Source organism: Nipponia nippon, unplaced genomic scaffold, assembly GCF_047370975.1.
Source record: "Nipponia nippon isolate SJK-2023a ecotype South Korea unplaced genomic scaffold, ASM4737097v1 scaffold_29, whole genome shotgun sequence".
In the NCBI taxonomy this organism is placed as follows: Eukaryota; Metazoa; Chordata; class Aves; order Pelecaniformes; family Threskiornithidae; genus Nipponia; species Nipponia nippon.
This window is the reverse complement of record NW_028262346.1, coordinates 520640-664818: the sequence shown is the minus strand read 5'-3', so window position 1 is coordinate 664818 and position 144179 is coordinate 520640. Positions and strand designations below refer to the sequence as shown.

Sequence of the window (144179 nt, the reverse complement as noted above, 5' to 3'; positions counted from 1 at the left end):
CGTTTGCTAGCTTCCAGTCATCTGGGACCTCCCCGGTTGACCAGGACTGCTGATGAATGATGGAGAGTGGCTTGGCCAGCTCCTCTGACAACTCCCTCAGTATTCTTGGGTGGATCCCATCTGGCCCCATAGACTTGTGAGCATCCAGGTGGAGGAGCAGGTCGGTGACTGCCACCTCTTTGATTATTGGGGCTTCATTCTCATCCTATCTCCATCTCCCAGCTCAGGGGCCTGAAAACCCCCAGGATGACCAGTCTGACTATTAAAGACTGAGGCAAAGAAGGCATTAAGTACCTCAGCCTTCTCCTCATCCTTCGTGGCCAGGTTACCTTCTGCATCCAACAAAGGAGGGAGATTCTCCCTGGCCCTCCTTTTGTCACTGACATATTTATAAAAACTTTTTTTGTTGTCTTTAACGGCGGTGGCCAGTTTAAGTTATAGCTGGGCCTTCACCTTTCTGATCTTCTCCCTGCATAACCTCACAACATCCTTGTAGTCCTCCTGAGTCACCTGCCCCTTCTTCCAAAGGCGGTAAGCTCTCCTTTTTTTCTTGAGTTCCAGCCAAAGCTCTCTGTTCAGCCAGGCCGGTCTTCTCCCCCGCCTGCTTGTCTTTTGGCACATGGGGATGGCCTGCTCCTGCACCTTTAAGACTTCCTTCTTGAATAACATCCAGCCTTCCTGGACTCCTTTGCCCTTCAGGACTGCCTCCCAAGGGACTCTCTCAACCAGGCCCCTAAACAGGCCAAAGTCTGCCCTTCTAAAGTTCAGGGTAGCGGTTTTGCTGACCCCCTTCCTTACTTCTCCAAGAATTGAAAACTCTGTCATGTCATGGTCACTGAGCCCAAGACAGCCTCCAACCACCGCTTCGCCCACCAGGCCTTCTCTGTTTGTAAACAGCAGGTCCAGCAGGGCGCCTCCCCTGGTTGGCTCGCTTACCAGCTGCGTCAGGAAGTTATCATCTCCCACACACTCCAGGAACCTCCTAGACTGCTTTCTCTCTGCTGTGTTGGCTAGAGCCACACTGCACAGATATGCACCCACACATAAACCAGGAACCGTTTGTGTGTGTCTCTTTAGAAAAAGAGCTGGAAGGATGCTTAACAAGGGATGAGTCAAGTTCCCCACCCCAGGGGCATCCTGCATCTCTAGAAAGTCTTCCTGGTCACTAGAGGAGAGCCAACAGCTATCCTGATTCCCCTTGCTCAGCCAAAGAGAGCATTTCTAGTGGCTGAAGAAAATTTGCAATTAAGAGATGGGACTGGGCTGCAGTTTAATCCCGTGACTGGACTGGGACAGTGTCTGTCTCAATAGCTCTGTGTTGCAAACGTTTCAAAGCATTCTTCATTCTTCATGCGGTATAGTCTGCATCCAATTTCATCCCAGCATAATAACTTTATGTAAATATGTCTCCCTGACAACTAAATAATCCCTAATTTCTTTCTTCCCAAGACCAAGAAATTAATAGAAGGATCCATGCTCACTTCTTGTTCAGTTACTGTTAACTTCTGTGTGTAGATAAAACCCAACCAAAGCCAAGGAAGCTTTGCTTGAGTGAGGACCTAGACAAATCTGAACAAGGGTCTCATTGTTAGGCTCATGTACTTTGCGTTGTTGGAAAGAAGCCAGCTTGATGCTCCAAGGGAACTTCTAATACATGTAACAGTGTCAAAAATATCAGAAGTAGCAGCTTGTTTTGTTGGAATCCCAGCCTATCACCAATAACAAAATGGAGATGTTTCCAAAAATGGAAATATTTTCCACCACTGGCTGGCTTCTCCATTAGATAATTCTTTGAGACACAGAAATGTAAAACCATATGTGTTTGTTACAGAGACAGGAAGTCTCCCTGCTGTTAAAACTGTTCCACACCAGAGATTCCCCAATAAACCCAGCACTCAGGGTGGCCCTAAACTGCTACAAGCATTTTGCACTCCCAAATTAGTGAGAGAGAGATGGGTTAGGTGACCTTTCTAGGCCATTATAGCTGTAATGTCTAAGATTCAGTGATTTTGATTCAGGCCTTTTTTGACCCATCTAAGGTACAGGCAGGAAATCCCTATCTTCAACCTTCCCAAAGAACTATGAAGCGTTCTAATTTTTCACTGGTATCTCTAATATCTTTGAAAAATGTATTGTTCCAGTCTTCAGAGCAGTATCCTTTCCACTGAGAATTAAGGAATGGGATCAAAATGTCTTTGAAAGAGGTGCTGCACTGAAGAAAACATGAGGCAGATTAAGAAACCTTTCAATAAACATATTAAGTGCACGTGCAAGATACAGCCTCCATAGTTCAGTCTCTCCTTTATGTGACTATATGAAGATAACTGTCAATGCATTTTCCCTCTTCAAATACCTCTTTTCTTTTCCTTGCTTATGACAAGGCCTCTTGGAAGCTTGAAAGCAAAATATGTTTCCATATCCAAATGCTTTTTGCTTCATCACACTGGCTTTTTACTGCAGGTTTTGCTGGGGGAGAGCGGGAGATGCATGCATGCAATTTTGTTAAAGCAAGGACTGTCTTTGTTGGGGAGATTTTCAATAACACCTGCAAAGGCATCGAGGAACACAAGTGTCTCCCTAGTTTGGCACCATAGCTTTAAATCATAGCATATCTGTGATCACTGAGGATACGCTTGTTTCTTATGGTCATGTAAGAAAGTGCAGGGCTGTAGACACCTGTGTTGGGAAAGATGCACTGGTATGAGTCTACAATGTTTTCATTATCATGGGTCATTATGAATTGCTGTGCCTCTACCTTTTCACCATCAGGCTGATGTTGAGGTCTCAGCTTGTTTCCTATAAAAAGATTACTCAGTAGTAGGACTAATATTCGTTGTTTGGGGTTTTTTTCCCCAATAAATTATATAAAAATAAATCAGCTGGTAAAATGGCAATAAAATTCTGTATCTCTACATTAGACCGTTTCTTTTCTTTCCTTTGCTTCTGCAAAGCAGGAGAACATTCTTGAATGGTCGCCTCTAAATAGGAAGTCCTTTAGCCTTCCTGGCTTTTACTTTGATTTTAATGCTCTGCTGTCCAGCAAAATCAATCCAGTTGTTACCACCAGGTCACTTCCATCCTCTGCTTATAGGAGCCTTTATTAGAGATACATAGTCCCTATAAAATGGGGTAAATGCAGCTCAGAGGTCCTTATTCTCTTGTAGACTCCCACCTTGGTGAGCCCATTGAAGGAGCTGAAGATGTGCCTGTCTTTTAGCAGGAGAGAGTTCTCCAGGAAAAAAGTTTTGTGTGTGTTTTTTTGCACCTAACAGAAGGGATTGGCCAAGCACATGTGGCCCCAGGAGGATACTGAAGGAGCATATCCCAGGGAAGGATCTGATTTAGCAAAAAAATTAGACCGGAAAGTACACTTAGTGACAGAAATGATACCCAGAAGCTCAGAAGGGCTTAGATCCAGCTCTTTCTTCAGCTCATCTGCTTCCCAGTGCTCAGAAACATTCATACCAGCACCCTAGAAGCAGACAGAGGATTTTTAGTCATGATGGCCACAAATCAGCTTCCAGTCAGTGCTGTGCAATAGCAGTCAGCACAGGGCTAAGCCCTCAGTAATAAGCCTTACTTAGAGATAGGTCAGTTGTTCTTGCCTCAGCACAGTGCTATTGTACCCCCATGACTGGTTTGATGTGCGACTTCCAGTCAGCCTCCAAAATACCACTGGAATTCTCTGACTTGCCCGCTCAGTAGACAATGCCATTACTGCAACAAGAAATTTCCTAAAAACACTAAGACAGAGGCCAGCTAGGCCCATGGGTACAGCACAGACAGCTATTGCAAAGTTTGAGAGCAGGCAGCTCCCTTAACTTGCAGAAACATAATAACTCCTGTATGTTTTTTATCAAGTTTTACTTTGGTCACAGCTCTTCAGGGTCCTTAATTCCAATCATCTGAAGCGTGTGCATAACCATATTGACATCAGGGCAATTACTCATGTGCTTCAAGGGGATGCTCAAGAAACTTTTTAATTGGGATTTTTCTAAGGAAGAGCTTTGTTTTATTGAACTCTTTTCCAAAAATAAGAAGCTGCCAACAAAAAACACAAGCAGCACCCAGTTTGACGTAATCCACCAGAATGTTTTTTCCTAACCAAGAAAGATCTTCACTCAATTTTAATTCTGGATGCACTTTTTTTTTAACTTATAAGTCTCCCTTTTGGGACATTAACAGTCTAGGCCATAGTGATTTGAAGTCCTTTGTTTTCCTTGCAAGTGCTCTAAAGTTGCTGTCAAACACTGAAAGGGTCTCTGTGATGTGGCAGATAAGCCCACAAGCTGCGGCAAGCAAAGCCCTGAAGAATTCAGATGGCAAAATGTTTCCAAAATGGCTGCCTCTGTTCTCTTTTTTCTTTATAATTAAAGAGGTGGTTGTAGCAAAAATAAAAAAAATCGGGAAGGAGGCTGGGGAGAAAACAAAAGTAAGAGAGGAGGATCATTTGAGGCAACTCTGCCAAAATCAATATATTCTATTACAAATCCCCCCTCAGGACTAGGAAGCAAAGATTCAGAGGCACTTCATGTGTCTTTCAGAGAGTAACTGCACAAACTAATGAAAAAAAAAACACCCTGAAATGCATAGCTTCCTTGGGTTGCCATTCCTAGTAGCCCTTAAGTACCCTGTGACATGGCAAAGTTGCAGGTACAACGTGCAGTGCCTGGGGATGCGTGTGGGCCTTCTGGATGGCCAGCACCATGGAGGATTGCTAGGGTAGGCAGAAAGACGAGCTCCTCTGATCCTCCCCGTGGGAGCAGAAGTGATTGGTGTGATTCAAGCCCTTTGCACTGGGTCTTGAAGCTAGTTCTCCAGTGCCCCATCCATGCTAAGTCAGTAGTAGCCATTATAGGACAATATTGCCTAGAAAACCCCATAATTCACAGCTCTTCCAGTATTAAGGACTTAACAGAGCAACACAAAAGCATCCAGCTGATGGATCAATAAAAGACATTGCACAGAAGAGCAGTGAAAATCCTGTCCATTCCCCTTCTCTGCCTTCATTGCAGTGACCATTAGCAAAGTGTTATTTACCACCTCAGATAGATACTCTGCTGCTGAAGTTTTATTTAAAGCTAAAGATGGAGAGACGTTTGGGTGGGACTAACCTGGAGCACTGACTGGCGTGAAACTGAGTGAGACAAAGTGAATGTGAGTGAGACAAACTGAGTGAGGCGAAAGTGAAGCAGAAGAGTGGGAAAAAAAAATGGTCCACAGTAAGATTTTTTTTCAGCTGTGCTCCTAAGAGTAGTGGCAAAACATTAAAAGAATGCATTGTCCAGGCAACCTGCTTCTCCAAAATGCCAGGGGAAATAATATAGGCCAAAGTTCGAATACAAAAAAAAAGATGTTCAGGTCCTCCTTCACAGCTTCTTGAACATGTGTTGATGTGTGGTTTATTGTAGAAGGTGTAAGATGTTTGGTTTTGCAGCTGGCTGGAATAGGCAATATTTTTTCCCAGAGGAAATGTCTTTTTTCATTGGAATGTATAGGTTACCAAACTGGAAAACTTTGTGTTTTCCTTCTTCTGTGCTCTGATAAGAGAAAAAAACCAAAACATCTCATTCTAAAGTAAGCAGACATTATCAGCCAAAAATAAAAAAACCAAACAAAATTCCAAATGCCCATTAAAAATACACATGAATGGAAAATTTCTGGCTGTCTCTTGTCATTTCAGATCATTTCAATGCAAAGTCTAATGAAACTGTATTTTTTACTGAATTTTGTGTTTCTAATCCCTCTCAGATAGGCTTGTATTACCTCCAGTGAGAGGCTATTCTGCAGTTGCATTGATCTCACTGTTGTTATTAAGCTGTTCATCTTGAGATTCGGACTAAATATCCTGTATCAGGATCTAATCCCATTTCTTGTAGTTATGCCTCCTACAATGATGCTAACCATTTCCTCTTCCTCCTGCACAGATTATTGTCATTTCCCTCCTTTAGTCATCACTTAGATCATTTAGGACTTGCTTACATTATGGAAATTTGCACTAGTGTAATTACATCAAAACAGTACTCCAGCACAAGCTTTAATATGAGTGAATAAAGTGAGAACAAAAATCAGCACAGCTTCATTTGGGAAAGTCTGTTTAGGTACTGGAAAAACATCAGCTCAGCCAATATTTTTTTTTCTTTAGATTACTTTTGCTTTTAATTTCTACTGACAACTGTGATTAAATTAAACATCCCTCACTGTGTTTGTAACCCAAACTTTGCACTGTTGTGCTCATACATTAGAGAATGGAAGTGAATGTTACTGGGGGAGGCTGAAACAGAACTACGGAAGGTGTTTCCAAAACTGACAAGGAAACCCTTTTCTTTTCTGGCTGATAGTTTTTAACCTGTCACCCATTTAAATTACTAATAACTTTATTATGGTAAAATTCTCATGTCTGTTCTATAAACCACAGTTTCGATACCAGAACATGCAAAATCCCATTTGCTAATTATTGTAGTTATTCTAAGATTGGCACACAATATAATGTACTGATGGAAAATGACAATAATTAATTACTGCATTTACTCCAAAATTACAATCAGTAATTACTGCTCTGAGACTGAATTCCATTCAGCAATATTTGGAACTTGTTCTTCCTCAAAGCAGGGCAGCTTTTCAGGAGTATTGCTGTGTTTGCATCTAAATGAGTCCATGTAGGTCACTAACAGATCCGCACTATTTGTCATGGGAGTGATAGAGCAGCACAATGCAATACCATAACACTTTCCTTCAGTTCAGAGCATGAATTCTTCATTAAAACCCATGCCCCCATTTTTTTTAAATGTTAGATAATGCAATTATTTCGGAATTAAATAATAGATATGAAAGCAGCCTCCCATTTCTCATCCCACTGTGATGCAGTTGGTCCAGATGCTCTAAAGTAAACTTTCGGAGGCTTGTGAGAACTTTTCCCAATGACTCAGCCAGCAAAAAGCCTGCTGAGTTGTCCCTACTGTGAAAAGACCAGGACCCACCTATGTTTGTGCCACCTTCAAAGGCTTCTAACAGCAAAACCCCCAAAGTCGCAGGGTTGACTGGAGGGTCACAGTGTAGCACTGCTAGTAGTTCAGCCACTTGACCGACAAGATTACTGTGGGATCTCATATGGACCATGTCATGCAAATTACCTGAGTAGGTCAGATTTAGAGCCTTTCTGAGCTAAATGGCGTGAGCTTTGATTGCTTCAGTTAATGGGCAGCTGCAGTAACCTGAAGGCAGTAGCCTTTGAAGGAACTTTTTTATTAGGTTCATCCAGCACAGAGATTTGCTGGGCTAGTGCACAAGGGACTGCAACTTGAAGAAAAACTGGGAAATGTAAGAAAAGGAAAGGGTGGATGTTTTAAGCAGCAGTGATTCGAAAGAAGAGCCACAGAGCTGTAAAAACACAGGAGATGATACCCATAGCCAAAATGTTTGTTCCAGCAGCAGCAAACACTGACAGAATGAAATCCTCTGCTGAATAAAATAGGTATAAAGAGAATGAGAGAGGGGAAAGACCCACAATGAAAGAAGCTTGTGAAAATCCAGGAAGAGGTTCAAAAACAGAACCTCCAAAAAAGTGACAAGTCAGCAAAATCTTTTGATACTAGGGCACTAGGGAGAGCAGTACCCACTAATGAGCGGACAGAAAAGGAGCATGTTATCGATTTGCAAATGCAAGTACTTGGTGAGAGAGCAAAGGGCAGGTTGTTTGAAGCTCAGTGTATGAGACCATAAAGGTCTAGGACTTCAGGCAAGAGATGTTCTTCTTAGACAGACTTCTGCTTTGTACGCTTGAAGGCTGATAGATCTGTCTCTGGTGTGTTTAGCCAAAAGAAAACATCAGCATCATGAACATGCTTTTTTGTCCAGATAAAGACAATATGGACAGTATAGGACAAAGGCAGGGCTGAGCCCTCTGGCCCTAAGGAAATGTGAATTAGTAGAGAAGGTTAATGTGGGAAACTGCAAACTCCCAATAAAGTCAACATTACAAGTCAGCTCCAACACATGGTTCACAGGACTCAAGTCACTTGTGTAGCATCAATCAGTAGGCTGAAAATGATCTGATCTTTTTGCCACTGACATTTAAGAGCTAACACAGAACCATGGATTGAAGCTATATGGGGTAGTGTTTGGCACTTATGATGTAGGTATAAAGAAAAGGGAGGCTAAAAAACTCCATGAAATTTACTCTGCAGGGGAAAACTGCTACAGGAGTTGGCAAGAATCTTAATAAGGGGTTGCAGAGTACTCCATCCATGTGAGCACCTTAAATTGATGTCCTTATGGTTTAGAAGGCATATACAATCAGCTGCACTAGAACACTGTTTCTCATTCCCACAGTTATACCCAGTGATATATCAAATGCAATTATTGCATATTTGAATAATTCATGGGTACGGTAACTTTGGCCAGATACAAGTGAATATCAAAACTCCGGTCTCTGAAGTGTTTGATTCCACTGTAGCAGAGAATTGAAGGTTTATGGTGCAAACCCTGTTTCTCAGGTGTCTCTCGTATTGCCCTGTGACTGCAGTTAGAGAAAAGACAGCTTTTATTTCAAATGGGTCATTTTTCCACCTAGCTGAGCTTCATCCAACCTTTTTGAAGTATTGGGTAGAAGGCTGAGCTGGAGGGGAAAGGAGAACAGCAGTCAAGTCATTTTCCAACTGAGATGCAGTGAATGAAAACTCAATGCTCTGCCTGGAAAGGTGCTAACCACAAGCATGATCAGGCGAAGTTTTCAGGCAGCGTCAATCACCAGCTCCTCTGAAGTCAGTGAAGTGACACTGATTTATGGCAGCCAAGGATTCAGGCCCCCTATTACTTATTTAACTCTAAATGTTCTCCTAGCAGAGATGTTTCAATTATTTGTGATTCTAGAGGGAGACGTAATGTCACCATTCTGGCCGCTCTGGTCTTTTTAGAGCACAGAGACTAGGGAATGAACATGCCTTTCTCCAAACACATCCCTATGTCTTATTTTAAAAATCCCTGTATACAACGACTCACAAACAGAAGAAATTCTCTTGCATCCCTGGAAAGCTGCAGTTGCACACTCAAGTGATCCTCTTTAGAAAGCAGATTTCTCCAATTATTGGGAGAGATATACTCCCTCCCCACCTCTTCAGATGTCCCCTTTTTCCTGTGTAAGACAGATCCAGCAGCTGGTCTGTCTGAAGAACCTGTTCTATGCAGAGCAGGGTAACTCCTTAAAAACCTCACAGCAATGAGATGTCTACCTTTGAGATTTCTGGCTATATGAGGACCAGTCCTTGAAGGCAACAGACAGTTTTTGGTTGATTTTGGTGTGCTGTGGACCAGGGCCCTGGTTGTCATGGTAGAGTGCTGTAATACAATATCTGTCTTAAAAAGTGGGTTGTTCAAAAAGAAAATAGTTTTTCATTACCTGGATTTCTAAGGATTTGGAAATGATTGGGCCATGAAACCCATGGGCTGTGCAGTCAGCTACAAATTTGTCTTTGCTGGATAAGATTCTCTTTTTTTCTCCCCTCTTGAAGCATCTCCACTCATCAGTAGAGATTGCATCCCATCTCCTGTGACATATGACAAGTGAATGCTTGCCATGCTCTTTATTTTCCTCTGTGCATTCTCCTTGCATGGCACACATTGCTCCACCATGGCAGACTGGGCCCTGGGAAAGGGAGCCAGGCAGGCAGCCCAACAACTGCTTTAGGAAACTGGGGTCTTACATGTCAATTCTTAAGAGATTTGGTGCTATCAAAAGGGGGTGTATTTGAGGGTTTTCTGTCTTCTGCTTTTAGCTTACAAGGGCATTATTTGGTACAGACCATACAGACTTTGTTAGAAAAAAATCCCATCAGGAATTCCTATAGGTCTTTTTCCTGTTCCCCATAAAGACCAGTGTAATGCAATTTAGAGAAAGGTGCACAGATCCTGATCAGGAGTAAAGGAATACCTCACTCCTGGAGAAACGTTCCTAAACTTAAGCCTGAATGTAGGAATTATTAACTTCTCAGCAGATGGCTTTGTGGATGAGCACACTAAAGGGCTGTTAGTAAAGGCACACGGACTGGCACCATGGTTGGCTTTGGGGTCTTTTCTCTTTCAGCACAGCTCCACTTTCTGACAGTCTGGCTTCTGATACTCACCAGTGATTCCTGGAAGTAACTCTGGGGTGCTGCTTAGGATTAAAATGAAAATCATTTCTTCCTTCAGAAATGCTGTAGAATGAGTTGTCCTGAGGATCACAGGTAGCTGGAGAAGTGCTGGGCCTGCCCTTCACCTGGGAAAAAAATAGGCTTTAACAGAGCAATGGTGATTTGTGCCAGCTAAAGACTTGTTGTGGGATTTGGCCACTTATGCTCAGGGAGCAGAAATCTTCTGCTTTTTCTCTTCTGATCTTTCAAATTGCCTCTGTAATTTTTCCCCAAGTTATGTGTGCTCAGTGTGTTCTGTCGATGTGAGAAGTGGTAATGTCAGTCTGCTAGGAGTTTTATGGTTCACAGAAGGTAGGATTTTTATTGAGATAGACAGATAGATGGATGTCTAGTGTCTGAACACAATGTATTACAGAGATTGCCCCAAAATTTTCAACACTAAAATCCCAAACTGACTGAGGGGATCTCTGTCTGAGAAATTTCAGATGGATTTTATCTCTTTTCTCTGATTAATACAAGCCTTTAAAAGCATATCATCCCCATCCCTTTGCCCAAATAATTGAAGAAGATCAGAGTAAAGAAGGATCAATAGCAAATAAGTAGTCTACTTTTTCTCAAGTGTCGATGTAAAGGAGGTCAGACATGGCACACTGGGAAGGGAAGAATACACACTTAGGGGGCTCTGTTTTGCATTCAGACAAGGACCATTTGTTGTGACAAAGGAGAAGGTGAATCCTGTTGCCCATGCAGCTGGTAAACACAGGAAAGGTAGCAGTGATGCTCATGTCCCACCGACAAGCCAGGCTCAGGGCCACACTGAGATCTGGGCTCTCTCTGTACGTGAGGGGGAAATGGAAAGGAGCAGAAGCGCCAGCTGACAGGAGCGGTAGGGACACCGCCCTGCCAAGCTGCCTGCAGAGCCTGGAGCTGCCTCCTAATGAATGCGAGAGGCTGGTCACAACTGGAGGCGAGCTGTTCCCCATTTGTTTGTGCTCCGAGGAGTGGTGGGGATCCGCCCTCCATCAGAATAATCCAATTGAACAAAATGATTCATATTAGCAGGCACATCTGTCTGAGGGCAGAGCAGAACCCTGGTGTTAGTTTAATAAATGGCGTTCATTAAACTCAGCTGAAAATATAATCTGGAGAGACTGATGGGGTGAACAGAGCAAAGAATAAGCAAAAGGAGTTAGCAATTATCAGATGTCATTTGTTCTACTGGTACCGCGGAATTGGGGCTTGTTTGCTGAAATCTTAATTTCATTTTGCTGAGGCAGAATCCATCAGAGAAGCTTATGCTGCAGCTATGATTCCTGTTTGTCAGATCCTGGTAGGGAATGGGGCATTTTTCTTTTCCCCTGTTCTACCAAACAGAGCAACTACTCACTGACAGAGCACAGGGCCCAACAGAGAGCCCAAGGACAGGAAAGATGGAGGGAGCAGCCTTGCCTTTGCCACTAAAGGAGTGCTGAGTAAAGTTCCCTGTGCTGCAGTGCAAAGAGCATGGGCAGCTCCTTAGGACAGGAACCACCGACATATCTAGCGCAGCACCAGTCATAGATATCCTCAGATCCTCTGCCATTTTCCCTCCATACCAAGGGGGTTTATAAACACTCCTCATTTGGCTTCAGGAGCATTTTGCACTCTATATGCCAGTGGAAAAGACCCTGCAAAGGCTTGGATCTTCTTGGTGGCCAGGTCAGGGAAACTCCTAGCAGCTGTGCACTGATGGCTTGTAAGATGGCTCAGAAGCTTTTCATGGAGCATGGGAGGAGGCACAGGCATGGAGGGCTCCAGGCACCCCACAGGTTCAGAGCTCAACCCTGATGATTCCAGGCTGCCTCCTTCAGGCACAGCTCACACCCCGCTGCCAGCTCTGCCAATTGCTTGGCATTAGCATTCCTGGCCATAAGTCTTCACATGAAACACTGAATCCACAAGGCCTGCTCTTAGGAGGGAGAGCTGCCTTTCCCATTTCACGTTGAGCAGAGACAAGCTTCTTGGGCCTGACTTACAGCAATTTATAGGCAGCACTTGAAGACTGGCTGGCCAAGTTGTTTTTTGCAAGTTGCTTTGGTTTGGTTTAGTTTTAACTTCTCCCCACAGGTATTCAAATGGTCTTTGGTGTGCTCCAGAGGAAGGCAGGAAAGACTTTTATATTTATAGACTTGCCAGGGTAGCGCTCAAGTCCCAGCCAGTCAGAAAAAATCAAAAGAATAATGGAGGAGAAGGGAAACCTTGACCTCATAAGCTTTCAGCGTTGATTAGTTTGTTGGTGTCAGGAACCTTTTCTTGTTCAGGGCAGACTAGCTGTGAAATGATTTTTTTTTTCCCCTTCTTTTTAATCTGTCTCCTATATTCCCATAGGGAAGGAGGAGCCAGTACCTGCCCTCCTGGAGTTCTGCTTCAGAGGAAGCAAGTGAATGGACTTACACACTAGCAGCGAGGGGCTGTTTTGTTTGGTTTGTTTTTTTTTTTCCAGAGACTCATCTTCCCAATGTGCCCTTTGTCAAGAGGCTGAGCACCTTCAATTTCCCTCAAAATTGTGTAAGAATCAGTTGCAGACATGAGCTGTTCTGAAGATGGTCAGAGGTTGTTCTTGCCCTGGAGAGTGCAGGAGAGGGAGAGAGTTGCAGAAGTAGGCAGCATCTTTCTGACATTTGCCGTGGACTCCACCGTCACTAGCAGGCTTCATTCACAGCCATGGAAGTGGGTGAGACATGCACTCAGTCCCACCTCTACCCCACCACCATGCCTCACTCAGGTAAATCCCTTGCCCTTAGGCACAGGGAGGAGCATAAAGTCTTAGGCTAACATGAGCCTGTAATTTGTATGAGACTGGTGAGAAACTTGCTGAATTCAGTGCAGCACAGAAAGCCTCATCAACATCTCACTGATGGCCCATGTGAAACGAGCTCTTGGCAAGGTCTCACCTTGGTTTCTTCTAAACATATCTCTATAACATGCAAGCCCTGATTGCCACCCAAGTTGACATGTGCATTTGAGGACTTAGGACTAGAAGAGGAAAGAGAGCTGAGAACCTGTTGCACCCCTGGGGATTGCCTCTCTAGACATATTGGCCAGTGAAAGCTCTCACTGCCAATCTATTCATGATCACCTTTCACAATGTCTTTGTCATGCTGGCACTAAAAATGTAAAACAAAACAAAATAAAACAAATCAAATTTAGATAAGCAGATTATAGTCTTAGAAATAATGAGTAGAGGTATTAGTCCTTTCTGCAGTTCTTTTGAAGTCCTTTAACAAAATTTCAGGACCTCAGATGACTGCAGTATTTTTCTAAATCTCAAACCAATGAGACCATTAATATTAGCATTAGGGAATGAAATTATGGGGCTAGGATGTGAGGCTGGAACATCACACAACCCTTTACATCTTATGGTCATAGCCACACTTCAACTTTTAGCTGCAGCAAGATCAGCTGGCAGGGTTTCCATTTCCACCTGCTCAGTGTCTCCCCCACCACCTCACTTCTGCCAGCTGAATGGCTCCTGTGATAGCTTCCTGACATGTTTAAAGTCAGCTAGACCAGCAGTGACCTGCTGTCTCAGCCATTTAAGGTGCACAGGTAGATTTAGAATAAAAATGGGTTACAAAGCAAAGCTCAGTGGCAGAGCTAAAGGTGTCCAGCCTTGGGGTTCAGCTCTGTGGGATCAGGGGATGATAGCACTCCCAGCCAGCACAGCTGCAGGCACAATGGGACAGGCTTCATAAGCACAGGCTGTCTGAGGTGACAATGAACCAGAAACCCAAAGGACTGAGACTGATCAGACTCTTCACTGCATGCAAATGGAATTAGGGGTTTATTTTTATTACGTTTTTTCAAAGTACATTGAAGTAATCTTATGAACCAGCCATCACTGGAATGAAGAAATCAGCACATTGGTTTTCAGTGCTTTCAAAAAAAATTGTTTTGTTTTGGATTTCTTTTTAAATTCTCACACAAAAAGTTTTGATTATTTTTTAAGCAATCATAATGTTTGACTGATCACCTGCATTTTCCACCAAGAAAAGCTTTGAACAGAAATGTGATCCAGCTCTAAATTAGAACCGTATAAATACCTCAGCTATAGCAGTGAAATGAGTCACATACATAAGTCACATATATAAGTGCTTTCAGAATCAAATTCTGAGATACTAAAATTTGCCAAGAGCTGTGAATTCTTGAGATGGAAACCGCTCCAACTATATGGAGGAATTGTCTTCTCTTTCTCAAACTTAGAAAGAGTTATCATCTTAGCAAAAGCATCTTGTTTCAGAAACATCATACAGAATGTGGCTTCAAGAAGGTTTGGGGTTTTTTTAACAAAAAATTAATAACATTTAATAATTAATAGAACTATGTAAGCTTATTGAGTCATCCTGGGTTTTAATCAATTTGAAATATTTGGGGCACCAATTTCCACCTTACTGCTCCTCACTGGAGGTACATTAGAGTTTTAGTGCAATTAAAACAAAGCAGGAAATATTTTTAGCTAATTGCACTGTGCACCTTGAAGGTAATTTGAAGCTGCAGGCAAAAAAAAATATCAGAAGGAGTAATTGAGTGTTGCAAGCTGGGAGTATGTGTTCCTGGCTGCATTCTGATTTAGAGCAGTACAGAGGCTAGGCGAGGTGCTGAACATACTTGGCAGAAGAAGGGTGAAGTTTCACCCCTGGGGAATGGTCCCATTATATATCACAGGGAAGCAGACCCACAAGTGTGAGGCTTCACGTGGGAGATGCTGTGAGGTACAAGTCCTGCCATGCAGGGCAGAATGCACGTAGATGAATATTTGCTGCACTCAGGAAGTCTTGCATGATACTGGGGCACAGGGTGCCCCTGCCACCCCAACTATGGGCAGACCAGGTAGCTCCCGAGTCCAGCCCTGCCTCCTGCCACTGGCACAGGACCAGGCTTGGGGGACCCACTGGGGACCCCTTCCAGGGATTTCAGCTGAGAGGACAGCTGGAGTCTCCTCCTTTGCTGGATGCAGCCCCACACAAGCACCACCCCAACAACTCCTTCCTGCTCCAGTGAGCAATTATGGACCAAATTCCTCATCCCCATCCTGGCAGACAGCTGTCGGCTATCATGTCTTGTGGCAGGCACTTGAGCCCCAGGTAGGGTGTATCAGGCAACCTACTTGGAGGTCACAGGCAGCATAACCCTACCTGCTGAGATCCATGAGCTGGGCTTGATTAGAGGTCTTGAGATCATCCTAGGAGATGTCATTGTCTGGTGGGGAAAAGGAAGGAGGGAACGGGCATAGCATTTCTATCTAACCCTCAGCAACAAGAACAGGAGAGTGAAGAATTGGGTTCATCCACATTTTGATAAACTCTAGTCAATCTACAGAGGGAAAAAAGCAGAACCAGCGGAGACTGGGCACAGAGGCTCACTCACAGCTTCCCAATTAAACTTGTTCCTCAACCATGTACATTTTTTTAATTAAACTGTTGGTACAATGCTCAGGAGATAGCAAACTCCTTGAGGTCCCCTTGTAATAAAGAACCTTTCATTATGTGCAGAAAGGTAGCTACCACACAGCTTAATTTCCTCTCCCACCTAATGTTCACCAGCAGGAAAAGCAGGAGTGAGTACACTGTATGAGGCAGGACAAATGCTCCTCAGGGCACAGGACCCACTGAGCTGGCCAACAGGAGTGGAAGAGACTACAGGCTTTACTGGAAAACTAGCCACATAATGTACATTTGACCTTTACCATCACTACCATCCTGCTTCCCAAAAGAGCCTGAGTTTATTGCACTGACCTTTGCCTGCAAAGCTTTTGGTTGATAAAACACAGCTGAGAGAGGAATAGGGAGCCATGGTTATGTTTGCATGAGCAAGTAAATTCTGGATGTTGCTGAGGAGAGCAACTAGGGCTGTGACTGCTCAGCCCTTACCCTTACTGCTCAGTTCCCTACCACAACCCCAGTGCCGGGCAGACCAGAGGTCCCTCCTGCACCAGCCCACCCTGCATCCCAAATCTGTCCCACCCAGCCCCACTCTTCCTCCCACCACACACCTCCACATCTCCTTCGAGGTGTCTCCACCACCCTGTGATCCTCATCACACTGTGCCCACCTCTCCTGCCACCTCTCAGGGACAAGATGAGAAAAGGCCACACCACGTAGGGAACCAGTGACATTTTCTGACCGTCTGGGCTAGTTTCTCCAGGAGTGGCCGCTCCATTGCAGTGCTTTTTCATCTGCTGCTTGAGACTAATGGCTCTAGAAAAACAGATAAATCAGAGGTGACACAGCTATTGCTGCTTGACATTTTTTCATCAAACCGGCTGGGGGAGGAGGGAGTGACCAAAAAGTGACATTTTGACCAAACTGGATGTTTCCGCAGCAAATTTTCATTCTAGTAGATTAAAAAAGAAATGCCAACAGCACAAAAAACAAAACTGTCTTGATTAAAAATGTTGGCCTTCAAAACACTAAATTCCTGTTAAAAATGGACTGGTTTTCAGATTGATTTAAAAAAGACAAAAATTAATCTATTCCTCTGGCCACCTCCTCCACCCCAGATTTGTTTTGTTTTTTAACTAAAATATTCACAGGAAAGAAAGCCAAAATAATGACAATTTTCCCCTGGAAAATAATTGTCATTTTTCAACCAGCTCTTAATGTAACATAGTTAAATGAGAACAATCTTAGTAACAAAACTGCACAGCAAGTAAGTCATACGATTATTTGAAAGAAGGGCATTACAATTTAAGAACTAATTTTTATCATCACCTTTAATTTATAAATGGGAAAAATGAGGCAGAGCCATCAAGCATCTTAAAAAAATAACCACAGAAAACATTAGCATTCAAAATGCTGGACTCCCACCTCCCTGTTAGATCACATTAGCTTCTCTGTCTGTATATGTGTAATTGTCTCTGTTGATATGTATGTATATATATAGTACCTCTGTACGTATACATATGTATGGTATGTATGTGTGCATATTCATGTATATAAAAAGATTCATATATACTATCTGTCTCCTTTTTAACTTTCGGATGTTAGAACTGAAGCATCTGACAAAAACATTCTCTTCTTTTTCTTTCCTTTTTTTTTCTCTTCCTAAAAATAGCACCCCAAGAGTCCAGGTAAATGCATTGATTTCTAGTGTAAATGATCAGGCTTCATTTAATCCCAGCATGGATGCAAAGTCCCCTTCACCACACTGCCCTTCCCACTCTAAGACATTTGGGCTCCTAATCTTGGACTCCCTATGACAGCCTTAGCAGCAGTTGTCGCAGGGATGGAGCCAGTTTTGGAGAGCCCTGCCTCCTTCCTCCACCTCTGCCGGGCAGTCCGGGCAGGAGCCGGGGAAGGGGAGATCTGTGCGGGTTGGTGAAGAGGAGGGCTGAGGCAGAGGTAAAGCAGAGCCATCCAGCATTGGAAGAAAGTTGGTGCAGAGGCATAAAACAGAGAGAGAAATTGCTATAAAAACAAGAAAGGCAAGAGAGAAAAACACATGTTGGAATTTTAATAATATTGATCAGCCTCAGAGGCAATAGCTGTAAAGATCTGTCACCCGTAGGAAAAATATTTCCACTGTCTTGCTATAGATGTGTTTGGGCACAGGCTCCAGCAGATGGAAGGACAGGATCCTGACTGCAGTTTTGGATGGGCTCACAAACACACGCGTGTGTGTGCAAACAGAGACTAATGTATTGCATAAAGGTAAAGAAGTCTATATATGTGGTGGGCACATGAGCAACATTCAGCCACTATCAGAGGCTTAGGTGTGAGCACAGGAGGTTGCCATTTTGGTGCTGGAAGAAGTGATGGCCTTTGAGTTTCTTCAGGGAGAGGTTCCTTGCTTCCAAGACAGCACAGAAAAAGGAACAGAGAAGATAATCCATGGAGACTTGGCTAGGAAGGACTAGGGGGAAAGACACAGTAGAAATAACAAGGAATAGGAGGCAGTAGATTTATGCAGTGGAAGAAGAACTTCAACCTGATAGCCCACCATGATGGAGGCAGTGTTGGGCCAGTTCTGTGGTCCTATGAAGACACAGAGCAATCTAGAAGCTGTAGCTGGTTGCATTTGCAAGCTTAGCAGATACATTCATACCCTGACAGCAGGTAGATGACCCGAGAGGTGTGTGCAAGATGCTGCACAAGCCTAGCAGTCCCTAGACTATGGTGAATGTCACAGAGCACAGGAGCCAGCACTTTTAAAGAAGATCACCTGCACTTTCTTAGTTCATAAAGTCTTTGGGGAAGGCCTGTCCTTCTCTTGCTTTCAAAAGTTTGTTGTACAGATGGACACAAATCTTGTTCCATGTAACAGTTTGACTTTGTCATGCTAGCAAGAGTAGCGATCCTTCTCCCATTGAAGCCGGGGCAGTTTGCCATTAGCACCAGCAAGACAGGGCAGAATCCTTCCTGCTGTGCACAGACCTGGATTCAGGCCATAACTACCCACCAGGCTGATGGTGTTAAATGGGACCAAAGCTGCCTCGGCATCCTCTTCTTGGTCCTCTGGTAAATCCATCCTTGGAAAATGATCCAGCAGTCTTGGCGGTACAGCCTCATCCATCTCCAGAGCCCCACGTTTATGGCTGTCAGGTCTCAGCAATGACTCAGCCCTATGTGGAGCAAAAGAAATACAGATGAAGAGCTGAAAAATTAGAATCAGTTGCAAGGGACATCATTGCTCTTTAGCAGGGCCATGTGCATAGAAAGTAGGGATGGAAGGTATGAACAGATTGCCATTAAATGTCTCTACTGGGGTAACCATGCATGCAGTTACTCATGCAGAAACAGTGAAAGAAAGCAGACACAGAGAAGCTTTCCGTGGGTTGCTCACTTGGCCTAAATGACTTACTGAGTGGCCTTAGATTTCCTTCCTAGTCTTTGGAGAGTAAAAGAGACACTTTCATGTCCCATTCATAGCTAAGCAGAATCTTTGTTCTTCTTCACTTCCATGGGCTTTGCAGAGTTTAGGGTAAATGGACTTCCAAGTTGAGTGCTTATATCTGGATGGGATGAGTCCAAGTCAAAGACTTCTGGGGGGATGTAAACCTTGCTCCAGCTTAAACATGGGCAATGAGTGTCTCACACAATGTGGATCTGATCCTTACAGTCTGGTCAGAAGGTGTTTGTAGTGTTAGGGTTACTGCGCTGACAGCACAGGTTACAAGGCTATGACTAAAGTTATGTTTGCTCTGACAAAGGCTTTGACTGAGATTCATTTCCCCTGATGTTATAGACCTACACTGTAACTATCTCCTTCACAGCTAGTCATTCAAGGTCCTCTTCATAACTACAAGAGAGATACAGGCTCCTTTTGGCCATGAGTCACAGTCTCATCTGGAATGGTCCCTTAGGACAAGTGAATTGGGACCTACAAGCCCTGTCTGTCTCCATTAAAACCAGACTAGAGTGATTTGCTCAGATGGAGATGTCTGCATCCTGAATCCCATCATTAGGACTTTAAGCCATTATCTCTATCCAATGTTTCAAGGAGAGCAGTCTCAGGCTCCACTTAGATGCTTCAAAGAAGAAGGTAGGTTGGAGGAATATTAGCATTTACCAGATGCATTTGGCTATGGTTTTCTCAGTGGAGCAAGTTCTTGGTCAGTGTTACCTGCAGCAAAGATACTTTGCAAAATCTGTGCTTGTGCACAGACCCTAACTGCTCAGGAAGTATGCTCCTTCTTTATCTCCAAGGCACCACTTCTGAACTAGGGTGTATGTACTTGTCTTCATAACCTTAACGCTTTTATTCACAAATTTACTTCACCAATACCCAAAGTTTATACCCATTCCCAGCACAGTGAATTGCTTTTCTTAAACAGAGGAGTTTGGCTGGTGTCCAGCCTATCTAACACAGATGCCTAACTTGCCTCTCAATTTCAGGCCACTGATGAAACAGTCCTCATAAGACAGGTATCTAACTCCTCTGCCTAGCCAACAGAGAAAGGCATTTGCCTCTGTAGCCCTCCAGAGGGAAAGTCTGTCTGCCCAAGTTTAAGACTTGGATTGTGCACTTGAAAGCCTGTTTCATCTAACTCAATCAATCAACCCACATATATTACTGTTTATTACAAACCTTGCCTAAACTCAGGTACATCAGCTGTGTGGGCAGGATATGTCCCTAGAGACCATCAAAGGGTCTTCTCCTCTCCACTGACTAGGTAGGTGCTGTAGACCCCTGCTTTAGAAGGACAGCTTCATTTCGTGCATGAAATACAGACCCAAGTTAGGCAGACAGGATGACTGCATGTGACTTTCATGTGAAAGTACATTTTCTGGGTTTTTTGTTTTGGGGGTTTTTTTTGTTGTTGTTGTTGTTCTTTTAGCCTCAGCAAGTCCTAATCCTTCACCTGGACACATATATATTTGTGTGTGTGTGTGTGTGTGTGTGTGTGTGTGTGTGTGTTACATCCACAGCGTCTGAGGGTGTGTGTGGAAGACAGGCAGAGGGATACCTCTGCGGGGTACCTGCTCCAAAACCAGTGGTCACTGGCAGACCAATGTGGTCCTTCCTGCTCCACCCATAAGGGAAAACGTTTTCCCCAGTCAAGGTTATGTCAAAGAACCTCTCCTCAGCTTGAGAGTTGCCTGGGGCTAGCATCCACATGTACACGCATTGTCCATGGTGCTGCCACCCCTGACCCTGCAGCCAGTGCCATCCCATAGTCCAATCTCAGACAGGAGATGTGTGTTGCTGCCACTTCCCATGGATACAGCAGGATATTATTTGTTCCACTAGATCTCTCACATTCCTGCAGCCTCCTTGCTCCATTCAGTGGAGCAAAGACTGTTAGCCCTTTTCCTTGCAAAGCCTAACCCATGCTGCTGGCATGGCTGAGGTAAGGAAAGAGCCAAGTCTTGCTATGATGGTGCTGCCAGCTGTCTTTCCTTCCCAGCCTGCTCTTTGTCTTGTGGTATGACATTGCTAGAAAGCCCTGAGGGGTAAGAGGGATGCTAGAGGCCTTTTCCTTTTCCTCATGCACAGCCTGGACCTGTACAGCTGATGTTACTTGTCCTTGGGTACCCAGGGACACGAATGACAACGGTTCTACCCTGGGCCATCTTCAAAAAGACAGTTATCTCCCTCTTGGCTTGTGAAATAACTGTAGACCCAGATCTTGCATCTGCCTTGGGGCTACCAGTCTATTGCCTTCACTCAAACTCCAGGAAGCTCAGGTTGACGCTTCCAGCTCATCAAATGGCAGGACATTGGGGCCAGGCCATCAAGAAGGAGTCAATTCCAACCAAGACAGCAGCCAAGTGTGGGAAAAATGTGGAGCTGAAGCCAGTGCTCATATCAGGGGCTTAGTTCAGCATCGTCTCTTATCAGCTGAGCATAACTGCTGTAGCCAGAAAGCATGTTTCAGCTCAGAAAAAATATAGAAACAGTGACAAAAAAAAAAGACAGAGAAATAATTTTCTCTAGCCAGCATGCATGCCTTCAGGATGAGAACTGTCAACAATATTCTTGTGACAACCGAACACAAGGTGAAATTTCAGTCGTGTGCAGTGACTTTTCAGAAATAGGCTGGGAGGAGAGATATGAGCCCTGCCAAGAGGTTAGAAAGGCAATACCTGAAGAATAGGGTGCAGAGCTTCTGACTGAGACAAGCGTATCGTTGTGTGCAGTGATTTTTGGTGTTTCCGGATGCAAAACTCCCTGGGCCAATAAAGGGGCATTTTCCTTTGTAGGAAAGGAACAGGATGTTTCTGGAGATTGTAGCAACCAGCCCCTGGCAGTTTCTTCTTCTTTTTCTTTTTCTTTTTCTTTTTCTTTTTCTTTTTCTTTTTCTTTTTCTTTTTCTTTTTCTTTTTCTTTTCTTTTTCTTTTTCTTTTTCTTTTTCTTTTTCTTTTTCTTTTTCTGTTTCTTTTTCTTTTTCTGTTTCTTTTTCTGTTTCTGTTTCTGTTTCTTTTTCTGTTTCTGTTTCTGTTTCTTTCTTGTTCTTTTCCTTTTCCTTTTCCTTTTCCTTTTCCTTTTCCTTTTCTTTTTTCTTTTTCTTTTTCTCTTTTTCTTCTTCTCTTCTCTTCTCTTCTCTTCTCTTCTCTTCTCTTCTCTTCTCTTCTCTTCTCTTCTCTTCTCTTCTCTTCTCTTCTCCTCTCCTCTCCTCTCCTCTCCTCTCCTCTCCTCTCCGCTCCGCTCCGCTCCGCTCCTCTCCGCTCCTCTCCTCTCCTCTCCTCTCCTCTCCTCTCCTCTCCTCTTCTTTCCCTTTCCCTTTCTCTTCTCTTCCTTTTTTTCCATTATTTTTTAAATTTAGTCCAGAGCCAAACGCCAAAGGAGTAAATGTCCTTCTTTTAATGATGCTGATTTAGGGACCATCGTATCATCCAAGTCCTCCTACAAGTCTGCTTCCCACGCCATACCAGCATTGCTGTGTTTCGGAGCCTGCCGTCCTATGAACTGCTAAATGGACATGCAGCAACCAGCAGTAGATGCTTTTCTTTGTTTTGTTTTTTTGTTTTTCGTTTTTTATTCTCAGTAGCCAAAGCAGCTCTTGGTCTATTACTCCCCCATGATTTTAAACTTGGGATGTAATTGAATTAGAGCGGTACCTGCTCTGGAGTCCATCTGAGGAAATGGAAAGGCTCCCGGAGGACTTTGGCTAGCCATCCAGTGAAGCCCAGGATGCTGGGGGTGGTGCGGGAAAGGCCAGTGCTAACGAAAGCATTCTGGTTGGCAGTGAATGTATTTATTTTCCAGACTTTGCAAACCGATCTGTGTCTGTGCTCATTCATTCAGTGCATGCTCTCCTCAACAGCCACTGCATAACGTTCTGTTCCTGTTCACTGTTGACTGTGTGTCTGCATTTAAGTGTGTGTTTTACATGTGTGTCTCTAGCTAGGCTTCCTCCATCCATTTTTTTTTTCCTTTCTTTCTTTTCTTCTTCCTTTCTTTCTTTTCTTCTTCCTTTCTTTCTTTTCTTTCTGTTCAGTTAGTTTGTTTTGCTTTCCTTCTTGTTTCATTTTCTAGTTTAATGGCAAGTATTTCCATTAGATCTTTTTGACTGATGCTGTGTTTGTAACTTTTTTTTAATTATTATTTTTATATATATCTTCTCTCCCCACCTTTCCCTTTTTCCACACTATATATAAATATATATATATATATATAAAAAAAATCTTTTCTTCTTTTGTCATTCAATCAAATTCCAACAAAACCAACCAAGAGCCAGTCAAATCCACAACAGTCTCGCGCTGAGCTAGGAAAAAAGTTCACGTAATGACATGAAAGTGGAGAATACAGTCCCCCAGGCCGTAAGTTCAAATCAACTCAAAGTTGAAAGTGTGACATGATGGCATCATGTAACAAGCTAAGAATTGGTTGCATGACATGCCGTCAAGTTTCGTGCAGGTGCCGTGATTGAAGCATTTTTCTTGGATGTTGTATCAGTTGATGATTGGCCAGTCATGATCACATGTGCCTTTTTTGACTTTGTGCTGCCACAATTTTTTGCTGTGCTCATTTTTGTTTCGTTTTTGGTGCTTGCAGTGGTTTCTTTATTTATCGTTTGATTTCTCATCAGTGTTTTATGCTTCTTTAGATGTCACATAGAAGGAAAAAAAAAGATGGATTCCTAATTCTTTAGAAAAAAATGGTATTGTTATAACTACAGATAATTTGGAAAAAAAAGAGAGAGAAAAAATGTGTGGTTAATTTTTTTGCACTGAAAATCTTGTGATTTTAATTTTTTTTCCAGAGAATTTGGGGCCTTTTTCAATTGACACCTTTTTTTTCCCCTTAGGATATTTCAAATCACTCTCTAAAAATTAAAAAACAAAACCAAAACCAAAACAAAACCCAAAAAGAGTAATGATAGTAACAGTAGTTTGAAAACTATAGCAATCCAAAAAAAGCAACCCCAAGAAAAGCCTCATTGTATGTCTTTTCAAGAATTCCTAATTCTAAGGTTTTGTATTACAGCAACTCCAGCCAAAATTAATTGCTCAGGGGGAGGGAGGGATCGTTTTGAGTGGGAAAAAAACCCCATCCAGATCAAAAAAGCAAAAGTGCATCTTTTTGTTTACAACTGAAAAAGGGTCCTTGACGAGTTTTTTTTTATTTTTGTATTCTATTATTATTTTTGGTGTTGTAATTGTTTAGACTGCTGTGTACGGTTTGCTGTTTGTTGAACCAACAGTGTGAAAACCTGCCAGCATGGATTGATATTCCGCATGACACTTTTCCACCAGAGTGGACCTTTTGCAGTTTCTAAGTTTCTTGATGTAATAAATCACCGAGTGTATGAGAAGAACCTGCTTGCTAGAAAGAGATAAGAGCTAATCCTTAATGATTAAGCATCCTACTTAAATGTCAAGCCTAGTCGGATCATGATTACATTTTTTTTAAATAAACTTTTTTATTTAAGAAATGTTAGCTTTACATTTTTTTGGCAAAAAAGTTTATTCCAACAGTAGGGTTTTTTATTTAACCTCCTATAAATTACCTGTTCAAAGTCCTACTTTCTGACATTCACAAAGGAGTAGACGTTATTGGCAGCTATGTCTCCACAGAAAGCTCATACACTGTCATAGATGGTACCCCATTAAAATGTAGAACAATTCTTTCTCAATGCCTTTCACAGTACAAAAGCCCGCCAATCAAGACTGTGATCTGGCATTGTAAAGTGGCACTTAAAAATAATTAAAATGCAGCTATCTGCACAAACATAATGATACATATTTACGTAGACATGCCCTACTATTATTTTTATTTATTATTATTATTGATATTAGGAGCAATTGTATTTTTCTCTATCATGATCGTGACTACCTTGCTCACTTTGGGTTTGATCTGGTTCTCACTGAAGTCAAGGGGATTCTTTCTGTTGACATTGAGTGGGAGCAGAATCAGAGCCAATGCCTCCAAAAGCAAAACACCAAAGCAGAAGCCCCATCCTGTCCCAATTGAAGGGAGAAGAAAACACCCATTACTTTCAACAGGAGCAGGATTGGGCCCAAAAGAACAGGCTTGTTTTTAATTTCATTTTCATTTTTTAGGTCTTTTTTCCCATGTCCCAAATACCCCCCACATTCCCTACTTCCCCCTCCCCTTTTTGATTTAATTTGCAATGATCTTCTTCATTTTTTTAGGGCAGCAGCTGAATGGGCCACATTTAGAAAAAAAAAAGTATATATATATTAAAAAAAACGTGAACTGTTGGATTACACCTTTGACATATCAGCAAATATCAGTCAAGCTGAAGACTTCAGACTTATTCTCTCTTTGATTGTTTAGACTGTAACATTTCTTCAAGAAAAGTATCACATCTGCTGACTTCGAAGGACATGCGCTTGAAAACAAACAAACACATAAGTAAAATCAGAACAGGAACAAGATCAACCAGGATTTCTGAAGAGACACTGATATCACCACAGCGGCTTTTCTTCAAACAAGAGATGCAAACCTGGATACTGACAAAGGAATGTCTGTTTGCCACCAAGGATGCGGTTACCATGCGTGACCCATGGTAACAGTCACTGAGCATCTTTATCTGTCATTCCTTAGATATATAGGGACCAAAGGACAAAACTTTTTACCGCAGACTTGTAGCTGTATGTAAAATATGGAAGTTCTTTCCTTTTCTCTGAGCTGTTCCTAAAACAGTTTTTGAGAGCGATTATATGAAATATGTAAAAATTAAAAAAAAAATGCTTAAATGCTTTTAAAACAGCAAGATAATAGTTCTTTGATACTTTGGGAGGTTCTTTGGTTATACATTAATTAGAGTCTATGAAGCTTTCATATGGTTTTCTGTATAATACGCAAGGATCGTGCTGTTAAAGGCAGGTAAGATGGATATCTATGAAAAGCAAAAAAGTAAATAAATACATAAATAAATACATAAAAAGGCATAGAGAAGAGAAAGGAAAGATGGTTGATATTAAATGGAAAACAAAAAAGGTTTGTAAATGCTTCTAACTCTCCCCATTTAAAATCCTAATAGTTGTACAGAATTTAAAAAAAGAAAGTTTAAAATACCTATATAATAGAAAAAAATTAGACAACATAAAAAAACAAAAAAGCAAAAAAAATACTACATAGAAGTGAGCGTTAATGCTAAAAACAAAGATGTTGTAGAACTGTAATTTTTGTAGAGTTTAGATTGAGCATAAATTCCTATCCTCTGCCAATTGCTGTTGAATACTGTTATTTATCGAGGAGAAAAAGGAGAGAAATGTCTATTTTGGCAGCTTTTTAAACTGCAAGCATTCCAGCTATGAAAAAAATAAACAAAACAAAACTCGATTCTGTAGACAATGCAAATGGGAGACAAAACAGCTGTCTTTTTATCAGACGTTAGTTCTAACTTGAACAACAAAATACAGCTAAACGCTTCATGTCTTCATGATCTGCTGTCTGCAAAATTCCCATCATCCTATGCTTCAGTAGCTTCCATATTTTCTCTAGAAACCTTCAGGGCAAGGGGTTAGCCTAGAACCTTAATCTTAAAAAAGAAAAAAAATAACATAAAAAATAATAAAAAATAAAAAACCAATCTCTTTGAAGAATTTCTGAAACTGTTTACAAGGAATTTTGAAAAACAGGGGGATGTTTAAAAAAAAAAGATGCTGGCTCTGTTTTTCTGTAAATAAATTTGCATATTTTGTAGGACTTTTAATTGTAATGATAGAGAAAAAACAAGGAAAACTATTTAATGAAAGCACGATATTTATCTTTGGTAAATGACTTTAGAGCAGTTAAAAAATAAGACATTGCTTTAAAAAATCTGACTCAGAAAAAACAATGAATTATTTAAGAACACATATATTTTAAAGTATATCATATTTATTATAATTTATTTTCACAGTCAAAACTTGATTTACATCTTTCACACTTGTTTGCATCAACTGAGCAGTGTGATAATTGTTTCTGATTATTTGGTTTTACTCTGTTTTAATGGTCTTATTAGTTTTTCTTAGTATTTTTTATCTTGATCTCAAACTTTCTTCCTTTCTCTTTCTTTTTTTTTTAAATTTTATTTTAATTTTAATTCCCTATCGGGCCTGATCTTGCAGTCCTTACTCTGTCAGAACTCCCACTGGGATGTAGTGGGTATTTTGCCCAAGTAAGGACAGCCAGACTGAGCCCACAGCTAGGAAGTACAGATGTGTAATGCAGCTGCAGTTCCATACAACTGCTCTTTCACTCTCAATTCCCTAAAACTCCTTGTAATCTTCTGTAATTATTGAATAACGCTTTCCAGCTTAGCCCTAAATAAAGCACAGTTTAAAAAAAAATGCCATGTTCTTTACTTCTTGATGGCTTTCCTTAATGTGTTTGCTTTGAGCACAAAATGAATCTATTTCAGCTCTTTCATTAATATACGTTGTTTGAGTATCAGAACAAATCCCATTGTTATATAAAACATATCTCATTGGATTGAATTAATGACACAGTTTCATTTAATGTCTGCTTGATATTCCACTGTGGTTTACCTTAAACCTATCAGGTTAGAAGATCAAATAACGGTACATACAAATTAGAGTCATTGTAGCTCCCATTTGAAGCCTGTTGTTTGATTTCACACTCATGGTTTTTTCATGCTGATAAGTATAGAGGCCAAAGCTCAGGACATTGCTCCTTTTGCTGCTTTGGGACAATCTTGTGAAATTCAGCAGTCTCCAGAGATGAAGTTCAATTTCTTCCTGAGCATCCCTCACGTCTTGTCTTTTGAATGATTATATTTTCCCCCTGAAATCCCTGTACCAGATTAGCTGAGCTGAGGCTGGGGCTGAAATCAGGAGCCTTTGCATTTTCTTCCTGATTCTTGCAGCCGCATCTGCATTTGGACAAGTTGCACTAGCTAAATCCATCTCTAAATGGGACTAATGGTGCTTGTCCATAATTTGAACTCCACAGATGGAAGGAGTTCTATTAGCAGAAACTGCTGTCATTACTATTATGAGTTACTAAAGTCTGTTCAGGGCTTTAGAAATGAAATGTAAATCAGGTGATGAATACAAGGAGGGAATATGGTCAGTATTTTCTTTTCATCTGAAGGTAAAGGCAAATACAGAAGAGCGCATACACCAACCCCATCTCTCCCTTTTGGCAGAGAAGATGCTCTGTAGAGGGCTGAGTAGGCTAAAGATGTGGGAATTGGCCTCAAATGTCACTGAGCTAGAAAATGAGGAGTAGGGCTCCAGTAAGAAGAGGTTTCTGCTCCAAAGACCATTCAGCGGCCTGCCCTGAGCTGTGGGGATGAAGAGAACAAACAGAGACGCATCCTCTGACCTCGACCAGTTTGAGAATTAAGAGGGGCTGGTGAAAAAGCCCTTTACCCTTTGAAAAAGTAAAACCTCACAACAAATAGGGAAGGCCCAATTTCCCACAGTGGCACAGCAAAGATAGCACTAAAAGATGTTGCCCGATTCCCTCCCAATTTCTCAGACTGCCTTCCCCACTCTCCCTTGTGACCCTCAAGCTCCCCAGAGCCCTTCCTTACTCCCCTTAAGGTAGATGCTATGTCTCTGCAGTGGATTTGGGACTGTGGGATACATCCTGGTGTATCTGCAAGGACACAGCCATATGGTCTGAGTAGTATGGGCCACATCCCTGGGCCATCCAGCTGGGGACACCTCTGGCCACTGAGACACAGCTGGGGCCTGTTGGCTGATGATTGTGAGACAAGATTTCAGAGTCTTGTTTCAGGTACCCTGCAATACACAAAAGATAAAATATGCAGTGCTGGGGAGCAACCAGCTCCCAAGGGGAGGCCAGAAAACACTATTAAAGCTGACTCTATGGCCCAGGTCAGTACCCCTAAAAATATTTGACTTTGCAGAGACACCATTGGGGTTACTGAATTGGGAAATATGGCTATGAGGACCAGCAGGGACAGCCAGTGAAACAGGAGGGACCATGCATGGCCCTCACCTTTCTCCCAGCACTTCCCATGCATTATACTACAATCTCAAAAAGTGGGCAAATCTCCAAGTCCAGTCCCCAAAAAGAAGGGAGGCACCACAATGCTGTCAGCCCACTGGAGGTTCACTTACACTGGTGTGCTGAGGAATAAAGCACTGCTGTGACCACACTGCTGCCTGAACTAAGTGATGTTTACTTGCCGTGCTCAACTCTCTGGTTATGGTGAAGACACGGACTAAAATAAGATGGGCTGAAGCACAAATGTGGATATGGCCTTATTGTTGATTTAAACACCCTTCTCTTGGCTGTCCAAACATACCAGCCATGTTTTAAGATTTAACTGCTTGTCATATGGAGTGTCCATGTTTCTTTCCAAAGGAAGTTCACTCCTTTACATTGTAGGTGCTATAAAGCAAAACAAATAAATCTTTGCAGTGTGGGCCTGTTTCAGCATGGGACTGTATTCTTGGGGCTAGCAAATAGCCAAAGAAAAACCCCACTATGAAGCAACAAAAATGAAGAGAGATGCCAAGCCAACCTGAAAGCCTGTAGCTGCCTGCCCACCTGCACCAGGATACAGCAGATCAGGAACACTCTATTACTGAGGTTCAAAAGTCACTGGCTGTTTGATGCTGACTCCTCTCTCTTATTTGTAGCTGCTAAATTACATTACATGAAACTAAAGGTTTACTAAAGGTTGAACATCCATCCTTCACCAAGGTGCTCCATGGCACCAGTGTGATTACAGTAAACTGCAATCCCATCCCCATGAACAGCCAGGGGCAAGTTTTGGTACAAGTACAAGGCATGGTTTACAGTCATTCTTTCTGGAGTCCCATGGAGACACCTCAACCACTAATCACATTTCTGTGTGTCTAAGAAAGCAGTAAATCCCTTCCTGGAGTCACTTTTCCATATCAGCATTTCCTGATGTAGCCGCAGAGCCACTCTTCCTTTGCATACGCAAGAGGAAACGATTCCTCTCCCCACTTCCACCCCATCCCCACTCCAGGCAGATGTCCATTAAACAACTTGTATTAAGAGATGATCTGGGCTTTGAATGTGGCTACAGAGCTCTGCCTGTTTTCCCTTCATGTAACTAACATTGTGATACCATTTGGCAATATCCTTGCAAAGCAAGGTGAGGAATTTTCCACCTTGAATATTCCAGTTTGCAATAGCACATTCCCCCTGGTCCCAAATACACCAGCGCAGCAACCAACCCATGGGTCTATAAGCATGCAAGGTGTTCATGTTTGTGGTCCCAGGAAGAACTAACTCATCACAGGGGTTTGGCAGATGGGGAAATGCATATCACTGGGTGCTTCAGTGCAATGTGCAAACACTACCTAAGCAGCTTGTGCAAGCTTGTGCACAGCATCACTTGGAGAAGGCAGCTGCTGATGCTGTTGCCTAGGTAGGGCCCTTAGCAAACTTTTGAAACTACCTGGCTTGTCCTACCGCTCCAGAGCCAATGAAATAAGAATAGGCCACAGTCTCAAGTTAGCCAGCTGTGGAGTCTGAAAATGCCTTTTGGAATAGCACTGCTGTCCTAATTATTGAGGAAATCAGCCCTTAAAACAGGTTTCAATCCCATAGCTTCCCTCTCACTCCAGTAAGCACTCACAATAGAGAAAACACATCCCCAAAAAACACTTGGAAGGTACCAAATCAGAGCCCTTGTGCTCCATTTATTAAGGGAATGGGGTCACTCTGGTGTCGCATAGAATCATAGAATAGTTTGGGTTGGAAGGGACCTTTAAAGGTCATCTGGTCTAACCCCCTTGCAATGAGCAGAGACATCTTCAACTAGACCAACTTGCTCAGAGCCCCATCTCTTTGCATTCTTGCACTCACCACTGGTATTGTACAAACTTTTATTAGTGCCCACCCAACCTTAAACATTCCCACATTGCTGCTGAGGAACCTGTATAGCACTATTACTGGTAAACACACAACCAGTTCTGGTGGAAAGAAACACCTTGGTAACAAACACCCTCTCACCACTCCTCATAAACCACCCTGAATTCTGGGTCTCAATCTGGTAAGTTCTGAACTTGGCACGGACTACCTCAAGCAAGCAGAGACTGGGCAAGGAGGTTCCTTGCACACATACAGGTAAGCATGCCCTTTTCCTGTAGACAGCAGCTTCACGATGTGCAGTGCATTCACATGAGATACGATAAGCACAGGTTCAGATTCTTCCTTTGTCCAGCTGGAAGTTGGGATTTGTCCCCTGAGACTCCCATGATGCAGAAGATGGCCCTGGTTATACAATTGTAGAGCAGTCCAGGGAGGTATTCACATCTCCTCTCATTGATCTGCCTCATTTGTTTAAAAGGTGGAAATAGAAATGGAAACGGGGAGTGAATGACTCCATAACCTCTCCTAGGAGACCCAGTCTCCTAACATTGCTCCCATTAATGTGATGTACATTGTACAGCACACAGGACACCTAACTGGGAGAAAGGGACAGACTCCCCCCTTGGTACACCTTAATCTGCTGTTCAGGGCACTCTCCTGGGGCGTATGCATTGCTGGGTTGCAGCTATTGCTTTCAGCTCTTAAAAAGAAGAGATATGAACACGCAAGTTTGCAGGCAGCTGGTGAGTGGGTGGGTTAACTCTCCCCAGTGGGGAGCCACAGCACGACATCCCAAAAATGGGTGCTTCTCCTCCTCAGAGAGACAGAGGCCCTAAACTTCTCCTCACCTTTTGAGGCAGATTGGATCACGTGTTTTACTTTTTCCATACATAGCACAGAGAATGCAACTGCCTAATTCAGTGTTGTGAGTCCTACCAGATAGCAAAGCACTCACAAATTAGGCATCACGATTGTGATGTCTCCTTTGTGAGTCCCTCCTCCGGAGGGTAAGGGAGACAATTCCACTTCAGTGAGCTACAGAACAGGCTCCAAAACTGGAATGGTTGTCAGAAGGCACATTGTACACAGACCCTCCTACCATCTTCTACAAGAAAAGATTACCTTCTTTCAGCTAGAACAGAGAGCTATTAAGTGAGAAAATGGGCCTAGCAGTATTGGTGAACCGTCTGTCATCAAGTGTTAGACATTAGCAATATCTTTTTTTAAGCCAAGCCAATAGAAGCCCCCAGCCACCGTTACAATGGCATATAAGCACAGATGAAAAGTGTCAGCCCAATTTTTCCTTGTTTTAACTCCTTCCGCTCAGTCTGTTCTGTTATTGCTGCTTTCTGAAGCAACCCCAGAGCATGCCAGAGCATGCAAATGTTGCACTATAATCATCAAAATAACACTTTGCATCACATTTCACACAAGTGCACTAGAGTTGCTCTGGGGAGCAGCCTGGTTTGGTTTGAGGGCAGGCAACCAGGAGACTGATGACAAAGAGATACTTGCCTCTCTGCACCCAGCTCTCCCAACCCCAAGGGGCAGCTATCCAGAACATCTGCATTAGCGTTCCACAGCCCAAATGCCAAAGACAAATGGGGTCTGAGTCCCTGTGCATACCTCTGCTAGCTGATAAGCAGCAAGCAGCCAAGTTTAAGATACGAGAAGAAACATGAGATTAGACTGAGATACGTACGAACCTGAGAAGAGCAGGCTGGCCCTATGTGTGTTACCAGTTATTAGCCTCGTCTGCCCTGTCTGAGCAGGAGATGGTTTGGTGGGTGAATGTCAGAACTCCTGTTCTGATGATTGGGTTGCCCAGAGCAGTCCAAGGCAAAACAGGATAAAGAACTAGAGAGCTACCTGGCTCTGCAGATTAAGCTCTGAAGTTTAAGCAGGAGTTGTCCTATATCTGGCTTATTTATGTGGTTCAGTTTCCAGCCCAAAAGCCTGATCTTAAAGCTTTACTAATTAAATATTTTCTCTCCTTGACTACTAAGCTTTTGCAGTGCTGGGAGAGAGCTGAGTTTGGGTGAAATACTGGACATTTAAGGTGTTTTATTTTCCTAGAGGCAGGGAATCCACGTAAAGTAACACACTTGCCTGAAAGACTTACAGTCCAAATCCAGTTTAATGGGAGACTGGGGTATTTTTCCTTCCATGAAGGGGCTGATACCACCAAATGCAGAATTTTAAGAAGGGTTTTCATCCATCAGATTTAAAAGAGCACTTCCTCCCCACTAACTGGAAATGGTGAAGAAAAGTAGGTAGAGGTCTGTGGAGCTGGGAACAGCTGGAGTGAGAGGACAAACTTGGCCTGACTGGACCTTGCTTTGCCTCTATACCAGATCACTAGTGATAGCTACTTGCCATCCAACTGGTCAGTAAGCCTTCCTATGTGAAATCTTTTGATGGTCCTAGATCAGAGGGGGCTCATTAGCCCAGCCGGTGCTTTTGTTGCATTTTCAGCAGAGAAGCCAAGAAAAGAGTGAGACCTCACTTCTCAGGGATTAGTCCTCCAGGGCTTGCACACACAGATTCGCCTTGTCTGTCCCACAGGTGATGGATGGATGGTCATGACCAAGCATTACACCTGGCTGAATTAGGAAACACTTCACTTTGGTGAGGATGGAAACCACTAAATCTCAGCTGGGAGGTAGTAACTGAGAGAAGCCAAGTACAGTGGGAAGTAAAACAGATTAGCCTTGTTTTGTACTTATCATTTGAAATAGCCTCAGAGAGTGCACACATGGTCAGGTTCTGCATACTGAAGAGAAGTGCTGGAGTTTCTGTGCACTTCTTCCCTGAGCTGAGCATTAGCAACTTCCAGCCAAGAGGCTTGAGGTGCTTTAAGACAAAAAGACCATAGGTTCAGAGAAAACAGGTTTCAGGGCTGTTAGTCTGGCTTCTCTCCCTGTCCAGAAAAGTTATTTCAAAGACAAATATAGACCAGTTCAATAAAACAAAACTGGAATACGAGCCAGAGGGGCAGTTATTGCTCATTCTCATCTGGCAGGAACAGAAATTATATGGAACAGGGACTTTGAGAACTTCAGCCATTTGACTGCATGACTAAACTGTACAAAGTGACTGATGTGGAGACTGAGTAGGTGTGACGGTGGCATGGATAATTGCATGTGCAAAATAGATAACGAAGCTCTTATATGACCTGCCCTGGCCACTGTGAAGTTGCACAATTTTCATGGTAACTAGGAATGCAAATGAAAAGGCCCTCTGCTCCTCAATTTTTTCCGGTGGCTGGTCCTTTGTGAAACTCCTTCTGGGCTTTTGCAAGTGGTGTTGTCAAAAGTATTTAGCAATGGCCTCTTTCTGCAGCAAAAAAAGTTAATAGGAACATTTACAACTGCTTTCAGTGAACACCTTACAAAAGTCAACAAGAAACTGCAATTTCTTTCCAACGTAAAGGTCATTTAGCATTGGATACAGGCATTTTAGTGTGTCAAAGAAGCCAGAATATTCTGTCCCAACATGCCCATCTTTTACCCAAGAAAAACTATGATTGGTGTGACAAGTTGTAATAGACAAACAGCTATGCTCTGCCATTCTTCTGTGTGAAAAACCCTTTTAGCCCCTTACTTTATCAGGCCTAAAGTCATTCCTTTGGCAATAAGATCAACAGAAACCTCTGCATTTTTCTTCCAACAGTTAAATTATTTATGAGCTTTGGAAATAATCTCACTTTGTCTTCTAACCCTAGTTTTGCATATATACATGCCTTTTTCCATGTCGACCCCTGTGAATTCTTCAGCTAAAATATGCATTAATTAGAAAAACATTTCAGGGTAATTTTTTTCTCTCCTTTTTATCTACTTGTTTGAATATGTTGTAAACTTGATTAATGTTGCCTTCTAATCTCTTTTTTTCTAGAGAGAACACCTGGACCTCTTTTAACCTGCCTCAAATGAAAAATAAAACTTGAAAGCCAAACAACCCAAGTTGCAATGTCACACCTTCACAACCCTTTCCTTTTGCTGGCTATCCATTGCTCCTCTTCTAAGAGGGTGGACACATGGGCAAAACTTGTGTCAATGAACCTACAGAGTCATGGGTTTCTTCTAAAGCCCCCTTCCTTATGGTCCCAGTAACCTGCTTAGTTTTTAGCCTCTCTCTGACTAGAATAGTTTGGGGAGATTTATGACAGCAATTCTTCTGGTTCCTTTCACAATGTGTTTTCCACTATTCTCATCTATCGCTCTGCCAACATGCATCATTTATTTAATATTAGTCAGTAGCCACATTAAACCTTTTCTTTTTTTTGAGGACATTTCCTACTGTACCTGGGGAAATTGTGCAGGTAAATAAAGTCTGAGACAACATTCTTGGACCTGCCTTTTCTGCCTCCATCCAAAGCTTTCTATGGGCATCAATCATCCTTGAACTAGGATTCCTCTCATTTTAATTATGCTAATATCACCATAATTTCATTCTTGTTAACAGCAACTGAGTTTCAGTCTCTGCAGATGGTGGAGCTGGACAGTTACCAAGTCACATGCCATCTTGAGAGGAGTGTGTGGACCAGTACTTAGCCTATGGCAGTGTTATCATCACCATTTCTGAGTTGCATCACTTTACCCATTTGTGAAATGACATATGCCTTTGCCTCATATTGGTTTTGAGGTTTACAAAGGAGGTTTTTAAAAATACAAAAGAGTCCATCACCCAACTAGCTCATTCTTGTTAAAATACTACCTTGCCTGCTTTGATAACTTCAGGTGAAAGCTATAGAGAAAATATGTTATCAATTTAAAGAGAAAATATGTTATCAATTTAAAGTGTGACTACAAAGAAGATGGAGGCTCTCTCTTCACAAGGAGATACATGGAGAAGACAAGGGGCAACGGCTACAAGTTGCACCAGGAGAGGTTTCATCTCAATATAAGAAAGAAATTTTTTACAGTGAGAACAATCAATCACTGGAACAATCTCCCCAGGGATGTGGTAGAATCCCCATCGCTGGAAGTTTTCAAGATGCAATTGGACAGGGTGCTAGATAATCTCATCTAGGTTCCTTTCCTTTGAAAGGTTGGACCAGGTGATCTTTCGAGGTCCCTTCCAACCTGGGATGCTCCATGATTCTATGTTTCTATGATTGCTATAGATGTGCATATGTTACTGCTATGGACCCCACCCCTCTGAACTTCCTCAACAGAGCAGGTGTAGAACCCAAATCACAGCAATACTGATGGGAAGGGACCTCTGTGGTTTTCTCATTCAACCTCCTACTCAAAGCAGGTCTGTCTTCTGGCCATGCCCCCTGTTATTCTCATGAAATAAAACTATCAAAGGCTATACAGGTAGATCTGCACAACATCAATTATACCTATGCTGTGGGACAGGCACCCAATGCAGCCCTCTCCTCACCATTGTCCAACCTAGTAGATCGACCAGGGTTTACTGCATCTCCTTTCTGGACTGTGTTTCTTTTCAGGAAAAACAATGTGGGTAGGGAAGGTGCTGAGCACAAAAGCATTTACCCAAAGAAGTGTTGGGGTGTACAGAGGGACAAGGACTTCAGTGGACACTCTGGGGAACTACTCTGCCCCACACGGTAGTTCCAGTTCCACCCAATGGAGAAGAGGTGGTTTCCCACATGCACAGTGGATAGCTTGTCACTGGCTGCCCTCATCAGGCCAAGTCTAGCCTTACTACCTGTGAACTGAAGCCAGGACATGAAGCATGCACAGCCCTTATACTAGAACTCACCTATAAGCTGAGAGAAATGTGACTTGAGGAATGGTTGCTACCCCTTGGCCGATATGCAGAGGAAGCTTCAACTGGCTACAGGTCAAAAATCAGTACAGTGTAGACCAAACTGCACCAGTCTTGCAGGAAGGCCTTGACATTGTGACTGCAAGCGTGAAGAATGATATTACATGGATTCAATGTTTTTTTATGCTGAGTACAAAGTCTGGTACAGCTGATAGAAAATATGATGGACTCTTGCAGCCTTCTGGGCTGGAGAACACATTAAAATCTCTTCAGATTATGATATCTGACCAGCTTCTGATGCAACTGTTGCCCCTTCCTTCTCCGTTTGACAGCTGATATCCCTGATACTCTGGTAAGACGCAGATGGTAGCTGCACAGCCGAGGTAAACACGAGATGGTCTCTGACAACCCGGAAGAGACACTGTTTTCCTGTCCCTCTATGCTTAGAACACTCTACATCAGGCAGCACTCTAGGATCCCAGCCAGACCTCTCTCTCCCAGGCATTCAAAGCATGCAAGGAGCAAAGAAGCACTGTAGTTGGAAGGGTGGGAAAGTTTTCACTCAGATTTTGTGTTGCAGCAGGTCTTCCGCAGATACCTTTAGGATATATTTTTAGTCCATGTCAAGGACTTTGATTTTCATAGAATCATAGAATGCTTTGGGATGGAAGGGATCTTTGAAGGTCATCTAGTCCAACCTCCCCTGCAATGAGCAGGGACAGCTTCAACTAGATCAGGTTGCTCAGAGCCCCATCCAGCCTGTCCTTGAATGTTTCCAAGGATGAGGCATCTACCACCTCTCCAGGCAACCTGGTCCATCCAGTGTTTCACCACCCTCATCGTAAAAAGTTTCTTCTTAATATTTAGTCTGAATCTACCCTCTTTTAGTTTAAAACCATTACCCCTTGTCCTATCGCTACTGGCCCTGCTAAAAAGTCTGTCCCCATCTTTCTTATAAGCCCCCTTTAAGTATTGAAAGGCCGCAATAAGGTCTCCCTGCAGCCTTCTCTTCTCCAGGCTGAACAACCCCAGCTCTTTCAGCCTTTCCTCATAGCAGAGGTGTTCCATCCCTCTGACCATTTTTGTGGCCCTCCTCTGGACCCGCTCCAACAGGTCCATGTCCTTCCTGTGCTGAGGACCCCAGAGCTGGACGCAGTACTCCAGGTGGGGTCTCACCAGAGCAGAGGGGCAGAATCACCTCCCTCGACCTGCTGGCCACGCTTCTTTTGATGCAGCCCAGGATACGGTTAACTTTCTGGGCTGCGAGCGCACACTGTCAGCTCACGTCCAGCTTTTCATCCACCGGTACCCCCAAGTCATTCTCCTCAGGGCTGCTCTCAATCCCTTCATCCCCCAGCCTGTACTGATACCAGGGATTGCCCCGACCCAGGTGCAGGACCTTGCACTTGGCCTTGTTGAACCTCATGAGGTTCACACAGGCCCACTTCTCAAGCTTGTCCAGGTCCCTCTGGATGGCATCCCATCCCTCAGGCGTGTCAACTGCACCACTCAGCTTGGTGTCATCTGCAAACTTGCTGAGGGTGCACTCGATCCCACTGTCTATGTCATTGATGAAGATATTAAACAGTACTGGCCCCAGTATGGACCCCTGAGGGACACCACTCGTCACTGATCTCCATCTGGACATTGAGCCATTGACCACTACCCTCTGGATGTGACCATTCAACCAATTCCTTATCCACCAAACAGTCTGCCCATCAAATCCATATCCTTCCAATTTAGAGAGAAGGGTATTGTGGGGGACCGTGTCAAAGGCCTTACAGGAGTCCAGAGAGATGACATCCATAGCTCTTCCCTCATCCACTGATGTAGTCACTCCATCATAGAAGGCCACTAGGTTGGTCAGGCAGGACTTGCCCTTGAAGAAGACGTGCTGGCTGTCCCGAATTACGTCCCTGTCCTCCATGTGCCTTAGCATAGCTTCTAGGAGGATCTGTTCCATGATCTTCCCAGGCACAGAGGTGAGGCTGACAGGTCGGTAGTTCCCAGGGTCCTCCTTTTTACCCTTTTTAAAAATGGCTGCAATACTTCCCTTTTTCCAGTCCCCGGGGAATTTACCTGACTGCCACGACTTTTCAGATATCATGGAGAGTGGCTTGGCAACTACATCAGCCAATTCCCTCAGGACTCTGGGATGCATCTCATCGGGACCCATAGACTTATGCACGTTCAAGTTCCTCAGGTGGTCACGAACCTGATCTTCTCTTACAGTGGGAGGACCTCTGCCCCCCGATCCCCGTCAAATGGTCCATTGACTCGGGAGGTGTGAGGAAAGAGGTTGCCAGTGAAGACTGAGGCAAAGAAGTTGTTGAGTACCTCAGCCTTCTCCTCGTGTGTTGTTACCAGCTCGCCAGTACTGCTCATCAGAGGGGGTACGCTTTCTTTGACCTTTCTTTTCTGGTTATGTACCTGTAGAAACCCTTCTTATTATTCTTTGCATCCCTTGCCAGGTTCAGCTCCAGCTGCGCCTTGGCCTTCCTGACCCCATCCTTACACAACCAGGCAGTGTCCCTGTACTCTTCCCAGGATACCAGTCCCTTCTTCCACTGCCTGTGCGATCTCTTCTTGCCCTTTAGTTGGACCCACAGGTCATGGCTCAGCCATGCCAGCCTCTTCCCTTCCTTGCCCGATTTCCTGCACCTAGGGATCGAGAGCTCTTGTGCCCTATGGAAAGCATCCTTAAAGATCTGCCAGCTCTGTTCTGCTCCCTTGTCCCTGAGGGCCATTTCCCAGGGGGTCCTGTTGATCAACTCCTTGAAGAGCTGGAAGTTTGCTTTCCTAAAATTCAGGGTCCTGACTATACTCTTCACCTGACCCTTACCTCTCCGGACTGTGAACTCTACCAATGTGTGATCACTACAGCCGAGGCTGCCTCCAATCCTGACATCACCAATGAGCTCACTTGCATTGGTGACCACCAGGTCCAGTATTGCATCCCCTCTGGTAGGGCTGTCCATTACCTGGCTTAAGAAGTTATCCTCAGTGCATTCCAGCACTCTCCTGGATTGCCTACAGCTCACTGTGCTACTTTCCCAGCAGATGTCAGGGTGGTTGAAGTCTCCCAGCAGGACAAGAGCCTGTGAGCGCAAAGCTTCCTGTAGTTGAAGAAAAAAGGCTTCGTCATTAGGCTCCCCTTGATCAGGCGGCCTGTAGCAGACACCAACCACGAGGTTCCCTTTGTTGCCTCAGTCTCTAATTCTTACCCGTAAGCTTTCAACCTGCTCGTGGCTATTCTTTAGAGACAGCTCTTCACAATCTATCCATTTCTTGATGTAGAGGGCAATGCCTCCGACCCTCCTTCCTCACCTATCCCTTCTGAACAGCCTGTAGCCTTCGATAGCCACACTCCAGTCATGGGATTCATCCCACCAAGTTTCAGTGATGGCAACTAGGTCATAACTTTCTAGCAGCATGGTAACTTCCAGCTCCTCCTGTTTGTTGCCCATGCTGCGTGCACTGGTGTAGACAGCTGGGCTGTCGGCCATGTCACCTTCTTGGAGGAACACCCCTTCGATCCCTTGAGGAATTTCTCCGATATTTCCCTGTTGGCTCCTATTACCTCAAGAGCCCCCCGCTCATCCCCATAAGACTTCGACTGTGCAGCAGTGTCTCCAGCATGCCTCAGATCAACAGGCTGAGGGCCCCTGCTAGCACTCCATCCCCCGCTAGTACCCCATCCCTCTAACCATGGCATGCCATCCCACCCCTTATCACAGGCAAACCTGATATCGACCCCCTCCCCCTTCAAATCTAGTTTAAAGCCCTGTTGATGAGCCCCACAAGCTCCTGAGCAAAGACCCTCTTCCCCCTTTGAGAAAGGTGAATCCCATTGGATGCCAGCAAGCCTGGTGCCATATAGGCCATCCCATTGTTGAAAAACCCAAAATTGTGATGATGACACCAGCCATGGAGCCATATATTAATGGACTGGATCCGTCTGTTCTTTTCAATGTTCCTGCCCGCAACTGGAAGGAGGGAGGAAAAAATAACCTGTGCTCCCAATTCCCTCACCAACTCTCCCAAGGCCCTGAAGTCTCTTTTGATAGCTCTTGGACTACGGGTTGCAGCTTCCTCTCCACCTACATGGAAGATCAATAACGGGTAGTAGTCAGAGGGCCATACCAGGTTGGGAAGTTTCTTGGTGATGTCCTTAACCCGGGCCCCAGGGAGGCAGCAGACTTCCCTTTGAGGAGGGTTTGCCTGGCATATTGGACCCTCTGTCCCCTTCAGAAGGGAGTCACCTACAACTATAACCCTTCTTTCCTTCCTCGTGGAGGTGGTTGTGATACTGTGGTTAGGCCTTTCTAACCTTGGTGACACCTCTGGTGCAGATGGACTGTCATCCACATCCTCCCTTGACTGGCCTTCCACTTCCAGAGCCTCATGCCTGTTGGACAGAGGCACCTGTGAGGGTGTAGTAGGCAAGGAGGGAGCTCACCTTCCGCCCTGAGCATGGCCTTGCCTCCATTCACTTCTTTCCTTTAGGCTGCTGCCTTCAGCCTGGCAGTGGGAGGATATAGGGTCCCCTTGATCCTGAGTATTTCCTATTTGGTGCTTCTGTTTCTGTTCCAGGGAGGGCAGAGCTTGGCTCCACCAGTCTATCTCTTTCTCAGCCTGCCTGATGCTCCTTAACCTTTCTACTTCCTCTCGTAGCTCTGCCACCAAGCTGAGCGGATCATCCACATGTTCGCACCTCACACAGCTGTTCTCACTACTGCCAACCGTTACCAGTGAAAGGCTCTGGCACTCCCTGCAGCCTGAGACCTGGGTGGCTGCATGGTTTGTTGGGAGCGCAGTTTGGGTTGCCACATCCATTCTGGTGGTTGTAGAGGACATGGCCTAGTGCCAGGTCGAGACCATAGCTGAGCTCCTTCTGGGAGGGCGATGACCACCGGCTGAACTTACCTTTTGAGCTGGCAGAGCTTCAGCACCCTGCCTGCGCAAACTGCCACGCCGCACCCTGGCTGCCTGTCCTGGTCGCCGTGCTCCTAGTCGCTCGCACTCCCTAGGGACCATTTAAATCTCCCGCAGTTGCTCCTGGCTATGCCCCCCACCGCGTCAGCCTCACTCGCGAGAGCTGGAGGTTCCTGGCGGGTCTCTCGGCAAGTCCGTGGGTTTCCCGGGCTCCAGGAACCCCCCCTTAGCCTCATCGCCTCGCACTCAGCCGCAGAACTTACCATTGCCGCTGCTGTGCTCCTTGCCGATTTTCTTTAATAATTTCATATATTTTGTAAACTGAAAGAACTAATTCAGGTACAACCATATGCAATGACAGTGAATAAATGATTGTGCTCAAAAGCTGGGAAAGGTGTGACATGAAGAGCAGCAACTATTGTTGTCTCAGGTATAAACCAGTGGAATGTGTGTCTGCACTTTGGGGTAGCTGATTTGGTGGCAAATGAATTAAAACATGAGAGAGAGTCACCTTTTAAGGGCAAAAGGTCTTGAATTCTGCTTGCTGATCAGAATGACACCAGTATTTATGCTGATGGCCAATAAGGGCATTTCTGACTCCAATTTCATTTCCAGCAAACATTAACGTTACCTCACGGTGTGTTATTTGAATCAGCGCATGTCACCAGAGGTTGAATAAGAAGGTTTCTCCACAATCCACAATGGAGTACCGTCACTTACTAAATTATGCTGTTAAATATTGTAGTATGGCTATAAAATACAATGAAGGCCTGTGGAAAGATGCCAGCCTTTTCTGAGAAAGAGAGAGCACTTTTTGGAACCCTGCCTGTGGCCTATAATTTTCACTTCCTCCCACTACAGTGTGAAGTGACATGAAAGGACTTGTAAAGTCAAGTCCAGGAGACTGGTGGGGATTTGAAGGAGTAAAGCTAAAGTTAGATCATTGATGGTAGCATTTCATAGAATCATAGAATCATCAAGGTTGGAAAAGACCCTTAAGATCATCGAGTCCAACCGTTAAACTAACACTGCCAAGTCCATCTATACCATGTCCTCGAGCACCACATCTATCCGTTCTTTAAATACCTCCAGGGATGGAGACTCAACCACTTCCCTGGGCAGCCTGTTCCAATGCTTGACTACCTTTTCGGTGAAGAAGTTTTTCCTAATATCTAACCTAAACCTCCCCTGGCGCAGCCTGAGACCGTTTCCTCTCGTCCTATCATTCGTTACTAGGGAGAAGAGACCAACCCCCACCTCACTACAACCTCCTTTCAGGTAGTTGTAGAGAGCAATAAGGTCTCCCCTCAGCCATGTCACCTTCTTGGAGGAACACCCCTTAATTCCTTTGAGGTATTTCCCTGGTGTTTCCCTGTTAGCTGCTATTACCTCAGAAGCCCCTGACTCATCTCTGTAAGACTTCAGTTGTGCTGCAGTGTAGCTGGCCCATCTCAGAGCAACAGGCTGAGGGCCCTAACTAGCACCCTGACCCTCTAACCTTGGCGTGTCATCCCACAGCTTGTCACAGGCAAGCTTGATATTATCCCCTCCCCCTCCAAGTCTAATTTAAAGCTCTGTCGATGAGCCCCGCTAGCTCTAGAGCAAAAACCCTCTTCCCCCTTTGAGAAAGGTGAATCCCTTTGGATGCCAGCAAGCCTGGTGCCATGTAGGCCATCCCATTATCGAAAATCTCAAAATTGTGGCGGCGACATGAGGCACAGAGCCATGTATTAATAGACTGGGCCTGTCTGCTTCTTCCAATGTGACTGCCTGCAACTGGAAGGAGGGAGGAAAAAATAACTTGTGCTCCAGATTCCCTTACCAACCGTACAATCTTCATACAGGTCTGCTTTCCTAGTGTGTTGTTATCATTAAAAACACCAAGGCAAGACCTACAGGATCTTTTCACTGTCTTTAAAATTCAAACCTGGGTCCCAGCTGGATGGTAAGGGAGCCTTCATCCCCAAATCCTTCTCCTCTGTCCTGCTTACAGCACATGACTTGGCTTTGCCACTCTAGTGTCTTCATCCCAGGAAAACAGGCTTCTCTTCTTGCCATCGTCACTTTGCAGAGCCTTACATCTCCTCTCCTTGGCACTGGCACTGCTGTGGGGACAGACTGGGCACAGAAGCAGCCTCGATGCAGCGCTCTCCACCTTTTGGCAAATTCCAATTTGCAATTAGCCATGGGAAAGATGGAAAATGAGCTAAAGGATGTATATTCACTTTCTTCAGTATGTAAAGGGCTGTGTGTGTTGGGGTGGCAATGGGAGGAGAGCAGGTGAAAGGGAAGTTGGAACTGTGAAGTTTGAAGGTGAAAAAAGTCTTTATATCTGGATTAGTGGAGTCCTGGGGCCTTCAAAAATAGCTGAAATTCCCTTTTTTGAGTAATGGAGTAGTAGTTTGCATTGATCTTAAGAATTTGCTTATAGTTTTCCCTGGAGTTCAATGTACTGGGGAGTGCAAAGCTGACACAGCTCAAAAGTTTTATGAACCTCAGGTAACAGCGTGAAAGGAAATTTTAATAAATATTACATTTATTTAAATTTAATTTTTTCCTTGTTAATAATAAAAGCCAACCTTGGTCTTCTGGGCTTTTTCTCATATGCCTGCTTAATACAGCAGCCGAATCATGGAATTATTTATATTTTTAACTTTGTTTTCAGTAAATCGCCAGTCATTCACCTTTCAAAAGCATTAAATTCAGAGACGAACAGCAGGGGAGAGGAAGTCTGAAACAAATATTGACTTTCAGGGGTTTGTTTTGCATTTTTTTTAAACACAGGTTTAGAAATAGAAGCTGTTGTGGATTATGAGTAAAAGCACAGAGAAAGGAAAAGACATTTGTGTCTATAGATTTCTTCCAATTATAGACCTGCAGCTCTATTTCTGCTTCATTTGCAGGAAGCCACAGCAGTACCAATAGGTAGTGGCCCTTGCTGGCTTAAAGAGGCACTTGGCTGAAAATCTGGGGTCTGGTCATCATTGGGTGAATGGTCTTCCTTACAGAGGATACCTGCTACTAGCCATGGATACTGGTATTGTGAGCAATAGATGAGATCCCAAGGAAAACCCAAGCAAAGGAGGCATGATAGAGTTGAGAAATCCATCAGGATTGCCATATAGTAACCTTTATGTTATGCGAAGACTACAAAGATTTTTCCTTTTAAGTTCAGCAGCCCAGTCAATGCCTAAAGATAATGACAGACTCTTGCTACTGGTCTCTCCTGTCCCCTGGGACAGAAGGACTACAGCCAGCTAGCTGTCCCCTTGGGTGCTCTAGAAGCTTTCTGTAGGGTTCTTGCCTTCCTGTGAACGAAGGCACCTCTTCAATCCCCAGGTAACATCTGCAACATCCACCCTCCGCACCAATCTCCCCTATTACCCCACTCTCTGACCTACCTGAAATCCTAGCCCATGCAGGCTAAAATGCAGCAAGAGAGGCTACCCACAGCCTGTCAGCTATGTGGAGAGCAGGCAAATGCCATACATCATGTGTTATGCTCATGACCACTTCAGGGACCACTCTAGTCGGAGCTAAAGACTACAGCAAGAAAAGCCCAGCCTGCAATCTCAGATATCACAGGTCACAACACCGCAGTGACTCACTTGACAAGTTTTGTTCAAGTACAGTTGCACAGTCTTGATTCAAAGACATCAGGAGATGAAATCTCTACCAAGATCTTTGGCAACTTGTTCCCAGAGATAATGACCAACAAAACAGGTGCCTGGATTCCTGCTCATGTCTATTTGTGTTCAGCTTGCAGGCACTGGTCTGTCTTGTGCCTTTCTTTCTCTTTTAGATTAAAATCCTTTTATAGCAGGTGCATACACACAGCAAGTTGCCACTTGAGCTTGTTGATGAGCTGAACAAATTATTTTCTTGGAAGCATTTTCTCCAGCCCAGATTTGTGTGGGCTTCTGCATCCTCTCCAATTTCTCATTGTCCCTGACAAAGCACATATCCTCGAACTGGACATGGGTTCCTGTTACCTGTGCCCTTGTGACTTACACTGAGCTAAAATTAGTCCTGTCCTTTCACCAGTCTCCTACAAGGTGGCATCAGTTGGTCCCACCACCATACTGAGAATACAGGTCCAGATGAAGGACCTTCCTTTAGGACCTCTCAATCTTCTTCAGAGTCATTGCCTTCCAGAGGGACTCCCACACACCGCTGCACACTCGGGGCTGGCCAGCTGGAAAGCAGCTTTGCAGAGAGAGACCTGAGGGTCCTGGTGGACATCAAGTTTTCCATGAGCCAGCAACGCGCACTCATCACAAACAAGGACAACGGCCTCCTGGGCTGCATTAGGCAGATCATTGCCAGCAGGTGGAGGGAGGTGATCCTTTCTCTCTACTCAGCACTGGTGAGACACATCTGGAGTGCTGTGTCCAGTTCTGGGCTCCCCAGTACAAGACAGTACAAGACATATTGGAGCAAGACCAGCAAAGGGCCACAAAGACAATGAATGAACTGGAGCATCTGACATGTGAGGAAAAACTGAGAGCTTCGACTGGCCAGCATGTTGAAGGGAAGGCTCAAGGGGATCTTATCAATATGTATAAATATCTGGTGGGGGTGAGTAAAGAAGACAGATCCAGACTCTTCTCAGTGGTGCCAGGGAAAGGACAAGAGGCACAAACTGAAATACAGGAAATTCCATTTAAATGTAAGAAAAAGCTTTTTTACTCTGAGGGTGTTAAAACACTGCAACAAGTTGCCCAGACAGGTTGTGGAGTCTCCATCCTTGGAAATATTCAAAACACAACTGGACATGGTCCTGAGTAACCCGCTCTGGTTGACCCTATTCTGAGCAGAAGGGGTTGGAGCAGATGATCTCCAGAGATGCCTTCCAACTTCAGCTGTTCTGTGATTCTGCTGTTCACCACTCCATAGCTTCAACCTGTCCTCCTGGTTCCTATTCTGTCTCCCAATTTGATGCCATGAAAATGTATGCTCTACGTGCCTGGACTGCTGATGGACCCAGAGTCCTTTCCACACATTCTCAAGCCATATTAAGCACTCCTCCAAACTTTAGGTTATCTGTACATTTTAGCCAGCAGCACTGTTTTTATTTATTTCCAGACCATTGATGGAAACATTAAATTGCATCTAAGCTATGACTGCCTTCTCAGGAATGCCACAGAAAAGTGCTCATTAAACAGATTTCCTGCTTACAATTTCTGTCCAAGATCTGTCTTTGTGGCCCTTTGCTGGACCCATTGCTTAATCTATTGAATATTAGCACATAAAAACTCCATAGATTTCCAGTCCATGTAGTCTCTATGTCCCTTTTCTGTTCATTAACAGCAACAGATGCCTAGGAAATGACTGCAAGAACTGTGACACATCCACCCACCCCCCACATATTCTCCCAGCTTCTGACAGCTGGAGGTTTAGGAGTTCTTGCAGCAGTGGTAGCAACTAAACCATTGTGTCCTATGGCCAGCAGTGGACCTGAATTAGTCTGCTTCTTTTTAACCTGTTCGCACTTTAGTTGTTCACTGTCATGATGAATTCTCTAACAGGATTGTATGCCCTGAGGAAAACTACTTCCCATCTTTTGTTTTGAACTTGCGTGATATTTTCGCTGGATGTCCTCTCCTCTCTGTGGTATGGGAAGCAGTGAGTGATCTTGCCTTCTTCATGTAATCTCTAGCACCCAAGATTTCATAGCCTTCCATTCAGGCCACCTTGCTGAGACTCGTCAATCGCCTTGTGATAGATTTGTTGCCAGGGAAGACAGCCTGTCCTCCCCACTGCTTCCTCAGAGCTGGCGTTGGACCTCTGCAGGTAGACAAGCAGGGCTTTATCCTTTGCAGTCAGGGCTGCCACCCCACCCCACTGCCTTTCCGGCTCCAGCTGGCCTGAAACCACCTCTTTCTGGGTTGCATTTAGTTGGGACAAAACATTTCCTTTGGAAGTGGGACAAGGAACCTCTCTGGTTCACAAGGAAACAGGGGATGGAGCCCTTACAAGTTCCTGCCCTTTGCAAAATAGCATTCTCCTTCCCTGCTGCCCTCCCCAGGCAGGCACGCAGCAGCTCACCACATGACCAAGCAAGCAAAAGGGGAAACAAAAGTTAAACAGAGGTTAAAGGAATAGGAGAAGTAAAACAGATGACTCCCCTGGGAGTCTGGGGCCGAGTGGCCCAAATAGTAGGAGCCCCTGCAAGCCAGCTCATCCACGTGCACTGCCCTTGCTGCCTTCCAGTTCCCAGGAGGGGGCCTAATAATTTTTACAAAAGAGCAAACAGCTGAAAAATGCTCATATTTAAAAATATATTGAGAGAATTTGCATGTTGTTCCCTTTTGTGGGGGGATGGCATTTATACACCCGGCATTTCAGCAGCACTGCATCTCAGAGCACTTTACATAGCAATTAATTACACACTGGTAGTGGAGTGACTGTCTACAGGCAACCTCATCAGCCATTATCCACTCAGCAACATCCAGCATACAGCTGTGAACATTTGCATTAGCAGAAAGTCATCTTGGCTGCCATTAGCAAGGTGCGGGAATGTCAGGGAGGATGTTAGGGGTCAGCTCACCCCCCGCTCCTTCCCAAAAAGCCTTTAACAGCTATCATTACAGCTTTCATAGTCAAGCTTGTGACCGTTCCCTCATTTCACCCCAGCTTTGGACCAGGGAGATGTCATCAGCTTACAGCACACTGCAGTCCAGATCCTGCACCATAATGCCATCTTTTCTTATAACACAGGAAACACTCTTAGATGGGAGACTTCTGAGATAGCACATAAAAGTGCAAAAACCAAATCTGTACAAGGGATAGCTTTGTCCATAGCCTGTGCAAGTTTCTGTTTCATATCCTTGGTGTAGCTAGCCACAGTGCAGCCCCTGTGCCCCAGGATTACTTTCAGCACTTCCCAGATCTCTCCATAAATCACCCTGGAAAGACACTGCACACCTGAATGACCAGCTTCTGACAACTTCCATAGCCTCAATGCTATTGTGAAGTACTTTGCAATGCCAGATTTTCTCCTGAGTCCCTTTTTGCCTTTGCTTTGCCCACGCCACAGCAAAACCAGATGCGTGACTGCCCTCCAGAGATTAGAGGAAGCCTGTTGGCAATGGGCAATGGAAAGAATCCCAGCAGTGCACTGACCTTTCAGAGGGGACCTGAGGACATGAGACTGATAAGCATTACTCACAAAGGACCTGGAGGTATTCTTGCTAGAGCTATAACATAAACTCCCAGACTACATCTTTACCACCAGAATGAACAGTTGCAAAAATGTCCCTGGACATTAGAACTTGATCTTCTGTATTGTAAGTTGTTAAAACACTACCTGGCATGTTTTTGGCACAATCTAACTAACATTTTCCCAAATGATGCCTAGACACAGCCTGGGAATTAGCACAGACTAGTGCCCATTCTCAGTAGGCAATTTGGATGCAACCCCCCCTTCTTTTTTGGAGGGTGAGAGAATTTAATAGTACAGATGCAGGATATCCTGTGCCAGCTGGCCTCTGCACAAGAGAGCAGACCCAGCTACAGTTAATTTACAGGTATAGATGCAGCCTCAGAGTCCTGGACAACATCCAGCTGATGATTGCATCCTCCTCCTTTCATTTCCACCAACCTGAAATGCAAAACAAAGCCACAATGCTTCTAATCTTTAATTGCTGCTGCATACAATTGAAATGTTTCTGGTTTTTGATCCTGGACAAGGTGATTGAATTCCCGCAAGTTAAGGAGTGTATGAAGTCTTTGGGGTTCCTTTGAAGGGCCACAGGAGATATGATTGCAGCACAAACCACTTGGGTCTCTTTTCTTTCTATCTTGTTTTTGTTTCATGTATGCTAAAATATTCAAAACAATATTTCATTTTGCAAGACTGGCATGTCTTTCTTGCTGAGCCCACCAAGCCAGCTCTGGTCACCAGAAGACCACAGAGAACCAACAATCAGAATCATTATTGTCATTTGGCAGATAACAAATCTTATCCAAGCTGGGTATATAAGAACAATCTACAAACCTGTGTCATGGTAGCACAGATCTCTTTCCAGTTTATGATTTATTAGAACACAAGTTGGATGGATGGGAAAAAAACTAATGGACTTGTGAGGATAAATAGGGTCTTCTTACAAGCGCTGTCTTCAGTATGCAAACTCAGGTCTCCAGCTTTTTTCCTCTCACTGAAAGCCTAATAAACCAGGGTGCTGGCAGCACGGAACAATTGCTTGAATGCAGAACAGGTCTCCCTGCTCAACCCTCCTGTCTACCCAGTCCGCAGCCTACACTTGCTGTCCAGGACTGCAGGACCTGGGGCACTAAAGGTGAGCAGACACAAACTCATCCCAGATCCTTTTGCAAAGAGGAGAAGGGAATCAATGTTTCAGTGATTGGAGAGGGGCAAAATTCTTCTAAGTAGCTGGTTTACAGCAAAAGAACAGAGTTTTTGGAAACAGGATAAGATAAACTCTCTGGGGTTTCCTTTATCTTGTCTTTGCTGCCAGAGGTAATTTCCTGATTTCTAACCCCTCCTTGAGATATGCACAGACACATTTTAATGAGCTTTTGGGAGACAGGGTGCTTATCCCACTCTTTAGGGCAGGCTGGATCCCATTCTGCACTTGCCTGCTACTAAGTTTGTCTGCCTTTAATTACTCACTGGTTTCCTGTGTGATTTCCCAACTTCTTCCCCAAACACACCCCAAACCCTAAACTCCTTCAAAAGCCTGGAAACCCACAGAAATTGCTAACTGCCATTTGAGGTTTCAGTGGTGTGTCACTGTTCAGGGAGTTCATTGCAAGCACTGAAACAAGTCAGGAAAATGAAAAGGATTTTCCTGAAGAGATGGAGGAAATGGAGGAAATGGGAACAGTAAAGCCCACAGCTATCTGTCCTCAAATCAGATGTCCACACAGACTTCCCCTCAGCAACCAGCCACCAAGCTTGGCTTGGCAGGACTCACCTTGGCTTGGGGGGTTCACTTCCCACGAGCTCCTACAACCGTTTCTACAGCCAAAACAACATTCTCCACATTAGCACTACAGGAGCTGATATTAGATTTGTGTATTTTCCTGCCCACGCATTTACAGGAGAACAGCTGTAGGGAAGGGTGGCTGATCCCCTGTCCCTTACCTGCTGGTGGTAGTCCTTTCCATAGTTTTCTTCCAGACAGAGGAGAGCTGAAGCTGCATTTTCTGTGATGCACAGCCACGTACTGAGAAGCAGAGCTGAAAACCACCAGGCAATTTCACAGATTCCACTAGAGACCATTTCAGACAAGTTACTGGGCTTGATAATGCTGATTTACATAGCGGTAAAGCTTCCCCCCGCCACAGGAATTGCGGGGTGGTGTTCTCTGGCCTATGCGATGCCGGAGGTCAGGCTGCTGATCAGAACGGTCCCATCTGGCCTGAAAATCTATAAATTCAGATCTGGATGAAATTGGGCAATTTTGGATTTGGATAAGCATTCATGAATTTAAATGAATAAATAATAATATAATAATAAATCATTCATCTCGCTGTCTAGTGTGCGAGTCCCCTTGAAGACCTGCAGTTCAGATGCAGCCAAAGTTTGACTACCTCTGCAATTAGAGCCAATGAATTTCAAATGAGGGGGAGGGAGGGGAAAAAAACAAGATAAATTATATGATTTGGGGGAACATTTATCCAAAGTGATTTCCCCCTCCTTGCAGGCCATACAAGGACTGGATGCTAACAAACTTGTCCCACTGCTGTCTCAGGGTAGTGGCACCAGCGAAAACTTCCATCTCCCACTACGTATAGTCAAGACAAGTAGGACCCATAAACCCAGATAGTCCCAGATCTGCCATGCCAATAGAAAGCTTGCTTCTTCACAGCTAGCTTCACTGGGCTACACTCAAGAGTCCCTGATTCAATCCCAGGCGACAATGTTGGGAAAGTACATTTCCTTTTGGTTAGTTATTGTTGAAAAGAGCTTTGGGCAGTGATCTATGCTGCTGCAGAAGCTGTAACAAAAGGCTCTTCTCACCAGGCCAATGCAACGCACTGCTCAGATTCAGGCTTTCTCCCATGAGTCAGAGGTAAATTTATGGGCAGTCACCACAACGGAGAGGAGAGGAGACAACAGGCTGGGCTATGCTTATCACGAGCAGCCTCCACACCTGATTTCTCTCTACCAAGAGCTGTCTCTTCATTCCTACTGATGGACCTTTGCCAGCCACTCACTGCAGTCCAAACGCCTGGCACTGTTTTATCCTCCTTCTCCTCACCCCCCTGACTGTTATATTCCCTTGATCCATCTCCAAACGAATTCTGTCTTGATTCTCCCTGGTGTGTTTCTGCCCTCCCCAAACATTTGTATTTTATTTTCTCTCTAAACCAACTCTTGCAGCTTTCCCCAGTTTAGCCTCCTCCACTCATTTCATTAACATGCTGTTTACTTCTGCTTGTAGATCATTAGCAACAATATTAAACAACTGGCAATTTTCCCAGGAGGCTGCTATCTCTGGGGTTAATGACTTGTTTTATTTTCCCTCCCTGAGAGAGCAGCAAAAGCGGCAGAGATGGGTGGATGTGGAAAGGCCTGAGCCACGAGCAGAGATGAGAGAGGCGGCTTGCTTGCCTTTACTAGTAAATCTCCTGCTCTGCTTGGTCTTTAAACACCTCACTCAGATCCTCCTCTCATGGACATGCTTCTGATACCTTTATGTGGACCTTTCACTTGAAATAAGCCCCTGCCACCCCTTCAGCCCCTCACTGGAGTCAATGAGTCCATATCTAGGAATGAATTTTAGGGAATCTCTTTCCAGGCTCTTTGTATAACAAATCCCTCCTGCTTTCCAGCTGAAAGCTGAGCCAACAAACTTATTGACTAATTTCAGCCCATTGTCTAACCTGCTCTGGCTCAAGGATTTGCAGGAAAACCCACCTCCATGACTCGGACTCTTGAGGTTTTCACGTCCTTCCCTCAGGCAAATTCCTCCAAGGAACTTTGCAGAGACGCAGGAAAAGTTTAGGTTCAACTCAGGAACTCAAATTCTTTTTAGTAATCCAGACCAAGTATGAAATGAACCCAAGGCAATCTGAGGAGCAAGGATGAAGCTCAGACAAGGGCGAGGGGGCTTGGTGCCCTGCAACGAATCTTCTGTTGTGAACAGAGCAGAGAACTGGATGCAAATTTTCATTAAATATTCATCCCTTTTCTTTCTAATATGATTTTTTTTTTGACCAGGAAAAACTGGAGGGAAGGAGGGGTGGAGGGAAATTGACACATTCAAAATCTTCCAATATCTGGCAAAAATGTCAACAGAAAAGTCACCAGAAAATCCTAATTCAGACGATTTTGACCATCTCTGATCATGATATTTCCAGTGCTGCCACACTGGCCCCTTGGACTGTTGGCCATCTTCTCTTTGCACACCTAGACTAAAAGTACTATCCACATAGGACTTGCAGGGACCTACTGTTGAAACCATTCAGCTCCTGTTATCACTGTAATAATTTCCAATGCTAATTCTGAGCCATCTTCAGAACATGATCCTTCTTCGCTCCTTCTCTTTTCAAGATGAGGCTGTTGCCAGCCATCACCACAAAAGGGTTGGAAAACTACTTCTAGCTTCCTCACTCAAGACCAGTTTACAACAGCTTGTTTATTCTCTAGCATTGCCATAAACCTTTTCTCCTCCCCTCTGCCCACAAGGGTACTTATGGGGAACCACTGGATCCCCTCTTGGCCCCCAGTTAGCTAGGTTAAGCAAGCCAAACTCTTTAGACCTTCTCTACCTGAAGTACTGTGACTCTCAGCCCACGGTTCAGCAGATCCTGCCATTAGGAAGTGACATGGTCCATTCGAGTGAAATTCCTTCTTTCCCAATTTTGTGCAGCTGCTTCTAAATGTCCCTGGTCTATTCAAGTAACTCTCCCCCTGATGCACTGCAATTTCAAACATGCTTGGCTGTGTTTTTCACTCAAAAGCCTTCCATCAAAGGCCACTTATATGGCGCACAGACCTTTTTTGCAGTGTTTTTGACATTACTTATCATTTTTCTTGTCCTCCACTTTGATGCCAGCCTTCCCAACACCTTCTTGGCCAAAAGCATCACACACTATTCCAGATGTGTGGTCCTGTGTCCACCACCCTATGGACACAGACTGCTGCGTCCCAACTTTCAGCAGTTTATGGCTGAGCTGTATGACAGATAGAAGTTGAATTTGCTCTTCAAGTCCACCCCCAGGCACCTAAATATCCTAATGTGGCCTTTTATCTCTGCTCCCCTGCCCACTTGTATTCCTTTAAATTATTCCCAAGCCAAACATCAAGCTGTAATTCCCTGCTTGTCTTTCCAGCCTCCCCAAATCCTTTTGGTTTATTTTCTCTGTCCAAACCAGATCCTCTAGCTCCTCCCAGTTTAGCTTCACCCACACATTTCATTAACATGCTGTTTGCTTCCACTTCTAGATGATTAGTGAAGATATTAAATGACTGGCAACCTGCCCAGAGAGACCATTACCTTAGGGGTTGATGACTGGTTTTATGCTTCTTCTCTCAGAGTGGTGAGAGCAGCAGAGATGAGCAGGCCTGGAAGCTCCCAAGTCAGCGGGGGCAAAATCCACATCTCTACATGTTCACATTTTCAGTGCACTGGTGGGTTGGTGCTCTCATCCCATCACCATGTAAAGCCATCGTGTTCTCTGGGAAAGACCCAAGCAGTGGTCTCTTAACTGGGTGCAAGCAGACATGAAGAAGAGAGATGGGAGATGATAGAGCTACTGTTTCTCAGGGATCTCTGCTCCCCAAAATAGGGGGAAAGAGGGGTAGCAGCTAAACAAAAGCATACAGGACATCCTCTGGTGCTGGCACACAGTGCTCTTAGCACCTGTAACAGGTGAGGAGCAATGTGACAGCATGACGCTTGTAAAACCAGTAAAATTCTACATTTCCTCCTGGCCACACGTAAGGGTGGCAGGTTCCCACAGGCTGTGAGCAAGGCGCGTGTTTTAACTCTGACTGAGCTGAAATTGGTTCTTTTGACAAAATACCAACAGGGCACTGAGATCTACCCGAAAACTGGGGAATTGGGTAAAATCCCCTCATAGAGCCTCTCAACCTTCATGAGTCCAAATTTCAGCAGGACCAAGAGCTGTGACTTAGGTATTGTGGAGGGGATGGTTTTACCAAGCACCCTGGTGGGTCCTAGGACAAACGTGGGAGCTGACGCCTTGTTCCCTTTCAAACTGCAACCTGGCATCTCTACTTCCAGGCCACTTTTCCTCCAGAGGGAAAGACACTTTCCTCTGGAAGAGCTCACTTTCCCAAAACATTGTCCAGCATGTAAAACCCTCCAGAAGGCAATTTACAGCTGGGAAACCTGTTTTCTGATGGTGACATCACTTGATCCAGTGGTCTTAGGAGCCTCTCAGCCTGCAAGATTAATCTGGATTGTCACTGGAGTGTCTCAGAGCAATAATTTTGATCAGCAGCTCTTGAATACAACAGTGGTTCCAAGCCAGAGCCCTTCCACACATGAGGAGTCACATTTCCACTGGCCAGGCTGCTTCAGTGCATGGAAGATGCTGGTCACCCTTCCAGAAAGGCACTCTCTTTGGGGGCTTTTAGAAATACAGATCTTACCTGCCTTTTACACTCCTTTAAAGAACGAGATGCAAAGCGATCTCTTCCCCAATGAATAAAATCACTGAATTGAGAAAGGAAATGTACCAGGTGGCTCCCACTCTTTCCCACCTTTAAATAAAGAAAAAAAGAAAGAAAGATAAAAGGCTTTGAGGTGTTCTTCAAAGGCTGTCTGATTTGCTTTGAATAATATAAAATGATGATGGAGGGAAAAAGAGAATATTAAACTCAAGGCTGTAAAAGCTCTGCGCTCAGCCTCAGCCACTGAAAAAGATTCACATACACTTTTCATAAAATAACCACAATGATCCCTTCTTTTCTCTGTAACATCTGGGGGATCAGCAGCAATGCAGAGCTGGGTCCAAACATGGCACGAATAACAAAAGTCAGGGTGCTTCTTCCCAGGAGATGTTTCCTCTCCCAGTCACATCCAAGTGCCCCATGCCTCGCTGTGGGTTTCTCCAACAGCCTCCCCATTGTGGACCATTCCTGGGGCAGAGCTCCCAGAGACGGGAGGCCAGATGCAGAGAAGAGGGAAAGGAGAGGCACACATAAAGAAGGGGAAAATGAACAAAAAAGTATTTTCTTCTGAGCTCCCCTGAGAAAATTAGTGCAAAGCAGGAAGGAGCTGATTGCTGTCAAGGCCTGCCAGAGCCCAGATAGCCGGCTGCAATCCCCAGGCGCAAATGTGATAATAGCCAACAAGCTAAAATCATTAACAGTAACGATTGCCTCTGAAAAGACCCCAACACCTAGGAGGAAAAACCACTGACAGGAGAAGAAGAAAAAAAAATTAAAAGGGAAGGGAATAAATGTAATTCTCTCTTAGCATTTCTGCACTCTGCTTTCCATAACCCTCTGATCCCAATAAATACTGCCTCATCCAGTTATGGCTCAGTCCAGCTTTCCCCAGCCACCACTCCTATGAGCGTTTCTTCTCCCTTTATTTGCTGGTGGGAGAGCAGAGGGAATGAGGGTGAGGGAGGAGATGGAAATATTTGGTGAAAATAGCCATCACCTTTAGCTGGCTTTTAAGGGTGCTAACTGATTAAAAAGGGAGCTTCTAGTTCTTGGCTGGATGATCCCAGCCCACACGATAAACAGCTGGGTTGTTTCCACACCCCATGGCATGTGACACAGAGGGAGGGGAAAATCTAGTTTTTTCCAGCAGATCTCTATGAGTGCTTTGGAGGCCTTGTAGATGGTCCTGCACAAGCCCTATCTGCCTATCTGGAGAGCAGATAAGCCCAAAACTCAGTGTATCTCCCCTTATCAACACTAAGCTCCACCGGCCAGAGAGCAGTAGATGCCATTTACGTCAATATTCTTGGATCCAAGCTAGGACAGACAATCTGGATGGGTGCACAACCATATAGGTAAAAAGATGGTTGAATGGCTGGGCTTAGAGTGCCACAGTGAAAGCATCATGCTCTACATGGATGCCAGTGATAAATGGAGTACTGCAGTGGTCTATTCTGGGACCTGTCCTGTTTCACTTCTTCAGCAATGACTTGGAGAAGGCAACAGACTTTGCAGATAATGTCAGACTAGGAGCACAAGTCTGAGCTAAACTGAGACAAGAGAGGTTCAGGCTGGATATAAGGAAAAACTTCTTCCCCATGAGGACAGTCAAGCATTGGAGAAGGCAGCTCAGACAGCCTATTCATCCCAGAGCCTCCATCCCTGGAGGTTTACAAGATCCGCCTGCATAAAACCCTGAGCAACCTGGTCCAAACTCATAGCTGACCCTGCTTCTAGCAGAAGGTTGGACTAGACATTTCCTGAAGTCCCTCCCAACCTGAATTATCCTGTGATCCAGATCAGATGCTGATGCCTCTCAGGTAGCCGCCTGGGTCACACAGCCAGCTTCACCAACCTTGCTCAGCCAGGGCATCTCTGTCCACTCCAACATCCTGATGCTCCTGAGAATGGCTCTTTCTTACTGAGAAATTCTTCTGTGACAACCAAAATTGAGAAGGAGGCCATAATTAGTTTGAATGCTCCTCCTGCTCTGTGTCAAAATGAAATGTCCTCAGATTAGCCCCTCATTTGCATAGTTCCCTTAAATCTTTAGCAATTCATGTACCACTCTATGAAAGCTCAAAGAATTTCCTCTTGCTTCTCAACTCCTTACCCTGTCCAGGCCTTCTCTTTTTTCATCCTTCTCTCAAAGCAAACTCCATGTGAGCAGCCTCTGGTCAATCATCAACTGCTTCTACGAGGAAAAGAAAATAACATTAGCTTTTAAAAGCAAAACCAACAGACTTTGGCTCCGGTTTAATTTGTGAGAACATTTATCTGGCACCAAGGTATGGGATTTCATGCTTTATCTTGGTACAGTCCCATGTACAAAGCAGCTGTATCCCATCCAGGGGTAGATGTGCCTGGTGATGAGAAGAGAGAAAATTATGAGGCTGCTCCTAAAGCATATGGCCCAGAGCACGCTCTGCACAAGGCAGTGCTAATATTAGGGGGAGGGGAGTACACTCACCCTAAAAATCCCCAGTATAATGCAAGGCTACATTTACTATGATTCTCTTTGGACCCATTCGCCTTTTTGCAAACAACAATTCTCTGCAAAGCTGTGGCCAACATTCAGGAAAGAGCAATGAAGTGGAGCACCAGGAGCTTTTTGCACCAGCCACTGAGCCCATTGCTAAGCTGCTTTGTGCAGAAGTTGTGGAAATTGCATCCCACGCTGACACTCACCTTCTTGGGGAGCTGGCGGGGAAGACTGGGTTCCCTTCCAAAGATTGTCAGGGCTCAGAAAAGCATTTAGCAAAGCCACACTGAACCTGTTTGGATGCAGTTGGATTTTGTAAAATGGGGAACCCTTCTTCCAAAATTAATTCCTGGCTTTGGATTCACCTGATGTAAAGAGTGTAACTTTTCAGCTCAGAAAACTCTGTGCTGTTCCTCTAGTGAAGGGATGGGAAAGGTCCCCAGTTTCACTGCCGAGGACCAGTAAAATCACCAATTCCCAGGCTGTTCCTGGGTGGTTTCCTCCTGCAGCTCATCTGCCCCATAGAGCTTCTCCAAGTGTCCTTCAATACAAAGTCTCAGGCTCAGTCTTGTGCTAGGTGAGCATAGTACCAGTTCTTTTCCTCTTAGAAAGAAGTGTCCATGGATACTTTACAGATTTTCTCCAAGACATTGAGTCACTCCTGTCAGATCCCCAGTTTGAAGGGATCTGATTTCCAGAAGAAAACAGAAAAGAGGGAATAAAAAGATAAAAGTAAACAGAAAACTTCTTGTATCTTGAAATGGGAACCAAAAGGTGAAGAAATCCCACACCGCCAACTCCATTCAGAAATCTTGGCAAAGGTTGAGACAGACTTCACAGCCAAGTAACTGATGGCAGGGATAAGAATAAAAATCTGTCGGAAGTGGAGATAGTGCACACATCACCTTGGTATCTAATTAGCTAAAGGAGTCTGAGCCTTCACTCAAAAGCAAACTTTTCCCAATGTTCAAAAAAGCTGATTAAACTTAAAAAAAAACCCAAACAATTAACAAACAAGAGATCCCAATCAAGGTGACATGGGACAAAACTCGGTCAGAACAGCAAACATTTTGGGGCTATTTTCTCCAGTTTACCTTCTCTATTGAGATTTCCCATCCCAGATTAAAGACGTGTAATTTTGATTTTTTTTAAGAGTATGTCTGGGGATTTGCTCAACCTGTGAAAGCTCCACGGCATCACTGTGGCTCTGTACAGACCAAGACTGACTGTCTCATTTTATAGTGCATCCTGCTTCTTACACACCTTCTATCTCCCCACAAAACAGCTGGGAAGGTAGATATTCCCAGTACAATCACACCTAGTCCCAACATCTCAGGGCTTGTCTACATTAGGTCATTCAGTCTGAATTAAATAAGGTATAATGCAAAACGGATTAGTCAAACCACACCAGCAGCTCCTTGGACACCCTCATTTGATGTCAAAGAGGTCTCTCATCTATTTCAGTTCATTCCCTAAAATGTAAATTAAAGGGGTCTTACTTCAACTTATCTTAATTGTGAGTGCTGAAACAGGGTCCTGATGCAGTTTAATTAATCCCCTTTAAAAGTGAATTTGAGTTAATTCTCCCATGAGTCTCAAAGTAGGGAAGTGCCCAGACATCACCACGTGGCTTAATGTTTAGCATGACATGAAATACTTTCGAGGTGAGCTACTAAACACTACCTGAAGATTTCATTTTCCTTATTGCTGGATGTTGGAGGAAATGTTTAATTCAGAGAGCAATTACAGGCAGTACCGCCATGTTCATGGTTTGATCATAAGCTTGACGATGAAGTGGAAAGGTCACAGCTTTTCGAGCCAAGTGGTAGGATGATATTCCCACCTGCCCCATAAGTTTACAGCTCTAACAAACATCATTGAAAAAAACCTTTGTAGTGTGATCATAAAAGCAAAAACAATACCTCAAATGTATTAGTATTTTTCTAAATTACACATTTTTGCCATACTTGTGGTTGGCAATATAACATACAACAGCATCTGCAAAACACTAAGTACTAGTTGAATAGACCAAATGCTTAGGAAAGGAGCCAGAAAAATGTTCATAGCAAAATTTACCAGCCCTTAAATTTAATTACAAATCCAGAACTAAAACTGTGTTCAATGAAAATTTCACTGTGGTGTGTATAGTAGAGATGGGCCTGAGCCAAAAGGTAGCAAAGAAGCAAATCCAGACCTGAGAGATGTGTCTCAGGCTGGGAGCCTGTAGGTTGCTCTGAACATCACAACTGTGTAACAAGACTGAAAAACCTAGACCCAAGCACCTCTTAGCTTGGAGAACTCAAAATCTGTGTCAGACCTGAAGCTCCTCAGCTGAATAAACCTAACTTACTTTTGCATGAAGTGGAGCCACACTATGAGAAAGTCAGATGAGATTCATCAGCTTTGGCTGCATTTCACATCATCTCTCTGCTTTCCAAAAGAATCAGTTAAATAGCAAAAACTATTCTCTCACCCAAATTCATGATACACCACATCCATTAGTCATGTTGGTTGACATGGGTCTGTACCATAATATATTGGCTCACCTCTGACTTTGATGGGAAAAGTGTTATTTTTTGTATGCCTGATGTAAGTGAACAGGCGTTCCAGTTTTGCCTGTGTTTGGTCACCAAGGCTGGCCAAAGAATATTTTCAGAGCCGAGGGACCCAGTGCAAACCCAGGCGCACTGCCTGCACCCCCCTTCCCTCCCACAGGTGCCACCACCAGATCCGATGGGGATTGCCAGGGCCACTGCAAATATGAAATTCAGCAGCACCACATGTACAGAGTAGGCAGACAAGTGAGATCTGGCACATACCAACAAATCCACATTGATAAACATTTTTGAACCAGTCCTTGTCAACAAAAATTTGACTTTTCCTGGCTCTTCTTCCATCTCCAATACCTGCCCACCTCCGACCCAGTGGCCAAATCCACAACGCCTTCAGTGACTTTAAGATTTTTTTATTTTTTTTTTTAATTTCCCCTTCTACCAGATCTCCTAGGGGTTTAGCTGCCCAGTATCTCTGTTCGGGGAAATTAAAACAAGAAAATGAAAAATCAAAGGCAGAGCTGTCCGCCCATGGCAGCCTGAAAGCCTCAGCTGTAGATAACACCAGGCGCTGGGTCACGTGCAGTCCTGTTGTGCAGAAATTGTCTAACAGAATAGATGGTCTTGTAGCTCTGCAAGACTGTCTACATTTATTAAGTGAAATCACTGCATGTTTTCTGCAGCATTAAAAGTGAGCTGGAATACAATATATTTATTGATCACTACTAAACACACCCTGGACCTTCCTCCAGCTCCCCCTCTCCTGTTTATTCAAGCAGAGCCCAGAGCGCACATAGACACCTGCATCCCTGGGATGGGCTGTCCCTTGTTCATGGAGCAGGGGATCCAAAACTGCTGCCCAAACCTCTGTGGTTCATCTCTCAGCAGTGGTGGTCTTCCACAGACAGGAACCAGGGAGATGGAGTCACAAGGCAGGAGAGGGAGAGATGAGCTAGTGATGAGCCTGCTGGGCAGGCAGGACACATCTACTGGAACTGGCAAGGAGAAAGCAATGGGTATTAGACCCCTGGGATTAAAAGGGGAAGCACAAATGAGGAGGAACCAGCAGAGAGGCTGATGGAGGTATCTCCACAGCTTTCCCTGGGCTGAGTATCAGGAGCAAAAGCAAGACTGAGCCAGCTAGCAGCAGAAACAAATGCCAGAAAGGGCACTCAACATTGCACAGAGTGGAGAGGACAGAGCAGAGAAGCCCAGATCCAAGCACAACTCATAAGCCCTGATTACCCCAACAACAACTCACACTTTGTTACTGCACCCTAGGAACCCACAGCACAGAAAGGAGCCCTTGGATTTATTCCCCTTTTCCTATTAGCCTCCTTCCCTCTCCTCCTCTCCCTCCACCCAGCTGGAATCAATCCTTGTCCTGGCATTTTAAAGGGCAATGTGCACGTTTTATGGCCGTCCCCTATAAAACCATTCTACATGATAACACATCCAGCCCTTTATTAGGGACGTTTGGCAAGTTTATTGGCCAGACATTTTTCTGCGTTGACAGATGAGGTCCTGCCATCACTTCTGTGAGCACACGGGGCCCTCTCCAGTCCCCTCCTCCCCTCTCCCAAGCCATCGAGCCTCCTGGTGCAGGCAGCCCACAGCCATCATCCATGTGCTGCCAGCCCCATCCCTGGGCAGCTGAAGTCCTCAGGTGTCCTACCTCTCACCTGCAGCCAGGCAGGGCAATCCCCTCCTTCCTAGAGAAGCAGCAGAATTCAATTGCCCTCTGCTGCAGACACATCTACCAAAGACCCCTTAACTCTTTAGAGCCAGGGAAATGCTCTTGTCTCCGTGCACAGGCAGGTTTTCACATCACAGCAGGATGGCTCTGCCCAGCTCCTCATTTCTCTACAGCAAGGCTGTGCACTGGGGAGCTGGAAGGCTTTTAGGTATCTCAGGAGGGTAATCGCTCTCATTAGATAACTAGGGAACCAATTGGCCTTTGCCATTTTGGGCACTGTGATGCTTTTCCCCACTCAACCCCGATCCCAAGATAACCACAAACATGAGACCCCATTCCTGCAGCACTCCATGAAAAGATGAAGCAGGCTGGGACACAAATGCTTAGCAGACGTTTACACAGTGCAGAGGGGCTCCGCTTTCCAAGAAAGCCACAACCGCGCTGCCGAAGCGGATTTGTCTCAGACCTCGGACGTTGGCATCACCAAGGCTGCCTCTATGCCCAGCTCCTCCTCTGCCCACCCATAAGGACCCCCATGAAGCCAGGAGGACGTGATGTAAAGCCAGCCGCGTGTTTCATCATCTTGCATTCACAGCCATCCACGTGCATAACAGCGAGGAGCAGGGCCAGCAGAGGTTTCATGAGGGGCCAAGGATTAAAAATGGCAACTGAAATTTATTTAAGTGCTTACCTGCTACCTCCTCGCCACACTTCAGGGGTGCTGGTGGCTGCTGAGGGATCTGCTCCCCACGCACCATCGTAGCCAGGATGGATGAGGTCCCTGGGAAAGGGCTGCGGTGCGTGCCTGAGATCAGGAAGGGGAGGGTGACCCCAGGCTGGGAAGCAAACCTCTGGCTCAGGTCCCACTCTGGTGAGGCAGCAGTTCAGCAGCTGCCCTCCCAGGTCACAACAGACAGTCCGCATCACCTTTCGGATGTCTCGATCATATGTTGCACAGTAAAATGGAGGCAAATATAAGGCTGTGTTGTGATTCCCACCCTGCAAGGAGCTTTCTGCCCAGCTATCAGTTTTGCTCGCTGATCTTGACCTGTTGTTGCTCATTTAACTCTCAGCCATGCCACCGGGAGTGGCGGTGAGCTCCCCACACTTGCCAGCCCCCTGCCCAGTGTTGGTTCATATAGGAATAAGTGAGATTGTGTTTTACTTTGACGAGATGCAGCTGTGCCCTTGAGGCTTGTTACAGGTTCGCAGGAATGCAGCTGTGGCCTTGAGGCTTGTTACAAACAAGTTTGTGAAACTTAGAGGCAGAAAAATAAGGATGAGATTGGATACATCCCTGAAAGAGGAATTCGCGTGCACCAGCTTGAAGAACCAATAAGTAACGCTGAAGAGACGCGTGGACGAAAGACAGTAGCCAATGAAATGGGTTTTGCTTGCTCGTGAACACTAGATCATATTATAAAAGGGATAGATTGTAAAAATAAAGGGTCTTCGCTTGTCTTCGCCTGAACTCATATGCGGAGTCAGTGTCTCATTCCCTTCAGGTTCACATGTCACATTCCCAGGCTGTGTTATTCTTTTAAGTACTGTAAATCTCTCACTATTATTCTCCCACTTGATATAGTGAGCTGTGTCATTTTGAAAGGAAATACATAACAGTATATTAAAGAAATCATGGATCTCCTCATTCATGTTTAAAACAAATTTATTACAATGTAAGAAAGAAACCCTGAATAGCATGAATTTATTATAATGATTTAAGGCTCCTGGCACTTGAGTTAAAAATGTCTCTCAATAAATAACTTTCCCTTGAAAACACAGCAAATTAATATAGTTTACCATTTCCAAAGTTATATAAATCCAAGAGGCTTAAATCAACAGTATGCTGGATAAGATTACTGTTGCTCAGCCAGAGCCTGGTATCACAGCTCAGAAGGATGGAAAAAGCAGTGAAAAATGGATGGCTTTTTTTTTTTTTGGTCACCTTTCTCTCCCTTCCACCACCCTAGGCTATGTCTGTTCTGTGAAAGTCAGGCTAATGTGAAATGGATGAAAGCAGCTGTGGCCTTTGCACACAGGTATCATTAAAAAAGAGCGGCTACTCCGCCATCAGACTCAACAAACGCCACTCTGATATTTCCCTGAAGTGCCTCTAACATACACGGCTCTGCTGCTTTTGGTAGCGGTGTTTTAATTTGACTGCAAACCCAGGAACCGAGATGTCTCCAGCTTGGCTGCCTCCAACTCTACCACAGTCTCTCAAGTCCGGAGCAAACTCAGGGCTCTCTCCTCTGCAGCACTGGGGAACGTGCGAGACGGCCCGGGTCTCGGTCAAGGTTTTAAATAACCCTCACCGTAAGGCTGCTGTGTAATTTTTCAGATGGGCCAGCATGCCACCTTCCCTCTTCTCAGGGGTCTCCAACTCAGAAAAACCAGAATGCAATGGCTGCTCGTGTTTGGTAGGATATGTGTAAAAATACATATTTAGTGGGTTTGTGCAAAACTACAGGGGAACTACGTGCATGAAAAAGCTCTATGCATGAACACCCACCCACACCCAGGTGCAGGGATCCCCACGGGTGAGATAGCGAGTCAGGCCATGTCAAGGGGAGAGCCCACCTGTCCCCCAGGGCTGGATCCCGCTGCATAGGGGCAGTAGGAAGGACAATGAAACCCCACGCGTGGCCATAGCCATCGGTGGGACCGGCAGAGTTTTGGCTGGCACAGAGCTTGCCCCAAGAGCTGTCCATGGAGCTCAGCAGCTCTTGGGAACAACAGCCTGTGCACATCTGCGTGTGCTAGGAAGCAGTGGTTTTGCTCACCTGTGTGCACAGCTGGGTGCCACCAGCACCTACCTTGCACAGAAAAAGGCTCACACTTTCTCCCTCTGCATGGACCTTCCCACTGGACAGGTCACCGTGCGGGCAGCAAGAAGGGCTCAGCATCACCAGCTGAACAACCTGGGAGCCCTTCCCAATCAGCCCTGCTCTCAGCAAGGTCTTCAATGGCTTTTTTACTTTATGAAGGTCTAATTTTTTTTCCCCTTACTGTCAGTGTGTCAATTTTTTTCCCACAACATGGCTGATTATTTTTTTAAACAAAGTACAATACCAGTGACATTCTGACAGTGTCAATACAGCCAGAGTACACCCACCTGAGCTTTTCAACATGGGAAGTTAGGGCTGTTAAGAGTCAGACTGACAGCTTTAGTAAATTCAAGTCCTCTGTACAGCAGATGACAACAAGTTATTAGATACAGACAAGGCTTTCAGGTCACACAGTCCATCTCCCACCATACCTTTTAATTGTCTCTCACCCAAGCTATAAATATCTGACTCTTCTCATCTTGTTTCCTCATTATATCAATTCCAGCAGTCCCTGATCATTTTTATTACTCCTCACTGAAACCCTTCCAATCTGCCAGTAAACTCTCTGGTAATGAGATCCCTGTGCTGAAAGCACTAGTGCAAATAGAGGGGCACCAGACCCACTGATGAGAAGCCATTTCCTCTGCAATTTGGAGATGTCATCACCTCCTCACCTGCAGCTCAAAAGTTTTCTCATCTGTTTTTGTTGCTATCAGATATCATCGCCTCATGCTTTGTTCACTCTTCCCCTTCTGAGGGTTTCTGCTGTCTGGGTCTCCCCCATCCCATCAAGCATGTGTCTTTCAGATTGTTTTCAAGGTGGCTGAGTTCACAGATGCTGCAACCCCAGGTTCATGCTCCATCCCAAATTGAATCCTGCAATCTTTTCTTTTCTGCTTGGTATTTCTACTTCACATTATTTCTTCTTCCTCAACTCTTCTAAATTTAGCAGGGTCTCCTGGTTTCCCTCACAGACTTTCTGTTTCCAAGAAATAGAGCCATGATCTGAAGTGCAATGAAACCAGGTACCCAGCCCAACACCTCCAAACAAGGCTCCTGAAAGTGTCAAAAGGGAAATACTGCGCAGATGAGGCCACTGTCAGCACAGTGCAACGTCGCACACAGCAACGGCACCTGCTCTAGCGTAAACCCTTCAAGATGCATAAATGCTAGAGAAAGTTCAAAAACAGGCCCCCCAAACCATCCAGGGGCTGGAAAACAGACATTAGAACACAAGGCATAAAGGACCTCATCTTGCAAAAGAGAAGGCTGAACCAGTTTATCACTGCGTGTGGGGTACTCACTGTCTGACAACAGGGGAACTTTGCAATCTTGCTTCCAAAGGCACAACTAAGTCCAGCAGCTGGAAACTAAAGTTAGACAAACTCAACCCCAAAATAAGGCAGTTTCGTAGCAGCAAGGATAATTAAACACTGGAAGATTTTGACAAGGTGCTTTTAAAATTTCAATGTAACTTCCTCGCAGCCAACTCTAGCTTGAGAAAGAACCAGCTTTTGTGTCTGTGAATTCATCTTGTCCTTTCTTTCCTTACCAGGTCTAGCAGAGGAGTTCCCACATTGTCCTTAATGCTCACGACACCCGACACTTTGTGTTCAGACAATGGCTTTAATCAAATCCACATTTCAAGGTTTTAAGGTAGTTGCTGGTAAGCAACCAGGAAAGATAACTTTTTCCAATTTTTCACTTTCCTCCTGTCTGCAGACAGGAGACCAGAAAGGATGAACTTATGCTCTAAGACTGGTTATTGAATGCTATGAGTGAATAAAGTGTTTTTTTCACATACTCAGAATGACTCCTGAATTTAGGAAACTAGGAATTTATGGCTCTTGCTGCAGCTTGTGGATTGGTTTGTCTGCTGGGACCGTCTGGGCATCTCTCACCTCACATATGTCAGGGCCTCATCTGTCAGTGACATCTGAGTTTCTCCAGTTTAGCTCCCCAGTGCCTGAAATGATCCCTTCAAGCCTCAAAATACATGAAGTCTGAGAGCCTTGGCTTCTGTTAGATGAGAATACTGGCTGATATGCTTCCGCTCTAACACTGGAACACAACATTTGTTCACAGACAATTGTTGGTGGATATGTCCAGCGCCTTCTGCTGTGGGCACTAATATAAGTCACAGACCCTCTGAGATGTGGTAGTAAACACACTTCACCAGCAGAACCCAAAGCATGCTGTGGAGGGAGGCAAAGTGGCTTCACCAGAGCTGGGAATCAAATCCAGTTCCCCCACATCCCCATCCTCTTGCTGCAGTTGGGATGCAGTAGCATCCCCTGAGAACGACTGTGGGAGTTGTCAAGCACTAACACTGACCAGACCAAGTTGGGTTTCTTGCTCTTTTTTAGCTGACTTCTGCTTCCAAACACCCTCCCCAAGGATCACAGTGAAAGTTCTGCTACACAACTATGCCCAAGATGCTCAAGGTAGCCTGTTCTCTCACAGCTACATGGAGCCACAATATTGTAAAACGTTTATTGTCACTCTGAGCAGATCAGCCTTCAAGAGATGCAGGGAGCAGCTATGGATCGGGAGAGGCATTTTCCAGGGGAGAGCGACCCAGTCAGAGCAGACTTCTCTGCTTCTGTTGGTTTAAATCACCTCATTCAATATTCTGTGTTGTCTTATATAGCATGCAGTTATGTAAATTTATAAATCATACACTAATTAGCACACAATTTCATAAATTTAGTAACAGTGAAAAAGGAGGTTTCTAACTAACCAGGCTGTGCTCTCTCCCCCTCAGATGGCACAAATTCAAACACCGCCTGGAGGTCATATTTCAGAAAATCTCTGCTGCAACTTTTAGAGTTTAACCCCAGGCTCATGTGTGCCTTCAAGGGATATTTTTTAGATACCTCAGGCTCAATCTTTCTCAAGCATAGCTAAGCCCTTTCCTCTCCTTCCTTAACACCAAACCTCCATAGCTCATTGGATCACTGCAAATTTTGTTTTGCTTGTTTCTCCCTTATTCAGATTCTTGCTATATCCAGTCTCACATTCTTCTGTCATCTAAGTCTACAACACCATCCCTTGCTAGCAATTAAATTCAGTCCATGCCTGGGTTACACCTGGGTTCTACCCTATTACCCTCCTTGTGCTCTGGCCTCCCTGTCTAGCTGCTCTAAAGGGGAGCAGCTAAAGTTAGGTCATTTCTTTCTTTCACTCATTTACCAGGTATCCTTTGGACAGTAGTTCCCCAAATGTGGGAACGTGATTTGGAAAAGGAGTGGGGAGTCATAAGCCTCTTCTGAGAACCGGTGCTTGAAGACATTTTTCACTTCAGGATATAAACACAAAATTTGCCTTCATCAACTTACTATATTTTAACAACTCGTCTCTACCTTCTGGCTCAGCTCCACTCAACCTATACCTTCTTTCATCCTTTGGCACAGTTCTCTGCCTTGCATCCTTGTCCTTTCTTGCCTTTACCTCCATCCTTTCTTCCTTACTCTTTCATTCCACCTTTTTGTCCCAAAGCATGGTGCTGGCTCTCCCCTTTTGTATTCTGAGACCTCTCCCCCACTTCATGCTCCAAAAGATGTCTTGCTCCTTCTCACAGCAAAACCTGTCTTGGAGAGGAAGAGAAGGCTTAAAACAAGTTCCTTGTCTATCTTAGCAAACTGGAGATTCAGAATATATATGACATGATGATGTGGAAAGTGGAACATATTGTCAATGGCAGAATTGACATCTGAGCTGGACAAAACAAACCAGGAGATAAGTCAAATAAACAAAAGTCTGGTAGATTAAACAAAACCCCCAGATAATTTATTAGATTAAGGCCTCACATACATATATAAATATATGCTCAAGATGGTATTCAACAGTGAGACTGGAGAGGCTAGAAGCGGAAAGGGTGTGATTGCTACAGGTCCACGGCGTGCAAGGTGCACAAAAGCAATGACTACACAAACACTCAGCAAGTGCGTGTGTACGAGCCACTCGGGAAGAACACAAAGTGAAGGCATGGGTAGGAGCCTTAGCAGAAGTCACGTTACTCCACAAAGCCTCATGTAAAACACAGCCTGATGTGTAGCTGAAGCATATTTAACTAAGAACACTCTGGACAAACAATCTATGGCTGGACTAACTCCCCAGCGGCAGCTTCCTAATATAGGAGCTTAAACTTAAAAGGACACTGTCAAGTGATTGCTTTTGCTAGTTTAATTTTTGCATTTCCTCTACTGTTTTAGCAGATGGAAAACAATTCCCCTCCCAGTTCCTACTACTGATTTTGTCCTTTCCTGTTTGACAATCATTGATTTTTTTTCTAAGGCTATAAATGTTTTAATAACTTCAACTTTGTAGTGCCTCATGGCAAAATATCTTTGCTTGCACTGCCTGCTAAACACTATTCCTAATGTACTGCTGCTAACTAGAGCAAGAGCCAGCATTATAAAAAATGATTTTTCACAGGGCCTACCAAATTAATAGCTTTTGTTTCTTCGTTGACATCTCACAGACAGTTAAAACAGGCAGGTCTTCACCCATCAGACATTTCAACCACCTTAATTCTAGAATTCTTGGCTTCGTAAAGGTATGCCTCTCGTGTAGCTCTGACTGATGGACAGCACCTTGAGCATAGAGCCCAGAACCCTGACAATGTCCTTCTAAAAAGAGCTACTACCAAAATATAGATTCAAGTCAAAAGTCACTGTCAGAATTAGAATTGTTAATGAACAAAATGGATCATAAGGAATCCTAAAGCAGTTAAATATTGGCACCCATAAAGAACCAAAGAACAGAATGCTCCCACACTGTGTTCTCGACTGGGTACACAAAGGCACCTTTCAAGAGGTATACATATATTTTTTGCTGTTTCAAAAGGTCAGTTAGCACTTATTAGAAAAGGCAATTAAAGTTTCAGTCAAACTGGAAAAGAGAAGAGAAGCAATTGGACTGAAATCAGAGAACTGTTTCTTTATAAATGCCAAACCTTAACAAAAAAAATCCCAACAAAACTAAAAAACACTCAAAACCAACCCAAACACTAAGATCTAAGTAATGGCCATTTCTTCATGGTTTTCCTGCTGCTCCTTATACATTTTTCTCTTCTTTCCCCTCCCTTTCCCTGCCCTCTTAAAGAAGCAGAATACTCAGCCAGCAGAATGAGAAAACCTATTTCCCCACCTGCTATACTTGGGTCAGGGCACCAAATACATCTTTGGGGCTTTAAGCAGAAACCTGTGCCTTTGCAGGCTCAGGGTGTAGGACAAGAGGGACATTTGACAGCAGGCAGACATATTGGAAATAACTATAATACTTCATTGACAGCAGGACAGACCAAGCAGGGCCTTTCCACAGTAGTCATTTTCTGGTCCAGTAATGCTGCTGCCCTCCTTTAAACTCCTCCAAGCAGCTTTTAAAATTCAGCTGGGATGCAAGAAAAGTATATCACCTAAGTTGTGATTAAGACTGGGCCTTGAATGAAACAGCTCAGAGTAACTTGAGGTTCATCTTCCTCTTCATTCTCCTTTTGTTTCATTGCTATAAGAGCACGGTGCTGCCAGGGGCGCGTGCTAGATACCCTGCACTGATGCTCTCATCAGAGATGCACCACGGGCCTCATTGCCGAGTCTTGCTAGCTCCTCGCAGAGCACCAAACATTGCACAGGAGCGAGCATGTGGGAGGCAGGCAGCAGCAATACCCCAAGGATCAGTACAGCCACTTGCTGCCATTAAGACAAGCAGGGTTGCCTAAAGAGACTGTCAGAAAAGCTGTACTGGCCCACGAAGTGGTGTTTGGGAGCAAATGGCCTAGAACTTGCCCATACTGGCTCAATCCTACCTTTCCCTCGCTGCAATTTTACTGTGCAAAAATGAGTATTTTAGTCTCATATTTCTAGGAACACATGCTGGTGGCTACTGTTACAATAAAATATGACCACTGCATTGTGGAGAAAATGACCATTAATCCTGTAATCTGCAGTCATTTTTACCAATTCGGCACATTTCTTTAAATAACCAAGTACATGCAGTAGATGGAAGTGCATTTAAATAAACTGAAATAGATACAGCATGAATAATTAAAGCCGGCAGGGAAATGTGCATTGCGAGCCGCTCGTGGAAATAATTACTGATTTGTCTTATTTACATTGCAGCCTGGGTACAGGATCAAAATAGTGCAAGTTAGTGAAAATGTCTTAAGACTGTTCTTATACTACCACTACTATATATTTCATCTTGAAAAATACATCAAATAATAGGTTTTGGACCACTACACTTTCTGACTGTGTTCTGCTATTTCAGGGTTCATAGAATCATAGAATCATAGAATGCTTTGGGATGGAAGGGACCTTTAAAGGTCATCTAGTCCAACACCCCTGCAATCGGCAGGGACATCTACAACTAGATCAGGTTGCTCAGAGCCCCATCCAGCCTGTCCTTGAATGTTTCCAAGGATGGGGCATCTACCACCTCTCTGGGCAACCCGTTCCAGTGTTTCACTACCCTCATCGTGAAAAATTTCTTCCTTATATCTAGTCTGAATCTACCCTCCTTTAGTTTAAAACCATTACCCCTTGTCCTATCGCAACAGGCCCTGCTAAAAAGTCTGTCCCCATCTTTCTTATAAGCCCCCTTTAAGTATTGAAAGGCCGCAATAAGGTCTCCCTGCAGCCTTCTCTTCTCCAGGCTGAACAACCCCAGCTCTTTCAGCCTTTCCTCATAGCAGAGGTGTTCCATCCCTCTGATCATTTTTGTGGCCCTCCTCTGGACCCTCTCCAACAGGTCCATGTCCTTCCTGTGCTGAGGACCCCAGAGCTGGACGCAGGACTCCAGGTGGGGTCTCACCAGAGCAGAGTAGAGGGGCAGAATCACCTCCCTCGACCTGCTGGCCACGCTTCTTCTGATGCAGCCCAGGATACGGTTAACTTTCTGGGCTGCGAGCGCACACTGTCAGCTCATGTCCAGCTTTTCATCTATCAGTACCCCCAAGTCCTTCTCCTCAGGGCTGCTCTCAATAGGTTAGGTTACCCAGCACATAAACTCTGTCAAATAGCACTGATTTAAAGAGGAATTTATTTCAAACTGACGCCTAGTACATCAACCTGCAACATAGTCTATTAATGTTACTAGACACAGTATAGTTGAGCTTACGATATACCCCCTAAAAACCCTGTGTGTTGAGTATCAGAATGTTGAAGGAAAAAGTACATCATAAAGTCACTGAAAAAAGTACTGAAGTGCTTGTACCTTTATAATATGCCAGGTTTTAAACAGACTTGTTTAATTAGAAAAGAATCTACTTTAAATGTGGTGGTTCTTGAATGTTAGGCAGCTCTTGCAAGCTGCTTTAGACCTAAAAATTGATCATGAAATATACTTCCGATATGAGGCTGGCAAAACTGTGACTTCAATCTACTAAAAAATGTTGTAGATTAAAAAAAATTCTATTTTAGAATGATTACTTGGCACATGAAAGATTTAGAATAAAAAGTTAACACTTTCTGATTGGTCTACCCCAACAATGTTCTTGCACCATAATTACTAAATCCAAAATGAAACTGGATGCTAATTAGCTACGTTTTAGAAGAGTGAAGACAAGCAGTTGTCATTTAAATAATTTAAAAATGGTACTTTAACACAAACAAATCAGCAATAAAAAGGTCCTAAAAATTCTACAGAAGGGCTGTAGACCAACGAGATGTATCAAATGAAGAAAATCTCCTCGAGGAGCCGGCTCTCCTCTAGATCATCTGCTCTGTTTCTGGAGCTGTGAGGGGTCTGATACCAAGACGATGGCCTGTGGCTCACATGATGAGGCGTGTGCAGTTTGTTCCTGTCGTAAGAATCTCTGCAGAGGTGTCCTGGGCCAGATATCAGACTCATAGCTTCAACCAGGTCAAGAAGACAGGCTTCGTACCTACAGAAACACACCAAGAAAACGAAGCTCCATTAAGCATCACAGAATCATGCAGGAATTGAGTCCAGTCTTCCCGCCTTCATAATTCAGACTAGACCTAGATTTGTCTGATGGGGGCCACCAGCACAGAACGAATTTTACTGTATGGGTTCCTATGAGGAATACCAACACAAAGGTAGTGAAAAAGAGGTGAGCAAAGCATGGGTGCTCAGGTTACTTTAAGCTGTTTCATCAGCTTTTCCGTTTGAGGTGTCTAATGTCTTAGTTGCGCTCCAGAGACTGAGAACAGACCTCAGAGATATGACAGCCAAATACACTGAACAGGTACAAGGCAGACCACAGAGGTAATGGTAAAGTGACTTATACACATGCTGCACTTTTTTGAATAGACCTCTACACTTGATTTAGTTTCCCAGGCATTTGAAAACAGCAGGAGACTTTATTATTATTTCCACAAACTACACGTGCTTCCTGTAAATCTCTATGCACTATATGGAGTCTGTCTGGTGGAAGCACTGAAAGAATATAATCCAAGCAAGGCAATACAAAATCAAAACTTCAGGGACCGAGAGAGAAGGCAAAGGTGCTCAACATTACTCAGGCTGTCCTTTAAGTGTGAGTACAGATGTGGGGGAAGGTTGCAAGCCAATGTTAGCTGGTAATGCACACTGAATAATGGCAGTTACTTCAGACAGAGACTTCCTATTAATATTCACACAAGACAAGACCTGATCTAAATACCAGCACAGAATTGATCATTGCAATATATTTCCTCCTGTTCAATTTTAAATGTCTTAATACTGTTTCCACTGCTTCCCCAAGGAGGCTATTCTACAGTCTAAGAGATATCACTCAAGAGTTTTACCCAAAAGTCCTCTTTGTTCCATCCTGTTAGCACCAACCTGTCTAATGTTCCCAATGCTGAAATAATTCACACATTCAATGACTTACATGCACAGAACATTATTCACAGCATCCAAACTAAGGCATCAGTGTAGCTGGTTGGTTTCCATAGGGTCCCTCTCTTGTAAGCAGAAAGAGTTCATCCATAGGGTGAGGAAACAGCTCAAGCTGTTTCCTGCTTTGAGTCCTGGTGGAAAAGCCTGTTTTTCCTTTCAGGACAGCGGGAGCCTAGGAAGACTAAGCAACTAAGTAAAATAGCTGGGATAGGTTTCTCAACTTAGATAAGTTGAAAAACTGTTAAGTACAAATATTCACAACAGTTTATTGATGCGAGATTAGCAGTGGCCAATGTATTTCCCAGAGGCAGACTACCAGTCGTGCTGTCCAAAAGCATCATGCAGCAGCAGCACCAGGTAAAAAGACTTCCTTCCCTAAACTAGCAACACCATGCAAAATATCCTTCATTAGCTCCAGCAGTGAGTGTTACGTCCCAACCATCATCAGAAAACTAACCATGACAAGGTAACTTGTAGTTACGTCCAAGACACAGAAGTATTTCCTCAGCTCAAAGGAGTTAACTGTGGTACTGATGGGTTAATGCTGATGTTAATGGCAACCACTGGAGTTACGTTATGATTACTTGGAAAAGTCATCTCTTGTATTACATTCAACTTTTATTGTTTCTTCCAATCTGATGGTCGCCATTGTTTCTAACTCAGTCCAACTCAACATTACTGCCTCACAGAACTCTCTCCTCTGTTTGACTACCTACAGATTGTTTTATTTTCCTTCAGATGTACTAGCTTGCATTTCACCCAATCAAAACTCCATTTTGCAAATTTCTTTTTCACATTTTAAGCTTGTCTACGTGTCTTTCTATTATCTGTCTGTTTAAATCACCTCTAATAGCCAAAAAAGACTGAGACAAACCAAAAAAATACAGTTTTAGTTTTGTTTCAATTGGACTGCGTAAGTGGCTAACCCTACTGAAATGTGATGCCTTACAGTTACCCTAACCAAAAATTTCAGAAGTACATGGGGGTTTTGAGTAGCGAAGCAAGACCATTTTAGAAGGGTATGTTGCATGCATTAGCATTTAGAAAGTACCCTCTAAAAACTGAGACTCCTTAAAGATATCTCCAACGCAAGATGGAATAAGCTGCAGTGACAGTGAGAACTAGCACACAACTATATTAGACTTTTCAAGTAGAGAAAGTTTTGGACTAGGCTCTATATAGATATACACAGATGCTTTGAACCCCAAAGAAACCCAGTTAACACATACACTGGTTTGATTAGCGTCCTGGTTTCAGCTGGGATAGAGTTAATTTTCTTCCTAGTAGCTGGTATAGTGCTGTGTTTTGGGTTAAGGATGAGAATAATGTTGATAACACACTGATGTTTTGTTTCTTGCTAAGTAGTGCTAAGTAGTGCTAAGCTGTTGCTAAATAGTTGCTAAGTAGTGCTTACACGGGTCAAGGACTTTTCAGCTTCCCATGCTCTGCCAGGTGCACCGGGGGCGGGGAGGGAGCACAGCCAGGGGGGGCTGACACAGACTGGCCAAAGGGCTATTCCATACCATATGACGTCATGCTCAGTATATAAGCTGGGGGAAGAAGAAGGGGGGGGGGGGACAATCGGCGTGAATGGCGTTTGTCTTACCAAGTAACCGTTATGCGTGATGGAGCCCTGCTTTCCTGGGGATGGCTGAACACCTGCCTGCCCATGGGAAGAAGTGAATGAATTCCTTCTTTTGCTCTGTTTGCGTGCACCGTTTTTGCATTACCTATTTAACTGTTCTATTTCATTTTACTTCAATTATTAAACTGTTCTTATCTCAACCCACGAGCTTTCCGACTTTCACCCTTCCGATTCTCTCCCCCATCCCACCGGTGGGGGGGAGTGAGTGAGCGGCTGTTTGGTGCTTAGTTGCTGGCTGGGGTTAAACCACGACAATTAGCCATACTGAAAGGGTTAAAGCCAAGATAGACAAAGCCACTGCCTCCAAATGCCTCCTGAAAGAATTAAAGCCTAGGGGCAAGGAGGACATTTTAAATATCTTAGTCACTTAACTAAACAAAAGAAAGGCCTTTGTGATTTAGGGAGTAGTTAGAATGGTTGTAAGATAAGGGGGCTCCGGGATAATCCCATGTCAGACAACTGGGCCTTGGGAGAACAAATGCACGGAAGACATGAGGTCACAAAAGAATGACAACAGCCTTGAAGGACACCGTTTACGTGATCCTAGGACTGTTAGTTCCACGGTCCACACTTCACCACTTAGAGGGTTACAGAATTACTGTTTTACATCCTTACAACCTTTTTCTTTCGCTTCGTCCGTCTCCGGCCGTTTCCCTCCCGGGACAACGAAACCGCGGATCAGGACTCCGCACTCGCTTCGTACTAAGAGTGCGTCTCATTCACACACGCACAGGACAGCATACACACTTTTGACGACAAAACGCTCAAATACCAATACAAAGTACGTCTCATTCACACACGCACAGGACAGTATAGACACTTTTGACAACAAAAACGCTCACATACCAATACAATGAACAAAAACCCTAAAAGCAAACACAGAGCAACTACTTGTCCTTATAACATGCCAAACACAATATGCCAATATGTTCACTTACTATAAACATTACTGTCTATGGTTACAACCGGAATAAAAAATTCCTTTTATATACATCATAGCTGGCAGGGACTCCTGAGACCACCACAAATCACTTCAGCCTTTTGGTGCTCTCAGACACAATGAACTGAAATGTAAAACGGCTCAGGCTTCAGGCAGGCTGGCTCTGGAAAGCAATTAGCTTGTTTAGACCATTGTTTGTACTCTCCCGTATTTCCAGGTACTGAGCAAAGGTGTTCTAGGAGCTCTCCTGATTGATTTAAACATTGGGGTTTAATAACCTCCCATTCCTTCCTAAAATGTTTTGCTTATTCTCTGTGTAGCCTTTTATTTAAAGAAAAGAACAACAAAAAACCCCAAACAAAACCGTGGCAAGGCCTCCCCTCCCCCAAAAGAACAAGAAGAAGAAGAAAAAAAAAAAAAGCAAACAACCTCAGGGTTGTAACAGGGAATAACAAAGCAGAGAGTTATTTATGTAGCCATGATTGGCAAAAATGATTCAATTTCTCCAGCAGCCACATTCAATCACAGATTAGGTAGGGAGAAACCAAACCAGCCAGTGCATTTATAGCAAACGTGCAGGCCCTAGATTTCAGCAGTGCCTTCGAGTTCATTTCTTCTCCAAGTTTATCTAAGTTTTACAGCATTTCTGCTATCAGGAAGGCTAAATGATTTGGCAGATTACAAGCACAGCAAATAGCAAAGATTATGTAAAAGACCAGGTGTTGTAAATCAGTCTATTTGACACCACAGTTATATATGCAATAAAGTGAATGAACTCGGCTAACAGAGCGCTATCTGATAAAGAGAATGCTCCTTGCAGGTATTTAGTGTTTAATCCCATGATAATGGTTTGCCCTGGTTTGTCTAGGCAACATCAGACAGCATCTCGCTGGAGGCAACAGAGCAGACCTAGAATGGTTTTGAAGCTCGCAAAGACAATTTTCTCACCATTAATTTGTATCCAAATATTTAAAGAGACACAGTCAGAATGCTCAAATCCTAAAATGCAACTTTCTCTAAAACCAGGATATGTATTCCTTGCACGATCTGAATGCATAAGTAAAAACAGGCTTCATTATTATTCTTATTAATATCACACTTAATGGCTTCAGTGAAGACACAGCTGCAGGATGAGGCACCCAAGAGTCAGAACATTTCAAACAGGAAAACTGATCTGGCAAACTTGGCTTGTGAATACTGAATGCTTATTTAATTCAAATTAACAGCCAAGGGTGTGCTTGTATTGTTCCTGTTTCCCAAGGAGAAAAAATTCCCAAACATTCTGCAGAAGTACCAGCACTGTACATTAAGCCACATACAGAAATTCCTCACGTATAGATGTTCAACCAAGCAACCAAATGTCCCATCAGTGCTAGATGCTTACACACATTTTCTTTGATGGGTTTTGCCCTCTCAACAGAAGGAAAATGAGGTGGGCAACTGTCCCTTTAAGGATGGTGATAATTCAGTCTGTCTTCACCTTTTTGGTACATTTGCCAGCGTGCAGGAAAGTCAATGAGCACCTCCACAACAGACTGGAAAACAATATCTTTCCTAAGCCTCATTTTGACACTTGCCCCACGTATATTTTTTTCATCAAACTTTCATGAGCTTGGAAGTCTGCATGTTTCATCACAGGAGAAGAAAATTTGTAAAGTCTAGAAGTTTGGATTATAAGTCTAACTATTTAGACAGCTAAAGTTTGGTGAAAGTAATCTTATCATAAAGTCTCCAAAAATTCCATCAGGAGAGGGAACACAAAGAATTAGTGCACAGAGCACGAGGAAGGCAGGTCAGCGCGCAAGAGGACAGAGATGGGAGTAGAGAGAACAGAACAAGATAAGCTTTGAAGCTCTTCTTTCAATGAAGAAATTTGACTTTGCTTTTAATGTAGAAGGTAAAACTCCAAATATGGCTCAGAGAGCAGCATGGAGATGCCCAAACTATCTGAGAGGTAGGTACCACCAGGATCAAGCCAGTATAGCTGGGTCAGTGCAGAACTGTGACCTGGGTGGCTAAATCCATCCTGGTGAGGCATTGCACAGTGCTGTGACAATAGTCCCTTAATCTCCTCTGCACAATTAACACAGGTTGCTGGATATTTGGCTCCTCAGCCACTAAAACGCTTTTGGAAATTTTATGAGAAACTTTGAGCTTTGGCTCCTAATTAAATAAGTATCTAGTAGAGTTTATAAACTCTTAACGTAAACGAGTTTTGTAGTCCATCACTAAGGTAACAGAAAACATCATAAAGCATTACGATTCAGAACAGCTCATTAAACATTCACATTTTAAAGAGGAAAACAGTACAAAAATAAATACAAGTTGGCACAAAGCCAAATCCTTCCTTCCACAGTATCTCTGCTTCACTGCATGTGCAGCAGGACTACAACTCTCTGAATATCTACAGGTGCATCTTACTTTGCACTGTATTTACAAACTGAATCGGAAGGAAGGCTGTCGCATTTTTATGACAAACACACAAATGTGGCTGTTGCTCTGGGAACCATAAGACCACTTATTCCCAGGATGGTTGCTGAGAAATCACCTGAAACCACTTGGTATTCTGTCTAATAAAACCTGCTGGGCAATCAGAGTTTAGACAGTCCCACAATGTACAGTACCTAAAAAATGGTCAGATTATGCAAAAGTGATACACAGAACTCATTACTGCGCAGGATATTAGAGAATGGTGCTCTTGAAGGTAACCACAGAGCATCCTTACATCAATTGGCTGAACAGTGATGTTTGTTTGTTTATTTATTTAGACATTTGGGATACGTCATTGAATTTTTAATGTTTGTCTATTTCCCATTGCTGGTAAAACATATTAAATTTCTTACACACTGTTCAATTTTTAAACTACACTGTTGTATTTTCATATTGCGCAGTCCCATTTAACTAATAATATCATTTGTTCCTTCCCAAAAAAACAGCCCAACCCCAAACAAGTTTGATATTTGGAGGACCAGGAATTTCCCCATGAGGCAAAATAACTAAACTTATTAGAGTCATAAATACTCTGGCAGTGAGATATGTTTCTTTAAACAAGCACTGTCAGATATTATTTGATCACTATGTTCAGAGATATCTTTTCATTTACAGTCTCTGAAAATTTATTCTTCAACCATAAATGTGTACAAAACACACAGAATGTCTCTTCTGCAAGGTGATGGCATTTCAACAAAGCATACTGGCAATACGGTTTTGGAGATTAGTAGCTGTATAGGCTTACTTTATTTAACTGTATATACCAGAGGAAATAAAAAGGTTTATTTTTATACTACTGCTTATATTTTCAACATAAAGTTCAAAGTGATTTACTAATGTTACATGAATTGCCTTTGAATTACGGTACAGTATTGTGCCTAAGTACAAAGCCTAACACTATTTTGTATTCATAAAACACCGCCTGCCTCCAAGCACTTTACAAATGCTAAATACAGCTAAAAACACATCCAAGGGGTAGGGAACAGACCCATTTTACAGAAAATAAAACTGAGCTTATTGTTATTATAAAGCAAATACCCTATTTGACTGGAACAAACAGGGCAAACAAAAGCAGAGAAAAAACAGATGCAGACAAGAAGTGGCCTCAGCAGTCAAACTACCACAAACCTGAAGACACCACACTAGTGATACAACCTGAGGTTATCTGGAAAAACCAGCTGTGATGATTGACCACCCACCCCCAAGTTAATCCAGGCTCTATGGGTGAAGGGGGTGAAGTGCAGAACTCTACCCAAATTAAAGAGTCCTAGCCACTTTCTGCCATCTTTATTCTTGCATCCACAACTGTTGCATTAGGGATGCTAGAAGTATCTCCGTAGCTTGTCCTTTTCAACATCCATGTACTAAGCTTTTGTCCATAAATTTGCCTGATTCGTTTTTCAATCAGCTGCTTCCACAATGTCCTGTGACAGCAAGCTCAGGAAGTTCATTGCTATTGAAAGACATACTTTAGTTTTCTGTTTTAATCTGATATTCTGCTAGTGCCATCAAGTGTTTTTTAAGGATTGACTGCAGTTAGTCTCTCTCACATGATGGGATATGATGAAAAAACAGTTCCACATTCAACTTATCCACCACCCTCACAATTCTGCAAACCTTGATCATTTTCTCATTCAGTCTTTTCCTACCCAAAGTCATAGCTTTTTGGTCTCTCCTTATATGGAAGCTGCTTCATCCCCTTGATCAAATTAATTGTCCCATACATCTTTTCTAGCTTCCACTATGTCTTTCTTGAGAGGCAAAGACCAAAAGTACACATCGGTATCAAAACATGGGTACACCAAGGCTTGTGTATCCACAAGCTTTTGTGAAGCTTTAGGAAGCTTTGAACTTCACAAATCCTAATCACCTGCTCTGAGTTCAGTTTCATGTAGGCATGGTGTAGATGACTCTTCTCTAGGTAAATTACATTTTTGACCACTCAGTTTTGATGCCTTTTCAGTTTCTTGCTATTGACATGGTATTTGACTATCTGAAAGAACTTAATATCATCCACAAACTTATTAGGTCACCCAGGAGATTTTGCTGTTCACTTCTTGCTCCAGGTCACTGATGAAGAAGCAGCCCAGTGGGTTCCTGGGGGACCCCACTGCTGACTCTTCTGCATCATGAAAAATGAACATTAATCCCCTTTGCCTGCTATCATTTAATCAGCAGTAAATCCATAGGACTTTTCCTCCAATCCTGCTGAAACTTGATTTCTTTAACGACCTTTGGTGTGGAACAATGGGAAAGGGCTTTTGAAAATCCAAATGCATTATGTCCACTGGATCCTCTTTGCATCACCCCATTTCTGGGTTCAGGATCCACAGGTCTGAGCTGATGTCTCAGATTCTTTCTTCTCTCCCTCCCTGCTGTATGAGTATAATCCAAGTTTTAAACAGCATGCTATTTGGCCCAGTAAGCCTGTGACGAACATGCCAATGAACATTAGAGACTGGTTGGATAGGAAATGAAAGCTGAGAAAGAGAAGCTGACTTTGTAGTTATTCCCTGAAAGGCCACAAGTCAGGATAGGGAACCTTGCCTTTCATGTGTGAACTGCATCTTCAGTGACCGCAACACACCCTCAGGGGATATTCCCATGTAGTGACTCTCAAGATGCTGAAACCAAAAAAAGAACACAAAGAAGTGCAATTCTTGAGGCTGAAACAGGAGAATGAACAAGATTAAATTGAGAATCAGAAAAAGGGACTACGCCAGTTAGCCTGAGATTCCCATTTTACTTTCATGCAGGTTGGGAGTCAGAGCAGGCACTTCACTGTGGGATACAGGAGGAGGCAAATTCAACAGTGCTACATATGTATTTAAACCAACTCCAGGTTGGAATGTATTTCTTGCCTGTAACAGGTCTGTATTTTCCAAAGGCATCTCAAAGTTTCTTAATTCTTAAAGAAAAAGATCAGACTGCAGAATATTTCAAAGCAATTAAAAAAAGATCTGAGCCTTTTATTTAAAATACATCACACAATGTAAAACAGAATATATTTACACAGTGTCCTCAGCAAGAGCCTCCCAGAGTGCTGTAAAACCCACACCCACATAATAGAGAGCTTACAGTATCAGAGACTTTTAGAGAACTCTCCGAGGCAGTATTCACAGAATCATAACCTAGAGAAGGAAAAGACTTATTAGATCATCCAGCCATCTCCCTGCTGACCAAGAACCGTTCCCTACAGTGTGCTTCCTCACATTTGTTGCTAACAATCAGCCTCTCGTTATTCTCCTTGGGAAGTCATTCCACAGCCAAATATATCTCACGCTATCATTACCATTATTACTTATTTATAAGCTACGGTATAACCTAAAGGGCCTTGATCAGGATCAGGGGGACCCACTCTACAACCACTTGTTAGAGCAATCCTCTCTCCAAAAGAGCACACAGTCTACATAGATAAGTGAAAGTCCAGGGGCAAAGGTATAACGTACAATTAAGGAGATCAGAATAGCATGGCAAGTGCCACAAACGTTCCATGAATTTTTGCTTCAGAGTTCGGTAGGAGGAAAAGATCTGTGTTACAAAACATGTTTCTAATAGTCAGCTAGAGATAAACAACGAGGATTTTCTTCCTCCCAGCTTCACACTATTAGTTATAGCTAAAGATCTGGCACAGTATTGAGAAATTAGTTTCTTTTTTCAGTGCAAATACCCCTTAAGTATTTGAACAATATTACATTTCTTCCTTCTGCTCCAGTCTCAGTCAACATTTATCTGAGCCACACGTATTTTAATCTTCTCTCATAAATCAATACCTCTAGCATAGCAACAGATTTTGCCACTCTCCTCCGATCTTTGACAGTATCTTTCGAGTAAGCGATCACCCAGAAATGAGCACCACATTCCCCTGGTGGGGTTACACAGAAGCAGAGAGGTGATCAGCTCCCTCCAGCACTCACGCAGCGCTTGTCTGTGCGGACTCAGATGACAACAGCCTTTTTGCTGCCGCTTCATTGCTCTGCACGTCCCTCTCTCACGTGTGTATGTGCTGATACACCGCACTGCAACACATCCCTGTATGCTGCAAGACCTACAACACCAATGAACTCAATGCCTTGTTTTGTAGGGTTACTAACAATTATGTTTCACAATTACCACTAAATCTTGTTGAAAATGGAATCAGAGATTACAGTCTTGGCACAGGAGAATTTGGAGAGAAGCAGCAGAATTGGATAACAACATCACACCTTTTCTAACTGAAATGAGTCATGCTTGGCAGTGTTATGGGACAACCCTCCCTCCCCAGTGTGATAAACAGTAGTAAAGAGCTAAAGAGGACTTGGTCTTGAAAGGGGCTGAGTGCTGCTGGTTTGCCCTTGGCCTTTTGCATACCAAGCACAGCCAGTGCACTAAAGGACACCGGATCCAGCAACACCATCTCAAAAAAACTTGTGCCCTAAGGCAGAGCTGATAAGAGATTTTTCTTCCTCAGTTTTCACCCCGACTTCACCTATGATAGCATCCAACTGGCTGTCATTACTGAAATAAGAGTTACTGCTGCTCTCACTCCTCCTTGCTACACAAACAGGCCATTTTCACTTACCTGGTAGTCAGAAACCAACACCTGCTTTCCTCACCTTTCCCTGCACTCCTGTCTCAATGCTCCCAATCGTCTGTTATCCTACCTCTTTGCTCCTGGTAACTCAGCTTTTTCTATTATTTCCTCATTGGACTTTCGCTCAGACCCCGCTGCCGTGTTACCAACCTCCAAATACAACTGAAAGGGCTTCTTCATTGTTTTTGTCTCTGTGTGCTTTTAGTAGCTAAAACACAACAAAAACCCACCCAGATTGTTTCTTTTAAGGTATGGCTGCAGGCAGCGGAACTGGCATAACTGAGGTTGTAATAATTCTGGAAGGGGAGGGTGAACAAAGACGTGAGTATTGGGAAGTAAAGAAACCTTTTAAATCAGATCTGCCAGTGACAGAAGAATAATTTAGAAGGAAGTTTTAGTATAAAAAGAAAGAAATTACAGAACCACAAAACTACTGTGGAGTTTAACAACCAGCTCGGCAATCACTCTGTTTGTATTGTCCTTTTCTCCCACACACCCGTTTCTGTCTCATCAAGTCTGAAAGCTCTTCAGATCAGAAAATGAACCTCAGTATATGTACAGCACCTGGGGCCCTGACTCTGCTGTGATATTACATAATAACTTTGCACTTCAGAGCATGCTTAGCTTTTATTCCCTTTAAGCACTCTGTCATCATAGCATATCTTCAGCAAGATTTTCACGCTTTATTGTTCTGGGCCAAAACTAAGCTGTCACCATCTTTTCTGCCATACCTCATGCCCCTACTTCTCCTGCCTTAACAGCCTTTCTTCTCAATTTTTTGCTCTTACAAGTTTGTCCCCAAGCATCTTTGCCCTCAAAGCAAACTCTAATTCAAGGAATCATCTTTAAAATTATGCTTTTTCTTTTATAATGTACTAAAGCCTCTGGCAAAGGGTTGCATATGTAAGTCACAGTGCAATTCTGCACCTCCTCTCTGCCAGTCTCAGTGCTGCCCCTTAGTTTTGATTTCTTTTCCATGTTTCATCTCTTTTTCCTAGTGTGCGTTCAGCAAAGCTGGGACTACCTTACACCCTATACACTGCCTAGAACTTTGTCGGTACTAAATAAGTACAAAGCAAATTTAAGGGGCATGGCTTAGGAGGAAAAAAACCCCACCACATACAGCTTGCAAAGTCCATCACCATTTACATGGATTAGCAATCTATCTTTTTTCACAAGCTCAGTCCAAATTCCCAGCCTGCCAGATAATAAATCAACTTTTTGCTTCAATTATACAGTCACTGGGAGATCTGCATAGTTTTAGGTCAAGCACTTATAACCTTTTATGATTCCAAAGTTTCTTACTTTGTCATTTAGTTACTGAACTGTGAGCTTTCATTGACTTTCCAACCATTGTGGCAAGAACTGCTACTGGCTGTGCAAGATTTAAAACCTCATTGAGCAGAGGAGCAAAATCAGACCACAGTGGATTTAAGTATATATTGGGGTGGAATCGTGACCCTATGGAAGCCAATGGACGTTCTGCCACTGGTTCACTGGGGCTGGGTTTCTTCCCTGCCTGATGCCATCTGTTGTGTCGGGGTGAATAAGTATTGCAAGCTCTCTACTTTACACCCCGGAAATGAGATTCCTCAGTGAATGCTTGGAAATTATTTATTTTACCTTTTTCTTTTCTTTTTTTTTCCCTATCTTGGTGAAATATTTTACATACAGTCAATTGCTGTACCTAAACACCAACTCTTCCTGTGGATCTGTACGATCCTTCCTCTCCTGCTTGTCAGCTTAATTTCTTCTGCTGTGGCATGGAGTGTTTAATAGCAAAATCTAGCACTCAAATTCTTCTGTTTCTTAATTATCTCTGCCCTGTCAGCTATATCAATGAAAATAAGTTACCGTTAGACAATTCAGATACCAGTAAACACCAAGTTGTGATAATACAGAGTTTTGTATTACTGTCATTATGGAAAAAGCTGTTTCAGGGAGGTTTTAAAAAAATTAAATAAGGCCAGCACTTCTAAATGGCCAAAAACCTAAAGATATCGTAATTATTCTTCAATATCTTAATCATTCTGTAGAATCATGATCTTGTATAATGGCCATTTTAAATGAAAGGTTTGCTGCTTTGCACAGTTGCCACTTCCTTCTAATTGTGAATTAAAGCATAATTTAGCATGGCTCTATGCCAGCATGACTAGAAAAATTTACAGACACTAACTCTGGTTGAAACAGGGGGGAAAAAGCAGTTAGATTTCTTTAAGTAATAGAAAAATCACTCACCAAGTTGTACTTCAAAACAAAACACTAGAGCTTTAAGTTGACAAACTGACTTGAATTAAACCACATAAAAAAGTGCTTGCACTGTAAATCTTACAGGACAAAAGTGATGGTAGGTTATCATTCTGTTTATTAGCATGCACTTTGGAGAGTTCAGGGCAAGTATGGATACGCATCCATTCCATTTTATGCCGCACATTACTGAAAACACATTCTCCATAAATTATTCATAAATGCATTGTCTGAAACTTCAGATTCCAAAAATACAACATGATTTTAAACTTTATGGTTGCTTGGTCTTCAAAACAGAAACAGACAATTGGATGGATGGACTTGGCAAACCTGATAAGAACCCATCAGTCAGAATTACACTCCAGAGGTAAATGCAAACATCTCCCAGCTCCTGATCCCTGGAACAGCAAGGCCATGATGATAGCCCTTGTGCTTGTGCTAGCAGTCCCTTGGTAGGGAACAGGGAGAAAGAGAAAGGACAGAAGTAACCAAGTAGTGAGAAGAAAGTGTTCAGTCAGAGGCTTCACTTTAAAAAGAACATTTATTAGAAAAAAACAATGCCTTGCTGTTCTCTGTTCATGAACTGGGTGCACACCGGGAGAGTTAGGACAGAAGAGGACATTTTACAGGATGGTGTGGTGGGGAGCTATTGGGGTTGAAATGACCTAGAAACCCAGAGGAATTAAAATTTGAAGTATAGTAATAGTTAAAATACAGGGAATGGACCGACTTTGCCTTGCAAAAAGCCCTGACTGCACCACAAACAAGCTCTGCTTGTTGCTCTCAGCTTTTAACTGGCATAGTAACTGACATAATCTTTTATGCCAGCTATGCTAGCATAAGAGAGGTGAATAGGATCTTGTAGTTCATCTAAAGTCTAATTTCTGCAGGGAGCAGAGTGACCACAACACCCACTGAAGAAACTGAAGTATGCTTTATAGGCTAGAGCACTTAAGTTTTATATGCCTTGTGATTCTGTATCTTGCTGACATTATATATGCAGTTTTGGCTAAGTTTCTTCTTTTTTCTTCATAACATACTCAGAAACCTTACATCAGATAGCAACTGCTTTTCAGCCAGATTTGCATTCACTTGCTCTGTTCTACTCACTGCCCATTGAGAGGCACACACAATTTTGGATACATTATCTAGCGAAACCCTTGGTACCTAGTCCTAACAGAACAGCCCACGATCTCACTACTCGCCAGCTCTTTATTTGAACTCATTCACTTCAATTTGCCCGAGAACAAACGTTGCAACTGAGCTCAAATACTTGGCATCCCAACACATTGACTGCTTGGGTGCAGATCATACGTGAAGAAACAACGCTACCATAAAAATTATATTCCAGTACCCAACAGCTGTAAAACTTCCTACTCTGCACTTGGTGTGGAAGGGTTGGGACTATCTGTCGCTCCATTCATTTCCAGGTGTGCTGAACTCTCTGGGGTAATCTTTAAATCAGCTGAGATTTCATACATCAAAGATGAGGATACATAATTCAAGAGAAGCCACTGAGATAAAACAGTAGCTGTAAAAAATAGAGCATGGTGGTGGTGCCTGGCTTAGCACATCAAAGAGGGGCGACTGCTGGCGAGGAGTTGCACGCAGTCGGCACAAGAGCCTGTCGTGTGGCAAAGCAAGTAGAGTAGTTGTAAGCTTCCTAGGGACACAGGCACTGAATGGGCTTGACACTGTTCAAGTACCAAGTTAGAAGGCATCCTACAGAAAAAGCCAGCAGTAAAGCATGGAGTACAACGCGCTCAGGCCTGGTGTCCCTTGGCTGTAGTTATCGCACGCTAAAAACCTCTTTCAAAAACTTTACACAGGTGGTAGGTGTCCCACTGAGATAAATTACCTACTTTCGGTTGCCGAACAGATGGGCAGGGAAGTGAAATTTTAGTTTGTTCATTCCCAGCAGCAACTAGCAAAGATGATATTGGGCTCTGCAAGATTACTTTTCGATAACCATACACCTGCAAACAGTCCACGTTTCTGTCAGAAACTACATAAGGTCATTGATACGCTACAAAATAAGGCAGGGCATTTAACGGCTCAAGAGACTGATGCTAAGTCTCTCATTCCCATATTCTTCTGAATATATTCGAGGCTGAGAGGGGCCAGCAAGTGTACAGAGAGGGACCTCAACAGGCAGGAGAAATGGGCCCACAAGAATCTCATAACATTCAACAATGGGAAATGTGAAGTCCTGCACTTGGGGAGGAATAACCCCAGGCACTAGTACATGCCATGGTTGACTGGCTGGAAAGCAGCTTTGCAGAGAAGGACCTGGACTCTTGCTGTCCTGGTAGACAAAAAATGAACGTAAGCCAGCAAAGGCCAGCACTGCCATCAGGTCAAGGGAGGTGATGCTTCCTCTTGACTCAGCACTGGTGGGACAGAGCTGGAGTGCTGTGTCCAGTGCTGGACTCTCCAGTATAAGAGAGACATGGACACACTCAAGTGAGTCCAGTGAAGGGCAACAAAGATGATTAAGGAATTGAAGTATCTGACATGAAAGGAACATCTAAGAGAGCGGGGACTGTTCAGCCTGGAGCAAAGGAGGCTCAGGGTGATCTTATCAACATGTATAAATACTTGATTAAGGGAGGAAAGAAGATGAAGCCAGGCTCTTCTCGGTGGTGCCCACTGAAAGGCCAAGAGGTAATGGGCACAAACTGAAATACAAGAAATTCCATTCAAATGGAAGAAAAAAAGCTTTCTTACTATGTAGGTGGTTGAACACTGGCACAGGTTGCCCAGAGAGGTTGTGGAGTCTCCATCCTTGGAGACATTCAAAACCTGACAGACACAATCCTGAGTAGCCTGCTCTAGCTGACCCTGCTCTAAGCAGGAGCTTGGAGTAATGATCTTCAGAAGTACCTTCCAACCTCAGCTATTCTGTGACTTCGTATGGAGTATTTCTCTTCATAAACACATAAAACCTCATGGACAGCATATGACAAAAGGGCAAGGACTGACTAGCAAGGACCGGACTCTGACTTACCCATACAGTACAGGCATGGTGCAACCAGGGAAGCTTAAAATGCCAACACTTGCAAACCAGGAAGCTCCATAAACCATCCAAACATTAACCAAGGGCTTCTGCCCAGAAAGCTTTGCAACTCACTAAAATCAGATCAGATGCATGGGAAACCTGACAACATATTTAAACAAGGGTTTTCCCTCCCTTCCCCACATACTTTACCAAATCACTTGCATCTATTCATGTACAAATATATCATAGTGTAGCACACAACCCCCTACATATTTTTTTTTTGTTTTTGAATAAGATGGTCATAGCCATGCTGTAAGAAACTTAGTAAAAATATTTTTACTATCTTCACTTTAAGCTTGCAAATATTTTTCTGGCAGAAATCCCCAGCTAACTTTACAGCAAGACCTCTCAAAAGAAACAGAACTCTTGCTTAAAAAAAAAAAAACCACACTACAAAATGAATGTGACCCAGGGTCTTACCCTTCTACGCAACAACACGAGCAGAGTGCACAGAGACAGTGAAGTCCGCAGGGCGTGAAATTAAAATTTTCACACAGATACAATGAAGTAATGATACAATGTTACAACCTTGGCACAAAAATCTTCTGGTTTGAGTAAAGTCAATGTCATGTGATGTTACGGTTTGTGCACTGGTAGAAATGGTCTGCTGCTAAAAAGTTCGTAACAAAACAGAAGGAGTGAAAGCAAGAAAATTGTACGGATAATTACAATAGGCCTATACATTCCAGTGATCTAGACGTTCCTTAAGGTGCTCATCACAGTAGTATCTAGCTGTCACTGCAGGCTGAGTTAAGAAAGCACGCTTAAAGAATTCTTTCACGCCTAGAAATCTAGGAGCTTAGATGCCATCAGGAGATAGGAAAAAGAAGATTGAAAGAGATTTGAACTCGGCAAGGAAGGGGGAGGGAGAGGACTTGTCTCTTATTAGGTCGGTTTGTGGCTTACGAACAAGGTGGATATGCAGGTTCCAAATTCCAAGCATATGGATAAGAACAGGGATGCACAGAGCAATTAACAGAGTCAAGCAGAAGCTGGGATGAGCAGCAGCTGGAGCACTGTTAAAGTCCTTCTAGGAATTGCTTTACCTGTTACAGTAAAAAGGGAAGGCAGTGCTGGAACAACATAGGCTCCTCAGCAAGGACAAGGTCATCGGAACAAAAGTGGAGCTTGAAAAATTCCCGGCAGATCCACACACAGGGACACAGACACAATTACAAGAACCTGCCACATCAGGCTCCAGACTTGCAAAGCAAGTTACAAACTGCGCCCTTTATACTACGAATATTCCTACACACTGCAACACTGAATTATCAGATAATCTGCATGGAGCACGAAGCATTTTATTTCTAAGGGTATGAAATAGCCTGCAAAGTCATAAATCATAAAGCTGCCTTTACATTATGATGTTTCACAGATACCTGATAGACTGACAGACGTGCATGCATTCTACAAAATATATTTATAGGTCTGAACTATGGGGGGGGAGGGGAAATCTGAATTCAGTACTAGTGCTCATCTCAAACCATAATTTCGTGATCACAGGCACAGAAGTTACGCGCACAAGAACTATTGGTAATGCATTTCCAGTAACCCTTCTGGAAATGTAGCAGCAAAAGTCAGTCTGAGAGTGCAAATCGTTCCTTACAAGGCATGTTCCTCACCCTACTGATCCAAGACGGTACACACAGAGAAACATACAGCCAAATGTGACTTAATAAAATCTTCAAGTCTCCAGCTTATTAATTTTTTTAAATTTTTCTCATTTCATTCCAGTGATTTCATTAGGTTAGACTTCTTCATCTTTATTAAAAAATAATCAGAACTGAAATGTTTCAATAAACCCAATTTCTGTTTTAAGTAGTAAAAGATGATTCAATGCAGATGAAGCAAAAATGAAAGTTAAAAGTACAATGGCATTAGAGGCTTTGAGAATCTCTTTTAAAAGATTTTAAATACATAAATTATATATTAGTACTATGGAATGTCTGTTTGTTTTTTACAGAAAAAAGAACTTTAAAAGCAATTTTTTCATTATGTTCTCCAGCTGTATGTATCAAAACAAAATCCTTTAAAACTTATGGGTGGGATGAACCAAAGGAAAAATACAACACTTAAGGCACCACTATTAAAACAGACACAGCTAACTTTCTATAGGGCAAAAAACAAAGATACAATATTATTTTCAGTAAAAGGCTTATTTTTCCATTATGTTTTCAAATTATTTCTCTCCAACACATTCAGACTAAAAGAAATAACTTCCCCCCCGCACCACCAGAGAGCCATAAATGAAGTATCACCTCATAAACAACACAAACGGGATCAAACTGTCATACGTGACCCCAAATTACCTAGGAGCAGAAGCAAATTGCACTGAGAAATTTAAATGCTAAATATAATCAATATCTACAATGAAATAAATGGTGAAAAAACCCACAAGATACTGTTTTCCTTTAAGGTTATCTAAATGTTGAGGAGAGAACTTCAGTGCTGTAGTCACAGCCCATCACAAACCCAAACTTAACAATATTCAATAGCATGCATTTTTGAAAAGGAAGCATGGTCTAGGAAGAGAAAAGAAGTCACACCTACAGTAAAAATTGGTGCACTCAGCTTAAAAATCTGTAAGCAGGGACTACCCCATCAATGCTTTCTTTCCTTCAAATCTGTATCAGAAAACTAGAAGGTAAGTTACATGATTCATGGTTCCCAAAAGTAATGCTAGAAAGCCTACAAAACAAAAACGTATTTAACAGTTCAATAGCCTTCACACTGAAACACTGCTGTGACTTTCCTTACCCAAATGTGGAAGATACTTTGGTTATTTTATTATCCTATCCAGGAAAAATCAGGGCCCAAATCTTCTGTTATTATATCTTATTGTAATTCCACTTGCGTCAGTGAACAAATTCCAGATATGTAACACTATGAGATAGAGACTTAAGCCCAGATATTGTGTTTTTCCACATCAGAAATGTCTTAACAAGGATGTTAAGAGATGAATGTGTAGTTATTTTAAAATCATTATTACAATCCATATATTATGGATGACTTCAGCTAAAAAGCTGTATAAGTTAGAGAAAACCACAATGACACAGTCTTGGGGTATGTGGAGTTAAGAACACAATAACAAGAAGTCAGGATACAGGCTAACTGGACCTCTGGTCTCTGTCTAAATGTTGCACGCTCTGAATGTGCCATCTCACAATTCTCTCTGATGGCCACCAGTTTCTCCAGTAGATGAGACAACAAAGAATTGTTCCCTATTCACTGTCTGCATCACTTTTGATTTTATGAAATTTTAAGGTATCCTAAACATCTTTTCCAATCTGAAGAGTCCTATTCTGTTGGGTTGCTCGTTCCACAAAATCTTCCCCACACCTGAGCAGTGCAATGGACTGTTCAGATGTAACGACCAAAGAGTAGCAACACACATTATGTACTTAGATTCAACATCTCTATGGAGCAAAAATTTCCTATAGCAGTCTTTCACTTCAGAAGTGGAAACAACATAAAAATGAGAAAGTTTGTTAAAAAGAAATTAAAAGGGGCAGTCAAAAGGGTAAAACATTTGCAAATGGCACACATTTGTCTAATAGTCATACTAGGGCTCCAAAAAAGGACACACGACCTATGGAGAAAAACTTCACAAGGATGAACTGGAGTCATACCAGTTAAGTGGAACAGTAAAGTTCAGTCAGGTCCAAATAAAGAAAATAGCAAAGAACAAACTGATAGTTAAAAAAAAAAACAAACCCACAACCAAAAAACCCCCACAATAAATTCCAGCTGAAGACTAAAGGTTATCCTGCTAAAAGCATAAGGTCTAATAACAAATTGCACTTTAAACATATAAAAAATAGGAAGTTTGAATATCTGTTAAAGCCAAGAGGAGATAAAGTTATAAAGGAGCATGTAAGGATGATAAGGCCATAGCAGAAAAGCTCAATGAGCTGACATGTATTCACCATGCACGAACTTAGGAAGTTTCTGAAGCCGCAGAGGACACGGTGGAAGAGCTGTCTCAAGTTGAAGTGTTGTATAAATACATACAGAACAAATCAACATGAATGAACAATAATAAATTGCTGGGATCAGATGGTATTCACTCAAACTTCTGAAGGAGCTCACGTATGAAATAGCTGAACTATTAACTGTAGCATGTAACTAATTGCCTAAAACTGCCTCAGTTCTGGGGCAAATGTAGGGTTTTTATAAAGTGATCTGGAATGATGCAGAGGTCTGATGTTTAGAACAAGCAGACTCATAGAAATTATAATAAAGAATCGATAAACTTGACATATCGGCAGAGTCTTTAATATTAAGTCTTAATTCACTGGGGACCTCTACTAGATTTGTAGAATTATTATGCATCTGAAAAAGGAAAATACAGTTTATATATTCTATCTGAAGTTCCAAAAGTTCTCCAGCAAATCTATCACCAAAGTTGCCATAAACTGAGAGGAAAATCCATTAATGGGTAGATAACTGGTTAAAAGGCAGGAAATAAAGAGAAAACATTAAAATTGGTCTGCTATAAAGTGGCAGCCTCACAGAAATCTGTTAGGGCCTGAACTCTTTAATGCATTCATAAGTGGCCTACAGAAAGGATAAATAATGAGACGACATTTGCTGCTGATACTATGCTATTCATGGTAGTAAAAACAAAAGCTGGAGGTCTTTATTGAGGCAGAGAATTAGAATATCATGAAGGAAAAAAAAAGTACATTAAAAACTGGAAATGGGGCAAATCAAATAGTATAAAGCGCTGGTTAATATCCTTAAGTGACAGAGAGGCAAGACTTTCTTTTGTAAGTAGGCAACTCATCAGCTGGAAATAATTGAGAAGACAGCTGTGTCTGTCTGCTGAGACCATCTTCTGATGCACACTACGTTTGACTAGCAGAGGTGGGAAATGACTGGTGCAAGGCCCTGCTCAGACATAGAGACACTGCAGTATCCTGGTCACCTATGTTTGAGTTGCAGCGTCACCACTTTATGTCACTTTCAAAAAGGATTCTTGCCAGCTTTCCATCATCACAATTTTTATTAAACATGTTACCACATCCCAAGCTCACATTCCACTGAGGAAGATGCTGTATGTTCACAATCATACATATCCGCTCCCTCTCCCAGAGCCTTCGGTACCTAAGCCCTTTGATTTATAATGCAAGCATTAAAACTGTATTAATAATCAAGGCACTGACCATGCAGCACATAGGTTAACCCTGCATTTGCCTCCAATCCATAATCAAAATACAAATGACAAACAACTTATTTTTAGTTCCACATATTCAGCTACAGATGGGATAAGGTGTCAGTGCACGTTGCTCTAGGCTTATTTTACAGTCCACAAGACAACAAGTATCACCAAAAGGTGATTTAGCTGATCCTAAAATAAGTCATTGACCATAAAAGGTGCTGAGGGTAACTAGCTCAGTTGTCTCAAGATAAGCAAGATGAATTCCACCCTAACTATACTAGCATTACAGTTAATCATCATTATTACATGGACCAATCAAGCACAGAGATGCACTGTGCCAGGATCCTGCCCTGAAGAGTTTACAGCCTGAAAAGTCCAGGCAGGTGAAGGAGAGAGAAAAAGGGGAATACATTAACTCATAAGCAACATGGTGGAAGCATGACAGAGCCATCTTTTGGGAGAATGGCTTCTTAAAGTAAGATGCAATTATTCTGTATATATTATTACTCAATTCCTCCCATCTCTAAAACAAAAAGAACCAAAAAAAACCCCAAAACAAGAGGAGACTCTTTTGAAGGAGCAGGAGCAGAGAAGTGACTACAGTGCTAGGAAGAGAACCATGCAGAACAGTTCCTTAGAGAACCGCGAACAGAGGAACCAAGACTGGCCTTAATTTGCCAAGCTCTGTAGAAATTATCATCACAGTAATTCCAAGAAAATGTTTAAAAGCTACAACACAGAGCACTCAGAGTATTAGTGGAGGAAGAAAAGATAGTCAAATCAGGTTTTTTGACAAAGGGGCAAAGCACAGCACAGAAGGAACCTGAAAATATTTTTTAAAAAAGTATTTTGAGACTAAGTCTTAGGGACATGGTTTAGAGGTGGACCAGGCAGTTAGGTTAACAGTTGGACTCGATGATCTCAGAGGTCCTTTCCAACTTTAATGATTCTGCGATTCTAAGTTTTCATGCTGTGATTACAAGTGCAAACAGGAATCGCATCCAATGAACCAACATTCACTTAAGATTTAATGTGTTATTTGACAACCTGCAAAAGCACAGAGGGAAAAAAAGTAAAGAAGTAATTAAGATAACAATGAAGATGATGGTAAGAAGCAGACTTAAAGAGTTAAGTCAGCTTCATAATATGATTTGTACTCTATTTTCCTTTGCTTATTATTACTTTCAAACTACAATCAAGTTATTGTCATACCACTGAATGATGGAAACCTTGCCAACTACTTCAAAACTGACACGTTTTCTGTTGCACTGAACGTTCCCAGAAGACGTTACCCCTCATTTTAATACAAAATCCTGTCAGATCCAGAGAGCTAAATAAAAAAATGTGTAAAGGATATGTAGCTGTAATAGACTTCCCCCAACTAGTCAACTTTGGAATAAAAGATGATCAAAAAAGACTCAAAGATCCAGTGCTAGATTAATGCAAATATCTGCCTATTTGCAAGTGTACTTTTTGATTAAACTGGCATACATCAAGTACAATTAGAAAGGTTATTTATAACTAAGAAATACATAATTCTGCATTTTAATGAGGGTGACAATTACAGCCAACAGTTGCTAATTAACATTAATCCTTTTGCACTGCAAGTCAGAATTTCCCAATATGATTTTCATTGTCAGCAACGGACACGCCAAAACTGTTATCACAAAGCAACTATTAGGTAGGCTGCTTTGACACAAATAGGTGTTCCTGTTACACACAGTAAAGAAAAAGAAGCTGATGATGTGATAAATTTGATAACTTCAGATGTAAATACAGAATGTCATTTCAAAATTTACTTGATGTCTACAACACGAAATATAATCAAGGCTTACAATTTTCATGGCTGAACCCAATTCCAAGTTTCCCAAGAGCCAGGCTTCACAGGTGAAATCTGATTTCAACACAAGCTTGAAATCTCCCATTGTTAGATTTGGTTTTGATCCCAGTCCTGGGTTCACATCTGCATTTCATCCCTGAGACTTCAAAGCTTTTAGTGGTCATAACCAAACAGCGTTGATAAGGAGTAGCGTTTGCCCAGTCTGTACCAATTTCTGAAGCAAAACTCTGGAGCAAGTACTGAAGATAGGAATGATTACTACTGGTTGATTTCCTACTGTAGCATAGCCTTATTGCAAATATTTTTCTTACGTAGAGTATCAAGAAAATTTTGGTTCTCAAAAACACTGAATTTTAAATCCTAACCTTGCAAAATTGCTCTAATGTATTTCTATTCATTGATTAAAAATTTCTCTGTAAAATAAATGCCAAGTCTATAATAACTGTTGACCTAATTAAACACTTCTATTTCTGACAGCCACAATCCTCTAAAAAAGAGATGATTTAGATTTGCTATGCATGTCTTTCCAAAAGAGACGTTATCTCTGTTTTAGCCTCTCAGCCATCGTCTTTACAGACAGAAGCACCGGAAAACTCTCTCTTTTCATACCAGTCTTCAACAGGAAGAGAAACCTGGTCCAAACACCATTAGAGGCACAAGATCATAATGCAGTCAGTAAATAAAGCCTCTAGAAGAGTGCTGAGATGCTCACCATCTGGGTCAGGCAATTGGAGTGGGATCAATGTCAGATATAAGTAAATGAGAAGGCAGAAAAGGAGAATTGTGAGCACTAAGCAAAGAAACCTATAATGCACTTCTTACAAAGCACTGTAAAATTCACATTTATTTTGTAAGGATGAGATAGATGGGTTATTTCTACATACAGAGGTGCCCAACTAAAATCAAGATAAGTGATATTAATGTCCTATGGTCAGTATTATTGAACCTCGAAAGCAATAAAGTATGAGTCAATAAATATTACATTTGCAACATAGTTAACATTCTTCTACTGTCTCTGGCACTTATTACACATTGTAACCGCAAGTCTACAATACATTATTCATATTTGGGGTGTCACTGAGTGATGGATTACTGTAAAAGAAGCAGTCCTTTAAATAAATCAACAAATAAAAATGCAAATGTTAACATTTTCAGCCACAACTTTTTCCATCTTGAATGGGGAATGAAAATTTCACATTATATCGACAGCCAGTAGAGAGAACAATTAACAACCTACACTGTGAATAAGAGAGATTAATTTGCCAACGTCTGGTTTTATCACTTGCATATGGAACTATATTGGACTTTTTGTGCTGCTGGGAGTAGGCAAAGCTTGCATCTCCTACCACATTCAACACCTAACTCACCACCCCACTCCAAACACCCTTTAAATGTTCCTAAGTTAGATCTGGAATGAAAGTTTTCTCCTCCTTGTCCTCCTTTTGAATCATGAATGGTGTCTGATCCTAAGGGGAAAAAAAAATCTATTTCTTTGGCACTGCTTGCTTAGACTCTACAGTAGAAAGAACTTCATCGTATCATCTTAAGAGCAGAACCATATTTAAGCATCCAACATGCACAGATCTGAAAGACAACTACCGTGTAAGTAAGGCAAAAGCTTAAAACTCATCACTGTCGTATTTCCTAACACTCAGCATAACAGATCTATTCTAGACTATTCCAGTGTGCATTATTAAGTATACAACTCTGCACATTATATTTTACATCAGATATTAATTTGCTTAAAAGTCCCTGAATACACATTCACCTGAGATGTGCTGGGCAATTGGGTAAATAGTTTTGTTTTTAAAATGTCCCTAAACACAAATTTACACAATACAATCTGTTTATAAAAACTCCAACAGGCTATTGTAGTCTAACAGATAATAATATAGCTTGAATATAGTATTCATATTGCAGGAACTTCTAAATCACTTATTTTAATGGCCACAAGAAACTTCACTCCAAGACAATGCATTCAGCTAGCATTAAAGCTCTGATTTAAAACTACAACAAGAAAACATAGGCCTAATGCTGAAATCCCAGACTATCACTCAATCCCTTAATTTACCTAACTGTTCTTAAATTCACTTCTTAGATGCCCAAAGTGAAAAATGTTACAGGAGAATTATCTGTTTCCATGGTGAGCAGAACAACCTTTGCCGGTGTCTTTTTAAGTGCTTGATTATCTGCAGTGTTATAGGACTCACTGTGCCAAACTCGACACTACAACTGTTTCTGTGTGGGGAGAGCCTGACAACTGCACCAGGGCTGTGATCAAATTAAATGGTCTTTCACAAGGCACAATTTACAACACTTTTTTTTTAAAAAAGAATAGCTTAATACTTTGATTTAGAGCAGTTTCATTTCTGTTTTGCAACACAACACTTGTTTCGCTGAAATCAGTACCTGATTATACCTAAGGTAAGATCTAGTTCATGTAAAAACTTCTTCATTACTAAATGAAAGCATACAAATGCCACTACCTCCCCTTTCCAGCTCCCTTCCAGCTCACAGCCAAAACCCAGAATCTTTTATCTAGGCAAACAAGAGCCATGGAAAAGATGTCCTTGGTCACCAAAAAGGTAGTGTTTAAGATAGTCAGAGGAACTATACTTTAGGGGTAAGGAGGAAACTTACTCTTCCAAATTTGCCCAGCTCCAACCTTGCCTGTGATTTTTTTTCCAAATGTATCAGCTTTGGTCTAAATAAATAAGCACGTAGAGTAGAAAACCTTCCCAGACCTGCTGTGAACATAATTTCAAGGGGCTCATGCAGGTGTAGACACTTGGCTTAAGAACATTGGATAACTAAATATACAATGTTTGGCTGTATTATGAAAAGCAGTGACAGGCATGCATAGAAGCATGATGGGCAAACAAATCCACTATTAGCCCCACTCAGGATGCCGGATAAAGAAATGCTATTTTTCTTTCAGAGATATCACTGAAACCACCTTGTGCACATTCATTCCGCAAGTCTGGTCCTTCTACAGGTCTAGCACTAAGGTTCTCAAAGCACAAACCTTTACCTTTCAGGGACACTTATTTCTTGTCCCAGACATGATTCATTCCAAAAGAGGGAAGAAAGTAGGACAGCAGTGATTCGTCCTCAAGCAGAAGGTAGCTGTAACACACTGAAGCCTCCGGTTGAGCCCTGCCAAGACAGGCTATCAAGCCAAGGCATCTTCTACCTGCCATGCCTGCTTATCCAGCCAGCCCTCCCCAGAAGCTGCGCTAGCACCCTGATGCCTCAGGCTGGCAGGGAGCTTCTGTCGCTTTCCAACACCTTCTCCCTGGCAGGCTTTCCATTGCTGCTCCTGCCTGGTGCCAGGGTTTGTGCTAGTTAAAGCTGGCACAAACATGAGTTGAATCTAGTCCTATAAATTTAAATAGTCAAAAGTAATTAGGTTTACACGTACTGCCGAATAAATAAATATGCTCTTAGGCTAGGGCTTTGTGCTGCAAGTTTCAGACCCGTGCCAACTGTTGTGGTTGAGCTGTTAACTCCCCCCAAATCACAGATTATAACGAACATGCTGACAAACCCTAACTTTAGTGGTACAAAAGCAGCAATAAATCTCAGTATTGATTAATTTAGTTAGTTAAACCTGCAGTCTAAGCTTATAACCATTCAGTGATAAATTGAGACTGACCTGCTGCCCAAGCAGGTTTTTTGATGAAGGATAGGATCAGCTTTAGGTCTCCATAGAAATACTTGTCCATTTACCATTTTCAATTAGAGAAGGCCATGAGTAAGGGAAAGCATAACATGTCTGCTTAAACGGGTCAATTATACTTACAGCACCAATGGAAAGAAAGAAAGCAAGGAAGCATGGGAGAGAGCACCCCAGAAATACAAGATTTTTCAAAATTTGTCATCAACTGGTAAAATAAACCTTTAAGGATGACAGATAATCAGACTCCTTTTACTGATCACTTTATCTGATATGATTTCTAACAGCATATTTCAACAAATATTTTACTCCCCTCTGTGGAAAAGAATGGACCATCAATCCTCTTCAATAAAAGTCCTTTTTCTGAGCAGTTGTTGTATGATGTGAATAATTATATCCACTCCTCACTGCTTGAATGGGATCTCAACTTATCACTATTAGACGGCATCAAGCAGTATCTTTACACACTCTTTATCTGATATTACCATCTTGCAAAGGTAACCCATGCTTGTAAGAGAAATGCTTAGGCAATCTTGTGGTTTCTGTTTGTTTAAACATACAGTTACTTGTGGGAAACAGAGCCCAGTCTATCTCAGTTTTTAAATCCTCCCAGAATTATCATCCCTTCCTTCAGAAGAAGAAAAAAAAGTGTTTCCATAGCAAGTAAGTACAAATTTGTCAATATTGATAGTGGTGTTTCACCTATTATATATCACAAGTTCTCTCAGAAGACAGAAATAAACTGCCAGCTGCTGCCAAGAATACAGGGACAAGCATACACTTTCCTAGTCCACAGGGCCAAGAGAAGATTAAATCTGACTCAAGTCCTCTCGTTCTCCAAGAAACATTTAACTCTTCTTATGAACAGTCATACATTCTTGTCATCCCACTGCACAAAGTCATCTAAGTAGTGGTGTAAAATACAGCAAATTCATACTTCAATCTGCATTTGCTTTGTTGCTTAACTAAAGATTTTATTATGAGAAAATGCGGGATATGATAAAGAAAGGCAAGGATTGTATGCTGTTTTTCTAGGCACTTACTGCTAGAATTGTAATCCTGTCTGAAGAAGGCAAGTTGTTTTTAGACTCGTAAGTCTAACAACAATGCTGCTTTCTGTTTCTTCATTGGAGCAGAAGTGATAATGCTGTTTTTCCAGTGCATTTAGTGCAGATATATAGTATAATCAGGAATTGCTGACTTAATGTGATTTTGTTGCTTGTCATTAAACATAAAATAACTCTGGTACAAAGCATTTTAAAAGAAATGCCATTTGATAAAATATGGGGGGAAAGCGAAATCAGTGGGATTAAAATCTTCAAGTGGATTTAAAACCTAACAGGGGTTAACACCATCCATTCAAATTATTTACAAATGTATTTAATATGTCAGGACTTGGAACATAAAATACTTTCTGTTCAAAATCTAAGTAAAATTAAAATGTTAGAACTTGGCATATTCCTACTTTTCTAATTCTAACAAGCAATTGAAGGCTTGCTATAAATGTTAAAAGGATACGGCAGGTTTTAGTTTATATTATCCAGCTCGTGCTAACATGAAATATCATAGAAATTCAGCCACTTGCCCGCATCTAGGAGAATTTGATGGTTACGTTTGCAGAATCTTAAACCAGAGATTACCTAGAGGCTTACCGTGAAGTGTCATGTTGGACTGGTGATGTGGCTGTGGTTGCAAGGTCTTTGCTGCTGCCTATCAGCAGAGGAGATGTGGCTGCATCCTTTCTAGGTCCTGAAGTTGTCCCTGTGGAATGAAGTGAAGACAAGCCAGACATTAGCGGGTAGTAAGTTTTGGACAGATGTTTCGTGATTCTGCATTATTACAGAACACTGGGACTAAAAGTTGCAACATTTTTGGAGTGCCATATATACAGTGAAATGGCAAACGAAGAACTCATCAGTTGACAGCACTATGCATAGCATGCACTTCAGGATCACATAGAATCAAATCTGTAGAATAAGTCACACTCTACAGCTTCCATCTTACTGCCCAAAGCTTGACGGACTTGCACCGTTATCATTTCTTACCAGGGTCCACAGGATTCAGCTTCTTCCACAGATGCAGTTCTCGTGACATGCTACAACATGTTAGTTTTCCAAGTGTAAATATCACTATAACAGTATTTTGCTTTCAATAAAATAGAACTGTTAGTCTATTCCTTCTTTCCCCCTCCCAATAACTCTTGAATTACAAAATAATCTAGGTTGAAAGGTGAAGTCTGGAGGCCATGGAGTCCAATCCTCCATTCAAAGCAGGGCCAACAAGATCAGGTTTAAGGCATTTGTCCAGTTAGGTTTTGAATGTCTCCACTGATAGTTAACCTACCTCTCTGGGCAACTTCTCTGGTTCCAGTGTTTGAACACCCTCATAGTGAAAAATGATTTCTGTATAGCTAGTCAGGATTTCCTGAATTATAACTTTTTCCCATTGTCTCTTGCTCTGTTGCTGATGACTTCCAAGAACAGTCTCATTCCCTCTTCTCTACACCCTCTCCTTAGATAGCTGAAGAAAGCAGGAAGATCTGTGCTGAATCATCTCTTCTTAAGGCTGAACACACTCAGCTTTCTCAGCCTCTGCCAGCAGGTCATACGCTCCAGCCCCCTGACTGTCCTGGTTGGCTCTGCTAGACTTCCTACAGTTTGTCAATGTTCTCCTTGCCTTGTGAGCCCCAAACTGGACATAGCACTCTACAGATACAGTCTCACCAGAGTTGATCAGAGGGGAAATGTCACTTCAGTAACCTGATCACCACTATTTTGCTGTTATGGCCCAGTATGAAGTTTGGTTAGTCCATCACACAGGCACACTGCTGACTTGTGTTCAGCTTGCTGTTCAGCACGACACCCAGTTCTTTTCTGGCAAAACTGCTTTCTAGGTTGTCAGCACCCAGTTGGTCCTGTTGCATGAGATTGGTCCAACCCAGTTGAAGGAACTGACATTTCCTTTTGTTGAACCTAAACAGGTTTCTGTCAAACCATTTTCCCAGCCTGTCGAAGGTCCCTTGAATACTGGGCCCTACCCTCCAGCATATTGACCGCTTCCCCAGTTGGTGTTGTCTGCAAACTTGCTGAAGATGCATCCTGTCCCACTGTCCAGGTTGTTAATGTTAAGCAGTTAACCACTAGCAACTGGCTGTCTGCTGACTGATGGCAATGCTGTGAGGCTGGTGGTCTGGCCAATTTTCCACCCATCTTCCACCTTTCACCCACCCACCTGAGAACTGGGTTTTATAGATAGGATTTAGTTAGACAACTTGCATACAGGTAGTCAGAGGTAAGTGGAACAGGCAAATTAGGAGCAATCTGATCTACTACACAAAAGCCCGTGGGTTTGGGCTTTTTTAATCTAGCCTGATCAGCTCCGTCCAACCAACATCACTTAACTAAATAGTAAGTATAGGGAAAACTACAAGTCTCAGCAAAAATAAAGTCAAATCAGTGTTTAGCTCTTTAAGTAATTCTGTCATGCCTAAATATTTCTCAGCTCTGTGAACAGCAACATTATCTACCATCCATGCTGAAACACGAAGCAACACAACAAGGTTGTAATTCCAGCTTCAGAGCAACATTTACAGATGTCCAAGTTAATCCCTTGGATCCCCATTATTTAAAATACTGCATTGATTTAAGATGAATACAAATATACACAATATAGTAAAACCACATGTTTTAAGGTGTATTCTAGGGAGGCTAACAAAAAAATGGGTTCTTATCGCCCTGCTTCAGTACCATGCAGTGAAAAAAAATCTCACCTAACAAAGAATTAATTATCAGCGAAGGAACTCTTAGAAATATCATGGGGATATATGTTGATTGTGTGTCCCTGGTAACTTGATAGTGTGCCAATCCATGATGAGAAGAGTGGGTATGCATATAAAGACTGGAAGCCTCTTGCTTAGACTTTTGGCTTTATGATCGAATACGAGATATTTAGAAATCATTTCATGTGACAGTGGAATGAGGCAGCTGGATTTTAGGAAACTAATACCGAACTAATAAAAGCCTGGTGAGCATGGGAGAATATATTCAATTCCTAATATGAGAAAAGGCTGGCACGCTGTCAACATACTACATTCATAGCAAAGTAGATGTATTTCTCCGAAAAAGAAAATATATGGACTCAGAAGTGGCCAATACAGCCTCAAGGGGACTGTTCAAAGACCAAGTTTGAAAATATTACCAGGGCTAGAAATGGAAAACAAAAAAAGGAATAAGTAGGAATATACTGATGCTGTTAGGCTGCACAGACATAAAACAGAGTTAGCAAGAAATCCTGAATAAGTGCATATCTAAACAAAAAATGGTTAAAAATACATCTTGAAAAAGGCATGCAAGTCGATTGTGGGAAAAGAAACACCAAAGAGCAAGCAGGTCTATGAATATACGAACAAGATTAAATTGATAATGATCCTAAAATGGCCAAGCTAATAATTTTTAAATATACTATGAGAAAAAAGAAAGAAAAGGAATATTGTCAAGTAGGAGATAATGAAGACCATGTTGATGTATAATACCTGCCTATATAAAGGTGATGAAAAGAAATTATCGGGGGGGGGGGGGGGGGGGGAAGATACAAATTCTTTAGTCTGAAGGATATATATTTCAGGGCTAAAGGGAATTAGTTAATGAATTTATGAAGTGACTGGTAATTATTTATGAAAAGTCATAGAGAACTGGGGTGATACAAATGACAGCAAATTAATTAGATTTGCAGGTGTTGGAAGACAGTATGAGACTGGAGACCTTGCAGATGATCTAGAGAAGCAAGAAACATGGAAAAAGAATAGACACATTCACCCTTGAAAAAAAAAATAAAGCTCATGGTGTGATAATCTAAATCCTGACACCAATGGAGAGAATCTGGAGTAGCAAAGAAAAGCAAAAAACAAACTAGATGTGATCTTGCAAGGAAAGCTACCCCCAAAGCAATTATAGATGTCTTCTAAATGGTAATGTTAAGAATACTATTTTCAATTTGGTTAACTTGGTATAAGAATGATTTAAAGTAGATTAAAGACTCAATTGAGAAAATTCAAATAGCTGTATATTTCTGCTTGAGAAACAGACAACTAAAACATGAAGAAAGTGGGGAAATACAGCAGTCTACATTTTGAAAGTGTAAACACTAAGAACGAAGAAATACTGCTGAGGCTGGTTCAAGCAGTAAGGGATGAAAGCAAGCAAAGGGAAATCTAGGTTGATAATCATGAAAGAAATCTTTATGAATTGAATAATACTAATATTCATAACTTAACATTTATATAGTACTTCACATCTTCAAAGCGTTTCACTAATATTAACTAATTGCTCTATTCGATTGTAGGGAAGAGTCTTCCCTCAAGGGAAGAAGTTCCAGATCCTGAATCCCTAAGAAGCTACATTAGAAAACCTAGTGAAAAACAAACATTATACAGAAAAATCAGCCCCTGGAAAAGTACAGATTCTATGAGCTAAAATAATTTTCCTTCTCTGGCTTTTTCTTTTACATACGGTAAGGAAAGCTATGCATGCTATACAATATTATGCAGATGCTATGTCCCCCAATGAGATACAAAGGGAAAAATAGTTTTCTTCATTTCAATGCAGAGATATTTCAGGAAGGGGGTAAAGAGGAAGACTTTAAGCAGAAATGTAGAGAAGTAAAGTGCCCAATATTGCAAAATGCAATGGATAGAATCTAGTTTAGTTTCCCAGCCCAAAAGCAAAATTTTCCAGGGCAGAAAGGAAGAGAAACACACATTTCTGTACTCCAGTGCTTTTTAACTAGACAAGTTGTTAGATTTTAGTACAAATTGACATAGCTGCTGGTGACACCAATAAAAACAATTTACTGCTGAAAAGATCTAAGACTTGAGGATTGCTTTGTCTGCTTAAAGTTTTGCTAGTAAAACTAAAAAAGTTTGGATACAAGACACAAATACTTGCTAAAGCACAGGAATAAAAATTAAGGAGCAAACAGAAATAGGAAACAAAAAGCAACAGTGAGAGAATAAAAGCTGATTGCCTAAGCTGATCCAGTAAGCTTCTACCTTGAAAAGAGAGCAGAAGTGCCCCTTTCACTCCACGAGGTGATGGGACCAGGTTAACAGTGCTCTTCTCCCCATTACTAAACATCTGCAGGGAGAAAGGAAAAGTGGGTTTATTAGGAAATCACCCTTTCCAAACTCACTGCACTCACAGTAAACGAGCAGTCCTGTGGGCAGTAAAGCCTTCCACCATTCAGGCATGGTAATGGTTTCCTGATTAATCATTTTATCTTCTCAAAAAAAAACCAAAACCAAAAAAAACCCCAACATCTAAGAAGACAAAGGTAACTGAACAAGACAACACCAAAATCTGGTACAACTGCCTATGTTGCTGTGGAAGGACACTATCATGAGCTGCACTGTCCCCTAGATGCACCCACCCACCATTCCCAGTGGTACAGGGAGATCATATAGTGAGCCCAAAGGCCCGCAACCAGCACTGGCACTGCACTAAGGTGTCCTTGGAGAGAGCCTCCATCCCCAAGAAAATACAATTTAAATAGACAAGATAGATCAAGGCATGAGAAAAATAAACCTCTGTAGCAATCGCTTAACATCTGGTTTTCAGTGGACATGTTTCCGTACACAGTATCCAGCACTGCTGTTTTGTGACCAAAAGGCCACCTTAAGGTTTGTGGCTAAATAACATCAAGTTTCACGCCTCAAGATGTCATCTTGTTGACTTCATTCCTGTTTCTCACATCACATGGCTTAGCTAGAGCTCAGGTAAATGCACTGCAGTAGAGGGATCACTTCGTATTGACACCACAGATACTGAACATTGTCCAAGACAGACCCCCAGGCTTGCCAGCTCAGCACGCTGACACAGTAAGGCAAATACAATATTTTTATAAAATTCACCACAGAAAACAATGTTAGCATCCCTCGTTTTATTTTTGCAAGATGCTACATAATTGCTTCCTAATAAAAAAATAAATTCTGAAGCAGAAATCCCAGGTCAGCAACAGATGGGAGGATTCAGCAGAAGCAAGGACAGAGACAGCTAAGTCCAGAGCTAACTAGAATTAAGAAACTTGACATTGTGCCCTGGTGATCCCCAAAGATGGAAAAAACACTTTACAAGTATGTGTGTATGCTTATTAAAGGAATCCAAACATATAACAGAGGGAAGCCAATTAAAAAGGTACTAAATACAGAAGACTTCAACTTCAGTGATTAGTGCTAGGTAATTAGGCCTTGTGATAAACAAGCCATTCAAATCAGTAATAGACCTGAGGTTGTTCCACAGCTTGAAAGCATTTCTCTGAACTTTATCTGGTATCACAGCAAGTGCCAATGTTTATAAGTTAAATTTTGCCATGCAGCTCTACATCTTCAAAGCCAGCAATCCCAGCGTTTGTGAAAGATACCCACCATCTTCAGACATTATGCTGACCACTACAATCACTAAATCAGCACAGGTGCAGCTCAGTTGCTATGTGCAATAGCCAGGTGCAGCTTGTAACTTCTCCTAAGTACTACAAAATGAAATGAATGAATGAAGAAGAGGCCAGGTTGGATTTTTTTCCATGAATCTATGGAAAATAAATTACTTTTTAGGGACTATCCCTATCCAAGGAACAAAACACATCATCCAACTGTGAAAAATCTCAATTTCATCACTACAGTATTGAGAAGGAGGGAGGAGAAGGAAGAGGAAAAGAGAAGAAAAAAATAATGATAGCTGAAAAAAACATAAAACCATCAGTGAAAATTGCCCCTGAAACTTTGCAGAATTGTAACGGCTTTCTCTTGCTTAAATTGATTGGTGTAGCAATGTTATAAAATGACTATTAGGATTCATTGTGCACAACAGAAAGTGTGAAATGTCAGCAGACTATACAGCAAAAGTAATGGGTCCTGAACCCCTGTTAGTCAAAAATGATTTTGTTTCAAATTAGAAATTGACTTTTTTGGACATAAGCCCTTTACAGGCTTCCAATTTTTGTAGCTGTGCCTTGGAAGAGATTAACCTCAGCCACTGTTTGGGTCCAGGCTGATGATACCCTTTTGAAAGTTTCTTCACAGGGACTGCTTTTTAATGTTGGTACGGTCTTAACCAATAACACAAGTTATTTGTTCCTTTGAGAACTGCACCACATTTCTTCTCATTTTGCCATTTTCTTTATTTTTATGCTGACATATACGGCAAACTGGCTGACAAGTTAAAATTAAAAAAAAAGCTAGCTCATAATTGAACCAAGGATTATGTTCAAGGCTTGGCAGTGAAACATCCAAGCTGCTTTTGTTCCCAACCCTTTCTCTTCCTAAGAGAGACTGCTTCTCTGCTCCTTAAGTGGAGGTACTAAGCTAAAAGCAGGATAGATTCTAGCCATACAGACATCCCTGTGTGGCAAAATATCAGGTTGTGATGGTGGAGCCATTACTTGGGGAGGAAAAGAATGTGAAGAAGATTACATTTCAAGAGCAAGCCCCACTGCACTTATTCTCTCTGCTTGCTAGGAAAGGAAAAAGACTTATTGAAGTAGCTTTTTGAGATTAAAGAGCTATTTTTTCCCTTCCATCAGGAACACCAGCCAAGAAGATCACTTGTTATTTACAAGGCTTTCTATGCTTTTTATTACTTTAAACATAGCTACCTTCTCTTGAGTTGTTTTAAGCAACTTGCAATCCTCTCCCTCTAATTGTGCATTTTACTGATACGCTCTTGAACACATATATACGATTTCTAAATGCCATCAGCATGCTCATGGCCCTGCAATACAGTATGTTTCCCCTTACCTTTCCTTGGCTTGGTGCCTTCCCTCTTGGTTGGTATCAGAAGGTTTTGCCCATCTTCCACATTTGCACCAAAACCAATCATCTTCTTCCCTGAACTGCTCCCACCACTACTCCTTGGTGTTCTGGAGGTTTTGCTCACTGGAAGTGTCCTTGGAAAATAATCTTCATGTTTCAACACTGGTACACTGTGAGGAAAGAAAGATCACGTTATTATGTGATGCATTCAGCCCTTTTAACACTGCACCCAGTCCTCTCCCCGACTTTCACTCTCCAGAAGCGTAACCGTCATGCTGCTGGTTGAGCTCTTGTTGAATCCATTTACAATGCCTGAAAGCAGGATGCCTAAGGATTGAAGAGTTACCAACCTACTTTATCAGAAGTCTTTGGTTATCAGCAGCTGGCAGCACTCTGACAATTTTATTTGGAGTTTTGTGGCATTTGGCACATTCCCTAAAGCATTAAGTCCTGGATTTCCTGAGTGGTTAGGACGGGACAAGTGGGATGAAGATACAGAAAGTACTTTGTCCAGCACAGTGGAGCAAGGTTAGAAGAAAAACTAATTAAAAAAATGCTCACTTTGCTAGGATAAAGGGGAAACAGAGAAGATTATGTGAAGAGAAAACTGGAGTAATGGTTTGCAAAAGGGAAGCAGATCATAGAATCATTTAGAATCATAGAATTGTTTAGGTTGGAAAAGACCTTTAAGATCATCGAGTCCAACCATTAACCTAGCACTGCCAAGTCCACCACTAAACCATGTCCCGAAGCACCAAATTTACACATCTTTTAAATACCTCCAGGGATGGCGATACATTGATTAAAGAAGATAAGGGATGAGAGGAGATGAGACAAAAAGAGGTGAAATGAATGAACAGAGGTACTTGTAAGCAGGATAGAGGAGGTATGAGCGAACTGGTGGCAAACTATCTGGTGCAGCAAGTGCAGCAGCTTGAGAGGAGTTAGAAAACAGAAAGCTAACCAGAACCATTATGGTTCAAGATGAACTTCAGCAAAAGATGATAAACACTGCACAGATAATGCCAGGAGGCAAATTTGGTGATGTGAAACAAGCATGACTTCAGTCTCTGCAGACACAGGCAATCACAGAAGGCTATGGGGTAGACAGAAGGCTATGGAGACCCATCTTTCTCTCAGTAAAGACAACCTACCGCTTTCAAATTCTGCTCTCTGGGAAACAACTACTGCTTTAAATGAGGTAACATTGATAATGATGTATACATCATTAGCCCCATCACCATTATAAAAAGCAATTAAAAACATAAAATAATCTCTGGATTATGCATATGAAGGAATACAATTCATCCCAAGATTATACTGCTCTACTCGCAATCATGGGAGTAACATACAGCTTTCCTAAGTTAACAGAAGATTAAACAAATCTTTTTCCTGTTTAAGCACCAATTTTACATGGGCAACCCAAAGACTGCCACTAAGTTTGTATTATTTGGGATAGAGCTTTGTGGAGGTTGATTCATAAGAATCTTTTACCTAAAAGCTTACACTACTAAAGTTACTGTACATCTGAGGAAAAAGCAGATGTTCCCATCAGAAAATGATAGCTAAATTAAAAGTTTCAAATCAATGTGCTGTATGAGCCATTGTTTAATAGGGCCCACTGCGCCTGTTGGACAATTAGTATTACTCCTGTATTATTAATGCAGAACATTTATATAATGGCTTATGACCTGTAATAACTGGCCGAAGTGTTGGATAAAACTTCTCTGAATAACCTCCGTTTACTTTAGGGCTTCAAACTGTGTGGCCACTAATGATATTGCAAAATGTTATTAAAATTTATGGTGGGCTAAATTAGTATCTTATTTGAGTTATATGAAATTATTAACCTACTAATTCCTGCAACCCAGAATACAGCAAGAGGTGGGTTTGGACTCTAATAACGGTTTAAAGAGGCTTAAAGGTGTAATACTTGACGAGATTTCTCTGATAATACAGGACTTGATATACCATTTGCCTGTATTTGGATGATTAACAGCATTTAAAAACACTGAGGCTGTAATTATTTGGATGCTTTCTGAGTTTTTAAAGTACATTTAATTACAACCTACAGATCTTCTGTAAAGACAGTGACCTTTGGCTTGTAGATGAGGAGGCGATTACTCAACTGGTTCACTGCAATACCTTTTACATGGTGCGGTTACCTCTAGAATACCAAGTTCTGGTTTAAATAACACTCGGCAGAGGCAATTGTAACAGAAACAGACACCAGCAGCTAATTTATGAGGAAATAACAAAAGCAAGTGTATTTTCATTTACAGCTCACTAAACAATTAATTAGAGACTAGTTCTTTAGTATTTATTAGAAGAAAGCTCACGCTAAAGTTTTGCTCAAGTAAGGATAGAGATTCCAATCTTAAAATGTTAAGCACTTAATCTGAGAGGTGTGCAGACTAAGGAGGTAAAGGGGTAATGCAGAGAGATCAAAAATTCAATAATTTACAATGTACCAAAATTAAACAAAAAAAAGGACAAAAAGTCTATTTCAGAACATAGTTACTCATTCGCCTGTGGAACAATTAGTAAAATGAATGATGTGACTATTGCAACCTGGAAAATTTAATATTAGCATATGGTCCAAAGGGATCAGTTATGTATAGCTAGAGAGATTAAGTGACAAAATAGGTTATTCTCTATTTTCAAATCCAGCAATCCATTGTATCACTCAAATGCAGCATGGTTAGTAGAACTTCCTGCAGGGCACCACGATATCCAATGAATTTTCATGCTATTCCCTGAAACAGAGAAGACTGTCTAAATAAAGACCTTACTAACCTACCTAACCTACATACTAAGGCAGGAGTTGTAGAGTAGCGTCGCCAGAAAAGAAGCGAGTCTCAGCATTGCTGCCTCCTTATGAATATCGAAGTACATCACCAACAAAGAAAAACACACCTTGAACGTTTTTTCCATTTTGTCTGAGCCTTATATCGCGATATTCCTGCTGAGCACGAATAGCAAATTTTAAATGTCATTCAGGACCCATTGAATACTGCTAGTATTTGCATTCCTTAAAAAGTAGAAAAACATTAACCTTTTGTTTTATTGAATTAAAATGCCATGAAAATGCTGATGTAGTCTTCAGAGAGTGAAATACTTTTACAAAGAAGAATAGCTGTCATTTATTAGACACAAAGAACAATTACTTGATAGGATGCTTTCTGACAAAAAGCAGATTGGTATTCTCATCATAGAAAAGGCATTGTAAAAAAACCCAGCACAGACCTCTGAGACTTGAATAATTTAAAGCTGCATTTGGTGCAATTTGAATTTTTCTTTAGGGAGGCAAAGTTAAATACCTTTAATTTGTTCTAATTATTTCAAATTTGCAAGTTAATTATGGCTGATCATTAAATAACAAAAAGGACTATCGTCTCCATAGAGTTTTACCTCCTACCCTCTGCATTACTTAAGCTAGATTTTAGTATGCATGAATTAACTTTCTAAATAATCACACGGTTTGACTAAATGGCTCAGTAAAATGAGCTCTGATCCTCAGAATGAGCATTAATGGACATTAGAAAGGCTATTGGGACCCATGTTACTTACATTATAAGTATTTTTAATGGGGTCTTATTTACTAATCTTTATGTACTGTTCAAGTTAGGGCACCATATAGATACATTATTCTGCTTTAATAGAGGAAAGTCAGTTCTTCAAGATACTAAAACAAATGTCCATTTAGAGCCAACTAAATTCACTTTTTAAATTAATGCAGGAAAACTCTCATAGAATTTAACTTGTTTTAGCTGCTCATCCTGATGAATCAATCCAACATAATGGTAGCCTTGGTCTGCAAATGGAGTTTTACAGATCTATTGAATCACTAAGCAACTCAAGAAGCTAAGACTCTTGCCACAGAGTAGCATTTACTACCAGCATGTGTACACCCATGAGGTTTCATCTCTTCCCTGCTCTGTACCTAGCGCTCATCTGACGGGTTCCCAGTCATCGATACCAAATTTGTATGCTCACCTTTCACTGAACTCTGATCCATGCATTTTTCAGTGCAGATCAGTGGCATCCAGAGAACATGACTACATTATAACTAGTCAGAAACCCAAAACGCAAGGCAATTCATGCTTCCAGTATATAAGTTCAACAGATGGCTGCCTTAATGGTACCCTACTGCACCCTGTTGAGGCAAGGGCTTGCGAATTTAACCATTATCAAACTAACAGATTGCCGTGGTAGGTTAGTTCCAAAAGCAAACATGTTGGAATGTTATTTTCCTGTTCTGCAATATCTGTTTTAAAAATAAAATAATTAGCAGTTCATGTGTGCAATCTGCTGCAATTATACCGGGCCAAGAACACATAACACTTAATGATGCAAAACTGGTGATAAGTAGACAAGCCAAGCAATACGTTTTTGTAGTTGGAACCTGTATTGCCATTTCAGATGCAGTTTGACAAACAGGCTGAAAATTGCTTCCCCCCGCCACTTTGGCTGGGAGAGTTTTCAGCCAGATCAGCTTCCAGAGTCAGCTCAGTATAAAGCAGCAGTATCACAAGTGCTGGGACAAAGAAGAAGGTGTCAATATATCACGGGATCTTCTTTTCAGCGGGGGTTCAAACTTAGATCAGTTTAAATCAAGTTATCAAACCACACTTTTGAAAACCACCAGTTCCAAAGTGGGACTGTTTGGGAAGTTGGTTGCCTGCATGGCAAATAAAAAAATATTTGCGGGGAGAAAAGGAGGACTGTAGACTTTGGATGAGTGGATCTAAGAAGCAACAACAGAGGCCTCCTGAACAACCACAACTTTTTCAGTCCTCTCAAGTGTACTGTGTTACTCTTTGTAAGCCCCTAATTCCAGAACTGCCAAGTGCCACAGATTTTTCAAGTGTTTTTTTCCAACAATGTGTCAGGTAGGGCAGTGTGATTACCCTAATCCGCAAGGCAAAGAAGATAAGAAATTGACACAGGAAAGAAGCTGAGCCCCTGGACAGCAAGCAGGTCAGCAGATGTGGAAGAGAACTGGAACCAACTCCCAAACACTCAACTCACTAAGAAAAGGAGACACCTGAAATGAGTGCATACACCGCGTATGTCTGCTTAGAGCTAATAATGAGGAAAACCCTGAGAGCAGAGCTAGAGCTTATGGCCCTCCTTAGCACATCTCCATGAGCAACCTGGAGTCCTCTTCTGAGGGGACACAGCCTGCCCCTTCTTTCCAGTGGAGCTAGCGAGAAACATGTCAACATATACAAGCCAGCAGAGCAGCACATGGGAAAGAGAAGGGAGACTGGTCCACTCACTCCTGCTTTGTGTAGGGTATGCAAATCTACAGGACGGCTGAGTAGAGCGGGAAGGGAGGTAAGAATGGTGCAGGCGAGGAGGAAAAGCACAGCGTGAACTTCAGGGCAATCTCTCATCCCTGAACGCCATCACTCTTCCCTTCCTCACCACAAAAGCAATCTGCTCACGTCAGCAGATCAACGACCTTAAAAACACACTGTTAAAAATCTAAAGCCTATCATATTGAAACATAGAGTGCTTGGAAAAAACAAATCTAAGCTTAACATTTTTCCCCTCCTTTAAAAAGTAGGAAAAATATCCTATTCTAATATGGACCTTGAAGGCCTAGAGTGAGATTTTGTGGCCCAATTATGAAACCTGGCATTTTGAGGCTTATGTTCGATGCATCAGCATGTTAATGACACTGCTGGGATCCAGTGCATGTTAATAAGAAACAGCTGCTTTCCTTTCTAGAGAGCGTGTTCATTTATAGTTTTGAGATCATAGAATAGTTTGGGTTGGATGAGACCTTTATAGATCATCTGGTCCAACCCCCCTGCAACGGGCAGGGACATCTTCAACTGGATTAGGTTGCTCGGAGCCCCGTCCAACCTGACCTTGAGTGCTTCCTGGGATGGGGCACCTACCACTTCTCTGGGCAACATGTTTCAGTGTTTCACCATTCTCATCATAAAAAATTTCTTCCTTGTATCTAGTCTGAATCTACCCTCTTGTAGTTTAAAGCCATTACCCCTTGTCCTATTGCAACAGACCTTATTAAAAAGTCTGTCTCCATCTTTCTTATAAGCCCCCTTTAAGCATTGAAAGGCATCGATAAGGTCTCCCTGGAGCCTTCTCTTCTGGAGGCTGAACAACCCCAAATCTCTCAGCCTGTCCTGATAGCAGAGGTGTTCCAGCCCTCTGATCATTTTTGTGGCCCTCCTCTGGACTGTCTCCAACAGGTCGATGATCTTCGGGACTGAGTTCAGGTCCTTTCTCGCGTATTTTTCTAGGTAAAAGGCAGGAGGGCAGGGACAGGTAGAGGAACACCTCAGCAGTCAGCGAGAGTTCTGAAACTGAAATACAAATATTAGCAAATCTGCTTTTAATGAAAGGATTTTTCATCACAGAAAACAGACAGTAATTGCCTACAATCTACATGTTATTATTCACACAATATATTGCTGGGGAGTGATGCAGAGCATTCATCTCTTACAGTCCTCTTCAGGCTCAGCGCTCTCAAATCCAGTAATGCCTGTGGCTGTATCAGGTTTCTCTGTTGTTTGTTTTTTTTTTTTTTTTCTGTTGAACTTTCTTGGACCTACTGTGTTTGGTTTACTTTTCTCTTGTCTTGGAGGAGTTATACTGGCCCCCTATGCTAAAAACTTTTCCATGTATCAAGCTGTACCAGGGTACAGTAATCCATAGCACAGCTTCTCCAGACCACTCTTTCAGAGACCAGTTCTTTCCCCATTCCCTCAGATTCCACCAGCAAGAACTGAGGCCACATATGCTTTTAATTAACAATGACCTCTTAGATCATACCAGCCATAGGTGAAACTCTGGCCTCATTGAATCAATTAGAATACTGCCTTTATCTTCAATGAAGTCAGGACTTCACTTAATATACACAGTTAGAGGTCCATTTGTAGCAAGTACTAAGCTAAATTCCACCTAAAATTACATTCAAGCCTTCCCTTTGAAGCCCTGTCCTCATTTGGCTTTAAGTTAGCTATATTCCAACTCCCTACCAGCACCTTTCCCACATATCTTAGTTTTACTAATAAACAGCGAAATGAGCTCTGATCACTTTTCTCTGTTCTCTTCTGAATCCAAAGAAAATTCCAACATAAAGGTTTTCAGACAGTCATAGAGAAATGGCCACAGAAAACAGACTGGCAAAGCTTTAGCAGGACAAAATGCTGTGATTGTGTGTTTGGCCTTTCTTACAGAGCAGAGCAGCTGTCGTTCCAGCAAGCAGTGCTGTCAGCCTTCACAAAAGAAAGTCATGTAAATGTCAAGTCATAGGTATAAAAACAATCCTTCAAAAAGGTGTCTGTATATCTGAAAAGCCTGCCTAGCTGTCACCAGCGAAAGTACCATAAGGAATGATGCAAAAGCCTGTTTAGGACAAACAAAGTTTTTGAACTAAATCCAAACTTCTCCAGTAGATCAAGCCGCGTCACTCTCTCCTTCAGAAGGAGAATCACATGCTCTTCAGCAAAGTGAATGTCTGTCTTAGTGCCTTATCCAGCATCGCTATTGTTTGGCTGAGAGCCAGCCCCATTCACAAGGTGCCCATCAAAATGCCATATGCAAGCTATCTCCTGAACAAACATCCCCCTAATTAGATTTCAATTTGGTTGCGATAAAGGCATAGAAGAACAATGCATCATCCCTTCTCAACTTGGCTCACCCAGGACAAAAGGCTTTACAGTAGATGGGCTGCACTGCAAAACAAGCTGTGGCTGACCTGCTGCTGCAGAGATCGGTCTGAGAGTGCAGGTAACCACCTGCTCAGAGCAAGAGTCATTATGTTTTCCTTCGCTAAGACGATTGGTACATAAGCACTCTCCTCCATAGGAGTTTCCAGACAGGCTGATAGGCGTTGATAACAGGAGCTTTCAGTAAATGAGCAGCAATTGCAAAAGCCCTTTTTCTGATCATGGATCACATCATGGAGCAATCATTTGCTAAGGATAAGTGACAATATAGCAAAGGAGGGACACAATAAGAGTTGAAAAGTAGGTACTCACAGGGTTTCTGGTATGCCCTACTAACAAGACATTTTGAAGAGATGCTTACTTAGAGCAACAGATATTTAAGATTTCACTCTTGTGTGCAGGTATTATGAAGAGTTACATATGCACAGAAGGTAAGACTTTTGGAGGATCCTGTAATGCCTATACAGGGATAGAAGAGTTATAAAAGACGTAACATCTACAGCTGCTTCTGTTCATTGACAAAGTTGCACTTGATAGATGCTAACTTTCAATACTCAGGATACTGGCATGATAAATTATCATCCCTGGTTTCTACGTCAGGAAATGAAGGACCATGAAGTTACAAACTTCTCACACTGATAACAGTGAAAATTAATAACCACTAAACTGGGCAAATACACGTACCCCTAAGGATCCTGAGGTGACCTTCCATGTCACTGACAGCTCTCCTGATATCAGGGAACATGTTGCAGGGAAAGCCTTTCATAAATGCATCAAATTCCATAATAAACACAATTAGAGGTTTTATCTTTCCCATTCTTCTGAGGTTGCTGTCCTTGAATCTTATTTCTCTAATGATTAGGAACCATTACCACCAAAACCAACATGGGAGCACCCTTACAGGACTCATCTTTTTCCATGAAAGTTCTGTCCTCTTATTCTAATCATCTTTATCTGTATCACATGATGATTGAATCATTTTTAAGCACAGATTACTATTGTGTTTTAGGGTTATATAGGTCTGTTAGTGTCAAAGACTCTAATGCTTTTCTTATTCCAAAAAGCCATCAGAGGCTCAGTGTGTTGGCATGGGCTCAGTCTAGGTACAAGGCACAGCTCTAACATGATGCCAACATGTCTCCTCGTGCCACCCTGGCTCCCCAGCCAAATACAAACCTCATGTGGTTTATGATTATTGTTTTATAGTGATCAAAACCAATGACATGTTAGAATATGGCCAGATCTGCAGCTATAAATGTACATGGCATCCTAAATGCTCTCATACTAGGATCTTTTAAAATGGTGTCACACACTATCCCACTTCTGTTGGAAACACCCCTCCTGATGCATCTTTACACTTCATCAGCCTTTTTTCCATGATTAGATCACATCTGTGGGACATGGTCACTCTATGATTAAGGAGTATATTAATAATTTACTACTATACTAGTACTCATCTATATTATATTGCTTAGTAAAATGAAAACAGTGAGATTGTTTATTGACCTGCTTTTAAAAAAATCTCACAGCCCAAAAAGAAGTAGAGATGTTAGACTTTGGACTTTACTCAGATTAGTGGATTACCATGCTCAACAGATTTAGATTTGACAAGGAAGGTCTTGGTAAAGATTTAAAATATCACTTCAATTGCCTTGAATCCACTGAAGTTACATATTTCATAGAGTGTGTTTGATGGCTAGTGACTGAAAAATCAGGTATATAAAATCAGGTATATAAAATCTGTATTGCAAGTGCAATACAGACTTAGTTGCCTAACTGATGGCATACAACTCTAAAAACCATGGCCTGGGCCCCACAAAAAACAACACACTGAAGATTTTCTTTCAGTGCATGGATTTTATGTGAATGTGATGGTACCACCAAATATTGACTCAACCAGGATGTTTACGGAACAGATTTAACATTTTTTTGTACTCTTATATTCAGGAAATAAAGAGACATAATAGAATTGAAACCACACAGAAATCATTGCCTTGTCAAGAGGCATGTATCAGTGAGATACGTATTGGCACGCTCTGATGTCCAGTATCAAGGCAAGGAACAAAAGGGAAGAGATCCTGGCACAAGGCTGTGTACAGTGAAGCTGCAGGCTCTGCCCAGGCTCTGGCTGCCGGTCCCCTGCCCCTAGAAACTGAACGTGACAAATACACCACGTACTTTTGTGACTCTAGATAAAAGTGATTCTTGCCATCTTACAGCTACTGCTATTGATCTTAGGCCTTGGAAGTCTACCTTTGCACAAGTTTGTTATAACCTGTTTGGAAATGTCTGTCCAGAGCTGTTGCCATCAGTGCCACTCTGACGCTGTGATGTGGGTTTAGAGACTTGCATTATTTGTGTTGCCAAACCCTACTGAGTCTACAGCCAGTATATAAATTTAGCCCATCTCTGAGACATGACTTTGTCAAAAAGAATGCAAGATGTAAATGGAGATGAAAGGAGCACAAAGTTAAAAAGAAAAAAAGGATTAACTACACATCAATCAAACGGAAGGTCATGTATTACACACAGAGGTGAAGCCTGGTACTATTGACAGAAGACTGAAGACACTTGCATACTGTTTTGTTTCAAACTTTTGTGTGTGCTAGAAGCCATATGTAAACTTTTCTACACAGAAGAGCTGATGATTTGTCACTGCAGGTGAGTTACAATACTTCTCTCCCTAAGTCACTGGTGATATCTTTTGAGTACGATTTAGATTTTAGGTGGATTTACTGGGCAGATACCATCCTTGTGGTCAGTGGAAAGAGATGGTCTAGTTTGAAACTCATCAAATTAGGACTGAGGGTAGGAAAGAAAAATAGCACTCTGAAAATCTGAAAAAAAAAACTCTGAAAAAATCTCTGAACTCTAAAAAAAAGGTCTCAAAGACGTAAGATATGACACAGAATAGACAGATGCAGGCAGGAGTCACCATGATGTGACTCAGCAGTTCCAAAAGTCAGAAAGAGTTAAGGAATGTGGTAGCAGCACGTGACTGGAAGTTCATGCAACACCCAAAACAATGTGAAGTCTCACGTAACTGAAGGAGTAAAGAAGAGAAGGTGGTAGATAAAATAAAAAAAGAAGCAGCTTTGTCACTTTCCGCAGAGCCCTATAGACCAATACAGTAGACAACTGGCCTTCGAAGGAGGGTTTCAGAGAAGCAACGGTGACAAGATCTGAATAAGCAGCCAAGATACTCATTTGGAAAACTTATTTTGAAGGAGAAGAATGAATATTGAGCAGTCAAAGAAGACTTTACAGTAGTCAAGGTGCAAGATGAAGGACTAGAGCAAGGGGTGGTGTTTTAACTGTTGACACACTGAAGTCATGTTTTTGCTGCAAAGGAGACGGAAGCTGCAATAGCTGTCAGCAGCCCAGATGCATATGGAAAAGGAGAGTGACCCTGAGGTTATGAGTCTGAGTGACAGGGAGGATGTGGTGTTATCAAAATCAGAAGTGAAGAGAGATTCAGAAGAAAAAGTAAGGAGTTCTGTTTTGGCCAGATTAGGAATGATCTGAAAGCAAAATGACCAGGATTACGTGTCAAGGAGGCAGTCAGATATGCAAGATTATACGGAACTGAGCAGAGGGTTTAAGAGTTATTGGCAGAGAGATGATAGCCAAATCCGTGTAACTGGATGTTGTCATCCAGGGACACAGGTACAGAAATCTCCAGGCAAATCAAAGAGTGACTAAATCCCTTCCCTGCCACCTCCAAAAGAAATTATCTAAAATAGCGCTGCAAAAACATGCATAAATACCTGTCTCTCCATAAAATCTAAAGATCATACCATTTCTAAAATTAGGGCAAACACTAAATGAAAGTTAACCCGAACAATAACTTTAGCTAAACTTCAGGTCACATGCATTTAATATAATGAGATGAAGAATATGAAAAGGCCATTCATAATGGAATTCATTGAGTTAGGAACGCCATGCTTAGCTGCCTTATAACATATAATTAATGATCCTATAAAAATCCAGCAGTACAAACTCTCCCAGCTGCACACAGAACTGTTCTTTATGCTGGGTAGGGCAAGCAAGCATCTGCTTCCACAAATACTGCCCTTTGAGAAGCTGAAAAGCTTTCTTTCCCCTGCTTCATCAGGGACCACACTGCCATTTCCATGACATGCTGAGCTTTGAACCGTTACCCAAATCAGACTATAGCATTTGGCAACCCAGTACGCATCTGTCACGATAGACTGGTTATTGGTGAAATGTTAAAGAAAAAGTCATTAACTCTTTTCCATTGCTTCTAATACCCTACCTTCCTCTAGATTATTTATAATCCCCACTAAACCCACCATCTGTTTATAGTCTTTAAACACAACAGAGAAATATATACTGTCTGGAGAGCTGTCTTATACCACTCCCAACCATTTGGTACAACAAAAGATGTTCTCTCTCCATCAAAAGGCTTGATCCCTCCTGAAGCCTTGATGCTCAGATTCAAGGTTAAAGGATTAAGGCCTGAAGCTTTGAGTACCAGAGGAAAGGAAGCCAAATATAAAAAGAAACACAACAATCAATCCTCTTCACCACAGGAGCAGTGTGAAGACCAAATCAGCTGGGCTGAATCTAAAATTTTCTCTGTGTGGCTCTCAAAAATTAGCACTGTTATAAATGTAATGGGTAGTTCTGCAAAACCTCAGCACCCATGCAAAGCCACAGAGTTCAGCTCAACACACCAGTACAGTCTGGAAAGTTTTATGTCAGAATAATTCAGTGGCAAATACACAAAGTCCACTTCAAAGAAAGTGAGAGCTGGAGAGCGAGAGAGAGCACGCTTGCCGTTATCTTTATATGTAGTCTGTATATCTGCAAGTGACAGAATCTAGTATTTACTGGAGTTTGCCTTTTGCTTCAATTCTCTGTGTGCTGAAGTGCAGCTAAGGTCACAAGAGGGGTGGGGGAGTGGGTTTTAGCTTAGTGCAACTGTGATCATGACCAGAACAGCAGGGTACAGAGGATTTCTTGCTTAACTTTGTAATACCAATAGCTTTTGTTCTTAGTCCTGCCCCATCAGTTCTGATATAAGCTTTTAAATGGTGTGAAAGTTGCACGGGTGGGTTTAAAATCTCCTAATTTAAAACTACCTTTCAGAACATTTTGTTTTATAAGATTTTTCAACTTTTCCAACTCACAAATTTCTGGGACATATGAATATCTAGATTAAACATCATCCAAGATCACATATAAAAATAAAAAGTAACAAAATGATATGTCTGAAAAAGTAATCCACTCCAATTTATAAAAATAGAATTCAGGTTTTCAAAATTTAATTCAGGCAGTAAACTAACAGCGTCTACATTTTCCTGTAAAGAAGGCATCTGCAAATGACTTGCAAAAATGTCTCTCACTGTCTGCAAGTGTTGGCAAGGAACAAACTCCTTCAGGAGACGTGTGAGTTTTAAATATTTCAACCCAAAGAAAAAAAATCTCCAAGCATTTTCAGTTCTGATATGTGGTATTACAGAACTATGCCCATGCAGAAGACTGGCAGGAAATGCAAGTTTTGTGAAAATACCAAAGCGCCCAAGTTTTAGGAAGCCTGTTTTCACTGATTGCCATCCTATGCTTATCAGTATTTCTAACACCAGAGTTTCTGTGCTTTTTGAAGACCTCACCTACAGGTTGGCTCCATCTGCCTACGGACACTACTTATGGTATCTCCTACTTACATCTTATACCTCAAGTCTATCAGTAGGCTTCCTGCTCAAGGCTACTTTGGACAGTAATGGAAATGATGTAATACTGCTGTGTGCAACATAATGATCACGAGAACAGAATCAGCATAATTCAGGTAAATGTAAGACACGCAGCTTCAAAACCCCGTTGCAGTTGAAAGTAAACCTGAAAATGAGATTAGCGAAGTGAGCAGGTCAGCAGAAATGAACTCCTCGCTCCTCAGTCCGATAAGGATCGCTGCCTACCTTTAAAAAAGGAAAAAAAAGCATGCATAGCTATATGTAAAAAATTGCCACCCCCCGCCCCATTCAGCAATAAGCTTTTAGTAACCACATCAGAACAAAAGCCTTCACCCTAAGCAAGAAATACTACTACCTTTACAGTCTGCACATGGCACTAATGAAGCAAAAATGTATATCTAACTCCAACTATACTCTCCCGTTACGTCACAACAGACTCCATCAGCCATCTGTTGGAGGGATGCTGTGCCTATATATAGCCAGACAACGCCATGAGAGAAAGAAAAACTCATATCTGCACCTAATTCAGCATTTGCACTATTGGCAGATCTGCAAGCACTTTTTTTACTGGCCAAACAGTGTTCACTCCATAAATATCCTATCTAAAAATGATACAAACTTCAATGTAAAACTATCTGGAATAAGAAAGTAACTTGGGTGTTAAAAGGAGCACTAACAAGTGGGTAAGTGGCTTCCATATACACAGATTTTATGGGCCATTTGCAAGCACAGTTAATTTCAGCCTGAAAATGTGCCAGTCTGCCAAAACAGCAAATAGATGAAAAATATCCCAACAAACTGTATTCAGTACATTCCTAAAAGTTGGCCAAGTACAATATAGACGCACCTCAAGAGACCAAGGACAACTCACAGATTAACTGAAGCCTGGGAGGTGTTGGACAACAAGCCAGTTGTGGTACTACTGACAGTTTCTCCTCCAGAGGCTCAGGACAAGAGTAACAGAGGTGACGCACGCCGGCATGAAGAACTGACGAGAAAACTCCAAATAGGAAACAAAATGGGTGCTACCATTCCACCGGTTCTTAAATACCAGTTCCCTTGAAAAATGGGAGCAATGGGGCAGCACAAGTCAGGTCAGAGGTGGCAGAGCCACATGACTGCATGTGATTTTTATTTTATTTTTAAATTAGTTGGAGGGGGGATTGTGTGAACAAACCTGGATATGCCTGGGCAGCAGAGGGAGCTGTGAGTCTGTGTTCCTCTGCACATCTATTTAATTGCGTTGAATATTTTGACAAAAACACAGACGTATGCTTGCACATCACCATAGAAAGATGCCTGCATGTCTAACAAGCCGCAAAAAAAATCGAGTTCATAACAAAGCATTAAACAAGGAGCAAGAGATAATTGTCACCTTCTCTCACAAGATAATAAAAATAGTTACACCATAAACATAAAAATCTTTTAAAAGACCCCTGACAGCATTCCTTCCTGGAACTATCACCATAGCAATGAGCATTCTAATAGGGGGAAAGTGCTGCTGAATTGTGTTTGATATTTTCAACTAACTAAAAATACAAACTGGAAAAAATACACACCGGTGATACAGAATGAATCACACAAACATAAGAAGCCTTCAACGAAATTAAAGGTGGCAAATTCCACCTGCAAATCTTTAACACGCCAGGAAAGAAAACCTTTAACCAGGTAGCATCCATTGAAAGAGTGCCTGCAGATAACTGTAAACCCATCCGATAGCTGCTGTATCCAACAATTCCTATTTATAACATTTTGCACAGGTCAGTGTAGAGGTGCAGTGGCAGTATTGTGTGAAATCTGAGGAAAAGGTGCATGTTAGCGAGAAGGCAGTAGAAAGCTGTACCGGCAGAGCTATATAAGAAACCTAAGAATCAAAAAAGCAGGGAACCTTGTATGTTAAGATTTAGGCACACAGCAGAGCTCTGGGGAGAGGTTACTTGCCAAGTAGCAAACTGTATCTTCTCTAGTTGATGCTATTAAATAGGTCTTATTTCCATGACATTCAGATCCAAAGTTAAGATTAAATAAAGGAGAGAAGAGTGGATTGTTTTAAAATTCCTCTCCCAGATGCAGACATCGGGAGCACACACAAAAGCAGGTGCTGGATGTACTGATCCTACTGAATACACATGGAGTGGGTACTTGAGCATGTACCAAGCATCTGCGTCTGGTAGATGGAAAGCACTTTGTAAAAGGCTGGTTTATGCTAAACAAATGAATCAGGTTATGTTTTTATTTTGAATATTTTAAAGCATCTTGCACACTGGGGCAGACTTGAAAAGAAATTACACAGACAACCAGACAACTTGCCATTAATTGTACAAGTTACTATCTCCATAGCTGAAAATTGGCTGTGGGCTCACTTAGGAGCACTCCAAGCTACTGAAAACCATCCTCAATAAAACCTGCTCTGACTGTTGCACCTTGGAGAACTGGAGATCCTGCATCTGAAGATTCTTCAGGTCCCACGCGCCAGCCCAACTGCAACCAGGCAAAGGGACAGACACATTTCTTCCCAACAGCTCCTCAACATACCCAGCAGGGAAGTGACATATTCAACACTGCAAATTCATACTGGGACCATCCAAAGAGGCTGAGATGGACAATGCTTGCTCACTTTGATAATGAAAAAACTATAATGGCACATTTAGAACAGAAAATGAAACAGGCATCCATTAGAAAATTTGGCTGTAGTTTGCAGTAATCCCCAAGGTAGAAGTTTTCCTTTTCACAGACAGCCAGACTATGACCAAAATTTGTATCAGAAATCAAACTCTGTACTGTATTTGCTCGTGGAATCGTTTTTTCCTTTTTCAAGGAGGGAAAAAATTAATCCCTACAGAAGATGACAAGATGCCTTTTAAAGTACATATCTCATTTCTGACTACAATTACCTTTCAATAGCCTGGCACAGCTGCACGCTCCTATTTGCTTTTTGTTTTTCATTAAGGGCTCCTCTATTATTTGTACCCATCCTATAGCATTTATGCCTGGCAATGATGCACATTCCCTTGCCTATGATTCTTCCCACAGATAGTAGAGAATAAATTGCAATTAGATTTTCGTAATTGTAGATAATTAACTCAAAATGAGCTGTTAATTATAAAAAAAACTATGTTTTTCAGTTCTTGATTATATTATTTATTTTACTTCTAAACTCCAATACCTCACTTCAGCAAGTTTAGTATTTTAAAGGACTTTCACCATTTCTGTTAAAATACCAGGATATTTTTAAGCTAAGTTTTGCTTATTTGAAGACTGAAATCAAGTTTCATGCTGTGAGGTTTGCTAGAGGAAGCTCTCATGTACGAACTGGAAGTCAGAGAGGGCTGGTTTTCCATTAGGGTTCTGGTAGCATTTGCTGTAGCAAGAACCATTTGGCAGGTCAATTAAAAAACAATTAACAAACACCCTCCCCCCAAAAAAATAGAAAACAAAACCAAAAAAGAGACTGTTAAAAAAAAGGATATATTCCTCTCAGCTCTTCATCCTTTCTAAGATCTAGCCACACACTTGCACACTCTCTCTTGATACTGAAGAAAACATCACTTACATATTCAAATGCATAAAAGAGACAAATGGACTTGTCTTCCGTAGCCTCTTTCAGCCTTACATTAGAGTAAATTATTTAGGAAGCATTCATCTGGTAACCTTTGCAAAACTGAAGATGGCATATAGGAAGAAAAAATTCCAAGTGTTTTGCTGCCAAACTTTGGAACCAGCTGCCATGGCAACTTGAGACTGCACAAACACATATTAACTTTGAAAAAATTATAGTAAATTAAACCAGGGGAATGACGAGAGGGTGGGGAACCTTTTGAAATCTGGAACTCTCATTTTGTTAACGGCACAGGTTTTCCTTATTTTCCCTGCTAGGCTATGTAGATTTTTGCAGGTTTTTGATAAACTGTTGCCAAGATGCCCTACAGATGTTCTAGGTGACATTTTTCCTCCAGGGGGCTTAATGCTACTGCATCTTAAACATATCATGACTCTCTTTCTCTTTTGTTACAGTGATCAGACTTTGATCACTTCAGTCTGTGAGAAAATGAAACAAAAAAGCATCAGAATACAATGAGGATATGCCAGTAACTCACAGCAGCCAAACACCTGGTTAAGCAATGAAGTGTTCCAAGGAAAATAACAACTCCTGTTGTTCTGGAGAAAGAAGTCTTATCCCTTTTCAGTGAAGAGGGATCTCAAAAAAATAAAATAAAATCAGTATCACTTGAGGTTAAAAAAAAAAAGTATTGGACCCTTAGTTTATAAATAAATTAACAGTTCTTCCGGTATTCTCATAACAGAGAGAAAAGCTTATTATTTTAAAGTCTACTCTTGTCACTAAAGAAGGGGCCATTCAAAGGACATCTGCTCTTCTTGTCCACTAAACAGGGCATACTTTGGTCAAAAGAACAGATATAGTTAAAGCATAGAACAAGAAACTGCTACTTTATGAGAAAAGGAGAAAAACCCTGTCAAATCCGCAGGTTTTATTTGTTGCTTTTCTAATAAGCCTGAATCTTCTTCCAGTGGTAACAGGAAATGCGACAGGGTGGGACAGAAAGAAAACGCAATAATGTATTGATTCAAGTTTTAAATAGCATGCAAAACTGAGATAAAGAGCTAAATATTGGCTTAACTCTGCTTCCAGTTATTCCAGTGGTAGTTTGCTCTGACCACATTGAAGCAGAGGTGCAACACAACATTGTTTAAAAAAGAAGTAACTGTCACCAATTGTAAAAGATCGTTTCTATCTGGGAGTTAAAGGATAATGTATTTTTTACATCAGGTCCAAATCAAGACTAAAGAAATGTTCTGATCTTAATTGAAAAAATAACAAGAACAAAGAACAAAAGCTAAGATTTTGTGAAAACTCCATCTTGCACTGGGCTAGGTTAGTGTCCTTAAGAGATGATACACAAAACCTGAGACCTCCACAGGAAGTCAACCCCTAAATATTGAGTAATAACAGATCAGCATAAGTATTGATTTGACTCATAAAAGACAACAGCCAATGGATTTTACCTTTCCTGCAGAAAAAAACTCTTAATCTGAAACAAACACAAGAACAAATACACTTGGCAGCCAACAGCACGCTGTCAAGAAGATATACCGACTCTGTAAAGTACTTAGAAGTGAAGAGAGAAATTACCTTAGCCCCATGTTGTTGCTGTTCATCATCAGAGCAAGTTCTCCAGGTGCTTCATCAATGGGCACATCTTCTGAACCTGGTACATGGCCTCTAAACCTGAAAAAGCAGAGTTGGCTGGATTTGCAGCTGGTCAAATCATTACACCAGGAACTTGCCACATAAAGATGAGCTGTGTGTCTACAGACAGGGCACTTAATCACGTTAAACGCAGAAGCTTTCACAGCTGTTTTCATGCTTCCAGATATACGTTTGTATTGGAAGGCTGACTTATGTCCAGTGCCTTTGCTTCCAAGGGTTTCCATTGGGAAAAAGATTAGAAAAATTTCATTTACTCATTTCCAAGGACTTGCTCCCTTAAAAAAATGGTCACAGTATCTAATAAAAAACATCCTTGTTGGGCTCACATTACAGCTCCAGCAGCACCAGAGCTCAAAGGCATCGTGTGTAAACTGCATAAAATGTAGAATTCGTTTGAGGTGGTTGTGTCTCCTGAAATATGGGCCCACAGATGATGCTCCGTTTTTAATAGATGACCCCACCTTTTTCTTTCTCTCCAATGAAGATAGAAAAGTCAACAATAGAGGTACTTCTCCCTTTTTATTTGCATTAAATTCCTGTTTCCAGGATTTACCCATATTTGTCTACTCTGATGTGGTTGGCATCAGGAGGAGTCACAAACTGCCCCTTTCCCTGCACACACACCATTTTTGATAGCCAAGCAACTATTTCACATAGAGAGAAACTACAAATTGAAAGTACTGTGCTCGCTTGAGGCTAAATAGGGAAATGTGGGATATTAAAACGCGGTTATGATGCAGCATAGCCAAAAAAAGGATCAATTCAAACTTTCACTAAAAGAGCAAAAGAGTTAATAGCCAATAATTGCAAATGGTCAGACCTTTTACTTGTCATTCAATGACAATACTTTCAGCAGCTCAGAATGGACCTTAACCAGCACTCCACCCATGCAGAAGGACAGACAAAAATAAACACTATCTGGAAATGGATTTTTGTTGCATTGGTTTTTTAAACTGTCATGATGTTAAGAGATGAACTAGCTTAGAGCCTCCTGACAATGAAGCAAAGGGTATTTGAGCTTAGCTAAACAAATTTTTATTGTTTGTAGTATATAAAATTACCCTGTTACCAAATGCAAAAGTGAATTATACACCTAGAACTGAAACAGAACTGTGATACCTAAGAGATTTACCTATAAATATAAAACATTTAATTCTAAAGAGACTGAATATTTTTTAAGAGCAAGCACGCTATATTCTAGTTGCTTTTCTTAGAGAGAACATGGCAAATGTGCTTTCACCTGCACCTCTGGAAAGAGACCACAAAAATACTGGGTCCTCAGATTGACATGATTTTCTTTCATACAATTCTTTTAGGTAAGTCGAGCTCTGTAAACCAGGAAGTTTTTTTCAGGAAAAAAAAATGGTTAAAATAGGCATAATGGCATTAACAAGCACATCATTATAGATATATTTAAGGTCCATTTTTTTCTGGGCTTATGATGCCTCAAAGGCTGAAAAATATCCATTAGAAACAAAACCACCAAAAACTCAGTCTCTATGTCCTTCGTATTCTACTTGTTTTTCATTAGAGGGATATATGCATAGAATTAAGGTATTTGATGATTAAGAATCCATCTGTTGTTACTTAATTCTCACCTGAAGTCATAATCCTTTGTTTGTGACCTCAGTCATTTTCAACACACACAATTGCGATTGCCTTTAAGACAGGCATTTTTAAAGCCACATAAACAGATTATTTTCAATGTAAGCCACAATCCAAGACAACAAACAAAAGACCACCTAAATTACAGTATTCTCTTTTAGAGTTTGAAAAGTAACCAGGGGGCTGGGATTAAGAAGAGAAAGTGATATATTCCTCCATGGTGGTTATAATACATGAATGTAGGAAGTGGGTCATGTAATGCAGACTCTCATAGGATGCTGTCAGCAGTTGCCATACTAAAACAGTATTGAAATAAGCATCCTTGTGAAACCCTCCTATTGCTTCTTCTAAAAGATTGCTAGATTTTTCCCCATTGCTTTCCCTTCCTAATTCTGAAATGTTAGTACTCAACTGAGTTACACTGACTAATTCAGCTTGCTTTAACCCACTCCCTTTCACTGTTCCTCTCCACTCTAGTAACGTGATACCAATAAAACAGTTTCTCCCTCTTTTCCAGAGTCCCCCATTTACGTTGTCAGGAAGGTGTTATCTCACCTTCTGCAACAAGCTCACGGGCCTTTCAAGTTACATTCCATATTTCTATGGTTACTGCCTTTCCCTTCTTCTATTTTTTACGCATGTCTTCTGCCTCAGTCTTGGCATTCTCCCTTCCACAAACATCACTGGGAAGAAAATGTCCTTGCATACAAAGGGTTCCTTCCCTTTTCCATACCTATATATGGAAAAAAATATATATACTCCATGTATATATAAAGTGATCTCCATCTTTTCTGTAAAACACACTTCTTCCAGTCCCCACCTAGGAAGGTGCAATACTTCAAAACTGACCTCTCCAAGGAAAGAAGGGGGAATGCCACATATATGTCATCCACGCTTACATTGCTCTCTTGCCAAATGTCTGTATTTCTTGAAGTGCCTGCACTAAGATCAGCCTCTCATTTTCTTCTACTGCTCCTCTTTTCCTACCTAGTCTTTTAGCACTGCTTTTCTTGTGCCTTTCTTTCTACCACATACTGTTTTTCTCTGCTGTTTTCCACAGCTGTCATGCTGTTTCCCAACAATATATGCTAATATACTAAAAAGTCTCCTCTCCTCTAAATCACTGTTAGAGAGAATTTGTGCCACAGGTATTGCCTATCTTATCAGTTCCATTCTCCCACTTCAACTATTGCCCATGTCTTCATTAGAAATTTAATTTTTTTTTTTTAAAAAATAAGTCTCAAAATCTCCTGTTATAATCCATATGGGATTGGTGTAGTTGCTGTTGTTTTAGGAGCAGTTTTGCTTCTTGCTTAGCCAACAAATGTTGGAGTCGTTCCTTTTCAATTTCCAGCTCCATTTTCTGCAGAAGCAGCTTCTGCCTTCTTTCTTCATACAACCTATTAGCCTGCTCTGTTTCTTTAGGTCCTGAGTCCACACTGTCATTCAGCCCAGAAACTCGAGAGTGCCTAGAATAATCACAGGTTTTGTGAACTGGACCAGAGTGTCTTCTAGGTACCTGGCTGACATCGTGGCTCTCTTGCATGCTCCCTGAACACCCTACATGCCTGCAAGCACAACCGTGACTCACTTGCTGAGGGCACGTGCTCTGAAATTCATTTGCTTTCTGGTCCATCTCCTGAGCTGGTTTTACACAGTGAGGGCTCCTCTGCTTGGCTGGGAAAATTGTTGTTACACTTTCTGTGCAAGCCATTTTCTACTGGATATTTCTTCAGACACTCCTGATGGTTGTAATGGATTTCAGTCCCGTAATTGTGATTATTCCTGCAAGGCTCAGACAATGCAACACGGGCTGGGCTTCCAGCATTTGAGGCTCTACTGTTCTTATAAAAAGTTTGAGGTCCCCCAATACCCAAGTAGGAACCATCTAGCTCCAAAGATGGTTGGTGGCATGAGCTCTTCTTACCAGATACCTGCAATAAGAGAAACAATTTCCTGTGAATTACTAAAATTTGTCTTTGCTCATTAATTTCACTTGGTAAATGTGTTCTCTCAGAAATAGACTTGCTGCATCATGCTGATGGACATATAGCCAAACCCGAAGAAACGTTTATCAGAAGACAGACACGAATCTGCTATCAAATCTACATTTCATTCCATCTACACAAGTGTAATAAATGTAAAACTACTGTCTGCAGGATCCTCAGCATAAAATGAGTCGCTTCAGAGTATCAAGTAGTTGTGAGCATCTAGGGTTACATAAAATCAACTTGAAGAGTGGCAAAAAACATTAAATGTTAATGTTTGAAAATGTTTAATTTTGAATACCGAGCCAAAAAATCCATTCAGCCACTATAAATACTCTTTGATTGGCCATTACACAGCAGGAGATTTGATGTAAAACATTTCACCTTGCACTGAATGGGATATTACTTACCACTGGAAATTTGATGAGAGTTTTTGAAATATCTTTACAGAAACACAGATAAAAACCAACTACTTTCTGTAAAAAATGGTTGTACATCAAAAGCGGTCATTAAAATATAAAACATGTTTAAATTCAGCTATAAATGTAAGTGATTTTTCAATTAAGCTGGGCAAGTGATTATACTCTGATAAAACTCTGAAGAAAGCAAGCAACTGTAATTAACATTTGTCAAGCCAGTGCAAGTGGTTTTGTTATACTCATGGATATTATGTAACAGACATCAAAATCCTACTTACATCCTGGAGTATCTTTGCACCATGGTTCATCTAGGCAGTTAAGCATTTGAGTTTTTATGCACATCAGAACAGCAGTGAATCAGGCATTCACATTTCTTTTGCTAGACCTGTGCATTAATTTCAATAACATACTGATTTTAAACTCCTCCAGCCTTTGGGACCTTTCACAAAGATCTGATTTTTTTAATTACAGAAGCCAGCTTTGTTAAAGATAACAAAACCACTGCAGTGAAAGTGGTTTAGCAGGGCAATCTGGTATCCACTGATGGAAAGAAAAGTATTATTTGCACTCTGGCAATGCTTACAGAAGATAGGTATTGTCCACATAGAGTGGAAGATAGTCAGCAAGCCCCAAAACACTAGAACTTAGTAATGCAAGCAAGCATCCAGCAATGATTAGAAGAGAGATATAATCCAAATCTATGCAGTGTTTATATGTATAATTTAAATTCTTTGTTATAAATAAACAAAATACCAAATATATTCTGCTGCCTTTCAAGACAACCAATTACAAGTTTCTTGTAGACTTCACAGAATGTAAATTAATGTGGATTAGCACCTGAATACTGATATTTTATTATTTCCAGTTTTGTGGATACAAATATATCTTCTCTGCCATGTGACTGAAAGCCAACGATGTCATGTTTTACCCCAAAGGGCCCAGTGAGTTGGAGGCATTTGCATTAATGTCAGTGCTAAATGTCTGAGGAAAGTCTGGTGCTTGGACTGGGTGAAAAGTGCAGGACATTGAAATATTTTAAAGTCAGAGGGGCTGGCAGGGCAACTGAGCAGAAATGCAACATGCTGCCAAAAAGACAGAGTTCTGTTATTTATTATTTGTAGCATGCCATCCTTGTCTGCAATATATTCTAGACAAATAAAGGCTACAAAGCACTTTTAATCTAAATTAGACAATACATAAAGGGATGACCAGCAACAGGAAGAAATATTACAGAAAAGGGAAAGTAAGAGTATCCTGTGGTTACATGCTGTTTCTCGTTTCCCACCTCACCTGCTTCTGCTAACATAGCATTTAGGGCACCAACAGAGAGAGGTTTTCAAGGTGGCCAGTTTCCCAGCCCCCTGGGACAGCAGAAGGTGGCAGACCTGATGGTATTCTTAGAGGATCCTATCAGAGCTGGCAGCTTAGGGTGGTCTAGAGAAAGCAGACATCTACCCTTCTGCGGCCCATAAACAGAAGTAAAAAGGAACAAAAAAAGAAGACTCAAAAGATGAAATAACTGAGAATGTCTTTATTCTAGCAGTTTGTTTTATTGACTGAAGAGACAAGAGAATGTTAAGAAATCTAAGCACACGAATGAAGATGGTACAAAATAATCATCAGGAGCAGGTTTAAGAATAAAGGCCCAGATCGCAAATTAACTTCATGGCTGAGACTCTATTAAGAGTCCCTGAAGGCCCTAAAAGAGAGGTACCAGTTAGCATTTGTTGACCTTGGCCGCCATTAAATCTGCCCTGATGGTCTTAGAAATGGCATTGACATTTAAAGACTTAATAACAAGGCAGAGAAACTTTAATGTTATTTCACAGTTACAATATGTTTGCAGGGGGGAAAATTCTCATTAATGTCATTGAATGCAAGTGGGTTTTTTTATTCCTTTAGAAGAAGGAGGTCATGTTAGGCAGAAGACTGAGTTCCAACATGCCTTTGACAGCTGCTCAGTACTTTGCAGGATCTAACCCCAAAGAAAAGTTAACTATTGGGAGTCAGAAGCTAGTCAACAACTTTTTTAGCAATTTGTGTTTTTCTGTTAATGCTGTAATTGAAAACTACAGCTGTATGGTAAAGGCTGAAGGGAAAATGGACCGACATTTACATGTATGAGGGATCAGATGAGACCAGAGCATGCCATGACAGATCTGTAAGATGCAGGCCAGGTGAAGGAGAAAAGCAAAAAAAAAAAATATTCCAAAGACGCACCTACTACCGTGAGTCTAAAGACACACAAGCATAAGGAACTGGGTAATTTTACAAGATGAGTTTAAGAAAGATATTGCCTATGGGACACATGGAAACCATGACAGACTATGATGGAACAGCTGCGCTTTCCCCTCTGTGGAGCTCTTCAAGGCTTGTTGTACAGTATTTAAAGATACAACTTACTTTAACTGAGGCTTAAACAAACAAACTCAGACTGCTCCTTGCAACATATGGAGTTAATAAGACTTGATCAGATGTGAAACTCTTGCATGGAAACAAGGAGATATTAAAAAATAGTTCAAATAATCTTTAGAAAGGTTTAAAGAGCAAGACGTGGGGAGGTCTACGAAATCTTTACTGCAATCCCAGTAATTTTTGCTCAGGAATTCAGAGCAGAGCTTAAACAAACATCCAGTCCTTAAAACTTCCTACAAACAGACAAACAGCGCACCAGTTTTATGCACGCAGCATTATGATCTCTGCAAATTCTTATTAAATGCAACTTGTGTGCTCTGCAGTGTTAATTCACAGCACTGGCAGAGGAGACACATTTACAGACTGACTTCAGCACACAGGGCTTTGTACTGCAAGGGATGAACTAGTAACAGATCAGATCTTACAATCTCAACACAGGGAAGGTCCTGACAGATTTCACTGGTAGCTCTGCATGTACAAAACATGTTTAAAAAACAGCCCAAAATCATTACCTTGAGAAGTCTTGCACTCTGAGGAAAAAAGCTAGGGTCCTAGCAAAATACAGTGCTGTTACGGTGAACAGCAAAATTCCTATAGACGTTAACAGGGTCAGAGTTTAACCCATGGCACCTGGGTTTGTAGTTTGTAGCTGAACTATATTTGAATACAGAAAAAGAGACAATGAACTAAAATTGTTCTCCATTGTATCTTGAGAACATTTCTCTAACCTGAGTTTTCAGCTCTGGGGTTTCTTTTGGTGGGGTAGAAATAGAGGGAGGAACATGCAGGTTCAGAACTAGCCCATTATGCTGATCCGAGTGTGGACCCTGGAGGAAGCCAAGAAGAATGAACAAAAGCAGCAACCAGAGGAGAAATACAGAGATTTAAAGATATTTGAAGATGAAGCAAAAATTTCTAAATGGACAAATGAGAGGCTACCATACACAGGGACACCTTAAAGAGTACCAAGGGCACATATTAGTGACTTAGCTGACGCACTCACTAAGGTATATATCCTAAACCCGGAACTCAGTCACCACTGTGCATTGTTGATGTATGGGTCTCATCTGAATAAAGCTTGGCTTTGGGTTTGCAGGTCTATCGATATAGTATAAGCACTTGCTCTTGTCAGTAGAATGAGGAGAATATATTATAAATAAGCTCAGGTAGGATATCAGGGCAATAGAAATGCCATTTTAAGAACAATTATTTCAAATGATAGGACTATTTGAAGTGCATTACTAGTGATTAAGGAGCTATTCTTTCCAAGAGTCTGTAAGAATTTATCAAGGAGAATGTAAAAAGGTAAAGACTTTAAAGTAAATTAGTAGGATCTACTGAAGTCTCAATTTTTTTTTGTTTAAATCATATAATCCTTTATTAAAATCTCTACCATAAGTAACCTAATATCAGTCATTACAAAGTGCCCACATAATAGTTCAGCAACTGTCTCTGTCAGTACCTAAGATAAATACAGTAGATAACTCGGAAGGTAAGCTGACCATTTTTCAAGCAAGAAATAAAGCACCATTTTCTGTAGCAATTATGTATAGCTATGATTGTCATGTTCCACTGAATAAAACAAGCGGTCTCAAATCAAAGAAACTATGTGAATGACAGTCACAAGCCTGCATTTTTCCTGCAAAAATCTACTGAACTCAATATACTGAACAGGTGTAGCAAAAAAAATAAAAATAATAAAATAGGATCACATCACAAAAAAGTGAATCTATAGCTGCTAGCTGACAGCAGAGGAACACCTCCTATGTTTGTGTTGCCTTCAATTCTTTTTCTCCTCTTTGTTAAGAGGGTTTGAGCTGGGATGCCAGGTGCACAATAAACCTGCATTCATAGTGGCATGTGAGCATTTGCTGGAACTCAGCTTTAAGCGTATATTTTGCATTCATAAACATGCCACCCTTCTCCAGCTACACAAATATTGTAGATAATCTCTAACAAATGCTTCCATTTCAGATCAGCAACCTGGTTTTACTCTAGCTGATAAGGCAGTCATTAATAATACAGTGCTCCAAGGAAACTAAAGCGAGGTGCCTGTATGTTTGAGTGTTGGAAGTCACTGTGAGCAGAATGCCCATTAAGCCCAAACAGTACCTACATATGGCAATGCAGTACCTGACCACTAAAATTAAGCAAACATGTTTGCTTTCTGAAACAAAACTATATCGTTCCTGTTTGCACTACAGAAAAATGCCACTATACTATCTTGACAGCACCAGGTCTAACTATTAACATTCAATGTGCTATCAACATCATAAAAATGAAAAATCACAATCTTCTGACTTCAATTTTTTTACTTCTGCCCTTTATTTTACTGAAGAATCAGTAGTTCAAGACCTAGATAAATATTTCAAAAACTATACTATTTGTGAGCAGAGCAGGTCACTACCATTTCCCAGTGCATTTGGAGTTCATGTGAAATAAGGGCAGAAGAGTGATGAGCTGCATTTTTAACATGGGCATACACAGAATAGTTGTCTAGCTGATAGAGAATGCGTAATGCAACATCTGCATGGTACACCTTGCCAAAGCCCATCCCAAATAAATGTAGTGCATTCTCCCTAGTGCAATTAACTCTCATACTCTGGCAGGTTTTGCTAGAAGATCATCAAGGTAGATTACCTTCCAGCATATGAACTAAATACTTACAGGTGTTATATCATCAGTTATTACTTACAAACTTCTGCATTTAACAAGACATCCAGGCAAATGAATGATCTAATTTATGAATTATTTATAAGAATTTCACAGCATGCTCCTGGCGTCATCCATGGCCTTTTCCAGGTCATATGACACCAATTAGAGCTGAATTTTAAATTATTCAATAACCTGAACTCTCTTGTCATTCAACATATAGATATCAATGCAGTAAACAAGTTAAGTCTAATGGGCCCTGGAGGTTTGTGTTCCCCCGCCCATCAGCAGCAGAGGCTGTATGCTACCACTGGAATAGAAAATAATACAATGCACCAGTCAAAAACATTTGCAAGGTTTTAATAAGTTATTTTGTCTCCATTAGGGATTTTAGTGTAACTTACAAGCACTGAATCTAAAACATATTAAAGTCCTTAGCTATGTGCTTTTAAAACAAAATTAGGACATAGCAAAAGAGCAAGTCTGACACTAACCCTAATTTAGGCCCTTAATTTGAAATGTAGTGGAAATTATGGAGTAAGCAAGATTTACTATGCACAACTCATTACCTTCAGGCTTTCCTACAGTATAGCCAAAAATAGCCCCTCTCCCAACACATATACACCTGCCTGTAAAGATAAGGCTACACAAATGAAAATGGAAATGTTAATTTAACAGCTATCAGTTGACAGGTGTACCTCACACTCCTTAGCAACTGGGTGGAGAAGGGACCTCCACTATTCTTCTATCCTAACAGCACTGGGGAGACCAGTGCTCTAGAAACCCATTCAGATTCGGGTATTGGTTTCAAGATGTACCACTTCAGAGGAGAGGTTTAAGGACCTTTGCAGCACATTATAAAAAAAAGAGAGGGAATGTAACAGCCTCCGAAGCACAAATGTAATAAAAGACATCTTAGAACCATTGTTTTGCATGATGACTACTAGAAGAACAAGAAGATATCAACAGCTAAGGTACCTGAGATGAACAGAAAGATTAGATATCTGATTCTGCCTCAGTGTAAAGTCTGCAAGAAACACACAGCAAGCATGCCACATCCTGGCTCCGAATCAGTTGTCTTCCAGCATCTCATGAACCTGTGAACATGGCTTCATGACTGAAGGGAGGCATACAGACTCTCTATCTAGTGCTGATCTAGCCTAAGAAGTCCAAGACATATGGTGGAAAACTTTTGAGATTGGGTGCAGCTCAGTACAAGCCTAAACTGTGCCTAGCACCAACTAACTTATTTTTATAGTATCTGTGCCTCAACTTTCTGAATGCTGCTGTAATAAACCCCAGACCCACTCCCACAGATGGTCACTTGCAGACTCCTGTCTTGGAGGACCCAGCAACCCCACTCATCGGCACACGTTTCCTTTGCACTCTCACTGCTTTGCAAGGATTAAAAAGTTTCCTGAGCTCTATCCAACAGCAAGAGGAAAAGATGGAAAGGGAGATGTTCAGTTTATCCTTTTAAACACTAGCAAGAAGTTCTCTAGCTACTGCTGTCAAGATGAATGCCAAAAAAACAAGGATGTTGAGAAAACATCATGCCAAATAAGTACAAATACACCTATCCAAAATATCTAGCCAGATTAGGAAGGATAAGGATTTAGATAAAAGAACATAATATTGGATTTTCTGCCCCACAACCTTATCATAGGAGGGGGCTGCAAGGGAGCTTTTTTTTAAAAAAAAAAAAACAACTTTAAAAGAAAAATAGCAGAGAAGGGGAAAAAAGACAATTACCTAATCTCACAGCACACATTTTAAGAACATACAAAAATAGCTGTAAGGGATTTTATTTTGGTTACCAGCCAGATTTAGTTTCATTCCTATGCTGGGCAGCATTTGATTATTTCACATTAAGGGTAGTAACATGTTGGATGATAAGAGGGAAGTTCAGATTGGTTTTCATTAAAAAGTAATATCCACCATGGATTTGGTCTTTCAAGGTAACTTTTTCAACGTTATTTTAAAAAGCAAACAGTTTTCTACTTGGAATCACAAGTTTAGCATATCAGGGGCTACACGTGTTCCCGGCTATTGCCAGTCTCTTTAGAATTCAATCAACATTTGCTCAAAGTCATGCTTTCATATCTCCAGACACAAGACAAAAGGGCAAATATACTGTGACCCTTCTAAATAGCCCTGATTACTGTGATCAAACAGAAGCCAGATATTTATGTGGATAAGAACGTCTAGAGTTTGATGTGTGAAGATTACCCCAGGAGTAGACATTGAATCAGCATTTGCCAACATGTACCTCACCATGACAGCCAATATCACCTTTCCCCTGTATTTACAGTAGTAGCATTAGTAGTAGGTACCCATTGGCCAGTGATTAATTTTAAGTAACAGCCACTGTTCACTCAGAAAGATTACCAGAAAGTTTTACTTCCTTCAGAAGGTGTCTCCTATAGAGTCCCTAGGGTATGGACATAAGCTTTGAAATACCTTTACTGCACAAGTAAAGAAAAAAAAATGGATGACATCTAAGAATTAAAAGCATGTTCAGAAGTAGGGACAGTGTTTTGGGGAAAAGCAACCAGAAAGTTATTTAAATAATACAGAAATCCCAGAAAAGCAAAACCAGAGAATCTTTTGACTTTAAAAGAGCGGAAAGGTGTGCCCAAGCGAGCACATTCTGTCAGGAGTGTCCTTGCACTAAGAGCCAGCCGGCATTTAGATTCTGCTAATGATCCCATCTCTGGGAAATAATTCATAAAAAGTAAACAGTAATTTTCATGTGCCTGCCCTTTTGATCTTACATTTGTAGGGAGTATCCTGAGGCTAGCTGTGGGCGTTCCCATGCCTCTGGCTGATTGACCTCTAATCTGCCCCTCAAGTAACGATCATGCCAAGGAATGACAACAAGAGTTGCATGTAAGCAGACATTTCAATGCAATCCCATTAAAGACAGGCTGACTCACTTCATCTTGTCAAAGAAGTTTCACGTAAGAAGAAATAAAAGCTTTTTAGAAGGACTCTCTTGTTTTGTAATGATGCTGTTCTTCAGAGCAAAGACTGGAAAAAGACTAACACACCAAAATCTGACTGGTACATAGCTTTACGTTGTGGCAATTAATCACGGACTCCGCGTATGAGTCCAGGTGAAGACAAGCGAAGAAGACAAGCGAAGACGACGACGACAACGACAATGACAATGGCAATGATAATAACAACGACGATGATGACACTTTATTTTTACAATCTATCCCTTTTATAATATGATCTAGTGTTCACGAGCAAGCAAAACCCATTTCATTGGCTACTGTCTTTTGTCCACGCGTCCCCTCAGCGTTACCCATTGGTTCTTCAAGTTGGTGCACGCAAATTCCTCTTTCTGGGATGTATCCAATCTCATCCTTATTTTTCTGCCTCTAAGTTTCACAAACTTGTTTGTAACAAGCCTCAAGGCCACAGCTGCATTCCTGTGAACCTGTTTGTAACAAGCCTCAAGGGCACAGCTGCATCTCATCAAAGTAAAACACTATCTCATTTATTCCCACATTACGTTAACTGGCAAAACACTAGTGCAAGACAGAACAACAGGCAGCCCTGTGATTATGTGTTAAATAGTCTCGGTAGCAGAAAATTAAGAAAATCCTCTAGAAGAATCAAATCAGAACCATGGTACTTGACCTCTCCACATTTCAAAAAAAAGTATATATGCCATTTATTAAGAGAGCAGTTGTCTAAAGGCTTAGACACCGACTGCTCACAGTCTCATCAGCTTTGAGATCACAGCTTGCATGCTTTTACCCCACACTAACCCACAGTAAATACAAGACAGCATATATGAGGTAGCTTATGTCTCTGTCACTACGAATGAAGCGAAGAGATAAAATGGCCAGCCCAGGGCAGCTGACATGCAGAAACTTGCTGTCATGCCAAGGTGACTAAATTACCAGGAACAACTTCTTTAAATAGGCAAGTGAGGAAACTACAAATTAACCTGCAAGATTACACAGAAATGGGAGAACAGACTATTTCTATTGCACAGTAATACTGGAAAACATGCATAGTCCCAACACAGTGAAGTGTACAACGCAACATATAGATGGATGAACTGGTAGATAGGTAGCATTGGAGTTGCCACGAAGGCAACTGAAAGGCTGAGTCTTTTCTAAATGGTGGCAGAGCTCCACCCTGGGTAGATATGACATATATATTATGCTTCCAGTTCCTGCTTCAGTCTTCCCACAGTTAGTTCACATACCTGTTTAATGAGACTGCTGTCAGATTCTCTTGCATTAGCAAGCACTCCATTTCCTATCAGAAGTCAACATCTTAGTTTACAGTTACATAGGAAGTCCATCAAAGTGCCAATGGCACTCTGCAAATGGAAAAGATGTGAACATTTTTGACTAAGAACACATGTGGCTGGAAGTTTTGTGCAAAATACAACCGCCCTGGGAGAAGTTCCACCTAAGCAGATTCACAGCATGTTATCTCATAATCTGTTACCTAATCTGACAGTCTCCGCATTGGACAGGTGTCCCCTGAGACCTCTGAGCAACAGAGGCAAACTATCTCACTTGAGTCTGGAAGGCTCAGCTCCCTGAACATAAAATTCAAGGTCCTCTTGGCATACGGGCTGTGATTTCAGTGAGAAATGAAATGTTTTCTATTTGGCAGGCTTGCAGTATCTCAAACAGGTACATAAATTAACTAGTGAAAGATTGCAGGAAAAGTCGAATCAAAGAATAGGAGCAGCCATGGAGCAAATAGCAATCTCCCATTCCCTGGGGGTAGGCCAGCTGTTTCCTTTTGAAGCCCACCATGAAGATGCTCTCTTCAGAATACTCCCACCACACTTGAAATGCCACTGAGGATGTTCCAGCAGACCTTCCATCTATGGCTGAGATCCCTTAAGAGCTGAGGTGGGTTGACCCTGGCTGGGCACCAGGTGCCCACCAAAGCCGCTCTATCACTCTCCTCAGCTGGACAGGGGAGAGAAAATATAACGCAAGGCTCATGGGTCGAGATAAGGACAGGGAGATCACTCAGCAATTACCGTCACAGGCAAAACAGACTCAACTTGGGGAAATTATTTTCATTTATTGCCAATCAAATCAGAGTAGGATAATGAGAAAATAAAAACTAAATCTTAAAACCACCTTCCCCCCACCCCTCCCTTCTTCCTGGGCTCCACTTCACTCCCAGTTTCTCCACCTCCTCCCCCCGAGCAGCACAGGGGGACGGGAATGGGGGTTGGGGTCAGTTCACCCCACGCTGTCTCTGCCGCTCCCTCCTCCTCAGGGGAGGACTCCTCACACTCTGCCCCTGCTCCAGCGCGGGGTCCCTCCCACGGCAGAGAGTCCTCCACCAACTGCTCCAGCGTGAGCCCTTCCCAGGGCTGCAGTTCCTCACCAACTGCTCCAGCGTGGGTCCCTTCCACGGGGCGCAGTCCTTCAGGAGCAGACTGCTCCAGCGTGGGTCCCCCACGGGGTCACCAGTCCTGACAGCAAACCTGCTCCAGCCTGGGCTCCTCTCTCCATGGGGCCACAGGTCCTGCCAGGGGCCTGCTCCAGCACGGGCTTCCCACAGGGTCACAGTCTCCTTTGGGCATCCCCCTGCTCCAGCGTGGGGTCCTCCAGGGGCTGCAGGTGGATCTCTGCTCCAGCGTGGACCTCCACGGGCTCCAGGGGGACAGCCTGCCTCACCATGGGCTTCCCCAGGGGCTGCAGGGGAATCTCTGCTCCGGCGCCTGGAGCACCTCCTCCCCTCCTTCTGCACTGGCCTTGGTGTCTGCAGGGTTGTGCCTCACATATTCTCACTCTTCAGCTGCAGTAGCAGGGTTTTTTTTTCCCCTTTTTAAATATGTTATCACAGAGGTGCTACCACCATCGCTGATGGGTTCAGCCTTGGCCAGCAGTGGGTCCATCTTGGAGCTGGTCCATCTTGGCTGGCCTTGGCTCCATCAGACGTGGGGGAAGCTTCTAACAGTTTCTCACAGAAGCCACCCCTGTAGCTCCCCTCACTACCAAAATCTTGCCACACAAACCCAATACATGAGGTCATTCTGCAGTGGGTTTAGTACCGTTGAAGGTAGCAACAGCCAACAGAGGGAAATGACCTCCGATATATCAAGCTACAAAGATCAACTTCCTCTTGACCCATGGAAATGATCTTTTATAGTCCTGCTTGACACCATAAAGTATAGCAATGGTATCACAGCTAATATTTGCATAAAATGGTCCTAGATGTGGTGTAGAGCAGTTTGACAGTCCATCCTGATGGGTCTCAGCTGCAGAATATTGATATAAAGGCTCTTCTATAGCTACCATAGGCCATTAGGTTGTCTGAACGGACATCCATCACTACCAGCTTGTGTGAAGGAGAACATTAAGTTAAAAGGGCATGACCAAGCATAAATTGAAAGGCCCTCCACTACTCCAGGGCAGCAGTGACCTTGTGAGGCAATCGCCTTCACTCTGAGACACTGCAGTCTGGACAGACAGACCAAGTAAAACCCACCCACAAGTTTGTTACAGGGAGTTTAGTTTAGAAAAGCTCACAAGTGCCAGCACAAGCAACAGCGTGAAAGGAAATCCTTGCACAAAGATGGGCCTTTGTCATAAGCACACAAAAATATTCAAAAATTAAATATGTGTTTATAGTCTTACATTAATAGTTAGCAAAACACTATGCCCTGCTTACAAGCTGAAAGACAGGGGACAGGGAGGGACAGTTTCCAACTATGAACCCCTACAGTACAGTCTCTCCAAGGTAGAATTGAGATGTAGACCTTCCTTTCAATAGAGAACCATTATTTTATTGTGCTGTGCCAGTCTAAGAGAACTGGCTCTATAGCTATAAGTAAACATTACATACGTCTTTCGTGCTCTTTTCAACCAGTACCCTAACAGCTGTCCATTTTCCAAAAAATCTGTTCCCCACCTGATAACAATTAATGCAGGAGATATGGCTTCAAAAATTTGACATTAATTATTCTCAAGGAGGAAACAAATTTTTGAAGGGAAATTTTTTCCCAGGGAAAACTGTATAAGTTTATATTTTTATATTTCACCTTTGCTCTGGTTTGTCATTCCCCAATTTGTGAACTCAATCTGTACAATAAGTCTGCACAAATGCAGAAAGCAGAAACAGTCCATGATGCAGAAAGCAGAAACAGCCCATGATGCTGAAAGGTATGAATTTTGGAAGTTCTGACAAAATTCTAATGCAGAATGGAAGGTTCCTCTATCTGGGTTCCCAGGCCACTTCTTTGGATAGAGTTAGAAAATAAATGTATTCTGAATACCAGGCTTAAGCCTTCCTTATTCCATCTGAAAGAGCTGCACTTCAGCTCTCCTCCTTAAACTCTGGATTCAACAAAGAATATTAATGCTTTCAGGCTGAAAATCTCTAAAACCACTCAGTGCCAACTTTAACAGGAGCAGAATTAGGTCAACAGTAAAATTCGCTACCTCCAGGAACAGAGTTGAACCATCCAGTTGAGCACAAAAGAAATTCTAACCGCATGTTTCCATATCTGTAAAGTCCCTTGGGATTTGTAAATAGCAATAAATACATAAGTAAATTTATTTCCAAATATCGTTGTAGAGCAGAAAGCTCTATCCTACTGGAGAAGCAAAAGAGAGACTGAGCCTCCCTCACAGTTACATATTAAATGAGTGCATCTTTTCAAATTTCACATACTTGATGGGAGAGAAGATATGAAGTTGCAAGTATTCAGAAGAACTGAGTGGGGGGAAAAAAAAAAAAGGAGGAAGGGCCGAGAGTAAAGGAAAGAAGAAAGCCAAATCACATTGGTTCAGTCAGGTATTTAAAATGGGTTTTCTTTAATTAGCTGAACTGTAATACAAATTAAGACTGAATTTCTTGTTCACAATATATTCATTGGAGGGGAGGGGATGCAGCTGGCTATTTCCAGAGCAGTTCAAGCTAAAACAGACTCAGTTCTGCAGGACTGAACAGAAGCCAGTTTCCATCCTTCTCAAAAGACTGAAAAGCAACTTGGCAGCAGAGAGTCTGACTGCAAGCTCCATCAGAAATACTTACGAAGCAAGACAAACCTGTGGCAATTGTGACTGAACTCATTAAAATCACTACAGATTATTTAAAGCCCTCATGCCTGACGTTCAGGTCCATTACTATGCTTCAAATGACTAGGAAAAGAAGCTGTAGACATAAGGCAGAAATGAGGGCTTTAATACCGCAGCTGATTGCTAAGTGACCAGTAAAAGGAGTTTGGTGCCACACGGTATTTTTGGCATGAAATGTTAAATGGGATTGATTGTAGAATTTCACTTTGTTTTTGAAATCTTTTGCTTTCTGATGACAGAACTGTTGATGATACAAATGCCCAAGCCCAGCTTTCAGTCTGGATAATGACCAGAAGCAAAGTAATCAGATCTCTTGGACCAGTGTCTGTTTAATGATATGAAATAAGATTAATAGTTTTTGCCATTTCCTAGAGTGGTGTTAAATTACAAATTTACAGGGGAGTG

The 144179-nt window shown here is 42.1% G+C and overlaps 4 protein-coding genes across 15 annotated transcripts in view; 1 reads left to right on the top strand and 3 right to left on the bottom strand.

Annotated features, from left to right (window-relative positions):
* The window catches only part of CELF4 (CUGBP Elav-like family member 4), an 876733-nt gene extending 841888 nt beyond the window's left edge, over positions 1–34845 (top strand). For 8 of the 12 annotated variants that reach the window (XR_015706128.1, XR_015706124.1, XR_015706127.1 and 5 more), the window contains exons 13-14: positions 23285–23372; positions 25209–27333. The gene's annotated coding sequence lies outside the window, so the exon portion shown is untranslated. Of the gene's footprint in view, positions 1–17222; positions 17239–23284; positions 23373–25208; positions 27334–34743 lie in introns of those variants that run through there. The other 4 variants (XM_087763663.1, XM_087763662.1, XM_087763661.1 and 1 more) reach the window with 4 other exon arrangements.
* A 5511-nt stretch (positions 34846–40356) lies between these two features.
* Positions 40357–41622, bottom strand: LOC148054930 (uncharacterized). Its single transcript, XM_087763638.1, has 2 exons — positions 41512–41622; positions 40357–41010 (listed from the first exon to the last, which is right to left on the bottom strand). Exons 1-2 carry the CDS (start codon positions 41620–41622, stop codon positions 40357–40359), a joined length of 765 nt encoding a protein of 254 aa, XP_087619764.1.
* Positions 41623–71681: 30059 nt separating this feature from the next.
* On the bottom strand, positions 71682–124361 carry LOC148054929 (protein hinderin-like). The gene is made up of 4 exons (XM_087763636.1): positions 124282–124361; positions 107950–108134; positions 100817–100925; positions 71682–72575 (listed from the first exon to the last, which is right to left on the bottom strand). Exons 1-4 carry the CDS (start codon positions 124359–124361, stop codon positions 72362–72364), a joined length of 588 nt encoding a protein of 195 aa, XP_087619762.1. The 3' UTR covers positions 71682–72361.
* Positions 124362–124675: 314 nt separating this feature from the next.
* On the bottom strand, positions 124676–130937 carry LOC148054928 (protein hinderin-like). The gene is given in 5 exon segments (XM_087763635.1): positions 124676–124748; positions 126540–126638; positions 129476–129910; positions 129912–130156; positions 130908–130937. Coding segments are annotated over 5 exon segments (882 nt in total).
* Positions 130938–144179: the final 13242 nt, after the last annotated feature.

Bases quoted from the DNA above. Each gene is read 5' to 3' on its own strand.
- LOC148054929 (XM_087763636.1), bottom strand. From the start codon at position 124,361: ATGGGTACAAATAATAGAGGAGCCCTTAATGAAAAACAAAAAGCAAAT. The intron at 100,926-107,949 runs GTAAGGGGAAAC...TTCATTCCACAG, and splicing joins AGGCACCAAGCCAAGGAAAG to GGACAACTTCAGGACCTAGA. The intron at 72,576-100,816 runs GTAAGCCTCTAG...GTGTTTCTGTAG, and splicing joins GTCCAACATGACACTTCACG to GTACGAAGCCTGTCTTCTTG.
- LOC148054930 (XM_087763638.1), bottom strand. From the start codon at position 41,622: ATGGTCCCTAGGGAGTGCGAGCGACTAGGAGCACGGCGACCAGGACAG. The intron at 41,011-41,511 runs GTAAGTTCAGCC...ACACCCTCACAG, and splicing joins AAGCTCTGCCAGCTCAAAAG to GTGCCTCTGTCCAACAGGCA.